This window comes from Apus apus, chromosome 12 (assembly GCF_020740795.1).
Source record: "Apus apus isolate bApuApu2 chromosome 12, bApuApu2.pri.cur, whole genome shotgun sequence".
NCBI classification, from domain to species: Eukaryota; Metazoa; Chordata; class Aves; order Apodiformes; family Apodidae; genus Apus; species Apus apus.
Window position 1 is genome coordinate 7,540,131 of NC_067293.1, and position 110,517 is coordinate 7,650,647.

Sequence of the window (110,517 nt, forward strand, 5' to 3'; positions counted from 1 at the left end):
AATCAGGCTTGGAGCTTACGTCTGCAGCAGAGAAGCATAAGAAATTACATAGTTTGCAGAAAAATCTTATCTGATAGTTTCTCAACCAAATTCTTCAGGATTTGTCTAGTATTAATGCCCAGTTATCTTGCAAGTTAAGTGCACTCCAGCCACAGAGTATTTTACAAAAACTCAAAGTGCCTATGGATTGTTCTGCAAGCCACAGGACAGGGTGTGGGTCCTGCTGGGGCAGCTGTGGAGCTGGGGTGTCAGGGGGCACAAGGCAGAGCCTGTGCTCCTGCCAGAGGTTACAAGGCTGGGGGAAGTCTGACCCATGCAGTTAAACAGAAGCTTTTTCACTGACTGGATTTCTTGTTGGCCAGTCCAGAAGCACGGGGTGATTTTACTTGCCATTTTACAAGTGTAAGTCTATGTGTGACCATGTTGTTCACAGTAGACAGGATTAAGGGACAGACAGGTAGTTGAGGACTAGAGTACTACCTTCCTGGCTCTGTGTGTTTGCACACACAGGCGTGTGCTAGATGGGGTGGAAAGGCTGTGTTTGGGTGCAAACCCTCACATGTGTGTGCACTGGCAAAAGGTCCAGCTGATGGCATGTGGCAGCAAAGGGTCCTGGGGCTTGGCTGCTCTGTCTGGTGTTGCAAGAAACTGAACACTAGCCAGTGCCAGATGACTAAGCTTCCAGGTACATGGTTAACTTGCAAGATCCTGCAGGCTTCACAAGGACACTTGCTGGTTTAAAGTCCAGTGTGTTTTTAAAAGTACAATAAGGAATGGGGCCAAATTGATCAGTATTTGAAGAGTCCAGAACTGTAAAGCACGATAAACCCAAGCTTCCATGTGCAGGAGCCTAATGCATTAGCCCACTCTTTCATCCACCCTTTCCTTCCCTCTCCTCCAGAAACAGTCTCACCCATTTTTACTGCACTGTAATGGAAAATAGGAGCCAGAATGCACTTGGGCCTCCTTTACTAATTTTTTGTAGTGTCCAAATAGGTCCCACAGAGCTTCTCACCGAATGATTTTTGCTTCTTTCAGTCAAAGTACCCATGTGGGATAAAAACACAAACAGCATTAATCCTAAAAGACAAAGTGCAGCATAAGAGTTGCAATGAGAATGAAAATATCTGCAATGAATTTAGCTAACATCCACTGTCCTTTTAACATTCGGAGCATTCTTCCTCTGGAAAAAAATAAATTAAGGTCAACACACAAACTTCCTCTGCTTCCTGGAATTCTTACATATTTTCACTATGATAACATGACTTGTGTGTGTGTGTAAATGCAAGGGGAGAGGCAGCCGAAAGCTGGCGGAGAGCCCCCTCCCCCCGGTCCTGGGAGAATGCCTGAAGCATGAGCTCAGCTGTGCAGGCTCCGTGCATGGTGTCATACACTTCCACAAGCAAATTCACAGTGACATTAAGAAAAGAAGATCTGGGGCCCTAGTCTCTAAAGTGTTCACAGTGTCCATGAGACAGCTCCTACATAAAGGGCTGTTTATTTCTTGGATTATCAAATTGTTACCCAGGGAAGGGGTTGAAAATATCTGATAAGTCCTGGGGTTTTTTTTGGTACGTTCACAAAAATGTGTTTTCTTCAGTGTTAGTTTTCTCTGACAAAAACCCAAATCTTTGCAATTCTGCTGCTTCTCCCCTCATGTATAAATACCCTTGGAAAAAAGGATAGCACACAATTAGCCATTAAGTCCTTTGCAGGTTTGAAATAAATAGTTGATGAAAGCTAAGAAAGAGGATCTCAGCACAAAATGTGTTTGTATGACATGGTGTGCTTCTGAGACACAGAATTTAAATTATTTGCATGTGGCCACCTAAATATTTAATGGTTGTGCAGTTCAGGAAAGCAGGCTTAAATCTATGCTGTGCAGTCTATGATCTTATCTGGCTCTGCTGGTTACATGGGGTCAAACATGTTGTTTTTAGGGCTTGATCCTGGAATTTCAGAGGCTGTCAGAGCGCTCAGCACCAATTTAAACTGAGGCTCCTGGGGTGTTTATCTGCACGCAGCTGGGGCAAATACACATTCAGGTTTCTAAAGCTGCTGGAGTGTTTCAGACTCTTTAAGCCAAAACCTGACAGTGTTGTTCCCTTCACAAAGAAGTTTCACACTAGCATGGTATCAGTTCTCAAGCTGCCTTACAGCCCCTTCTTTCTTTCCCCTGTCCCCATCCCCCAGCTGTGGCCCGCTATGTACATGCTCCCAAACTCAGCTAAGCATTTTGTGAGTGTGCAGGGCTGAATGCACATTCACAGGAAACAAAACCGTGAGATACTTTCAAAAATGCAGACACAAAAAACACTTCTAGACAGCTACAGGCAGGTGCAGAGCTTATGCTTCAGAGGACTGTCCAGTTTTACGGTGCAGGACGGAGACGTTCTGATGAGACCACTCTGGAAGGCTGCAGTAAAATATTAACCAAACAGAAAAGTTAAATAAAAAGAAGCAGCTCTTCCCAGTGGAATTGTAGCATTCTCTCCTCTTCACATTCTTGTGAGCTCATTCATTCCTTTGAGCTGCACTAACAAGTCAGCTATTTGTATATGGTGAGGCTTGTAATGGAGAAGAGAGAAACTTGCTCAGAAGCACATTCTGGCTGTTCTGCACTTTTTGCAGTGATTGCTGTGCTTCTTCCCCAGCCAGATAGACATCTTCCCAATTCCACTTCTAGGCAGCCTAACTTCTTGGCACAGACACTTTGCCCCTGTCATAGACATCAGGTCTCCCAGCACAAACATGCATCCAAATAACCAGCATTTTTAGGGCACTCACTCCAAGTACTCCATCAACTAAACACTGGGGCCAAGGAGGCCAGTAGCCCTGGGGCTTCTTAATATCATGCAGAGTCATGTTCTACTGGCCCAAAATTTTTCTGATTACCCAAGATTCCTGTTGACACCAATGAGAATTGCAGGTGCTTGAAAATCTCTCAGATATATGGATGGCTTCATTCATCATTCAGCTGCAGCCTTGTCTGGACAGGAAGACAGTAACCTTTAAAGAGCAACACTTCACAGCTATTAAGCAACTAATATTTTATGCATTTGTATCACAGTTGGCTCCAAAGCCAACCTTGGCAAGTGTCTGGGGGTTTCTCTTGAGAGTAATTTTGTCTGTTTATACTGCTGTTCTGTTTAAGGTGTTTAAGGGTTGTTTCCCTGATCCTTCTTCATTAGAGGTAATTGAATAGTTTAGAAGCTCAATCGTTTGGCTGAGTCTTCCAGTCAAAAACCCACTGATTGAATAATTACTCACAAGATACAGAGGCACAGAAAGATAAGTTTATCACAATTTTCTAGCACTCGGAACATCTTCAAAATGCTTGGCAGACCACTAATTACATTTTTATAAACAGCTGTGGATTCAGAGCTTGCCAAAATTCAGAAAGGTTCCTGTAGCCCGTGATTTCAATTTCCCTACAACTTCCCTGGTGACTTAGGCAACAGCATCCTTTGTGCAGGCTCCTCACTTGGGGGAAAACAAAAATCCCTCCAGTTGGTTTGCAAGGAGGTTCTATGCAACCTCAGGTGCCAGCCCCTTCCTTCAGGCTTCCAGCAGCTCTGTGTTCTTTCTGTGCTAAGAAATTTCCTTTCACCACCCCCAGCAAGACAGAGTTTACCTTCTGCCTGAGGCAGAGCTGCAGCTCAGCCATGCCAATTATAAAAGATGTTTCCCAAACGTGTATTCCTGGTTTCCAGAGTGACTCTGAGGTGCTACCACACCTATCTTTAGAGCAGCTAAAAGTTACCAAGAGGCAATGTGGTCGGGAGTCACATACCATGGTGAGGAGCTTAACTTGAATTGCGAAGCAGACGGTCATGGACACTTGGATTCTCAACTCAGAATCCCTGTTTGACAAAGGCAAAACTCTTTGTTTTTTTGGTGTGCGTGGTTTTTGTTTTTGTTTCTTCTCCTGTGTACTGACTATATGGGAGTGAATTACTGTTTGGCTCTGCTTGCATTACTGGGATGTATCATGCATTGTTTCCCTTCTATGCATTAAACCCAAGGTACTGCTTGCCTTGTTGTCCACTGCTTCTGACTGTGTGGGCAATCCCACCTTAGGGTGGAGGTAGCCAGAGGGTTGGTTGGCTCAGTTGTATGGACAGGTTCAAAGCAGCTGTCTAACAGGGGTCATTAACACTGAAGGTGTGAGCTGTTAGGTTCAAAGACAAGAACTTTCTGGAAAGAAATGTCATGATTGTACCCACCATGTGTTGTATCACAGCTTAGCTGGCATCATCTCTGTATCAGAGGTGAGCCCCAACTGAGAAGACTGCTCTTAGCTTCATGCTGCTCAGTTTCATTGTCATTGTCTTGACAATTGTTCAGCTGTCTTGAAAATGCTTTCCCGTAGCCCCTACAGAAACAGTGATACACTGGTGAGGCTGCACCTTGAATCCTGTGTTCGTTGACATTGAGGTGCTGAAGCGAGTCCAGAGAACGGCAACAAAGCTGGTGAAGGGTCTGGAGCACAAGCCTTGTGAGGAGCAGCTGAGGGAACTGGGCTTATTTAGCCTGGAGAAAAGGAGGCTGAGGAGAGACCTTACTGCTCTCTACAACTACCTGAAAGCAGGTTGTAGTACAGGGGGAGGGGTCGGTCTCTTCTCCAAGTAATAAGTGATGGAACAAAAGAAAATGGCCTCAAGTTGATCCAGGGGAGGTTTACATTGGATATTAGGAAAAAAAAAAATCTTTAGTGAAAGGGTTGTCAGGCACTGGAACAGGCTGTCCAGGGCAGTGATGGAGTTACCATCCCTGGAAGTATTTAAAAGGTGTGTAGATGTGGTGCTGAGGAACATGATTTAGTGGAAGACTTGGCAGTGCTGGGTGAACAGTTGGACTTGATGATCTTAAAAGTCTTTTCCAACCAAAACTATTCTGTGATTCTATTAACATAGTGTGAATCATGGTGAATTTTGAAGGTGTGATTGCTTTCATCCTGAAACTGCTGACTTCCCAAAAGCCTCAGGATTATTGTGGTAGAAATTGTGCCAAGATCTGTGATAAGTGTCCAGAGGGCAATGCAGCTGAAGCAGAGTGGCTTGACTATTGCATCCAGGGAAGAATGATTTGGCTAGTAGGCTAGAGTTAGGGTCACCTGTGCTATAGGTATTTCAAATCCATCCAATTAAACAATGTTAATTAGTGGTGATTCTTTTTTTCTAGAATAGTCATAGCTGTTCTTCCCTGTCTAATAATGGAAGAATGCCACCAGCTTTAAAAGTGATTTCTAGGGACTGATTAAGAAATATTGGTTTGACTTTGAGAAGAATGAAGTTCTACATATGTTTTTATGTCCCCACTAACTCAGGATGGCTTTTTGTTGTTCTCCTCTGGCTGGAACATGAGCAATTTATAGTCTGCTGCTGCATCTAATTAGTGGACCTGATCCTTAATTTGAAGCAGTAGAGGCTTGTGATTTTGAAGTCCAACATGTCCAGGTTCTAGAATTGAAAAAAATGGCTTCACCAAAGACTTAAGACATTGGCATTTAAATATCATAATAGTCTGAGTCAGATACAGCCAGCAAATAAAAGTATGATCTTAAGCAGTTGCAATGACTGTCGGTTCAGATTCATAACATGGAGTAGAGGTAAACTGCATTCAGCATAGATATGTGGGAAGAACTTGGCCTTGTATAGCTCCCTCCTTGGTACTAGCCAAGATAAAATATGTCAGGATTACCAGCATCTAGGAAACTAGCATATGGTGCTACTGCAGAATGCAATACTAATATATTTTATAAAACCATTCTTTTTCTCCTTTTGTGCAGTTATTCATTAATCTAGATGCCATTCATTCTCTGCCTGCATTTTTCCTGCATTTTTCCCGTGAAAAGAGAGGATATGCTTGAATTAATTTAATTGCCAAATGTTTTGTTCAAATAGCTGTGGCAGAAATAACTTTTAGTAGCCAGGTTAAATAGCTCCCTTCACTGCAGCAGTTAACACTTATTGTTGCTGTCAGCCCTTCTGCATTGATTGGGGATCATACTGCTATTAGTGCTGAAGTGGCCTGGGAAGTTGCAGTGCTGCTTCTCTCTCTTTCTCTCTCTCTCTCTCTCTCTCTCCTTTATTTCCCTGCAAGACAAAAAAGATCTCACCGTAATCTGGGAAAAAAACTGTTTTCAAATACTTTAGGAAGAGCTAGAGTGGTCAAAGGGATTTTAGAGGTTCATTTCCAAATCAGGTGAAAATTGTCTTTGAATTATAGAATCATGGAATGCTTTGGGTTGGAATGGATCTCAAAGATCTTCTAGTTCCAACCCCCCTGTATGGGCAGGGACACCTCCCACTAGACCAGGTTGGTCAAAGCCCCATCCAACCTGCCCTTCAACACTTGCAGGGATGGGGCAGCCACAGCTTCTCTGGACAATCTGGGCCAGTGTGTCACTGCCCTCATGGTAAATAATTTCTTCCTAATATCTAATATAAATCTCCCTCTTTTAGTTTGAAAACATTATCTCTTCATCCTCTCGCTCCAGGGTCTTGTCAAAAGCCCCTCCCCAACTTTCCTGTAGCCCCTTCAGGTACTGGAAGGCTACTCTGAGATCTCCCCAGAGCCTTCTCTTCTCCAGGCTGAACAATTCCAGCTCTTTCAGCCTGTTGTCACAGAAGAGGTGCTTCAGCCCTCTGCTCATCTTCATGGCCCTTCTCTGGACTCACTCTAGCATGTCAATGTCCTTCATGTGTTGGGGGCTCCAGAACTGGACACAGTACTCCAGGTGGGCTCTCAGGAGAGCAGAGTAAAATGAGCAGGACTGATCCTTCACTGGCGTTAATCCCCAAGCTTTTCAGGGCTGTACTGTTCACATGAAGTAGGCATTAGCCAGGTGGCATCCCCTGCTCTGGAAGCCATCCACACACCTTTTCCATCCTCCCATGGCAAAATGCAACCTGCTTCAGTTTAATGGGTAAGCTGCAGTTGATGCTGCTCCAAATAGCAATGGGCCCAAGAGCTGCAGAGCAGGGTGATCACTACCACCTTTTTGACAGGGAACTTGCTTTCCTTGTCCTGACCCATCTTCACTAGCCATGGCAGAAGGTAGGGAGGGAACCTGGTTCATCTACCTCTTGCAGTCTTTACCTGCAAAGATTAGCCTGGCTAGCTGTGTGAAGGCTGCACCCTTTTCTCCTGTTCCTGAAGTTAATCTATTCTGCACTGTACAAAAACATGTGAGGGCGAAGTGACAAGACAAAAGAAAATGCAATCCTGTTGATTCTGTCATTTCTGCCACTGCTGTCAGCCCTGAAGGTTTTGTATTTTAGTAAACAGAGAACTCATTATGACATGCGAGTGACTTGAGAAAAGTGATGGAAAAATAGAATTTTTTGGAGAAAAATATACAAACAAAAACATGCTCTGAACACTGAGATAGGTGTGCACCAAAGAGCACACAGCAGAATTGTCAGCATCTTTCACCAAATCCCCCAAATGCCATTGAACTTTCATAAGAAGCTCATGACTGAACTACTATGGTCCAAAACCTCATGGACTCTTTTGTTGGTCTCTAAGGTCCACTGTCAGTGGGCAGGTAGCCAGCTGCTGAGTCCACACTATGGTACTGCCCATCCTGGCAGCAGCAGCCTGCAGCAGGGTTAGAGACAGACCCATCTCCATCCATCCAAGAGAGCTTCCCTTGGGAAAGGGAAGGCAGGAGAGTGGGTGGTTGGAATTAGAGGTATGAGCACTGCAGATGGACCAAAAGGAAGTCTTGAGTTGTAGGGCTAAATGAAACAAATGCTGTGCAGGAATATGTCAGGTGAGCAGGTGATGGGCAGAAGGACCAATGGGACATGCTGAGAGGACACACATAACCAAACTCCCCACACTCATCCTGGTATTCTTCGTTTCTAATTTTTACAAGTGCTGGCAATTCAGCTGTCACTCTTGGCCCTAATGGACACGGTTACTGTCCCCATCATCCTTTTGTGCTTGCATGTTCTGTAACTTGCTCATGACAGATCTGTTCCTAAAAGTAGTCAAATGCAAGCTGTTTCTTGAGCTGTATGAAAGTCTGAGGCTGTATCTGTCCTGTAATTTAAAGATGCTCTGAGAAATCTTTTGAGTAATTTCCTCTGGGGGGCAAGGAGGAAGGTGGTGCAATTTCTCAGGACAGTGCTTTCTTATTAATTTTAATAACAAAGAGAATAATTCCAGGTGGATGCCATAGTTGTGCAAGTCATGCTGATACTATCTTGGACATAGAAATGTATCTTAACAGCTGGTGTTCGTTCTTGCACTGAAGGGAAATAGAGCTCAATTTTTTGGCTCAAGAAATCTGACACTAGTTGAGACAACACACATTTTTATACAAGGCTGCAGCCGCTAGCAAATGGATGCATATTTATATGACAGGAGATGCTCAGTAGCCCTGGGAAACCAAGATTTTAAATCAATAATTTCTAGTAAATCACAAACTGACATTGGCAACATCCTAGTCTGGCTGAATATCTGTATCATCACAGGCACTCTTCTTTAATAAACAGAACATACGATGTTTCATGCATTGGTTTTGCATTTTCTTGACAACTGCATAAAAGTATAATTTCTATGCTGGATCCAAGGAATCTCTGACAAAGGGAAAAGGGGCACATTTGTTTCTGTGGGCTTTATGGTTTTAAATCTCGGGGCCAATTCTGCCATCAGGTAGTTTATGAATATTCATGTAAATTGTTTTGATTTGAAGAATATGTAACTTTGCCATGTATCTGGCATGGAAAGAATAGTTTGACAGTCATGAAATGGAGATTACTTTAAAAAAATAGCATTAGCACTAGCAAAGAGACGACAACTCCAGGAACAAAAGGGAAAATAAAGAAAGGTGTGGGTTTCCTGAGGGAAGCAAAATTATGAGATCCTGTCTTAAAAACAATATAGGACCATATTTGCAGACTTAGATGTTTAAAGCAATTTGGAATCCCTTGTACCAGGTATGGGCCACGTTCTGCCTTTCTGTTGACTTCTAGAGGAGCTGAGGCAGGTTCGTATGTTGCTGATTGCTGCTCGTGTGTGTGAACTGAAAGATCCAGCAGTGAGAAAACAGCAAAGCTGGAATTATTCCTAAGCCTGTTTTGCGTTATTGTCTTCTGAGTGTCGCTTTACTTGCAGTTAGGTACAGAAGTGAAATAAGTGTGCATCCTGTTGCCCAGGCCTATTGTTAACTTGGAAATTTCCCAAGTGACACCTGTCACTGTTTTCTTCTGATCTGATACCCCTTCCCTGGGCTGGAAGCTGTTTTTGTGCCCACTTGGCTGCTGGAGCTCTGCAGCAGCTGCCAAATGTGAGAGCGCTGCCGAATGTAATGCATGGAGAAAAGGCATCTCCTGGGTAGTGACAGGCACTGCCAGCACAGGCTCATTTAAATGATGTATGTGTATTTGCATGTACATTTTTGGTTGAGCATACGATAGCTTTTATTCTTAGATGTGTGTGAGGCTGAAGGTGAAATCTGCAGAGGCCCCAGCCCTGCCATCCCATGCCCTGCAGCCCAACTCCTCTGGTGAGAGAGGCCAGCACAAGGGCCGTGCTTGCTGGGCAAACCCTGTGGCAGCATGGGGAGCACACCTTGTGAATCAAGAGAGAAAAGGTTTTATGCACAAGCCAGAACTGGATACATTTTTTTAATTAGCAAACTTTTTCAATATGTTGTTGCTAACAATGCAGCTATTAAATGTATTATGTTCGCTTATGTCCTCTTCCATATTTTTAAGGGAAAACCTTATTTGTGGTAAGACAATCAGAATTGAAATGACCATAAGTCCTGGGCAAACACAGTTAAATATGTTTTTAATAATACAGCCTTTCTGTAGAAGAATTTGGCCTTGATGAAGGTGCATCAGATATTTTGATACTCTTCTAGCACTGCTTCCTAGCCTCAGTCACAGTGGAGATCTGTGCTCAGAGCACTTTGCCACTTCTTCTGGCCTGATTGCAAGTAGAGATGAAGAGAAACATCGAGGAGCTAAATCCTGCAGGTCAGATTTCACTCAAGTAAAAATGAAATGCCTGGATGAGATCAACAAGTTTGTGTTTGCATAAAAAAGATTTTATGTAGTGGTTTTGAGTTTGGGAGGTGACTTGATCACACCAGTGCTGATGGTGCAGAAGTATCTGTGTGCTAACCTAGGCATTCAAGTAATCCCTTCAGTTTCTGAGAGTCATGCATAATGTTAAGCATGTGCTTAAGTGTACCTCTGAGCTGTGCAAATAATTTATTTCTGTATTGAAAATATAAGTTCAAAGTAGATCAATTTGGAACAAGCATATTAGGCATCCAAGCAGATATTAACGTTATTTTAACCTATACTTCATTAGAAGCTACATAGCTTATGCTGTGTACCTTTCTATGAAAATATGAAGAAATGACTGGTAGTACTGTTACTAACTCCTAAATACAGAGATTCTGGTTAAATGTGTATCTGTTTTTTCTGTACAAAAGACAAAATCTGCATTCACTTTGCTTTATATAATTTCCTAAACATGTTCATGTACCCACTGAAATGTTAGTATGCCAGTCCATTCTTTGGTGATTTCACTCATCACTTTGGTGATGAACACTCAGGTAAATAATAACCTACTGAAGGAAACACTGATTGACTGTGGTGTTCTCTCATGTTCAAATTGACCAAAGCCGTGCTGAAACTGCTAACTGTTAGCTAACTTTTAGCTAACTGCTCACAAAGTTTTTCCTTGAAGCTTCCTGTTTTCTGAAAAGTAATGTTTCTTCTAAAAATTAGAATGCATGCTTCAATAATTATACATATTTTTCTGCATTACTTATAGAACTAACTGTAGCAATTATTACTGCATAAATTGAATTTATTTATTGATGCAATTTACCTGTTTTCAGGTATTTTCCCACATACTTTTAATTGGAAAAAAGGCATCCAATTAAACACATTTAGAAATTACCTGAGATACTGTTTTAGTCAACACATGATGTTACTGATGTTAATAGTGTATTAGAATGAATAGAAATAGTAAAGTAGAAATTAATTGAAATTTTGCATGCATTATAAATTTCATCCCCAATATATTACAGTGAATTATGGGGGATTTACACAAGGGACACGAACCCTCTTGATTCTGAGCATTACACAGTCACAAATTGTTAGTCTTCAGGAATAAACTTGCTAAAAAACTTGCACACTCACTTTGTCCTGCAATTGTTCAGTAAAGGTTTCTATCTTCTGAAGCATCAACTATTGCCTGTGGTCAGAGACAAGACACCAAATTAGCTAGATCACTGATCTAATCTAGCACATGAAGTGCAATAGTGACCAGTCAAACCAAAGGCTCATCAAGCCAAATATCTGTGCCTTGAAGTGGCTGCTATTAGATCCTTAGGAAAGAACCTGCTATGGACACAAAGCATGCTAAAGGTTTGTGTTTTGGGTAGAATTAGGACAAACTCTTGTTCTATCTTGTGAAGACTTGTGTATGTCTGTTGCAGTTCATGTGATTTTACTCCCCAGGAACTTTGCTTTGCATTTTAGCTCCCAATAAATGTATGATGAAAGTGTATTTCAGCCAAAGTCATTGATTTTTACCTGATTTCAGGTCAAAAACCTTCAAGTAGCAAAGCGTCACATGATTTCCATCCATCTGATTCTGGGTCACTGACAAATCTATGAATCCTTCAGTGACTCTGTGGTGCATCCTTGCACTGCTCGATTGCTGCTACTCTTCAGGGTACCAGATGTGCTGTGGAGCAGCCTTTGTCTGCTCAGACCTTCCTTGTCCTTACTGATGCCAGGAATACCCAGAGACCAGCTGGGAGCTGGGCACGGTTCTCCTGGGAGAACAGAGTCCCAGCATGAAGGTTACCTGGACACTCAGGTTCAGCGTGTTTAGCAACCTGAAAGATGAAAATCTTTTCTCTAGCCCTTGGCCACCTCATATTGGCAGCACCTGTGGCTCAAGTGAGTGATCCTTTCACTTGGTGAATGGGCAGTTAGTTTAGCACATTGCAGCTTTCTAACTAACAATTCTCCTTAGAACTAAGAAAATGATACTGCTTTTTCAAAAACTATGGAGAACAGGACAAGCATTGGTCTTGTTTGGGGTTTTTTTTAGAGAAGATGCAGTTTAGTGCACTTCTTTCAGTTTGTTATTTTTTAGATACAGTTAAAACTTTTCAGCTCTCAGACTCCACTTTTGAGTGAGATATGTCTATTTGGGAGTAAACAATGCTAGTTTTATTAAGTGAACAAAGAAAATTATATTTTCTATGAATATGAAAGAAGCCAAGTAAAATATGGCAAAGTACTGTGAAACTGATACAGAACAGGATTAATGCCAGCCAGTCAGGCCTTGGTTTGATGCCCAGTGCTGGGAGAAGCATTTGAGGAACTGGGATACATTCTGACCTGTGGGCATAACAGCCTTGATGCCCTTCAGATTGCCTCTTCAGAATCCCAGAGCTCACCTTTTCAAAATATGACAGAAGCACAATAATAAGATAGTCAGCAGTTTGTTTAGGGTAGGCCTAGCCTAGGAAGAAAAAATGCTGCCCTGAAGAAGTCAATGAAAGTTTGTCATTGATTCCAGAGCAGCCAGGGATGCCCCCAGGTCACTTAGAGTAAATATGAGTATTTTCTTTAGGCATAATTTAATCACCAAAGACCAAAATTGCAACCCTGAAATCCCCTACTTAGCCATTACCCATCACTGAAAATGAGTGATCTCTGCAAGGCTGTTACTTTTCTTGTTCAGTGCTCACACAGCCTGGAATTAGGCTTCTGTGTACACCCAGACCTGTCCTTGCTGTCACACTGTTCAGCAGCCCATCTTCACCTGATCAGCCCAAAGCATTGTGCTTGACAGCATGGGGGCACTTGCTCCAGGCTGCCAGAGTGAAATCCAGACCTCCAGACCTCATGCAGCATCAGCCAGTAGGTTAAAAAAAACAAAACAAACAAAAAAAACCCATGTTGCTACAGTTCAGTAGTGGAGTAACCAACTGTTACAAGTACTTGTCTCAGTTTTATTTCTGAGTGTATCCCACCTTGAAGAGAACACAAACCACTATCTGGCAAGCAGATACCTTTGATAACTAAAGAGAACAGCATCCTTCCTGCTGCATCAGCAGGTACAGACAGGACTCCTATACGCCCTGCTCATGTTGTCTTCCTCTTGGGGAAGTCCTTTAGTCTAGTTGTATGAAGTGAATTTGTCAGGAAGTTCAGATGTCTAGCAAGAGTCATGAATGACATGGTTTGTCCAAAACTTGAGGATAAATGACTGGAGTGCACTGAAGGTGCTGCATAATAAAACTGCCAGCGACCTACCGTATGCTCATCATCTGAGCATGGTGTGGTAGGTACAGTATAGCCATGGAATGTGGGAATCCCTGTGTGTCCCACACGTTTCATACATACATATTTAGTCCAAAAAGCCCCAGGCAGATAGATGGGAGCCCTTATACATGCACACATATTCCTGCAGGGGAGGGTTGCAGACATATGGGGCAGACAGTGGCACCTCCTTGCAGGTGGAGTGTAATTCATGCATGATGAATGCATGTCTCCACTGTGCTTGCTCATTTTAGGTGACTCTTGCTCAGCATCTTGGCTCTTTTAGATCGCATGCAGATGTCCTAATGCTGTGTTTGAGCCCCAGCAGCTCAGGCAAGGTTGTGGATTTGGTCTGGGCCGCCCAACAAACCTAAAAAACAGATGTTTATATGCCTCCCCTTAGAAACTAAAACCTTTTGAGATCTGGCCGTCAGAGCATGTAAAATTCAGGGTGCTCACATGCACACAAGTTTATTATTTTTGTGATTCTATTTTTCAATAGACAAAATATGTTGAAGTAATCTTCAATAATATAGAAGGCAAAATCATTACAAAAGCAAACCAATAAATTTCCAAACAATTCAAACTGCAGTAACCCAAATGCTGCTCAGGGGAGTGGGCTCATGGCTAAAGCAATCACAGGAAATTAGAGGCTTTAGCTGAGGTGAAAACAAAATTTTCTCAGTTGATGAACTGATCTTCCTGGTACTTAGTAACTCAGGCTAGAAAGATTTGTTTTGTCCATAAGTTAACTGCAAGTTGAAGATGATTGCTGTGTGGAAAACTTTCCAGAAAGTGAGGCCAGATTCTGGCTCTACTTGTATGTATTTGGCCACAGTAATTGAGCTTTATTCAAATAAATTTATTCTTAGTTGTGTAGAGCATAATTTACTAATACTACTCTTTTGGGAAGGATTTTTTTTTTAAATAGACATTTTATTGGAAATGGTACTATGTCTTCCTCATCTCATCCACTGAGTCACTGTACCAGGACAGGGTTTCTGGCATCTCCAATGTATCAGGACAGAAGTGACAATCATAGTGATTTAGCAAGGTAATGAAATGAAATTATACCAGCAATTATTTGCAGACCCAGTGTGCTCTCCTAGCTGCCTGCAGCTTGGACTTCCCACTTCTTTCTGCACAATCCAAAAGGAGGTCTGAATAGGTTCTCAGCTTTCAGTTGATGGTCTGTCAAAATCAATATTCAGAGATTGCAGCTTCTAACAAGCACATTTATAGTCTTAGGAGAAGTGTGTGGTTTTATGGGAGCTCTCTAGTCAGAATTGTATCTGTCTTCAGAAATACAGGTACATAGCACAAAGGCGGAAAATGAAACAACTCCACCGTTTCCTTCTCGGTAACCTGGGTTCACCTGTGTCAGATGAGTTTAACCCTTTTATGAGTGGTAGGAGTGTTGAACAGCGTATCCTAATGGCATAAAGAAATAGGAAACTGCACTTAATAACTCAGAGCTTTACACTTCATGCCTCAGGCTATCTTTTCAGTGATTTTTACGCTTTGATTTGGAAAAAAATAAAATCTATTAATTGCCAGTATATTTCTGAGCTACCCTACTTTTGTACCGAATGAACTTGGAGCTCTACAAAGAAGGTGCTAGACATGCTAAGCTGCCTTTTGCGTGTTAAAATACTGTCCGTAGGCTGCATGACTTTCGTCTTCATGCACTGAAGAAAAGAAAAAATAATAATAAAAAAAATAATCCTTGGATCTGAGAGGTTTCCAGCTTCTGAAGAGAAGAAAGTGTTACTTCCCCTTTAAGCCTGGAGCCGTTCGTGTGTGTGTCCGTGTGTGTGAGAGAGTGTGTGTGTGTGTCTCCTCCTCTTTGAGTGACACAGCACTTAGATATGCCTATCAGTAACTTAAACCCCACAAACTCCACCTTCTAAGTGAGGAAGCTGTGGGTTGATGGAAATGTAGTGAGCAGATTGAGACAGACAGTGAATCATTAGCAAACTGCAACGCCAGGATGAACTTGTCTGGAACCTAAAAGGAGAAAACAGTCTCGGAGTCCTCTGCGGTGCTGGGTTTTGCTAACTACAGCCAAAGTGGATCTAAAAGCCGGCTGATCCCCAGTCCAAGATGCTGCTGGTTTCCCAGCGGGTAGAAGCACCACGCATGGAGCCACATATTCCAGTAAGTAGCATTTGAAATCGATACGGACTGGAAAAGTAGGAGTTGATTTTAAAGGACTTAACCACCCTCGGCACAGTTGCTCGGCGCGGCGGCCGGAGCCGCTCTCAGCCGGGGCTGTAAAGTTTGCAGACACGGGTTAAGAAAGTGCCCAGCGTGCGGTGGCTGTGCCCGGCCGGGGCGGGTGTGTAGGGGCTGCGCCGGGGCTTTGGAAGAGGAGAAACCAGGAACTTGGGGTGAACGTTTCGCCCTCCTTTCTGGTGCGAGCTGCTGTCAGTCCGGGGCGAGGAGGGCGGCTGTCGCTTGCGGCGGGCATGGGGGGGAAAGGGGTCTGTGGGGTTTAAGATGGTGGTGGCCAAGGTGATCCGTGGGGGGTTCGGCTCCGGGTGGCCAGGCCGGGGGACGCTTCGGGGCTTCCGTGTCACGGCTTGTGTGGCCGCGGGAGGCGGTGGGTGCTGCCGGAATCGGCCCGGGGGCGAGCGGGGCTCGGGGGTTGCCGGTGCACCCGGTTCGTGATGTCCCCGTGTAAACGCAGCCGGGCTCGCTCGGCACAGCGCGGGGGGGTGTTTAAATTAAACTTAGATCAAACAGGTAGGGAGGATAAACCCATCATCGCAAGGGGACTCCTCCGGCAAGGTGGCACAGGCAGAGGGGCTAGCGCTGGGTCTGTATTGTTTGTTTTGTTGTTTGGGGTTTTTTTAATAACTCCTGGTATTGGTGTTGGCAGCAGTGTGCCTGGTCATTTTGGGAGTCTGAAGCGCACGCTATAGAGGCAGGATTTTGAACAAAAGGCTCCGCCGAACCCAGAAGGAGCTCTCGGTTATTCCTGAAAAGAGTGTGGAGACAAACCTTCTTCATTCTCCTGTTTGGCGAGGTTGCGCGTGTGTGTGTGTGCGTTTCTCGAAAGGGCCCAGAAGTGAGGGAGATGGTGCAAACGCGGCGCATTTGCCACTCTCCGAGACTATACATGTATTTGAAATAAAACGCGTGCTGACTCACGATTTAAACTGTTTTGGTTTCTCATCCTGTGATTAAGATCGGGTTCAGAGCAATTGCAGGGTAAACAAGGCGCTCGCTGACTTGATCCCACGTCTCCTCCTAAGGCAGGGGCTGCCCCTCTCCCCCCGTCACCGCGATCCCTCCTCCCGGTTCCTCCCTCCCCGGCCTGTTGCTGGGTCCGGGGGGGCGGTGGGGCCGAGGGCACCGCGGCTTTTGTTCGGGCTTGGCTGGCGGGGGTTGTCACCAGGGTGACTCGGAGGGATCCCGGGGAGAGCGGCCGTTCCTTGGAAGAAAACGGGCTTTGGTTTCCTTTCACACCGGCTCCCCCCACCCCCCTCCGCCTTCCCCCCCCCCCCCCCTCTCCCTCCCGAACAATAAATTAAAAGGCCGCTTTTGTTTTCTGCGGTGCTCCCGGCGGGGGGAGGCGGGGATGCGGGGCCGGGAGGAGCCGCTGCCCGCCGCGATCGGTCGGGCCCTTTCCCCGGTGCGGTGTGAGGACGCGCGGCCGCCCCGGCTCCTCCCGTCGGAAGCAGCGGAGCCCCTCGGGCACGGCCGGGAACCGGCCGCCTCCTCCTCCTCCTCCGGCACCGGGGGGGGACCCCGCAGTCCCTCCCCTGACCCGCCAGCGGGGAGATTAACCGCGTCTGGTCCCTTCCCCGCGCCGGGGGCGGAGGCGCCGGGCTCCCCCCGCTGGGAGACAGGGGGTGGGTGGGGGTGAGAGGTGGGGGGCTCCGGGAGGGGCGAGGTGCTTCCCCTCTTATATAACGTGTTTCCTTGCTCATCCCTGTAATCCCTGGGTAATGCCTAATGCCCGTGCCCCGGGGGGCAAGAGGGGGCTGCCCCCTCCGGGCCGAACTGATGGGGAAATAAAGCTGCTGATGTGCCAGAAGGACCACATGGTGCCTCCAGGGGAGAGGGAGCCGGAACGGCCTTGAACCTGCCGGACACAGCAGCTGTTTTACTGCCCCCGCCCCGGGCAGCTGATCGGCTACCCCGCTCCCCGGCGGCAGGGGCACGGGCATCCCCCGGGAAAACGCGGGCCTTGCCCGCCCCACCGCCCGCCCCCTCGGCTTCCCCCTCCCCCCTAAAAAGTGGGCGACCCATATTTTGTGCAGTACCGTGCGAGAAGCTGACTGCAAGTAGAACAACAGCGGGGGTGGGAAGCTCCGGCAGTGCGGGGGGGAGGGGTGCCCAGTGCATGGGATTCGAACACCCGCATGGGTGGGAGAAGCCCCTGGGGGACCCGACTGCCCACGGCCGCGCTCCCCAAGTGAACGGCGCAGGCAGGAGCAGTGGGAGTTAAGTTACACGCTAGCACCTAAAAAAGCAGCGATCTAGTTTTGGCACTGACCATTTTCAGTTCTCTCTTCCTGCCATATGTTTGGAAGGGGGAAAAAAAAAAAGAAAAAAGAAAAAAAATCAATTTGGGAAAGATGCTCTCAGCTGAAGGGAGGAGGTGGGCTGAGGGAGCGAGATACGAGGAAATTCCATGTTAGGAAAGCATTAGCAAGGGGTGACTTCTAATGTTTTCCTGCCACTGACGTTGACAGTGACACACATGTGTGGGTTGAAATTGGAACGTCACTGAGTTTTTAAACTCAACCAGGAAATAGTCTGTTGCTCAGGGATAAAAAACAAATAGTTTATATTGTAAGGCAGGTAACATGCAGTTAACAGCTCCTCTCGAGTGAGTGAAGAGCTGTTCAGTGTTTAGAATTGAGCAGTTCAAATTTAATTTAGCCTTTTATTTTCAGAGGGTTGTTTGTTTTTTTTCAAACGAGGGTTTTTTTCATGTCTATTTTTAATCCCTTTAACTAATACTTCAGAATCAGAAAAGCAAATATTGACAGGACTCCACTTTTAGTCCCTTTTAAAAAAGTAGTTCAAACCTGCAAAGTCTCTTGAATTTTTTTACAGCTAAGGTGGTTGTTAAAGGGTTTGGGGGGATTAGTGATTACAGAAGGCAGTTATAATTCTTTTTTAATTCTTTTGTATGGCTTCCTGTTACACAGGTAGAAGTGTTTTATAAATACAGAGTGTTTGGTTTGCGTTTTTTACTGACCTTGTTACAAATGTTACAATGTGGTAGCTTTCAGAGATTTAAAATGGGATTAAGGAGCTATTGTGCTAGATGCTTTCTGAAATACAGGAAGATTTACTGTAAGAGTTCTTGAACCAAGGTGTCAGGCTGACACTCCTGCCCTGACTTAAATGGTTGCTAACCTGCCTGGATGCAAGCTTAGGACAAGGATCAACCTAGGAACTAGCTTCATGAGAGAGACAGAAGTTAGGAAGGCAGAGGTAACACAAGGGCAAGGGTAACAGTAAGTAAAATCCCTGAGTCGTCCTGTAGGTTAAGCACAGTGCAACTCACTGGTTCCCAGTCATTTAATCAATAAATGTTCTGTGTTACTTGCTACTCTGATGAAAGTCGCCTTAAAATAACTTTTATGAATACGTAGCCATGGGAAAGTGAAGTAAATCTTGCAGAAGCTGTGACAAATGGATTTATCCGAACTGGGGGATGGACTGATAGAAGGTTATCTGAGCTCCTTAAATAGGAAGAAAGGCAGGATCCCCAGGTTGTCATTGTTCCCTCATGCTGGCTCTTTCTGAGTGTCAGCGTTTTTCAACGTTTAGGCAAAGGTGACTATAAGTTACGATTCATTAGTACTTGGTATAGTCTCCAAATAAAGATAGCTAAATCAGTTTAAATGATGTTGGCACCTGTCCAAGGAACCCTCTTTATATCTGACACATTTGCCGCTCACTTTTTTTAAGGAACAAGTAATATTGTCATTTCTGTTTTTTCCTCTATGGGAAGAGCAGTATCACAACTCATTGCAGAGGCTTTCTACCTGATGTGCCTGTTTGACTTGCTGTCTTACAAAAAAAGAAAGTATTTTGAACTGAAGGAAGCAGAAGACACACCAAAGCTTTGTGTTGAACTGTTTTATATCAATATTGATTTTTTTAAGGGGGTTTGTGTTATAAAGAGGGAGCTTTTATTCCCCTGAGCTCTTTGGCAATTATCTTCCTGCCATAAATGTTGATACGCACATAATGGATGTAACTAAAAAATCTCCTTATCCCAGCAGAAAAGGCTGACTGTTTGTTGGAGCAGAGAGAATGCTGAGAGTGTGAATAGACAAACCCATATGTCGCTGGTGAGAGAGATAAATGATGGACGAACAGGAGTTGGTTACTATGGATCAGCACAATAAACCAATTCCCATCATACACCTCTCTTAATAATATACCAGTTTCAATGGCATTGACGGGTAACCTAGGTAGCACCACTCAACTGTAAGTTTTTCAACTGTTCTTTTATACATCTCAAAGAACAGTTGGGAGTGTTCTAATTTTTTCAGATGTCGAGTGCTAAAATTATGCAGAACTTCATTCCTTGCCAGTAATTTTGAAGGGGAACTTTAGAGCATTGCTGTGAAGTGCCAAATGTGTATGATACCATTGTGTACTCTTACTAAGTTTTGTTTTCTGCACCAGTAGAAGCAGGGCACTCAAAAAGGCAATTGCTTAACAGATACATGAAGAAACTGTTTAGGTGTCTAGTACTATCCTCATTAGTGTTATTTCAGGTTGGACCAGATATTGGAAGATACTGGAGCAGTGTTTTAAGTGAAAATAGCGAAAGAACAATGCTGGTTTATTTAAAAATAAAAACTCATCCCTGCAGAATGTGCAGTGATCAATAACACAGTTTTAACTTTCTATAACCCATTTCAGGCCTGCCAGCAGCTGAAGGGAAACTTTGCAAAACACCTTGTGATTCCATCATGGTCTCCTTTCTGTGTTCTTTATTATTACTGCTGGTGCTTTGCACAGAAAATTCATGTCTTTGTCAGTTAAAGTTTTCACTTTATATCCTGCTCTTCTAGGAGTTATTTTTCATTGCAGTTGCTGTGGACTGGGCTGTTAGCTCTGCTCAAAATGAAAGTATATCTCAGGGTGACAGTGTAAGCAGGGCTCATGGCTCCTGGGATACAACTCCATTGTTTTCAAAGTCACAAGTCACCAGTTGCACCACCAGAGGTGATGCAGTCAGAGAGGGATAACTAGCAAATGAGCTATGAAGAGTCTTTATTCCTTTTGGGAACCCTGCTTCATGATCATAATTTTTCTTTTTTAAATGGAAGAAAATGTATTGCTAAGTCATTACTTTCCTTCAAGAGGAAAATACTCAGATGAACTGGAAGGTGCTTGTTAGGCCGGGCAGTAGGAGAGTACACCAGTGTGGCTCTTGCCAGGGCCCAGCCTAGCAGTCCTTTATCATTTCATAGTAGATAATGCTCTTAATTCCAGGGTCAAATCTGAGTCTCAAGGGTCAGGCCCTTGAGCAAGCTCCCCTTGCTCCCACCTGTTGGAAGAAGTGAAATGGAAATGAAGCAGGGTGGAGTATGTAGTCTCTGCAGGCTGAATTTGAGCTGGCTCTTGGCTCCTGGGGCAGAACAGTTGTGGCCAAAGGGCAGAGCAGGGGAAAGAGTTGTTAGTTTCCTTCCTCCCCTCCCTGCCATGCAGCCCAGCCAGCTGGACCAGCTGGGGGATGTTGGCTTTGCCCAGGGAGCGGGTGGTCGGTGGCTGTTTCCATGTGGTCAGGGAGGTGCCAGAGGGGCCCAGGTGTGGGAGATGCAGGGGGATGTGGGATTTTGTTGGGCCCTTCACTCTGAGCACTGCCTCATGGGTACAATGAGCCATTGATAAGCGCTGACCTGAGTCAGGGGCTGCTGCCAAGGTGCACCCAGGCCTCCAGAGGGGACTGCTGGACTGACCAAAGTTGCTTTTTGGGAATGGGTGGCCAGGCTGAGGAGATGGAAACCGGAATTCATCATCATATTCTGGGCAAAGGGAGACATCATATTATGACTTGTTGAAATCTGTTCTGCATTTCCCTGCAAGGAATTTGGCAGTTTTATTGATAAAGAAGTGTTGCATAAGTACCCCATCAGGCATGTCCTAATTTGTTACTAATTGATGATCTGGGTAGTACAGAAATATCAGTGGTGTTAATGCACTCCCACAGTGATCTGCCATCTCTGCAAGCCCCCTGTTTTGGTTTTACTTGAGTTGTAATACTTGCTCTTTTTTCCTTTTTTCCCTTTTTCTTGTGGATGTACCTGGTGATCCAACCACACAACTGCCTGTTGTGCTTTCCTGTTTGAGCAGGGACAGCTGGGGGCTCAGCCTGTCACAGACATGATATAGATTATCTCCACAGGGGAGGGTGTTAACTATGTTATTGTTTCACCCCATGTCAGACAATCTATTGAGTGGCACCAGTCTTAGCCCAGGGGGAAGCCAGTTCTTTGTACCTTCCACCTGCGGAGGTGCAGCGCAAGTCAAGTGGGACGGATGCGGTGCTGCCTCTGCAGTTCCTGCTTGGAGAAGCCAGGGAGGTTTTTGCACAGCACAGAGCAAACACCCCTCAGTTTGTCCCCTCTGCTAACATGATATATTTGCATGGATTTAAAAAACAGCTCCTTTTTTTGTTCCATGGCTGGAGAGGTCAGAAAAAACATTTACTTCTGTTGACAGGCACAAAAAAGAAATACTTACTGGATATTATGAACATGATCTGACTGCTTCTTTTGTCTTGTGTTTTTTTATTTTGCATTTCTGTGGAAGTTTCTTTTTTCTAGAATTAAGTGCTCAGAAATCCCAGCAGGTTCAGGAGTTACACCTACCCCAGACATACCTGTTCATGGTTTTCAGAATAACACAGTGCATTTACTCTGTTGTGGGCAATGAAATCCATTCCCTGCATTAAAATCAGAAGCAGCAAGGTAACTTTCTAGTTATGTTGTGAAATAAAATGCCATTGTTCGCTTTTATTAACGTCTCGAGGTTGATTATATGGTGGTTAGAAGCCTGTTCTGCTGTGCAGAAGGCTGTCTTTAATTTCAAGTGGTTGATCCTGATCAGGCAGTTAGAGCGGCTGCAGCAACAATTGCTCTGAGCTCTCAATCACATTTGTCAGAAGATCTTCCTGGACTTACTCTGACTTCCCAGCATTGCCCTTTGGTTGGATAGCAGTGGTGAGGGACTTGCCAATCTTGCCTGTTCTTTGTGCCTAATTCTGAAAGACTGGCAAGCTTTATGCTATGTTTTCTGAAGAGGACCGAGCTTTACTAAGCTGCCTGTCTGTCAGGGATTAATTTAACCTCTAATTACTACATTTTCTTCACAGTTTGCTGCACATGAGCGTGTTATAACAAAAGCACAAAGAAATATGTCATTTTATTTAGCCACTACTCTGAAATTAATTTGGGGGATATAGAGTCAGATCTGACACACTTGGTGTTAAAATAATTGTGCTGGCATTAGAATTAAAGTACATAATCTTGTTGTTTCTAATGATACAACAGTACTAGTGTAAATAGTGTTGTTAACTTGTTAGTCATAGCCACAGTAATAGAAATGATATCTAGTTACAGAGAAATACTCAAATAAGCATGGAAGCAAAGGTTTTCCCAAAATAATTAATGATTTCCCCAAAATAATGTGTGGCTTCTGCTTGATTCCCATCCAGCATCTGGGTTTAGGTTTACATATCTAAGAGTAGTTTGTTTTTTTTCTTCTAAAAATGGCAATAAACAAACATTTGCAATGGCTTGGGCTTCTTCCCGCCAGGATAATGATTTTTGAATTTTTTATTTTATTTATATATATTTTTTTTTTATCATGCAGCATCTTGGGAACAGCACAAAAGGCCATATGTCCTCCTCTGCCTGCTCACACCGACATCAGCGATGCCGCAGCTCATGTAGTGCTGAGGGCAGTGGGTAGCCTTGAAGGAAAGGAGTGGGGCTGTTATGAAACAGAGAATAACTTTCTTCTTTTTCAGTTCTGTGTTCTGTAATATTTACAACAAAGGTATTTTTTTTCCCCTTTGGGAATATTTGGGTTGGGAAATACAGCCCGTCCCCAGTTTAGGTAAATGTAGTTAAAGGAACGGTAGTTGTTACATAAGAAATTTTCAGTTGCTGTCTCTTCATTCTGCCCCGTGCCCATCAGCTCAGAGCAGGCTTGTTGAAATGGCTTTAGGAATGTAATTTCTCACGCAGGGTTGGATCTGCAAAATTGTTAGTTAGGTATATACGATTTATTTCTAGTGGAAACAGAAGAGTGGTTGTATATTTTTCTTTCACGCATTTGGGTTATAAAGCATGAGCTCAACTTGGTAATTCTTCAGTAAAATCTGTAGCTGGATTTGATGGGAAACTTTCCCCAAAGATTCCCCAAGGTCAGACAGGACACAGTTAAGGAGTCAAATCTTGCACTTCGTTTCTCAAAAGAAGAATTAATGTGGCATCGTTATCCAGGCTTGTGACAACAGTGACACAGGATTGCCAAAAAGACTAATGGAAGGGGATGGATGATTGATTCTCTTTACAGTAGTAGATCAGGTTATTTCTCTGAATTCTTTCTTCAGTTCTCCCAGTTCCCAAACTGTAACCAGTTACTGTAATTATTTACTCTAATAACTTCCAATCTACAAGTAAATTGAACATAAATTAAGATCAACTGATGTAAGGAACAGGATGGTTGAGTGAGCTGACAGTGAGGTATGGAGATGCTTTTGCTGATCGGGAGTTGCAGGGGATGGCTGTTTGATGGCTGTGGGGAGTGAATGGTAAGTCCCTGCTCCAATATCTGTGGATATGAGTTTTCATATAACAGTTTGGAGATTCCTAATGTAGAAGCCAGGCATGAATAATGCCTACTCTAATTTCAAAACTGTAAAGATTTTTTTTCTTAAAGGGTCAAAATATCTGTAGCCCCACCAGCCTCCAGAGGTGGAGACAATTTTATTTTTTTTAGTTTCCCAGGTACTTACCTGTCCATTGTAAAATGGGAATAATGAGTCTTTACCTTGAATTTCACACTAAGCATCCTTAAGTAGTTAAATATTTGTAAATCATAAGTGCTTGTTACTAGTTGAGGTCTTTAGGTACTTTTCACATAGTTGGAATTTATATTAAAAAATAAAGGCAGGTAAATCTTACTGTAAAACCCTCTCAGTGTGAATGTTAGTTTTATTTCTTTGCTTTGGTTATAATGCCAATGCAGGTGGATTTATTTTTTTCCCCCTGACATTACGTTGTAATATCTTCCTTTTTGCTGAAACTTCATAATTTGATATAGGGGAAAAGAACAGGTCTTCACAGGTTAAGTTTTGGGCAAAAGTAAATGAAGACATTTGTCATGCACAGTTCCACTCACACACGAGCAGCTTTTCCCCCATACATTAGTATGTACCATTTAGTATGTAGGCATTTTCATTAGTTTAGGAATAATTATGCAACATTCATTTCAGGTGGTTGTCAGAATAGATACTGAGTATAATTTCATTTTGCTTTGACTAGTTACTTTTTAAATCTTACTAGGATTTTCACAATTCCAATTTTATATATGGTAATTGTTTCTCAATTCATGTGGTAGCTCAGTTAACCCAGTAGATCATGCTGATCATGAAGTACTTATAAGGGCTTCACTTTTCCGGTTCCTTTAACTTACTTATTTTCTTAATTGACTGTGTTGATTTAAATAAAGTCACACAGACTGAAAAAACCCCAAGTATATACAATCCTGCAGTCAGAAATCCAGGCAAAAGGTTTTGATCTCTGACTGCCAAAGGGTGACTCATTAAAAAGGAATTTTTGTTCCTCCCTTTTCAAAGGGTTACTCACTACCAAGCAGTAAATATCTAGTTTTGATGCTACTGCCTTGAAATGCCTGACATTGTTGGAGTATTAAGACCAAACTCTGTAAGATTATTTGATCACAGGCTCCATGAAGATGTGGTGGTGGTGGTTGTTGTTGTTGTTCTCGATTAAAAAAAAACCTGCTGGGGGATTTTCTTCAAGCTTTACCCTGCCAGTTTGAGTACAGTCTAAATGAGATATGTTTGGATTTTAATAACAGAGAACCCTTTCCATACTTTAAACAGTGGGTCATTCAAATTATTTTTAAACACAAAGGGCCATGCAAGCACTAATTTCTTTCTAATTTTGCATTGGGTAACATTAGACAAGAGCACTGAAATTTTTCTAAATGAAAAAAAAAAAAAATCTTCCACCTCAAGGGTTGTGTGCTTTTTTAGTATTGCATTGCATAAAGCTAAAAGTAAATTGTACTGAAGAGAGACAGGCAAAATCCAACCAAAGGCATGACTTTTTTCATAGTTTCTGTATTCATCTTGACTCTGAGCCATCTCCTTTGTCTTTCTGTTGTAAGCTATTCTGCACATTTGATGGAAGGGCACATAGGCATGTTTGAATCCTCCATTTCATCTTCTCATATAAGGATTGGTTGGTTTGAACTTTACATAGTGTTAGAAGGATGTTTTCTTGGTTGAAGCAACACTTGTGTTTGACTTGAAGCAGAACGAGAGTGTGTTCAAGCTTCTCAGTTTATAATAAGTGAATCTTGGTCCTTGATCCCAGAAGGTATATCAGCCTTAATTTCAAGTGAAAGTCCTGCATCTTCAAATAATTTCCCATGTCAGTTAAAGTTCAATATTCTTGAATTCCGGAGATATAGATGAGTCAAATCTAAAGTGTGAAGGATGTAAGGGAAAATGTAGATGTTTCTTCTGATGCCACTCTCCTCCTGCTCAGGGCTCCTACAGTCTGTCAGCTGTAAGGGAGTGATTTGATTACTTTGTAGTGTTAAGCTAAAAGAACAAATCTTAAGTGCCTTGGGAATGGAGAACCAATCCAACAATCCAAAACAAACAAGTTAATAAACGTGAAGCATTTCTGCATGGTTCTGCTTCAGAAATGCTACTTCCAGAAATGCTTGGGGGCAGCTGTGACTATTGGACCAGTCAATTAGTGTAAGTATGTTCACTGTACACACCGCCATTAATTGGATGCTGGGGGGTGTGTTCTGTGTTTTGAAGGAGAAGAGTGTGTCTTCTGTTGGTTATAAATTATGAAAATCTTGAATGTGACAGGCTGGACTGTTTATTGCTCATCCCCTTCCTTCCCAGTCACTAAAATACCTAGAAAAAGCCTGACTTAGGGAGTCTTAATTGCCCTTTCTTCAAAAGCATTCTGGCTTTACACATCGTCTACAAATTCTTTTTTTTATCCTTGTCAGCTCTTTTCTTCCCCTACCCCAGCCCCCAAAATCTAGCTAGAAATAGAGCATTTGAGTGAATCTCCACAGAGGCAGTTTGAAATCCAGATTATTCCCTCAGACTGGTTTCTGATGCCTACCTGCTAGGCTACGTACAGTCTGCGGTCACTTTGTAAGGACAGTGTGCATAGAAATACTTTGAGCTACAGAAACAGTGTCAAGTACAGTTGTGTAAGAAAGCCCCTACTACTGACCTGCATGGAACTGATGTTGGATCTTGGTCCTTGTGCAGAGAAGGTGTGGAGTAATTACCAGAAGTCTTAGGCCAGCCTGTATCTTTAATTTTATCATACCTAAGAGTAGCAGTAATGGTGAACAAGCAGGCAAATGACCGGTTCTGGCTGCCTGTGTGTCCTCCTTCTGGAGCATCTATATTGGTAACTACGTGTCTATTATTTCAGGATTTAAAAAGGTCACCCACTCTGCAGCCTTTGGGTAGTCCAGTGACCTTAATTGGCATTCACACCCAGAACAGAAACAGGTTCAGGCCTTCATATGAGGACTGCAGAGGATGCACCACTGAGTGTTTTGCCATCTGCTGCTCAAAATGTAGCAAAGCAAACTGCAAACTGTTAAACTTCAGGTGGAGGTTAGGGCTTGATTAACTTAAATTACCCTCCTGTTGTACATGTTTTCAATGCCGAGGGGATTAGGTGGCATAAATTTTCAAGAAGTACATATTCATTATTAATAAAGGTTAAGCAACAACATCCAGTGGTCATTTCCTTTCAGAGCGTAGCTCTGTGTCTGCGGTGTAATTTGTTTGTTTATGCATGCTGCTGGAGATGGCCCAGCACTGCCAGCACAAGCTGAGCTGCTCTGTGGTGCTGGCTGGCCCAGCTCCATGGGCTGGTGCTGCCCAAGCCACTGATGGAGAGTCAGAGACCTTGGGGCCTTGAGGTGAAGAGGCCCCAAGTACCAGGAGGCAATGGTAGGGGAGAGAGAGCAGGAACAGCTGGAATTGAAGGGAGGGCAAAGGGACAGCTGTGGAGGTTGAGCAGATATCTGGGAGGATGGAGGCACAGCGGTTCCAGGCTCACCTTGGGAGGGCTGGGATCACTCAAGTGTCTGGTCCGCCAGGTCCAGTATCTTCCCCTCAAGCAGTAAGTGTTTCCTGAGTGCAAACTCAGTGCTTTGTTTTATCTCTGTTGTCTTTTTTAAGCTTTCAGCTCTTGTGTTTTCCCTTGTGCCCTTGGTGTCCTACCTTTGTTGTGATTGCTCTGCTGGAGGAACTGGATTCCCCTAGCAGGAGGTCAGAGGCACTCCAGGAAGCTGCCCTGGTGTTGCTGGCCCGCAGGGAGCAGGCACAGCGCGGGGGCTGCCCACCTCCCGTTGCCCTGTGATCACAGCCATGTATTGGTCTAGTTTATTATTATTAGGAGTTTTTTTTAATTTAGGCAAGTACAGTGCTTGGGCAGCAGCTGACCAAAGCACCCAGCTGCTGTTCAGTGTGCATCTGTGGGACGTGCTGGTTGGCCTTGAGCCGGTGCTAACGCTGGGGCAGAAATCAAGGTGTGTCTGTGCTGCTGTCCTTGTGGGGTAGATTCATTGGTTCAGGCAGAAGTAGTGAAGACTGCTTTCACCTGGCTAACCTGCTGCTTACTGCCAGCAGGACAGCTATGGTTGCATGAGCCAAGTTTGAGCTGCAGAAATTGCTTAAGACTTTAAGTAAATAATCTGGCATTTGACCCACATGGAACAGCAGAAGTGCCCGGAGCAGCATCGCCAGCCTCCCCAGGCCAGCCCCGCCGGCACGTCTGCGTGAGATCAGCGCGCCTCGCCGTGCCTGGGAAGCTGGCTGGAAGACCAGCTGAGCTGCTAACCAGCCATCTTCCCAGATCTCCTTCAACAGACCTTTGGAATCTTAAGGTGTCCTTGGATTCTGTTAGCCTGAGATGGTGATGTTCTTTTTTTACAGTTGTCTCCAAAAGCCTTGTTGCTTCTCCAAAGTGAGGAGATGTAATTCAGTGTTTATAAAGGCAGATGGGAAAGTAAAAGATGGTTTGGTTCTCTCTGAGTGCTTTTTCCCTCGTAGAAAGAATGAGTCACTCGACATTTCGTTACTGAATAGGAGCTGATTTACAAGTGTGTGTACTCTAAGATGAATGCCAGGGGATGAACTCCTGTAGTTTCCTCCATGACCATGCTGTAAATGGGCTTCAGCCAGTTTGATGTAATTCATTCTGTGGCACTGTGCTGTCTTTTGAAATGGAAGCTTCATCCTTCTTATGATCTTCTGAAGGCTAGAAGGCCGATTAACATGGGAATTCTTGATTAGCTTTAATTCAGCTCTACTACTCCAGGAAACCGTAGTTCCTGAATTGCACAAAGAAAGCCTCTTCAAACACGGATCCAAATCAGCATACTGGAGATCCTGTTGGTAGGTGTGGTGGCTATGATTAATATTTACTTGATGCCTTTCATCTTCCAAGTACTTTACACAGAGCAAGCATTTCATCTTCACAAAAGACGTATGAGTTAGGTGAAATAAGTTTTACTGTCTCTGCCTTATTAATAAAGGCAGGGAAACTGAAGCAAAGAGATGAAAGTTGCTTGCTCATGGTTACAAAGAAGGCCAGAACTGAAACTCTGTAATTTCTGGTTTCTATTTCTGTGTCCAGACTAATGTTTCTTCTTTGTTGGAAGAAGCAGCAGGACAAACTTTTTGATTGAGGACACCTTGAGAATTTAGTGAGGCAACATGGAAGATGTTGCAGTGGCACCTGTGGCACTTGAGCTGGTGTCCTGCTGAGTGATGCTCTGTTCTCCTTTGGCACTGCAGCCTCTCGTCCCCCCTTATGGAGGCATCACCACAGATTGCTGCTTGAATTGCAGAGCATTTCTGGACCTTTCCTTAGGCTAATATGGCTCACTTTTGTCACTGGTCTGGCTGAAAAACTGGAGACACAAAGTGTGTGTTGAGATTTCTGGAGTAAAATAGTTTCTGCTGGAGTTAATATGTTGAGGTGTGTAATTATTTTATTCAACTCAATATCTTCTTGAGATGCTCCTTTAGAGGTCCCCAGGAAATGCTTATATTGTTGAATTGAAAGCATTCAAGTGGTCTCATTAATATTGAAAATAGTTGTCTACCTTTGGCTTGGGTAGGGGCTACTGACAGAGCTCAATCTAAGTCTATGCTGAAATGCAGAGGCTGGGTCAGCCTGAACTGGAGGTGACAGAGAAGTTGTTGAAGGCCCAAAGGTAGCTTTTGGTGTAAAGAACTTCCTATCAAGATGAGTCTGTGGACAAAGCTTAACATCTGAGAAAGTTCTTATCTGAGAAGGCATCTGACCTTTTGAAAGAGAAACAAACCTCCTTTGTAGCTGCATACAAGTTGTGTGCACCTTCTATCAGATAGTACAGCCAGGTGACTGTAACAGAGATGCCCACCTGGGGAGGCAGTGCCAGCCAAGCCTGGAGCCTCCTCTTGCTGTGCAGGGAAAAGCAATTAATTGCCTTTTAGTTCCTCCAGTCCCACTGTAATGAAGGAAGAGAAGATGCTCTTGCTTGAAACTGGAATCCGCTCAGATGGCAGCTGTAGAAGCCACTTAATTTAGTCTAGGTTTGGCTATAAATTTAGTCTCCTGTTTCACAGGGAGTAACGATTTTTATGCTGCAGCAAAGAGTCACTGGGCAAGAGAAGGGAGATGGGAGAGCAGAGCAGTGCAGCCCTGTGCTCCTTGTAAGGCCATGGTTCAAAATGTTTAATTAGTTGTTTCAAAACGGTGGCTCCTTTCCTTTGAGGAAGGAATGATGTATCAGCTAAAAGCTGACCAAATTGATGTAGCAAATCAATTCTATGGTAATCCATTTATTTAAACTTTGGTACTTAATTTTATAAGCTTTTCTCAAGTGTTCCTGTGCTCCCGTTCATTAGCTGGTGTTCTTTTATGCTGCTGCTTGGAGGTTTGTGCTGCAGATAGCAAAATGGCCAGGACATGCCACTCGAAACTGCCTCTAAACGTAATTCAAGCAGGTCTGCAATAATAGTGCTAAAAGAAGAGCTATTTAGTGGCATTATTAATGGGCAAAGAGTTCAGGCAGGATTATGAAAAAGTAAATTTTTATTAAGAGTGGAGGAGCTAGAAGAATGAACTGATTACCCCAAGTCCTCTGGGCCTTCGAACAATCAATTTCCCTTTCTAGTATTCAGTTACTTGCTAATTGTATTGATTTTTATCAAATATGTGTACAAATCAATTTTATATTTTAGTGCTGTTAAAAGCTTCCTTCCTTCCTCGCAGGCAGTGCTGCCCTGATCATTCTCATTGTCTTCCTTTATTTTAATGCTTTTCTCTTAATTTGTATTTTTGTTAGGACACACATGTTTTTCTTTAGGACATTAGATGGGGTATAGGGATTTTACCTCGATCCTCAGGTTGGGGTGAAAAGGCATCACTGGGACAAAGCCTCTGTGAACTCAGTGGAACTGTCTGCTGAAGTAAAAATTGCAGGAAGGGGATGTGTTGTAAAATGGGTGGGTGCAAGTGAGCATATAGAGTGACCCACTGAAGAGCAGGAAGCCCTGCTGGCGCAGGCGGTGAATTGTGTCGCGGAAAGATTGTAACTGGAAACAAAGAAGGGGATAAATGCTGAGCATGACGCACTCTTCTTGAATAAACATCTACATGAAGTCGAGGCGACAAAAATTAAACTCCTGAAGGAACATGAGTGGTTTTATCAGTATGACCTCCATCGTTTTGGAAACCCAAGTCACTCGGGCACTCCCAGTGAAGGGGATGCTGGAGACATCTCTAAGCCAAGTGAATATATTGAGCGCTGAACAAAATAAAACAACATTCACTATTTGTGTTTGTTTATGCCTGTGGCAATTTAAATTGTTCCTGTCAAACATACCTATTTTCTGAGATAGCACATGGTCATGCTCTCTGTTTATTCTAGGCTACACAGTTGGCAGTGAATGTACGGCTGAGAAATTGACTCTCATGATGGAAATGTTTTGGGTATGGACAGCAGAGATACTTTGAACTTTTAATGGTGTGAGCAGTAGTCATGAGAACAAGGAGCGCTAGAGGTTTTCCACTTGCTGACTTGATATTGCACTGCAGAGTTTATGATGCTGCTTTCTGCTCTTACTGCCAAGGCACTTGAAGAAAAAGCATATTCTTACCATTGTCTTAGGGAGGGAAGAATTGCATTAGCAAGTGTCCAGGGATATACACGTATCCAGTAAAAATACACTTTGCATTAAATAACCTACTACAGTGGTAGAAACATAAAACATTCTGTATTTTACGTTTCTCACTTTTGGTCTTTTTGTTTTTGTTCTCCTCCCTGGTTCTGCTGATGTCTCTTCATCACACAGCGATCCCAGCTGGGAAAGCCAGCAGAGACAGTGGGTTTCTTGGGCTGTCCAGAGCTGCTCCCAAGGGCTGTGGTGCTGCACTAGCAGAGGATGTCCCTGAGCCCTCCTGCCAGTTCAGATGGCACGTAGGAACCTGGGTAGGGGGTCACCAGGAGCCCCCAGCTGGCAGCTCGGTAGGAAACCAGCATCTTTTGTGCCTCGGAAGGTGGTTTTGCTGCCACGGCGGCTTTTCTTGCCACAGGCTGCTGCGTATTTTTGGACCCAGTTTAGGCCCCGTGACCATAATCACCAGTGTAATGTTTTAGGAGCTGGTTGGGAGAAACCAGTCTTATTCCTCTTTGATCTGTGTGCACAGCACGATGTCTCCCTGCATTCCCAGCTAGAGCAAGGGAGCCGTATCCTGCCTGTGTGGATAGCTGCCTGTCCTGGGAAGCTGGCAGGCTCCCAGCCCCACGGGCAGGGGCTGGGTAGGAGGAGAAGCCTCTGCCACTGCTGCCACTGGCTCGGCAGTGGCTTCCAACCCCTCAGCACGTTTTTGTCATTGGGTTTATACAGCACCTCTTGTACAAGGAATCACAAACTGGATAAGCTGTATGAGGGGTCATTATAACACAGAGAAGATAAATGTACTGGTTCTGCTGGAGGCTGTCCTCAGGCTGTTTGTTATGTGTCTCTAACACTGTCACTACATCACACACTTCCTCGATCTCCGTATTACCCTACAAGCCTGTCTAATGGGATCCTCTGCTGCTGATTCCGGCTTACCCTGACCTACTTCTTTCTTGTGTCCCAGCAAGCTGTCAGGAGCTATCAGAGCACTGGGAGCTGAAATAAACACTCACTGAGGGGAAAAGCAAGGCTGTCTCTAGTGAATTTAATTAGCTTTGTTTAACTGGCTTGTTTGCTTAGTAAATCACATCATTTTTAGTCAAATTTAAGGGATAAAAAAAAAATCTGTAATTAAAATCAAATGATGCACGACCTTATTAAAAGTCAAGGGTTTTAGAAGTTCAGTACAAAAAGTCATTTAGTCTGTAACACATTTTCAGGGCTCTGAATATTTTAGGGGGAAGAAGGATTAATTTGAGATGCATTTTGATTTTGGGGTCTGTCTTCAGACAGGCAGGAGGTTGCTGTTGTTAGAGTTAATATCTGCCTTTCCCTGAATTTGAAAAAAATCAACCCTGATTGTTTTGTTTTGGTTTTAATGAAGACTTGAGTATTTTCATCAATATTGCACGCTTGCTGGATAAATTTTTTTAATCCAAATAAAGATTCTTACAATTTCTTTCTGTCCTGTGGCCTACTCATCGGTATATTTATCCATAGTTTGAATATCTGCTGTTGTGTGAGGCCATGGTGTAAATCATGGCTCCCTTTTGCACCTCTGTTGCATTTTTGAGCATTAGAGCAGAAGTAATTGTAATTGTGGCTCTGACAGACAAATGAAGCACTGACTCTGTAAGTCATCACTGGGTTGAATTTGAAAGTGCTTATAGTGTTTTTATCAGACAGTATCTTCTGTCTTTCAGGTGCTTTACTGTATTCAGTGCAGTGCATATTTCTTTTAACAACCGATGCTCTTGCTCTTGTCAGTGTAGGGTCTAATCCTCTTGCTGTTGAAAATGATAAAAGCCCTATGAATTCCTAATATGACTTATCAAAATCTGGCTAAAATATAACAGGTCTGACCCCAGCTTCTGATTCTTCTTCAGCAGAAATGTTTCCTTCTTACACTGTGCATGCATATTGATAGAGCCTCCTGAGTACATGGCTTATAGAAATACACCTGTCCTTGTGCTGAGCTACAGCACGAACAGAAGAGGATTAAAGGACCACTGAGAAAGAAATTGGTGTGGATGAACCTCCAGTGTGCAAAAAGGTAAAATACAGGATAAAGTGACTACCTGAGAGTATGAGAGGAATTCAAAATCAGTTTCACAAAGCTGTGGTCCTTCTTCCAGTCCTTTGAAAAGGATGTAAGATTGGCCAACCTGTACTACTGCACTGAGAATTACTCGTAATAATTTCACTGAGGAGTACAATGAGCAGCTTGGTTGCTCAATGACTTCTGAGTAACCTGCTAACTTACTGATCACAGTGAGATTTCAGAGAAGTAAATGAGGAATTCCTTTCCTCTGGAGGAGCTTTGGAGGTCCCTTGGCTCCCTGGAGCAAGTGGGGCAGGAAACTGTCTGCTGTGCCTGGGCTGGAAGTCAGATGTAAGTCTTACCAAAAGAAACACATAGGGAGACTTCAGTGGTTTGACAAAATTTGATCAAAACAAGAACAGGCAGGTGAGCGAAGTAAACCAGCACTAAGCTAGTGAGGTCAAGTGAACTACATTTGCTGAGTTAAAGAGTAGGGAAGGAGGCAAGGAAAACTGAGACACCCCAGCTGAAGAATTCACATATCATTGATACTCCACCAAATGGAGACCAGAAAATCTGAAGTGTTTTAACTTCAGAAACTTTGCTGGCATTCTGCTGCTTTACCGGATCCTGCCTATCCTCTGTGGATTGAAGTCTTAAGTATTTTTGGCATCTGTAGCTGCAATGTGTAGAGTGGGAGGAATACAAGTATTTCTCCTGGTCCATTGCTCCAGAGAAAGTGGGTGAGGTGGGTATTGTGGAGCTTTTATCATAGGCATGGAAGCAGATATATTTTGCAATCTGATCCAGTGTGAATAGCAAGAAAAAAAATTATGGTCCTACTACCCTAGCAGGCAGATGAGTGGTGAAGCAGTGAGATAACCAGGGGGGTAAAGCTAAATGCTCATTTGGATCCATTAGTGGCTGGGTGCAGCTCACAGCAGCTGCAAAGCGAGTGTGAGGACAAGGAGACTTTGGTGCTGTGGGAAAGTGGGAATTTAGTGTGTTTAGCAACAAACACGTGATTAATAGCTGCCTGCCTGTCATCCCTGAGATAGCACCACAGTCCCCCCATTCATCTCCCCAGACACTGCGGGAGGGGAGCGGGAAAGTGGTTCCAGGCTCTGAGGGCACCTTTGCTCTCTGTGTAAATCAGGAGCCAAGAAAGGGATCTGTCCTGGCGCCTCCCTCTGCCATCAGAAAAGTGCCAGGCGTGTTTCGGGCACCTCTGTAATCTGACTAATAAACATTTAATTCCAAGCTCCTATTTGCTGAGGTTGTTCTGTTAAATGATGCTTTGCTTAGAGGACACAGAAAGGGGTAAATGTTCAGTAAGACTTGAGTTGTTTAACTTAAATCAACCTCCTCCTACCCACTATTGACATATCAAGAGAACCAATGAAGCATGTTTAATTACATATACACTGAGTTTACAATTAGTCTGCAGACAGTGATTGGTTTTAAATTTTAATTTATTATTTTTTTCTTCTGACGCAGCAAGGAAGGATTTGATCCTGCAAGAGGTCTTAGTAGCTGTAACACGAGCAGGGCTGAGGGTTTGGGATTTTTTTTCCTTTTAAAATGTAAGCGGAGTGTTTTTATCTTCCAGGTCAAATGATTTAATCTGATGCTCTAATGTTACATGGTTTAGCAATCCTTCTGCTCCCCTTCTGCTTGTAATAAGTGACAAAAGTATGGCTTCTTGCTTGATAAATGGGTTAACAGTATTCACAAGGCAGGTAATAGAAATCCATATTAATAGTTAGAAATTGGCTCTTGATGCCAGGCAGGAGAGTCTAATGAAAGTATTATTGTTTTAGCTTCCAGCTCCTTTGGAAGCTGAAAGCTAAATGCTTGTATTACATTCTTATTACCTATTTATCACACCATATAGCTGAGTGGATGTTTATTAAATTACATTCATGTTTAGTGCCTGTTTGTATACTTTTCACTGAATGTGTTCTCAAAGGACATTTTCTGGAAGCTTTTCAGAAATGCACAACTATTTTCCCATTCTCTTTTTATAAAGTAGAACCATTGTTGCCAACTGTCAATATACAATTGGTTTGGAAATTAAATTGTTTCCTGCTAAGCTGTAAGAACCAGCTAAACCTACTTATTTAATTTAGGAAATAAATATTTAAAAATCTGAAAAACACGGTGTTCTTGGGTAATGTTGATTCTATTCTAGTCTTTGAAATACCCAAGATCCCAAGAGTTGGGCTTACCTAGTTTTAGCTTTAATTTAGCAATAAATTGCTTCATCAGGGATTTTATATATGACCTTCTGTGTGTTTGTGATTCTTTTGAGAATATTTAAAATAGTACTGAATACCATCAAAGATAAGAAATTAGGAGTCTGTTTATTAATATACCTACTTACAGCGCTTCTACAGTTTTGCATTCTTGTTTTCTTCTTAAGCAGCACTTTCAATTCATTCCATCTAGATTAAAAGAAATAAAAATAAATAAAACCCACCAAAACCCAGCATAGCTCAAGTATTCCTGCCTAGCTTTGACCTGGAGAGTGCTGAGATCTCAAGGGCATTCGGCATGTTTGGAGGGGTGGGGGGGGAGAAGGTGGGCTTGCATTTTCTTCCATGGTATAAGCCACTGCTCGTGCCCCTTATCAGAGCACTGTGGGGTGATGTGGCCTCGGTCACAGCGTGAGTCAGGTGAGGACCGTGGCTGGTAGCCAAGGGCTCCTGGTTGCATCTCTGCTTCATCCGGCGGAGTCACACCACTCCCTTTCCTGACCCAGCATCCTGCCTTGACGCCCGAGTCCTGCACAGACAAACCAGACCAGAGGGATGCCCAGCTTTTCTGGAAGCTGTATTTGCTGGTTGTGGGCTGCAGGCACCCGTGGCTGGCAATCTGCCAGTTTACTGAAGCCATCCCAAACAGGAGGTTTGACTCCCACTCTCACACTGAGAAATACCTGCAACACGTAGAAATCCGAAGTGTGTATTCTTTCACTTCACCAAGTTACTAGTAGGTGCCTCAGAAATACCTGGGGCTCAGAGCAGGTGACTCCTTTGTGCTTGCAGAGACCTTGGTGGCTCTTGCCAGCACCCTGACCGTGGAAGAAAGCAGCCTACGTGCTGGAGAAAAGCAGGGGCTCCTGCCTGTGAAGTCCTGCTTGTAGGATCAGGCTGTGTAAGATCTGGACCCGAATGAGAAAGGCTAAGAATTTGTTAATCAAAGGCTTTGATAGCTCTTGTCTGCTCAAAGTTGAAGTTCAGTGGAATTTTATATTGATCTATCAATGCATTCTGTTAAATACTGTGATTTGAACCATGCTTACTTGCTTGTATTAAGAATAAATAGATTGGAGCTGCTACACACATTTCAGCTCTCTGCTGTGCAGATAATAATGCAAACACTCTCACTTCTGTAATGAGCAGGTTAATGACTTGATCACTTTTACTAAAATTTTGCTTCCATTACCCTTTAAAGAGCTGATCTTTGTCATTAGTGGGTCCTAAAAATGCACAAACATTTTCAATCTATTTTCAAGCTAGACTGAAAAAAAAAGTATGTATAAAAGAATGTCATGTTATGCTCCACTTAGTACAGATTTACATTACTAATTTAACAGAACAATTCAAAACAGTTATAATCATCCTACCGTATTTTTTTTTTTTTAATAGTGGGGAAAGAAACAATAAATCAGTGTCCTGGAGTATGTGGAGCACATGAGAAAGAAGTATTCCAAACAAATTTTAGCTTATTTGGTCTCGAAATTTCAGCTATCTTACATCAGCAAATACTATTAACATTTTAACAGTCATTGCAAATGTTCCTTAGGGGTTTTTTGGTATAAATATATATCTACACTAAGAAAGGTTTATATGTGTGTGTGTGCGTGTATAAAGAGAGACACTCCATCTCTGTCAAGCATTTTAAATGTCATGGGAATAAGTTCTTTAACTATAATTCTTTCAGTTTTAATAATTTGAAGTTCCTTTTCAGTACTTGTACCTCTGCTTTACCTTTGTGTTCGCTCAGTTTGATAAAGACTCAGTGGAAAAATTAGTTTCATTTCTGCTTATGGCTGATCTCTAATAGTTTTCATTCTTTTGGCTTCCCAGATCTTGATCAAGTATATTTGCTGTAAGCACTACAGGGAATTACTGTTCTCTTTCCTGTGCCCCAGGAAAACACATCACAGCACTTTACTGGTTCCCTGTTTTGTAACACGTTTAAAGTATGGATCTGTTTGAGTGGACATACATACAGTGCTTTCTTAAATCATGTTGATAGAAATGTTAAATTAGATCCTTTCTGACGTAGTGTAATAGTACAAACGAATTTATAGCATTAGAAGTCATCTGAAGACATCCATAATAACACTAGTATTTTCTGACCTGCCTTGATTTCTTTTCTTATTGCAGGCATCTGTAATTGATTGTGTTAGTTTCTTTGTTTAATGACTTTGTTTAAGATGAGAGTTTGCCAATTGGTGTTTGGGCAAGTCTTCAGTAAGATTTTTTATTTTCTAGAGTTGTTGTCTTACTCTCCAACAGTTTGTGTGTATTTGAGTTATGTGAGTTTGGATTCTGTCCTTGGAAGTCAACATGAAGTGCTTAGCATGAGGTAGAGATCTTGTAGGTCCTACATATAACATGAAAGCAGTTTGTGGGACTGCAAACAACAGCAAAACCACGTAAAGGTTTAATATGTTTGAATAGGGAATGCCCAAGAAAATGTATTTCTGAGCCCTGCGTTGTTTGTTAAGTCACCCTGATGCACAACTGAGGGCCTGAGGAAAAGCTCAGCCATGGCAAAGCTTGGCAACATAGAGAGTGAGGAGAAACTTGTCGGTGGAGCATTTCTGTTGAGATAGTTTGTCGGCTGTTTATTGATTGCGCAGGTCGTTGGTGAAAGGTCAACAGCTCTGCTGTGTCGGCAGATAAAGATAGAGGAATGGCATGTTGAGGTCACATTGGAAAGGAATTCAGTCACGCCAAAGAAAGAACGTTTTCAACCTTTATTTACTCAAAAAGGGTTGTCAGTATTGAGCTTGCATGTTTACAGCTCTTGAGTGTAAGATTAAGGAACCTTATTCTCAGCTTTCCCTGGGAGTTTTCCCCTTCGCTTTACAATCTGTTTTTAGAGTTGAACAGTTTTTACCTTATCACTGTAATTCCTTGTGCCTGCTCTTGTTTCTTGCAAAGCATTAGAAGGGTATTTCTTTGTGCAAAGAAAGGTTGCTAATTTTTTCTCAACTACGAAATTTTGAAGCAATTATTCTATAATTAATTTAAGGTGTTGTTTTTTTTCCTTTTTTTCTTCAAGTGCCTATAGGGCACTGAGCTCTTTTCATGCAGTTTCTTTCTATTGTATTTTGCTTTTACCCTAGCTGACAGTAACTATTGGATGGTAGAGCTGAGATTTAAGACATCTGAAAGGTAAACTGTTTATGTTCTGGACAGAATTGAAATAAAAGGAATTCAGGTCTTATCTGAACAAGGTAGTTAGAATGATTCTCAGCTGGTGTGTGCTGTGGTTTAGATAGGCTGGGTAAAACCACTCCTTTTCATTGTATTCACCTCTGTTAGGAACCGATTCAAAGGAAAGCTCATAGGCCATTATTATACTTTAGAAAAAATATTCTTATACTAACAGCTCAAGTTCACACATTCAGCTAATCTGGTACAGATCTGCTGTGCAGGTAAGGTGTAAGCAGATGGTTGGTTATTTTCCAGAGTTGGGAGCCAAAACACCTTCCAATAAGCATGATAATTTCTCTAATGGAAGGTTCTGGTCCAGACCTTCCCTGTCACCAAATTCCACTTAATTCCCAGAAGTGGCACAAAGTCCCTTCCGTACAGGGAGCTACACCCAGACACAAGGATGGCCTTGTGGAGAGACCCCTCTGGCTGTCCCTTGGCAAAGTGAGGGGCAAGGAACAAGCTTGTTTCCTTTGTTGGGTTTGGCATAAAGGTAGTATAAGAATACGATTTGCCTTTATAGAAAATGTGAAAAAGGGTTTATGTGTTGGAGACAGGGTTGCTTTGACTGATGATTTTAATATTGCCACTTATTCTGGGCTTCTAAACTCCAAAATTACATTTAAAAAAAATCCTTGTCTCTTTCTCCAGTGGCTCAAAGCCTCAGAGTTTATGATCAGGGTAGATTTTTTTTAATATTTTAATATAAAAACTAATAAATTCTGCCTGTTAGATCTTCCAAGACTGCTCAGGTAGTTTGCTTCCCCCCCGCCAGCCCTGATACAAAGCACTGTGTGAAGGTAAGAACTTCTGCTTTCATGCACTTGCATGAAGACACTCAAAACTGCTTTAGAGAAGATGCTAAGGAGCACATCTCAGCACTGGGCACATCCCCACCAGCCTCCTTGTGCACCCTCTCATCACTGCCAACCAGGCTCCTGCTTGCTCAGCTTCATAGGTTAATATTTTCAAGTGCCACCAGGTCCCTTCCATGCCTCACAGGGAACACAGTAAAAAAAAAAAAAAGTGTGTTTCACCTGTGTTTTGCAATCACCTTATCTCTGCTTTTCCCTAGCAGCCCGTGTATGGGGGTGGAAGATGATAGTGTTTTTCCAAGCTCTGCCCAGGGAGCAGGGTCCACTGGCCAGAGGCAGCTGATCTGTCCTGCTCTGGCACAGTCCTGAGAGAACAGAGCACCAGAGAAGCTGCTTCCAGCTTTGGTGTCAGACAGCTGTGGTGGGGGCTGCATTTTGGGGTGAAATTCTGGTAATACAGGGAAGAAAGCTTTTCAGAGGCTAAGACTGATGTGATTGCTGAGCACAGGATTTCTTTAGTGTTATTGATGTGTGACGATACTAAGATTCCTCATGGGTTTTGTGAATGCTGGAGGAGAGGGGTAAGAGGCATGTATGATGTTGGATCAATAGTGACTGCAATAAAAAAGACTAAAAATTACTAAAATTAATTTTCATTTATTAAGAAAAAAAGGAGTCTAGAGGATGCAAAGGATACACTGCTAGCCTGTAGATGCTGAATCACATCCTGCTCTGTCCAGAAGTAACGACATGTTGGCATCTAAATGTTGTTGAGTCACCTCTGCAATGTGAACTGGTGATGTACATTTGTACATCAGACAAGTGTTTCTGTTTAATAGTAAAAAATATATTTTTTTAAAACCCACCACTTTTGCAAAAGGCTGCCCCAGAAGAAGAATCTCTGGAGTGAGTTAAGATTTCCATCAGCAACAAGCAGGGAAAACTTTTTGAGGAACTTGTCCCACTTAGCTGGTGGGAGAAGGTACAGAGACTGCAAGCACCCAGCCAGCAGCATTGGCCAGAAACACATCCAGGCTGCCAGCACTAAGGGTGCAAGAGCTGCAGCTCCCTCCTCTTTCATTATTGCCGGGTCCAAAACCTGAAGTGGAGCCTGGGGAGCAGACTCCTACAACTATTGGCAGAGTAATTTGGCAGCACCGTGCCGTGACTGTGTTTTCTGGTGTGCATGCCCTCCTCTTGCAGAGAATCAGGCCTTTGTCTGACCAACTCCTTTCTCCTTTTCTTTATCAAGTTTTCAGTTGGCGACTAGGAAGGGAGGGTGGGGGGGAGGGGCAGCTTGCAAAGATGAGCAGCTCATGAAAAGAAAGCTGCTGAATAGGCAAATAGTTTTATCTGGATGAGTTTTGTGTTCCTGACTCAGTGTTGCAAGGGAAGGTACAGTAGAAACAGTGTTCTGGCTCACATGCTCTTGCTGCAGCCAGGAGATCACTCTTTCTCCCCTGCTTCTGATGCTCAAAAGCTCTGGGCATGTGGTATCTTTCCCCTTCTCCCCCTAAAGAAATCCATTCGCTGCTGATGGCATTTCTGTTTAGTAACAGCCATGTTTACACACTGTAAAAAATGTGAACTAGGCTCAAGGATTCTGCAGCTCTGTGCGCCCCCGCTAAGTGGCATTTCCTATAGCAGTTGACTCCAAAAAGGTCCTGTGTTTCCAGCCTCGTTTGCTTAGCAGTCTGGAAAAAAACCTGCAAAGTTGAGGATAAATCATCTACATGAGCTTTAGAAGGAAATTTGAAAGCCCAGGCTGGGAGTGGGGAGCCCAGCTTGCTCTGGCATTGGCTGAATTCTCTCCTGCTTCTCTCTTCTTCCTTCAAAAACACTTCAGGAATAGCTGAGGCTCTGGTCAGCTGGTGGTCACTTTGGTAGCCCCTGTGATCCCAGGCTCCAACATCAGATGTGTTGATAGTCTTTGAAACCCAGAGGCAGTGGCCTCTGTATTATTAAAGGTCAGCAGGCATCTGGTACAAGCTGAAGGGATTTTGTGCTGTGACAGAAAAAGAGCAAAAAGGATGTATAAATTTTTAAAAGAAGAAAAGAGAAAAAATGATGGTAAATGTAGTGCCTCAGCTTCAAGACTGTGGGGAGGGACAGGAAGGTGGGATGTGTTTGTCCAGGCAAGAAAACCCTGATTAAGTCAGTCCTGTTGATTCAGGGCCCTTGAAAAGTGATTTCCTCATCTGATGCGACTGGGGTTTTTTACCATCCTGAACTGTGTCAGTGAGACAGTAAAATCCTCATCTGGGGCAGGGGAGAGGAATGGTGCTGCTGGCTCCTGATGTGCTGAAATTGGCATTTAAGAATAAGGGGGGTTTTAGAGCTCCTAGCATTTTTCTGGCTTTTCATCTGAGAATGAAGTTGCTAAGGCATATCCCCCCCCCTCCGCTCAGAGACAGAAAAACAGTGAGCAGGACTCTCAGCAAACACAATGGCTCTATCTTGCTCTATTATGCCACAAAGGAGTGGCTTGCTTAATCTCCGAAATTAATAGAGCAGAGAGGAAACGGCTCTTAAAGAGATGTGTGTCTGCTTCCTTCCTGCGCCTGGTGCGGGGAGCCTGGGGCTGGGAGGTAATGTCATTTCACATAACTAGAGGGCTCTTTGCATAAAGGACAATTACAGTAAGTGCAGTGAGTCTGGAATTTTTGACTTCTCAGTGTCGGTTGTTTTTGGTTTGGGTTTTTTGTTGTTGTTGTTTTTGGGGTTTTTGTTTGTTTGGTTTTTTTCCTGCTACAGTGATGGGGATTTTTGTTTGCAACCTGACATCATCTTTTTGGTGAGAGATGATGCTGTGAGTTTGTCCCACATTTGATTTTCAAGAGATCTTATTTATTTATTTATCTATTGGCCTGCTTCTTGTCTAGTGACACCAGAGAGAAACCAGCTTGCTGCTCCCTTCCCTGCCATGCTTAGTACAATAGTCTAAATACATTTTGTTGTCCTAGGAGAATGTCAGCTCAAGCAGAATTAACGGGGTGTATTCTAGTAGAACAGCTCCTTTTTCACACCGTGTTGGCCCTTTAACAGCAGTGTGTTACTCTTGGTGTGAAGCCAAATCGGCTGATAAGCAACAGACTAGATTTTCCTGCACGTGGTCAAGGCTGCTCACATCTATCCAAACATTTTTAGCTTTAGGAAAAAGACTGAGCACTTAAAAAACTAAACCCTACCTAACTATTGTCACTTTAGAGGGACTGAGAGGAGACAAAAAAATTGGCTTGCCAAGAAGCCTTGAGGGTTTTTTAATTGCTTCAGGAAGAAAGATAGGAAAACCAGGAAGAGATACCGTTGGGACCAGGGCTCCTGGGCACTGTGCTGCCTCCAGCCCATTTGACTTGGGACCAGGGGGATGATGCTCAGCATGTTGCAGGATCTGACTTTAGTTGGACAGATGAAGCTTTGCTCTGCTTTCATTCCCTAACTTCAGTTAATAATTTATGTGTGATACTGCACAGTAGAAATATCCCTCCAACACTGCATTTTAAACCACTGTCTAGAGCAGCATAACATAATCCAGACATGTTGTGTGTCTTGTGCATTTATTAAAAAGAAAGGATGTATGGAATGTTTGTTTTCTGAGTCACAATCGGGCGAATCTGTAATAAAATGACTATCTATAAAATGCAGGACAGTTCATTCCCTCCTAGCAGCATGATGTATTTTATATATGAACAATAGTAAGTTGCTTTGCAGAAAATGTATTTTTGATACAAAGATTATCAGTGCTGCCACCCTGCTTCTCTCGTTTATTATTGGACTCACCACAGCAAAACTGCCGAGCTCCAAGTGCTTTTTCAGCTTTCATTCAGCTGCATGATTTGTAATGACTGTTGTGAGCTGGGAAAAGGAGGAAGTTTAAATTTGGGCCGTTGTGCATCTATCCACAGTTAACGAGGCATCTAATTTCTCTGCAAATTCAATACAGCTTTACCACAGTACTGGCTGTAGCTTCAAGTATGTGGTGGTATTTTTCAATTTGTTCCTGTACCTTTGTGGTTATCTGTCTGTGTTAAGCTCCATCTATTTTGGATTTTATTTATTTGAAAGATGAGATAAAGAACTGGCTTTGTATCAGTGCTGCTCAGTAACAGCCAGGGAGGCTCAGCAGCATTTTGACTGCCTGACTCCACACTGCTCATGGATGCTCCTAGCCAGGAACTGGAAAGGGCCAATGTTCAAGAGGAGATTGTATCACTGCAGTGTCCTTTTCCTCTTGATGCAATTTCAGGAGCACCAAGTAGCTACATCCATCTGTCTGAACCATCACTTTAACGCCCTGCACCAGATGTCCCTTCCAAGTGTTGCTAAAAGTTTGCTTCAGAGTTACAGCGAGCTCTTGGGAGCAGGGACCATCTTTTCTTCTGGTTTTGGGCAGGTATCTACCACCAACACTCATGACCCTGTCTGCCTGGCAAGGAATTACTGTGATTCACGTAATACTGACTAAGAACGGACGGCAGCGCAGCACAAAGTGCGATGGCTACAGTTTAAAATAGAAGATGGCATAAGTTCTTAGGCTAAATGCCAGGTAAAATTAGCATTTAACCTCCCCGTTAGTATTTGCCTGTTAATTGAGAGTCACCATCTATATTGGCATAGTTTTTACAGGTTGTTACAGCAATATTAACATGACTGAAATGCATTGCAAAAAAGTATAACATCCATGAAAGTTTTGTTCTGGTGGGGGCTTAGATTATCCAGTCCACAGCTGGGAATGGTGTTATTTTACTTGTTCTATTACAGACATCCAGACACATACACAGCTCTCAGACTTACAAGAATGTGTCTGCAAAGGGAAATAATAAAGCATATGCTAGACAGTCCACAGGATTATAAGGCTATTTAAATGAGAAGGAAAAAGTTGGGGGCAGAGATGAGAAAGGAGGGAATTATGGGGCTTGTAATTATACCCTCTTTCACCTTCCAGCTAGGACTTCTCAAACTGAATCAGGGCACTGGGCTTTCTCTTCTTACAGCCTGGTCCAAGCATCCTGGAGCAGGTTGGAAAGAGAGCATTTCCATCACATCAGTTCTTTGGACTTGTTTTGTTTTTAATAAATCTTAATGCAGTGCCTTCTGTGAATTTCGATGTCAAGTTTCAATAACTTGTGAAAAATCTCCCCTTCTGCCTCTTCTCCTAAAAAGACCTGACCCTGAACTGCTGGTGATGGGCTTTTCCCTGTGGCCAGGGTCTTCCCGTGAAGGTCTGGGATCCAGTGGGGGGGGACCACCTCTTCTTTATGTATTGCAGTGCCCCCTGTTCCCATGCAGTCACTGTCTGTCTTTGGGGACCCCTGTGATTTGGGGGCCCATCCAGCTGTCCTGTGAGAGCTCTGCCCATTTGTTGTCCCCAGCTCCATTTCTCTCTCCTAACCACCACAGAGATAGGGGGAGGCTGGGACTGGATGCGGGCTCTGGGGTCCTGTGCTGTACATTATAGCAGTACCAGAAGGCAGGCAATTTGCATTTTAATAACTCTCTCATTATGTATTTGTCTGATCTTGTCAATATTTTGCATTTTTTTAAATTTTGCTGACTGCAGACGTGGACTATCAAGTCAATAATTAGATTGCCTGATTTTAAACACCTCGGTTATAAATCAGAGCAGCCCATTTCTGTCACCCAGTGCTATGGCTGGAAAGCAGCTGTCCTATATGTGGAAGGCAAAAGATTTGAGGAAAGCATTGCACGCAGATTTAGTGTTGTTTGGAATTCCTTCATGAACATACTTAAAATGTGGGGGATTGATCCTTTCTGAGACATAAAACTACAGAAATAAAATCTTCATCACAGGATCTAGCATCCCCCTGCCTGTGAAGTGAGCGTGGTTCTTTCTGCACCAAGTAGGAGTGCTGCAGACTTCACCTTCAGTTTATTTCACTTCTCTTATGAGGAGTTTGTGGGTTTTTTTGTTTCACCTGAAGCTTGAGCTAACGGCAGAAACATTAAATGCAAATTGCACCTTCAGGGCCCCCTTTGAATCGCAGGGCAGAACTTGCACTGCAGTTGATGTAAGTTTCTCTCGATTGTTGTCTAAAGCTTTGGAATTATAAATATTTGTGTTAGACACCTGGTTTCTCTTCCATGTAGTGCAGGTCTTTGTATTGCACATGGGGTTTGCAACAAGTAAAATATTGTGAGCGCAGCAACAATAAAATGTCTTCATATGCAGAAGGTGAGAACAAGGGCTGGTATCATTATAAAAGATGTGGCCATCATTTCATTTTCACAAGACCTGTGCATAGAGATGCAGAGAAATGCCTGCTGAATCAGCTGAAAAGTTTCCAGTTGTTTCAGCAGCCCAGGTCCAGTTATAAAACAGAACAGAGATTGTTCTGCATCTAAAGTATCACAAAGGCAGATTCCAGAGAGAAAAACACCAACCTTGGTTTTATTTTTAAAAACATTACTGACAAGCACTGAGATACTCAAACAGAAATATGTTTGATGCATGAGGCAGCAGAGAGCCTGGACCCAATGAGATCTGCAGTTGGCACTGGAATGTGTCAAAATGGGTCTTGGGAGGACATCTACACAAAAGGAGCACCCAGGCACAAATAAGCTGAGAAAAAGGCAAGTTTTCCTTCTTTAAATTTATATTGGGAATCAAAGGAACATTGTGTGCAAATGTATTGGAGAGGGAGGCAGTGCAGCATTAGATGTCACATTATTTCTCTTACTGTAAATAGCTTTTGTTCAGCATGGAAAGACAACAGCTCTTCCTGGGGTTGTTTGCTGTTCTCGTATGATTGTTTGATGGTTCAGCTGTTAATGGACCAGGTTCCTATTAAAAGTATTTAGTACTTTGACAGCTGTGTGCTTTGAGGCCAGGAATGTGTTACATGCTGGTGAAGGCTGCTGCTTTCTCATATGGCCACAAACATAAACACTTTTTTAAGGAGTAACAAAAATTCATCCTTTTTCTCGGATTATCCTTAGAATTAAGCACAAAAAACTTTAGCAGGTAAAGGAAATGCACTTAAGGTTTATTCTCCTTCTCTCCTTTTCAATCCATGAGCTTCTACACATTTGGAGGGAAAAAATAAGTTCAATACTTTTCAGAATCCAAAACTCATATGTGGCAATGAGAGATCCAGACCATGGCAATACAAGAGCTGCCTAGGAATCCCATTTCAGCTCCATTTTGGTGTAATTAACTGGGCAGTCCTGATGAGCTGGTGGTTTTCGGAGTTGTTGTGCAAGAGCTGTGAGAGGCGCCCTCCTGGCAGAGCCCAGCAGAGTCCTGGGAGTGGGAGGCACTGACTGCCTGGCCAAACCTGGACTTGTGCAACCAGTTGGAGACCAAATGTGGTGACACGGTGTCTGATGGGCTCATGCTGCTTTTCTTGCAGGGAACAAGATTTTATTTTCTGGGTTGAGGAATCAGGGCCTTGTACTTTGCCATCAGTGCAGCTCATGGCCAGGCAGCCCGTAAGCTCCTGCCTCACGGTTCAGTTTTGTGTCCCGCATTCAAAAGGTTGTATCATAAATGAACTGAGTTTATTTTCAGCTTGTATTGATAGTTCTGATTTAGTGTCTGTCTTGTTACAGAACAGATTTCTCTTGCAAGAATCAGGAAGCACCGTGTAAGGGAACATGCACCGTGCTGCTGGAGAAGAGGCTTCCTTAAAACAAAAGTCTACCCCAATGTCTCCCCATTTCTCCTATGAGTTATTTTTAGTGTCTTGTTGCGTACTAGCACACAGTCCTTCACATGGGGTTCAGTATTGTGAATAAATTCTTAATTGGTCATGACCAAATAAAATGTAGACTTGATTTTTCAGAAATGATCAGTAGCACAAATGGCATGATCTGGAAGATACTGGGTGATCAGTTAGGAGCTGTTGGTTCTCCAGTGATATAATAAGGCAAGTGTGCTTGGCAGTAAATAGAAGCCACAAAAAGGTAAGACAGCTACTGTAAAAAGAAAGGACTAATCCAGGAAGAAGGAGGGGTTTTTTTATTTTATTGGAGGACTGATAAATTGTGGTTCATTTCTCCTTTAAAGGTACACTTGACATATAGTTAATGGGGAAACAAGAGAGGAAAATTGTATTTCAATTTAAGATGTTCAAGAGTTTACTACAGAAATACATGCTGTACCTAATTCCACGTCCTTACTCCTTATGCTGTCATTTACACCTGGATAAAGTGAATATAAAATGCTGCCAGGTTAGAAAAGTACTATTTTATATCCATTGTCTAAGTGACAGCACAAAGAAGAAAGGTGAAGGACTAGGTCTTTGTTGGTTTTCTGCTTTGGTTTTTTAATGGAAGCAAAATGAAGATGACTGTAAGAGGGAGAAGGAGAAATATAACAGCTGAAGCCTTCTAACTCATGTGCTTAATCATAGTACACCTTTTTTGTGCATCAGCACCTCTCACATCTGTACAGAGGTCCAGGATTATAATTTCTATAACAGTCTTTACACTGGTACCAGAAGGATGAAAAAGTAGGTTGAGTTTTTAATTTTTTTGTTGATCTTAAAAAACCTCATGCAGTTAGAAATGTACAGTTTGTTTCAGATTTCAATACATATAGGGATGAAACAGGATGTTAACCTTCATTAAAAAATGATTAGGTAACGTGTTTGGGGTTTTATTTGTTTTTGATTCTAGATTTGACTCAAATGTTTGTGTAAGAAAGGCTGCACTAAAAAGTGCAAGGTCAGGTCTTGGTGTGCTGCACAGACGTGGCACGGAGGGAAGGGGAAGATTTGCTACAATACGTAAGGTTGACGTTTCAAGCCCATTTCCTATATCATGTCTGGCAAATCTAGTGACTGAAGCACAGGAAACCAGGTGCAGGTTTCTTTGCAGTCCCCACAAACAACTTCAATAGGAAATAGGGTGTTTTGAAGAACTTGAGCTCTCTTCCTCCAAAGCAACCACAGCGGTGGGATGAGATGTGCTGGGCTGCACAGGCACCGTGCACAGTGTGGTACCAGCAGTGCTGGTGGGCACCAGGAGGGACTTCACTGAAGATTTCATTCAGAAGAGAAGTTGGCTCTCTGTTAGGAACTAGGCAATGGGAGACTTACGAAATGCGTGTCAGTGCACACGATGCATACAGGAAATACTGTCAAGGACCAAAGCTAAACTGGCAGGAGCTTTGCACAGCTGTCAGGGAGAAGGTGAGGAGTTGCAGCCATGGTTAGCACTTGGAAGCGCTCAAGTTAGTCCATTGGAAGAAGTTGTGTTCCCTTCTACAAAGTAGGACCTGACAGCCTGTATGCCAATATGAAATCAAATGGTTTTGCTCACTCTTTGTGGCTAACCTGTTTCATTCTCTATTGCATTTGCTCAGCTGGAGCTCAGCAACTTCCATTTGGGGCTGTCATTTCATAGTATAAAGGACAGTCATCTTACCATGCCTGAGATGTCCCTCTTCACCAGCACTGAATAAGCTAAGGGGAGTTTCTCTCAGTCCAATTCAGCTTGATATTGTTGAGACTGCAGCACCTGTAGTGCCCCAGCGTAGCCCAGGATGGTGGATCCCATTAACACAGTGGTCACCCATGCTAATCAGTCCCCAGAGCTGGCTCAGTGCAGCCTTGGCTGAGCCCCAGGGAAGAAGAGGGTCTTAAAGGGATGAAGTGACTTCAGGCAGCTCTGTTGAAGTGAGCCTCACCTCTTTGGGCTAAGGTTAAACTGGTGCTCCAACTCCCATAATGCACTGAAACTTGAAGATGGACACACCTCTGTATTTAGTGACAGATTTGCATTTCCAGCAAATCCAGACTTTTGTCCCCATTTTGCAAGGTCCTTGCTGCTCCCCAGTAACAGTCTGTAGTGCCATCCATGACAGTTGTTTCCTGATCGTTACAGCAGTTATACTCTTGCTAGACCATGTAAGCGAAAGAGGAAGTTCTTCCCATTATTTCAGAAAAAAATGAAGAGCTACCTGCCCTCCAGCTCTGTATTTTAGGATATGTCATAGTTCCTTCAGGTTTGCAGAGTGTGGTGTGAATGGCCATGTGTGGCTCAGCTGGGCAGTGACTCGCCATGAGTGGCTGACTGGGCAGTTTGGGTTCCTCCATCCCCTTCTCCTTGAGAGCTTCCCCACGTGTGTGTGCTGGTGGCTGGAGCCCTTTGGGAAGGAATAGCTGTAACCTTGGCAAATCACCAGGTTCAGTGATGGCTGTGCTAAATTAATACAGAAAAAGAGTTTTATCTGCATCTTCCAACACTGGGAGAAAAGCATGTTCTTGGGCTTGAAAGCTTTTAGGGGAAGTAGTGTAATTCTTGTGGGTAAACTGAAATGTCATAACTAAAAGGCAACAACAGTTTTTTTCATCCTAAACTAGGTACATACAGTTTAAGTGTTCTGACCTTTCAAGAATGTGTTTGCTCAACTCCAGACACCGTGTCTGTATTAGCAAATGGGAGGGTAATTTACTGGTGATGTTTGAAAGTATGCAGTGAATTTTCCTGGAATATCGTTGTTTCTTAGTAATGGCTGAGTCTTGCAACCCACAGTTCTCAGTTGAGGAGCCCTTGGTGGGACGAGGACCATACATCAGGATGTCAGCTTCACATCCTGGGTGGAGGGGAAGCCCCTATTCATTTAAAAATTGAGTCCTGAAAGAAAAGGCTTAGAAAAAAAACGCAGTAGCTGCATTTGTGTTTTTTTTTTCCTTTTCTTAACCTGATGCTCATGTTACATAATGTGAACACTTTGAATGAATAACTGTGATACTCTTGGTTGAACACGTGCTATGTTTTTAAGGGCATTGAAGCTCTGACCATAAAAAAAAAAAAAAAAAAGTAAGAAGAAAACCTGCAGATGTGTGTTGTAGGCCTAGTGCACAGTACATGCTGCTGCCTGCCCACAGCCTCCTGCACATCTCGATCTTGCACTGGTGCTGCCACAGAGCTAGGGGACAACCTCCTTGCCCTGATGCTGTTTCTCCAGTTGTCACACCTCCCAGACAAATGGCCATGCCAGTGGAAGAGCAGAGGAAGCGAATTAACAGTTTGTTTGGAAAGTCCCATTATCATTTAAAGAATTTTACTAAGAGAGTGTTTGATAGCATGTAGTAATGGGAGAGAAGATAAGTGTAAATGGAGAAACCAGGAGCCCATTTGTGAAGCACTCACAAGGTCTAAGGTTTCTAAGGGTTTTCAGCTTATCTTGTCCCCTTGAAATTAAATTGGAGACAAGTCTAGGCTCATCTGCAAACCTCAGCTAAGGCACTTAATGAAAAAAAATAGTTCCTTTACATAATTCCCTTCCCCATTAACAGGATATATGGGATTCCATCAGTGCTTTCCCTGTAAATCAAGATATTGGAGGCTATTGTCTCCATATGCAGCTCTAGCTCAGTGTGGAAAGCATTTCAGATTTGAAGCTTCAAAGGTCAATCATCTGATTAATACTTCAATTCCCATTATGAGTTTTCTCTCTCTTTGTGGTAAACTTTTAGTTTTGACATGCCTAACACCGATGACTCTAAAGACATTTCCTGTGCATTCAGACTTGACCCAGCTCCTATAGATGTGTGATGGAACTGGTGGTGCTGCAGCTATTTTCAAAAGTTCCTGTAGGAATGAAGGAGACAGCTTGGGGCCATGCTCCAGCCTTCCTGGAGGCTTCCACGAGATAGTCCCACTACAGTCAGCAATTAGTTTCAAGCCCTTCTCTTCCCCCAGCAGTACATGCTTCCTACAGTTTTACAAGGAGAGCAGGACCACATAAAGTATTCCCGAACCGAGCAGCACGCTTCATTCTGTGTGTTCAAAACTACCTCCTCTGTTATGACAGATAGCTGCAGTCTGGCTACAAAATCTGTAACAGGGATTGGTAGCCCTCCAGGATGATACTTGGCACTCAAGAGCTAACACATGTTTTTGTTACATGAGCATGAGTCTAATAAAATGGCTCACTGGTTTAAGATTCCTCTTTGTAAAAACAAGGCACAGTTGGATTTAGAAATTGTGATGATTTGGCAAGTTCAGGTATTAGCTTCTCTTGCAGGGTTAAGCTTTGACCAGAAATTTGCCATGAACCCATGGGCATATCCTGCTAGGAAACAACATGCTGAAGTCCTTCACAGTCCTCCTTGATTTATGTACACAGTGCAAACTCGGAGCATAGAGATCTATTTTCCCCAGAGGAAGTCACAGCAACCTCCATCACCACATTAGAGCAGAATACTCTAATGTTTTAATGTTTTATTACTTCATTATAGTTCTGCTGTGCTCAAGAGACTGCATCTAAGGAAACTTCGGCAGGTCCTGAACTGGCCTGTTGTACAGTCTGCTTTCCCTGTGTTTTGGGAGAAAAATTGAATGTGGTGAAGAGTCCGAGCTATGTTAGCTCTGCAGTGTCCTGTGGGATGTTTGTGAACACAGCAGCTAAAGATAGAAGTGCACCATACAGATGCTAAAAATACTGCCCAACTCCACAGTGGTTGTTTAGCATTTGGAGTGCTACAGTTGGCCTTATGCAGACAAAGGGAAGATGCAGTTTTGCAATTTGAATATGCAAATGAAATCCTGATCTTGCAAATGTGCAATCATAGGCTTGAATCTAAAAAGACCGCTTGTATTCCTGAAGTTAAGCACTGGCAAGATTAAGAGTTTAATCAGTCAAATATGGTGTCATCAGAAGTTTGTGTGATTGCATGGCAATGTGGAGACCTTACTTCAAAAGACAACCAAAAAATCACATTGTGTGATTAAGATCAGGTTTTTACGTTCCACATGTTGATACTTGGAACAGTGTTGTCTGACAAATCACCTCTTATTAACACAGTAGGTTACAAACAGTTTCTTCTTTACATTTATATGCATGATTTAGTAAACAGTGTTTTAGTATCAGTGGGAACGCATGCTATGCTTCATGGCTTTCAACTGTGTGACCTTTAAAGGCAGAACAAAGGCTTGGAAATTAGAGTTTATGTAAAACTGAGATGTGTAGAAAACTTGAAAGGCTGTGTAATTCACTGCTGCAGCAAGAACACCATTTTCTCTAACATTGTTTGCACAAGTCAGCATTTATGTTGTCAATTTGCAGTGATGAATGTGTGATTAACATTGCTTCTGGGACAGAGAGAAACTGGTATCTATACCAAGTTGAGAGGTTCTCTGTTTAAAAACAGAGTAACTTAAGCATTGTATTTTCTGCTGGAGAGAATTTCTCCAAATCCTCTGTATTTTTAATTCACTCCTTTAGTTAATAATAATGAAAAAGCAGAGAGTGAAATTCCATCCCTGCTGAGGTCAGTGTCCCAAAATACTTACTTCATTGAGGCCAGGATATCAACAGCTTTATACTGGATGAGGGCATCGATAGTGGGGTGATGGTCTGTGTTTGGGTTTTCAGTACCACTGTTTTGTAGAATACCTTTAAAGGTTCCTGGCTAAGTAACAGGTACTGTTCAGAGAGCATGCTGTAGGAGCCAGAGCTGCATGCTGGTCCAGTCATCTTGCTGATCCAGGAGGAAGGAAGCCTACAAATCACATGTTGCAATGGACCACCTTCCTATTCCAGTTAATGTACACTAAGAATAGTGGAGTACCTGTGTAGGTAAAGATGCAAGTGGTAGGATAAAACTAAGTCGGAAAGAAATTAAATATTCCCTTCCAGACTCTTCTGCTTGACAAAACATTTCTGCTTCTGGCTGTATAAAGACTTCTCTCTCCACCCAGGTTCAGTGACAGAGTCACTAGATTTGTTATCTTTTTAATCCAAGTGAGGCTTGTTTTTATGCATCTGTATTAGTCAATATATTGTTTATTTTCTCATTTTTGAAAGGCCAAGGAACATCCAAACAGCCTTTCGTTGGCTGTTTGTTCCGTCTCTCTTAGAGATGTGCTCCAGTTTCTGATACTGCTTACTCAGGAGAAACTTCAAACTGCTCTTCTAAATTGTGCCCTAAATGTGTTGTCCCCTTCCAAGCCTAGAGAAGAGATGTGGCTGCAGGAATGCATTCCTTCTCCACACAGAAGGCCAGCAGAAGGCCACTCTGCAGCCCAGCACACAACTGCAGTGTTGGTGCGGGGGCAGCCACACAGGTGAGGTTGGAGCTGTTATTCTTTGGGGTAGCAAGTATCAGTAGTTCAGCTGTTGAAACAAAAAAGGCTTTTCTTCAGACTGAAATCCCATTGTTTCTTACTGTTCTGAGAATTCGAAAGCTTTTTGGCCCTAGGTTTGACCTAATTGAAGGCTTTGCCTCCAGGCTGCTAATTCCCCAACCGTACCTTTTGACAAAATGGAACCTGTAGTTTGATAAAACTGCAGCAGTAAGTCTTTTGGGATTTTAAAAAATAACGCAATATGTAGCAGGAAAGAAGTGTCAGACTGGGTTTTATCTGGTTATCTAGTAGATGGTAAACCTATCTAATCATTTGGGAACACATACAGTCTGTTTCTTATACTTGGCTCCTGTTAACTTGTCGTCCTTGCATAACTGTGCCAGTGTTAGGGCTGAAAAAGAAGAGCAAAAAGTATCTTTCAAATCCCAGAAGACCCAAGTAGCAAAAACATCCCTTTTTGCTCAGTGGAGAGTATCTGCAATTCTCCAGCCTAGCTATTGCCATGATAAATTAATGTAGTCTACAAAATTACTGCAAAGTGTTCCATAGGACTTTGAAATTAATGGACTATAAAAAAAAGATATAAAACAATACTGCTGGTATTAAAACTGAGGTAAGATGAGGTAATACTGATGGAAAGGCATTGAGTCTAAGATTGATCTTGATTTACGGCCAGATATGAAATAAATGCTCTTGTACTACAGCTTGAAAACCAAGAGGCAGAGAACTTGTTCTGTCTTCAGCTGTCTAGTTAATAACACTTGTCATTAAATGGAATGTGGAAGTTACAGCCAAACAATATGCGTGACGTGATTGCTATAAGTCTTCAGATGACTAATTAAGAGGCATCTGTACAGAGATCTCCTGCTAGCAGTACAACACAGGAGCAAGCAGTAGTCCTGTTCCTCCAGATTCATTTGTCAACAGCAATTTTTCCCCGGAAACATTTCCATTTTAGCAGCGCTGATAATACTGATGGGAAGGCTCTGAACATTTGTTTTGTTAGGGCAGATCTCTGTTGGTGCCTTCAAAATGAGACTGGTAATTCTGTCTGACCTGCAAAGGAGCAAAGCTCCCAGTTCAGGGTTCTGTTGTCTTTTCTTTACAATGAATGTTACTTTTTCTCTTGCATGTGGCTGACTTCTGTGGGATGGCAAAATAGGTATATTCTGGGCTATGCTTTTTTCTCCTTTAAACTCATCCTTTGTTGATGTCTTCACATGGACACTAGTGATACTGCCTGTAGTTTTGCACAAGGGTAATCAGAAAAACCTTGTTCACGAACTTGCTGCTGTGGAGCCTGTAAGATGTTCCAGTTTAAAGCCGGATTTAGATGACAACTACTTCTGTCTCTATGAGCGTAACTGCACTCACACAAACCGGTATGAGAAAATCACATTTGTAGTACTTCCTTCCCTTTAATTTTTTATTAAGATTAGAAGAAAAAGCTAATACCTTAGGCTCTTGGTAGTCCAGGTTGCATTTCCTGTTAGTTTCTGTGGTTTAAGCTTATTGTAAGATCACAGCTTTCCGGTTTTGTGTAGTCGTGATGTTTTGGATTTTTGTGCTTACCAGCTAAACGGTGCAGTTCAGAGTATTCGCAGCCAGGATTCCTGCTTGTGCCATGGGTTGACTTGGGGAAGAAGGCCACGTAGAAGAAAGAAAGTGCTAGGTCATCAGCCACCATTTAAAAGTTCACATTTATTGAGCAGTCAATCAAGAGACCTGTTTTGCTATGGCAATGTAACAGGGAAGGGGAAGTGCTCGTAGCTCTGGAGCAGCTGTATAAGGGAGCAAAGCCTCTTGTCGTGCACTCACAACAGGGAGCTTTGCCACCTTTATTAAGGGAAAGCACATATCTTGTTTTCTTCTTTCTCTTCTAACACAGCTTGAGGTTCCTGATGTACTGAGGGAATAACTGGAGAAGATCACAATGAGTGGTGACAGGAATGGGGCAGAGGATCACAGCACGATCCCATCAAGTCAACTGATGTATGTTGTACTGATGGGATATCAAATTCTACAAATGTAGCAGCAGTGTTCAGGAGGTGCTTTACATCTGCAGAGCCTAACTAGCCATTTCCAATCTGTGTTTACATGCTTGTTTGAAAGATGGCAGATTTCATATTGCCCCTGTAAATTATAAATTTGGATAAGCTGTAGTTCCAGGTAAAATAATCCACATAACACAAGTTAGCTAATAACCAATGTCCTTTAATGGTTAAAATGACTCTTTACATCCCCAGTTCCTCTTCTACATCCTCCCTTCTAGTGGCCTATTTCCATGAGCCTGATGAATAGAAGGAAAGGCACCCTGTGAATTTTCCCTATTCATGATCCTTTCTCCACTACCACACCTCAGTACAAATGGATCTGCCACCTTTCCAGCCTACAAATACCCAACAGATCCCAGAGCAGACTTTACTCTGATACTCCTTAGCTGAGGAGTTGGGGTATTACTATTTTAAGGATGGTGAACCACACATCTCTGGTAGCTTGGAACTGCAATGTGATCTCTTTCCTGGCAATGTGAAATGACAACTTATGTCCATCCATGCTGAAATTGCTTGAGTACAGAAGGGTCAAACAGCCTAAAGCAAGTAGGAAAAATGTGATTTTAGCTTATGTTTAATCTTAGTATGGAGAAACTGAGTGGTAGTTTTAATTGTTTGAGCCTCCTTGAGTTCTCCTTGTAGCCTGAGATGTGACTTTGATAAAGCATAGTTTATGTTCCTCATAGTCATGGACTGCTTTGGCTGCTCCCTAGTCAGCAGGAGGCCTTTATTCTTGAATTCAGAAATGTAATGTGAGTTTCTGATACCAGACTGCAGCCAGCATGCAGAAATGGAAACTTGCAGATGTGCTAAATGCATTAATGCAGTGCCAGGTTCTGCTGGAGTTAAGCGGGATCTTTGCCCATGAGCAGTTGGGCTTTGTTGCTCACGTGCAAGCCAGCCTGCTACCAAGAGCAGCATGTCTGATACCTCAAGCAGGGCTGCAAGTAACTGCTGCCATTTTAAAGGTAATATTATATCAGATCCACTTTCCAGCCTTCACACAGTCAAATTCTCACCTATTTTCCATGAACTATCCTCAAAGATTAGTAGGACATTAAAATCTATCTAGAGTGTGGATAAATGAGCAATAGAGAGCACAAGCCTTTCCAAATTGTGTACTTAAGACAGAGGAGAAAAATTTGCAAAGCTTTCTTGTTTTATGTGGAAAATTGCCAGTTTCATTTTCTCATTACATGACTGTTTTTGTCAGAACAGATAGAAGCATTTTGGGCTGATGGGCAGATAGCTCTCGCTGAAGCTTGTTGAAGCCACAGAGACTGAAGTCTTGATCGCTGAATGCTGCAAACACTTTGCCTCTGGCAAATACATACTTCCAGTTTTGGCAGTGTCTAGTGTTTGAAAGAGACATGGAGTGATAGATTCTCTGGTCAGCTCAGTCGAGCAAACCTTAGACTCAGACTCTATACTTTGCAGAGGGAAAAAACAGTTTGCAATATACCTTGAAAAATACTGGGGAAAAGTCTTTTACTCATCTCAGGCTGTTGCGTTGCTCAGCCCCTCCACCAAAATTTAAATGTGCTCTCTCTGTCAAAATAATTCAGATGTGCCATATCTGAGCAGCCTGTTGGTGACCTGGATTCCCCACATTTGAGGCACTGGTGTCTAGCTCTGAATGACATTGTGCAAAGCTGCCACAACACTAGCAAATCTCAGTATCTGTGGTGAGACTGAAAGTTTCCCCACCTCTTTGTCTCCTTTTAGCATAATTTCTCTCTTTTCTTCAGTCAAGTAAACAGAAAAGCCAGTACCTGGGGTTTCCCAAGAGCTATGAGGGTCTTGAGATTTCCAGTGAAAGTTTCTTTGACTCCCAATCTGGATATCTCAGACATGGATCCATGGATGTCATACGGTTAAATCAAGAGCATCTCCAGCAACGATGGTGCATGCTGGAAATGGGGTGGTGGACTAGATTCTACAGACATGGGTTCAAAATGGCAGTGTCCCATCAGGCTCAATTCTCAGTTGAGGAGGCTGCGTGGGTGTGGGAATCACTGCTGTAGGTTGGATCTCTTGGTGGCAGCCAATGGGGTGGGGTGGTTGCAGATCAATAATCAGCACCCTGTGGTTGCTGTAAATCAAGGCTTGAATTTCTCACAGGCTGCACAAGCCAGCAAGAGGCACAGAAATACCTCACCTAACCGTTTTCCTCTCTCTCATTTCTGCATTGCATTGACCTAAATAGGAATCTCTGGTTAGATTTGGGTTCTTTCTGGTGGAAGGGGGTCGTGGCAAGGCTGGAGAAACAAGACTCTCTGAGCAGGCTGTGGTGGCTCTTTCCTCCCAGATACCATGCAGGGAACCAGTCCAGAGCTGCCTGGTTGGTTGGTTATTAAGATCCAATGGAACCACCAGTGTGTATTCATTAACAATTTGATCTCTATGCTTCAGTTTTTGCCACTTCCAGCCTTCCTTTCTCCCTTCATTGAGAATCAGTAAGTTACTCGAGGCCAGCACCACCTCCTGAGTTTGGACAGTGCCCAACGCCAAAAGTCACCCAAGTGGGCAACTTCCAAGAGCTCTGCCTAGGACTGGTGCAGCCAAGGAGGACTTTTCCTTGCTGAGTCTGCCTTTTCTTCCTTGCATAAGAGAAGCCTGTGGAAGCCTTCAGCCCACCCTAGGGAACCGGGTCTGCAGAGAGGTATTGTGTGACATATGGGGTTTGTGACAGCAGCAGTAGAGTGTCCTTGGATGGAGCAGGGTAAGCAGTTATTATGTATTCTGGTTACATTGCCATTGTGAGCTCGCAGCACTGCTGCTTTGCAACTTGGGTCTTTCCCAGAAAGCCTGTTGCGTTTGAGAGTAGTGCTGGGATCATGGCACTTTGCCTTTGAAAAGCAAACCTCAGATTGTGGAGACCTCATAATCGCATATTCACCAAATTGGAGGACCTGGTATTCCCAAACAGAAGTTAGCCTGTGCATGCTAATGCATTTGAATGAATTTAATGATCAAGGTCACAGGAGCTCACTTGTTGCTTTTCTGCTTTGTCCTTGCTTGGACATATGAATGAAGCTTTCCCATTCTTAGGCATATACAACCTCCAGTCAACTTAAGTGTGTGTGTGTGTGTGTATATTTTAAAATATTTCTATTCTCTTGTCAGGTATTCACTTTGAAACAAAGCTGCCCAATATACCAGTCAGCAGACAAAGGGAAAGAACTTGGTTTTTGTGCTCTTATTTCTGTTGATTTTGTCAAATACTGTAAGGTGTCTTGAAGAAGGAGAGAAAGAGTTAGAATAGATAGGCTCCTTCCTGGGGAATCCAGGGCCAGAGAAAAAATGGGCAGTAAAAGTGTTTTTAGAAAGGGGAGAATCTTGAAAAGGATAGATTAGCTTTAAAGAAGTGGTGTGGAGATGTTTGAGAGTACTGGATGAATAATTTGCAACAAGTAGCTTCCTGAACGTGTTAGGTCAGGAGCTCCTGGTCCTAAGTTGTAGTGCCTTGGTGATGATCTCCTGCCACCATTGTCAGCATATCTGAGCCAGTCACTGTCCCCTAACATGAAACTGCATCACTGTCCCCTTCACTGGTCTGGGCTGCCACAGTGGCAGATGGATGGAGAGCAGAGCAGCTCCACATAGATGAGGAGAAAAATGCTGGCTCCCCACAGCCTGCACCAACACAGAGTGTGCCACAGGGGAGCAACATCACCTGGGCTTCAGTGGGGAAGACAGAAACAAGCCTCCCAGCTCGCCCATCCAGCCCAAGAAGGGATTTCTGTATGTAGCTGATACTTCATACTGAAGTGTCTGGTGAAATAGTGTCATCTGTTTTTTCATTTGTGATATGCTTGCAGCAGAGGGCTGATGATACCCAGGCGTCCCTTCTAACCAAAATGATTCTGTGATTTGTTGAGTTGCTTTAAGGATGGTATCTTTCTCTCTCAAATTTGGGGCTAGAGTCAAATCTATCTTAAGCAAAAGCAATGCTATTAAATTGTGTGGAGTTATGCCTGCCTAGCCTGGGGAAATCGGTTTTTCAGATTTTATGGTCCTTGTGCAGATAATTCACCTGGGAAACAAGAATCTTGCTTTTCAAGAGAATATGACACCCAGCTAATTTCACTGCCTGTCTTGCAGCCAGGCTTCCCACCAGGGCTAAGCAACAGCATCCTGTTTAAAAATCCTGTCCCGGTTTTGGAATGCCCATGCTGGCTGAAAGCTATGGCCTTATTTTATCTGTTTATATCCAGTAATAGTCTTGGGGAAATGGAGTTTTGTTTTTCCCATCACATTTACTCCCTAGTGCAAGAGTTAAAAAACTATTTTTCAAAGCATTTAGAAAGCCCAAATTTTTCCCCAGTAACTCAGGGCATAGGAATGTCCTATGGCAAAAGAAGCACTGGCAAGGACATACATGCCAGCATGTCAGCTGGCCAAGTATGGGAGATCCCCCACCACTTCCTGCCTGAAGGTTCCCAGGGTGCAACTTGGGAACACACTGTGTTTATTTTGGATGTGTGAAGCCCCTGTTAAGATTCTCTGTACATGTCTAGGTTTAAATATATGTAGTTATGCTCTATCAACATGTTTCAGCCTACACAGGGCAACATCTGTTGAAACACGCAACTCTGGCTTAGTTTTAGCAAAGAAAATCAAGGAAAACAATTTCATCCATCATTAGGCCAACTCTTGAGAGAAGATTTAGGCCTTGTTCCATTTCCTAAAGCTAAGCAAATTTTGGCCTACTTAGCCCAGAGGAATAATCAAATAGCTGATGGTTCAGCTGCCTGACTGATCTCTCGCAGAGCAGTGGTGCAAACCACATGTAGATCTGCTGACCAAGGGGGGGCTGTCAGGTCACCAGTGCATGGGGCACTGAGAGCAACTCTCCCTGTTTGACCTCAGTTCTGACTTGCCAGTGGTTTCTGAGTGCAACCTGTGTTGAAGCAATGCAACTGGAGGTCACAGGAGAGAGGCACTGGTTGTTCTGGTAAGGGATAACTCAGAGGCTAGGGAGATAAAAAGGTCTCTTTGCCACAATGCCCTTCAAAACTGCTGTGTGTGTTGGTGGAGGGTAAGTGAACTCCTCCTGAGACCTGATCAGCAGCTCTCTGTAGTATGCAGACCTGCTTTTCCATCTGCCATGATGATCATGTACAATTACCTTGTATCCTCTACCTCTCCTCCAAATGTCAGTGTTAGCTGGATACTGGCATGTCAATGCCCAGTACTAATCCTAAACTGCATGTAGAGCCTGAGCAACTGCAGGCACAAATCTGCAGTCTTCTCTCTGCCCGCTGATTTAGAAATAAGTGACAAGAGAGCACTCGTGTGAGCCCAACTGGGTGAGCCACCAGGCAGCTCGCCTGTGTTCCCAGGTCAGAACAACGCACGTTTGTGGTCAATCGCCTGAAGACAGGCTGAATGTAGGGGTGGATATTGGCCATTTGAAGTGACCTTCACGTGCACGTTGCAGATGGAGCAGCACAAGGTGTGCCCACCTCATGCCCTGCAGCCTGAGCACACCCTGCGGGGATTGTCCTTGATGCTTCTGGGAGCACCAAAGTCACTGGCTGCTGCAGTGACTCTTGGGCAAGACTGTGATCTGCTTAATAATTAGTGTAAAATTCAGAAGTGACTCATACCCATCACAGCTCTCCAGTGGATCTGGTTACACTGGGGTTAGGTGGTGGGGCTTTTCTAGTTATTAGAGCTGTTATATGAGCTGTTATTAGATGTGAATTTTTTTCCATGGTAGTAGATGACTGGCAGCACTTGCAATTGTAGGCCAGGGCTGGGAGAGGCTTTACTGTGAGCCAGCTGAGAGGAGCAGTGACTTTCCATGGCTTTCCCATTGCTGATTATATATTTTTATAAATGCCACCTCCCTGTATTGATAAACAAGGGCATAATGCTTATTTCCCTTAACTTGAAGCAACAATGTTAATGTCTGATTAATCTTATGACAGACGGGTCATGCTTGTTAAAATTGAAAGTCCCAGATTATTATATTTGGAAGAGATTGCCATATCATGATGAATTAGTATTAAAAGCATTGTTTTCAGTTTCACTTTCTTTAAATGTATAATGCAGGATTTTTTTCACTAAGATTTGTGGATTTACAACTCTACCATTTCTCGTAGATCAAGATACTTACATAATTGTATTTTTGATAACTTTTTTTATGAATGAGTTACAATCCTTCAAAACAGCAAAGCCCTTACTGTCTTAGGCTTCAAAGAATAAGCAAAAATTAAGAGGTTTAGCTGATATTTACTGGTTTCTGAAATCTAAACCATCTGTGATTAGGAAGCTTGAAAGTCTGTTTAGATAGATAGTTGAGAATTTGTTTTGGTTTGGTTTGTTCAGAAAGTATGCCAGCTATTTCAGATGTTCTGCCTATAAAGAATGTAAAACAATTTAGTTGTCTCAGGTCTGAATTTAATCCGAGCCACTGTCAGAAGGTCACTAGATTCAGCCCAGGGTTTCATTCAGATCTGCCATTGTTTAGACCTAAAAAATGTTACCATAAAAACATTGGCATGTTTGTTATTCAGGGAGTATAATGTCTTAATTGAAATGGTACCAGAAACTATTCAAAAAACTTCTATTACAGTTCACATGATAGACAGTATTTTATAGCTTTAACATCTGTTTTAAGACCAACATGTGAGATTTAGCCTTGGACTGACTGTAACTGTCTTGATTTCAGTGAAGTTGAACCCACTTAAATCCTGATTTAATTTGTTTTACATGATTGGTTTTTTAATGGTATGATTTAATTTTCTTTATCACCAACCCAGTGTTACCAAGTGGAGCTTCAGAGCTTGTTAAAATAAGGTCAATAATGGATTCTTCCTTCTTCCTTTTTTATTTTCCCAGTTACAAGGATCCATTAAAAGAAAGCTGGAGGATGATAGCTCTCCTGCCTCAGGTGGTGTCCCTGATGTCATCTTCCCAAATGACAGTAAAAGACTTTGTCTTGATGACGTAAATCTCGCCATGGGCCAAGGTGCCAACCCCAATGTGACGTGTCCAGAAATGCAAAGTTCTCCATTCCCCACCAGTCACAGTGCTCCTTCCCTGGGAGTCACGGGTCATTCGGTGCTCCTCGAAAACAATCACATGAATGGTGGTGGCATTGGTTCCCCGTTTTCAGTGCCACCCAACACAGAAATAAATCAGAAAGGGTCAATAGGAGGGCAAAACAATAGCATTGTCCACTATGATGAGAAGGGAAACAGCTTACAGTCTGTGGACCAAGAGCTGCAAGATCTATTGGAAGAGCTGACGAAAATGCCTGATCCTTCTCCCAATGACCTGGATCTGGAAAAGATTTTGTGCAGCAAGGCTGAAGAGCCACTTGGGCTGAGTCACTCTCAACAAACCATAAGTACCACTCCGAAGTCCTCCCCACAGAATTCCCACTTGGAGAACCATGTTGCTAATAAAGATTTTTCTCCAGGCTGCAATCCAACCAGTGGAGGATCTCCTCAAATGAGACCATCATCTGCTGGAGCAAACTTCCAAGTTCCTCCCTCAAACAAACCTGCTGCATCGCCCATCTCTACAGCAGCTCAGAGCAAGAACCAGCCACCACCGATGCTGCCAGTCCCCTTACCCAACATGCCTGCCTCCAACTGGCACGCTCAGCAGCTAAAGCAGCTGGCAGCTAGCAAGCAGGTGTCTACTACTAAGCAGCAAGTCCAGACTCCCAGCTGGCCGACTATGTCTCCTCCTGGTGTCTCTCCACCTTACAGGGCAGGATCATCCCCACACCATCAACCTTTCAGTCCTCAAAATGTTATGGTGTCTGGCATGCCTGCTAGTAATTTACCAGGAAACAACATTCAGAGTCCTCAAAACACTCTGCTTTCAAGCATGACTTCCAGCAACACCCCATCCAGTGGCCCTTCTCCTCCTTACGGGTCTGAGAAGCTCTCCAGTCCAGCTCTGAACCAGCAGCCCTTCAGCCCACAGAGCTCCATGCTGCCCACCCTGACAGCAGCCAGCTTACCAGCCAACAACATTAAAAGTCCACAGAACAACTTGGTTGCCAGCATGTCCTCTACCAATACTGGACCTTCTCCACCATACAGACCAGAAAAGCTGTCAAGCCCAGCTCTGCATCAGCAGCCCTTCAGTCCTCAAGGTACATTAATCTCTAACATCACTCCCACCAGCAACCCCACAAGTATGCAGAGCTCACTTTTTAAATCAATGACTACAAATCAATCAAAAAATATGAACATAATTATGCAACAGCCATCCAGTAGCTTACAGCCAGGTCTGGTGAACGAGAGCCCCGTTAGCCAAGACCAGTTTTCTTTCAATAACACCAAACCACTGTCTCACTTCGCCTCAGAGTCAGCTACTCAAAAGATGTCACCTCTGCCAGCAGGACAAGGGCAGCAGTCTCTCATTCACTATCTCCAGCAGCAGCAGCAGTCTCCAGCCACGGCACAGCCTCAGCAGGCAAACAACAGCCAGTTTCTCCAGCAGCAGTTTCGACAGCTGATCCAGCCCCATCGGATGCAGAGGCACATGCAGCCTGCCACGTTGCCATCTCAAAGCAGACAGGTGAGAACATCTCTTCCGGCTTATAGGCCTTATGTGAAAATGCTGAGCAATTTGTTTTCTTATTTTAATTTGTGTTTCGAATGTGACATTGCTAAACTTCTGAGGTGTGCACAATGTATGCAAGGATGAGGCAGTAACAACATCCTGGTGTTATCAGAGTAACTTTATTTCTTCAATTGAAATGTACTGTCATCCCACCATGCATTGTCTTTTCTAGCCCAGTGGAGAACTTTATGCTATTAGGTAAAACATATTTCATACCACTAAAATTATTTTTACATGTATAGGTGGTATTCTTATTTAGCTATATTGTAAGCTGCAGAGATCATGGAATGATAGAATCATAGAATATATTTTTTTTTTCCTTAGTGCCCTTCAACAAATTCATCTCTGTGTTACATTTCTGAGGCTAGAAAAGATCAGGTGGGGTGAGAAGTGAAATTAAATTATGACTCCTTCACGGACAGCAGGTCAAACAGCACAGCTCTCAAATAAGATAGAGGCAGACTTGAAATACCTGTTACCAGCATTTGCCAGAAGCAATGCCCTGCTTTGGATGAGGGCCATTCCCCACCCTCTGTTGATCTTCGATACCAACCGAGCTGGTAAATGCAAAAATGCAGCTGGCAGGAGTGAGGCACAGCCTGGATTTCTCTCCAGCAACCCTCTCCCTGAGACTGAAGGAGTGGTGCAAAGCAGCTGCCCACTAGCACTCCAGATAAGAGAGGCTGACTGTGACCAGGGACTTCAGAACAAGGAAGAGCTTGGGGACTCAGTCTGAGAGCAGCCTGGGTGCGAGGAATAAATAACTCCCTTTTGTTAGGAAGAACAGTAGGAAGCACAGTAGGAAGCAGATTGAACCTCACCACCAAAGCCAAGTACCTTGTTAGGCTGAACCAACACCTTGGAAGCAGAATCCTTCAAGCTGCTTAGCTGTGCACACAGGCACTCCCCCAGCTCCTCAGGAGGGATGGCAGCACTTCTCACCCAGCAAACCAGAGGCTGATCTCTGGAGCTCTGCTAGCTCCCCTGGAGAGCATGGTGCTTAGCTGGGGGATATGCTCCAAGCCTCAGTTTCTTTGATCTTCTTCCCTGCTAAGCAACTTCTTCTTAAAGAGGTGGATTTCTTCAATGTAGGTGACTTGGTGTAACCTTGTCCTGTGACAGCAGTAAGAAATAAGGGGATAGTTACTAAATGTCAGCTTCTTAGTGATAAATCAATGAGGTGCATTTCCACTGTGCTACTTCAGAATCAACTCACTCTTTTCCAAGTTGTGCACGCCCAGTACTCCCTTGCTTGGATTCAGCAGCTTAAGACAGACAGCTGGGAAGGACTGGAAACTTGCTGAATTTGCTTATCCAAATACATAACATGTAACATATATGGTTCACTTGAAAAGGTAGTCAATCTAAGGCCCCTAATTCAGCAAAGGCCTGAAACAATTACATTGTTTTAAGCACGTGAGGACCCTGTTGTGTTCAGTGGTACCCAAATTAAGCACAAAGTAGGGGGTCTTGCTGCTTGGGATCTAGGAATATGGATGGACATATGATTGAAAGTAAATTGCTGCAGTTTCATGAATTGCTGCCAATTAGGTGTTTTACTCTGGAAGCAGAATAATAGAATAACAGAATAAAAGAGGGTGAAGAATACATGCATGGTGTTTTACCACCTCTGGGAGGATGGCTGGTAAGTTGTTAACTGCAGTAACACAATCACTTTTGATCATATGTCCATAAACTTTGAGCATAGATTGATTTTTTAATTTTTTTTTCTGGCTTTCCAGCTAAGTGTGTGGAATTGCCACATGCCTGTTGGATTCCTGAGGTTTCCTGTCCCCTAGTTTTCCCTGTTTGGCATGTTTTTCTTACATTTCTGAACCCCCTACATCATTGATTAGCCAAAAAAAAAGAAAAAGGAAGAAAAATTCCTGCAGTGAGAGTCTTGAAATAGCCAGAGCAGCCCCTCTTCTAGCAGCTTTCCTGTCCTCTGCCTGTGCTGCATTTTTAGCTGATTCTCACTGGCAGGGAGAGAGTTATAATTTGGTGGCTATCAGTAAAGATCAAGGACAGTAAAGACAGTGATTACAGGTGATGAGCATTTTACATTTTCAGACTAGTTAGGTAAGCTTATGGTGCCTCCCTCGTTTTACAAGTTAGACTTATTACAATAATTACACACCAGATGACAGTGCTTCAGTTTTACAGGCTGTTCAGCTGCCGAAGAAAGATGGTGGATGTTCAGGAGTGGAACATTTTGTTAGGTTTTGATAACTTTACTGCAAATCTCATAGATGAAAATGGATCCTGTGTGCTGAACTAAAAGAAAAATGACATGGAAAAATATTCTAGGTAGGAAATCTAAAAATTCTGGGATACTTGCTGTTTCTTTGAATCTCACATGTAGGTCTGTTATTTGTCTGCAATAGATTCTTATTTACATTGAAACATTGATACTGAAATTTTGGACCTGAGCTGCTGTGTACCAATTTTATTCCATTATAGCAAAGTAGCTCCAGTGACTGTGGGTTTAATTTCCAGCAATGTACCCAGAGCTGAATCTGTACTCTGCAGAATCCGTGTGCCAGTTCTCTCCTGAGGCAGGTGATGAATAGGACTTTTCGGGCACAGAGCAGTTGTTTCATTAAAAGGTAAAATGTTAAAGGCTCAGAAGACAGGGGAAGCAACTTCTGCATCTTCAAAAATTAGTGAACTTCTGGTGGAAAATTGCCTTTTTTAGCCTCATTCACAGAAATTTGCTCCAAGACAAATAACAGCATTCCCTGGAATGTTGTTGAGTGTTTGAAAGTCATCGCCTTACTCTGTGTGTGTGTGTTTGTAAATGTGACTAAAATTTATAAAAAGAAGGCATAGCGCTCTCTTCTTTTGAGCAAGAGGTGCAGCTTTGTACAGAAGAAGAATGTGGATGGTGGCCAGTTGGAGGGAGAACAATAAACCATGAAATTTGATCCTTGTAGCAGGCAGAGCAGCATGAGGAAGAGAGCAGCAGAGGGGACATGGACCCAGAGTGAGCTTTTTGCTGTTGTTTTAATGTGTATTAAAGCCAAGGACTCCACATTCCAAAAGCTGAGTTGCTAGTGGTGCCTCACAGCTCTACCACTTTTGTACTTAATGATATATCTCATAAGTGTAATCAGCCAGCATCCCAGATCCTGTATTGCCTGCACAACTGGTAAATCTGATAAGGGCTAATCTTTTCCCATATGAAACACTATGTCTTTATTGTCAAGCATCGATGGATATAGGTTCAGGCACTGACAATTGGCACTGTGGGATATTGCAAAGCCTGATGGTGCTGATATGGCTCTTGTGGATATGTGCAGGTTTTCATTTTACTCATGTAGGACTGATACTTGATGAGTGAAATTGTACTCAAAGGTCAGGGCTCATAAATCCACAATATAAACATGGTAGTAAATGCCAGAGAGGCAAAGGTAGGCTCCAAAACTCTCACACACTGGTTTCCTGGATGAAGCTTCACCACTTGACTTTATTGGCTGTTTGTGGGTGCATAAAAAGCTGCGTTTGCCCAGACAGGTTTAAGAGTTGGGCATCTCCCTGATTTTCATGTCTAAATATAGTTTGTATTTGCAGATGTATTCTGGCATGTCAGATATATTGGGCCCAATTCTGCCTTCAGCAACGCTGATACAACATCAATGCTTCCAGAAGAGCTCTGCTCTTCCTCCTGCTGAGATAAGAATAGACACTGGTCTTTGAGAACAGGAAGGAGGGTTCCCCTGAAGGCAGGAAAATGAGCCCATGCTCTTTGCAGCCTGGAATGAAAGAAACCCTTTGGGTGGCCATTACTTTTCCAAGCCCAAGTTTGTCTGAGTTAAAATTGCAGGGTCTTGGGGAGGAAGGCAGTATTGCCCACTGCTCTGCATGTGAAATGTGGAAAATGCAAATTAAAAGGTTGTTTTGTTGGGGGGAGGTAGCTAATAAATAGCCATTGTTTGGGGGTGGACAAACTGTGCATTTCTGAGCTCCACTTGTGCTATAGGAACCAAATGCACTATTCTTAGAGCCCTCCACATTCCTGCTGACATGCAGATAGTTGTACACTGGATTGTCAGTGAAGGGTATGTTTGTTACAGCTCCATTGCCAAAAATGATGGTGAAGAAAAAAAATGTAGGAGAAGAGACAGAGAGAGAAATAATAGTATTTGCAGTAAAAATTGCTATATTTTACTATGTATGGACTGCGTATAAGATAGTGAAGAGCATGCTGAAGACTAAAAAAAACCCTGAGAAGGACTTCAAAGCATTTCTTTAACTGTGGTAAAAGCAGCAATACAGTATCTGAGTTGGCAGAGTAAATGATAGGTTGCAGAGAAACACCAAAACCCCTGAGCTAGATTAAATATTCTAGGAGGGGAAAAAATTAAACAAAAAATCTTGTTTCTGAGCATGAGTTCTCTAAATATAGAAACAAAACTGAAGAAGAAATGCACTGTTCTAAAGAGCAAAATGACCCAGAGCTTAGATGTCAAAGGTTAAACAAATACAATGGAACACAAAATACAGCTTTTATTAATATAAACAGAAATGTTAATACCACGGGCTGATTCCTGGGTGTCCTGTGCTATGTGAAGTTTTTTCTGCCTGTGAAAAGTCAGTGCACCGTGACTGTTAGGTGAGACTGTTCTGATTGAGCAGCTCTTCACGTTTATAAGCTCTGATGCAGATAGATTAAGAGTCAGGAAAAGCAGAGAACACAGCCCAAAGCATCTGAGTACATACAGTCCTCTTTGAGTACTGGGAAAAATCGTGTTTTATTTGGGATGTCCGGGATGTCAGAAGGAGTCTTCCTAACACAAAATAACTATGCTAGTATGTATTATTATTATTATTAAGACCAAAATTACTGGCCAGATCTGCAGTTTCAACATCCCCTCCCTCTTTTCTTGAAGTGTCAAACTTATCTTTAAAGCCACTTTGAATGAAGTTCCTTCTTTTTCTTTTTCTTTCTGCTTTTCTTTTTCTTTCTCTTTTTCTCCTCCTTTTCTTTTTCTTTTGTTTTCTTGTTTTTTTCATTTTGTCTGGAAAAAGTTTTTTAAATATTACTTTTTTTTTCTTTTACTAATGCTGTGGAAAAGAAAAACAGATTTGATTTCAAAGGGCAATGGTAGCACAATACTGAAGCAAAGCCTTTGAGGGAGTGGAGAGCTTTTGAAGGCAAAGCAACAAGCCCTTCAGCTAATTAAGTGCCTTTGAATAGGCGAATAAAGGAAGCTGGTGATGAATCTGGATTACAGAGAGCAATACAGCTGAGCCTGGAGTTTGACCTCTCCACAGATGTAAAAACATCATCTTGAATGGTCATTTCTGAATTTATATTTCTCTGTGCACTTGCAACTGAGTTGATTTTTTTTTTTTTCTCCCCCAAACTTGAAGATTGTCCCCTCCCTTCTTCCAAGAGAGTCTGAAAGGATCTTGACTGAATCTATTGGACTGGCATCTTCTTCCTTCTCCCTCCACTTTGAATAAATAATGTAAGATAAGTTTTGGAAAGTAAGGACTGAACTTATAGAAAGAAAGAGGGTATTTGGCCTCAACATGCCAACAGTAATACAGCATTTTCAGAAGTGCAGTAATCAAGATAAAAAACTGAGTTCCCATCGGATCTTCTCAACCATTGCTCTTTTGCAGTGTGTTTGAAATCCTGTGTGTTGTCTTCTTCTCTAGATTGCAGGTCCTTCAAAGCATTTCCCTGTTGTAGTGGAGCCCTTGAAGCCATGTCTTAACCTTCTCAGTTCTTTGGCCTGTATTTTAAGATGTTTATAGGCATTAATACTTCTATCAGCTCTGCCTAATGCACTCATCATTCCTTCCAGTTCAGCTGTCTGTTGTGCTGAAAGCACTTTTGGCCACCACATAGCACATCATTAGAGGAAGCAATCTGCAGAGGAGAAGCTTGTAAATAGATCAGATCCTTCTGAACACCATGTGGGGAGCATCCTCCCCCACCCTCACAATCGTCCTCCTTTTGGATCCAAAATGAATGTGGACACTACATCAAAGCTGCAGCACTTTTCTCAATCCAGCCGGGTCTTTCCTTTAGCTACAACCTGTTTAATAAGATGGAAGATGTTCTGCCACCAGTTTAGCACTTAGGACACAGACAATTCTATGGGAATCTCACACTGGACAAATTAAAATGTACTTGGAAAGGAAAAAAACTTGGGAAGTTCTATGAACACCAGGATAGGGTGTTGAATTTCAGCCTGACAAGCAGCTTTTAATGAGTTTCCCGGTGCCCAGGACACAGGCTGGAGGTCAGGCTGTGTCCCCCCCTCTGGGGGCCACAGGGCAAGCAGAGGAGCATGAGCCATCACACACGGGTTCTGCACTAACTTTAAAAAAACCCTTGTGAAAACATGTTCTGACACCAATTTGTACCCAAACCACTGTGATCCTGCCAGCTGAACTGGGCAGTTTCTCTTGGGTTTTCTAGGCAGCTTGGTAGCAGTGTTCATAAGTGTTCCTGGGCTAAACATCAGCTGAATCAGGCCCTAAACGCAGACATTCTTGCTTGCCTTATTTTCAACTAACACATTTTGCTTTCTTTATTACTATTTAAAACAACAACAACAACAAAAACCCCACACAAAAAATCCACAAAAAAACACACCCAAGCCATCTTTAATTTATAAGCAGTTGAGCAAAAGGTTTTGAAGATTATTTTTTTCTCAACTGTGCCCTTAGATGCAATGAAGTTATAAACACCCTCTGAATCCAGGGAGCAACTTTCTCACTGTTTGGCTTCATAACGAATGGCATGACTTCCTTCTGTGTATGAGTTTTAAAAATAACAACAGGAACAGAGGTTACTGCTGGGTAAGACACACTACTGGCACCCTCACTTAGAAGTCAGTGCACCTGTAATTCTTATATTGAAAAGGTTTGTTCATGGCATGGTGTGCTGATGAATAGCAATGAGGAAATGGTTTCCATGACCCTATTGTACACCCAGCACATTTCACCTGTGCTGTAAATTCCCATTAATATCAGAACATCTTAATTCCAGTTTTTTCTCACATTTGTAGAAGATAGATTTGTTTGCTGTCTGTATTTTCTAAATAATGGCAGTTTGGGGAGCTTGTTTTGAACGAAAAGCAGCCTGGCTTTCAGAAGATGTGCTCACTCCCCTAAAGCCATGCCCTTCTTACTACCTGAAATTGGCTGCTTAAATTAATAATTAATGTTAATACTTTGTGCAGTGATGCTGTGAGGGCATGGCTTGTACCCTTCATTTTTGGGGTGATCTCTATCTGGTCTTGTCTTGTAGCCGTCTAAAGTTACATCTGTACTCCACAAGGCAGAAATATTTACAGAACCAAAGTCTAATTTAGCAATTAGAATAAAAAGCAAACAGATAGAGAGGAGCTAGTCCCTGGGATGCTGTTAAATGGTGTGCGTGGCGCCAGAGGGCGGTTCAGCAGGGTGGGGTGACAGGACCAGCCTACTTTGTCCTGCTCTGCTCCTCTGTCATTTCTGCCTCACTGCAGTAAACGCTGCACACAAAATAAAAGTACAAACATGTTTTGTTTCAGATGCAATACCTAGAAATAACTTTCCTGGTAAAATGAACTCAGTCCTTTTTTTTTTTTTTCTTTTTTCTTTTTTTTTTTTTTCCTCTGGGCATTTTGGAGAAATTTCAGTGTGTGGGTGGGGGAAAACAAAGCCGTGGCTGTAAACAGGAACTGATATTGTCTCCGTGTCTGAATGGGGAGAGAAACTGAACTGGCCTCGGTGGTTCTCTTGTACATCTGCAAATCTGGAAACACTGGGATGATTCACGGTTTGCTGATTAATACAGGAGCAAGCAAAATGGTGTGAATTAACGGCCATTACAGAGCTGGGAGGGATGGCAAATATCCCCCTAGAACAAATGATGTTTCACAAAGATTGCTTAGAGGAAGAGGTAATGGGTCTTAAATACAAATCAGAAGCAGTCCCATCAAAGCTGTTAACATTAAGGTTGGAAAGCCAAACACTATTACGAGCTGTCTTCAAAACCTGACCATTTAGGAAGCGTATCAGTTTGTTGGGTTGGCTGTGTAATATTTCTGTCTTGAGCACTTTGGACTATTTCAAGCAGCTGACACTAATAATTGATAGAAATCCACAATCAGAATGTAGCAGCTCTTCTTAGGGCTTTGAAGGCTAATTACTCTATTAGATGTGTGTTTTAAATTTTTTTTTTTGTAGCATATTTAAAGGCAAATGCTATCATTAGCAGCACATAGTTCTTAAAAGCACTGCTGTTAACAAAAAGTAATCCCATATTACAATTTAACCCTTTGATATGGGAATGTTAGAAGACAGGAAACACATTACTTTAGCATAAATAATATTCTGTATATAACCAGCAAAATTATTTAACATTTCTCTAAGAAAAGTGCAATACTTTAGATCAGTGTCAGACAGATGCAGGTGTGAATGGACAAGCTGTGCTGAGCTGTTTTTCCCCATTACAGAATTGATAACAGACCCACAAGGAGGGTAAACCCTGTAATGTAGACAAAATAATATGATATCCCAGTCTAAGACATTACATTAACAGCTTGATCTTGTAAAGATTCAAACACACACCTAAATTTACGCAGTGGGAGGTCGTTCCAGGATGACTGCAGGATTATTCCTGAGAGCACAGTGAATCATGTATGTATATAACCTTTGTATGCTCAAGAAAGACCAAAGGTGGAGGAAAAGGATGCAGCAAAGGGCACAGTAATCATTGGCAAAGGCATGTTAGCACTACAATACAAAGACAGCATTGGAAGCTTTGGTGCACTTGTTCCTACCTCAGCTCAATTTTACATTTTAATTTTTTTGGCTTTTCCGGGTTTTTTTGTGTGTGTGTTTTGTTTGGGTTTTTTGTGTGTGTGTGTGTGGATTTTGTGTGTGTGTGTGTGTGTTGTTTTTGTTTTTTTTTTCCTGGGGGTTAGTATCCATGTTTTGTAAACGTGCCAAAGCTTGAATAAGTTTGTTTCAATCAGTCCAACGATTATTTGCAGTCCTCTGGGGTTTGTTTCTTACAGTCATGAATTGCAGAAGCAAAACTTGCCCCTTGCAGGAAGAAAAGCTGCCCCCTCCTCTCGGGCACAGCAGTAACAAAAGAAAATGAGGAAAAAAAGTAGTATCTTAACAAAGAGTCCCCCTCTCTCTTTTATGCCTGCAGGCTGCTCATGTTAACGTGTTTCTTCACTTTCCAGAAAGATGAGGACGTACTATCCTGGGATACCAGTAGTATGTATCCCTGTCATTAACAAATCTGTTTCTCTCAGTACTTAAATACTCAGGGCTTTTGGAAGCTTCTCTTTGCATTACAAATGTGTTTAATATTCCTTTTATTCTCTGGGATTACTAAGTATAAACTGCGACTGGGCTGGGCTGAGGGGCAGTTTGCACGGCACTTGTGGCTGGGCAGTGTGTTGTCTTTGACCAGCGCTCCGCAGGGCGTGTTGAAGGAATGAATGAACGATCGCTGGAGCATTCTTTTTTGTTGTTGTTTCTTTCTCCTTTCCAGCTCAGTCAGCACACTTTCTGCAGCAGCATTTTTAGTTTTCTGCATGGAAATGTGGTGTTTGGCAGAATAGATGTCTAACAAGGATGAGATACTTTTTTCTCCTTTCCCTCTTCTCCCCAGAGATACCCTGTGACTTCCTCTATTAGTCCATTAATCGCCGTAGCTCAAAATTCAGTCTGATCAAAGGAGCAGAACGAGGTTGAAAAGTGCAGATTCTGGCAATTGACTGTTTAGAGTCCCCGCTGAGCTCATTTAGAGCTGGAATTAAGCTATTCCTGCTGCATTTTTCGTCCTTGGCTCGGCAGCTGTGCCGTGCCGTGCCGTGCTGTGCCGGGGGAGGCCGGAGACAGCCCGGCCCTTCCCGCAGCCGCGGCCCTTCCCGCAGCCGCGGCCCTTCCCGCAGCCGCGGCCCTTCCCGCAGCCGCGGCCCTTCCCGCAGCCGCGGCCCTTCCCGCAGCCGCGGCCCTTCCCGCAGCCGCGGCCCTTCCCGCAGCCGCGTTGCTGAGGCTCCCGCTGCCAGGAGGCAGCTGAGGGATCCTGCCCGCGGCCGATAAGAAGGCCCGCGTTTCGGTTGCGTTAGCGGTTAGGAAGAGTGGAGAACTTGTTAACCTGAGGGTGCAGGGTTAAAATTTGATGACCCCGTGGGTTTTGTTTTGTTTTTGTGTTTTTTTTAATGTAAGCCTCAGGTTTCGGTCTCTTCAGGTCGGTGCGCGGGCTTGGAGTGGGGAGGAGAGAATTAGAAAAACGATGTAAACAGGAAATTTGTAAACAACGTGAAGTTTCTGGTTAAAAGTTTTCTTCACGGTGTAATGACTCACTTAAAGAATACAGTTGTTTTTCATGCCTGTTTATACGTGCAGTTAGAAACTGGTGCTGTTTTCTTGCAGTAATAGTCTTGTTGGTGCTTGTTTGCTTAAGGCAAAAAATGCAGACTGCCCATACCTGTGTTGTTCGCTGCAGATTAACATCTGGTTTTGCAATCCTTACACATCTCAAATTCCTATTGATGTAACCAGGAGTTACAAGTTCTCCAGGAACAGCGTTGGACTCTTGGTGTCATTATGTGTGATTCTACAGTTCCCCATAGTGTGCTAATATTTCTCAAACAGAGATAGAGTAATCTGGTGTGTAAGTTCTTCTCTCATTAAAGTGAATTATTGTTACTGAAATGTGAATGGCATTCGATTATCAGAAGATATTATGTATTTAATGGTTTAAGAGTGCTTAAGGTCATCGAGAACAGAGAAATGCTGATACCATCACCACAGACTGTTTGATGACCCTGAAATGTGAGTAAGCCTTTAGCTGAAAGAAGTTTTGCAAGACATATTGGTGTTTTCCCATAGTTTAGGACTTTGTCTAAAATCCCCAGCATTTATTTATGCTGTCTTTTACTTAAAAAAAATAAATAAGAACTGACAATTTATTAAGAAACAATATTTTCAGTTAGGGGAGAAAAGGACAAATCCATTTCATGCCCAGTTCAGAGTTTGAACTTTTTCCTACATAGATGGCATCTATATGTTTGTAAATTTTAATTTAAAAAAACCCAGCTGACATTTATGAGTGACCCTATGTGGAGTAAGATTAGAAAGGGTCTCCCAGTTTAGGTTTGCAGCTCCATTCTAGGTTGGCACAGTACATAACACTATGGTGCTTTACCTTAGAGAGGTTTCCTGAGATTTCATGCTTAAGAAGGCATTTGTCAGTATGGTGAGCTAAAATCTTGCTCTCTCTGTGTATTCTTATTTTTTCTACTTATGATAACATGAGGCTTTTCATAAGATGTACTGCTATCTATCTGCATTTAATATATGCAATTTTGCCTATTTCTGTCTTGATTAAGCTGGAGGGAGGGTACCTACCTGCTGTCTAGATTACTGTCAAATTTAACTGAAAGTACAGTTGAATTGTGCTCTCTTCTCCAAACAGAGCCTATTTTCTCTTTCTGTCTGGGTGCTAAAAGGCTTTTACTGCTTGCACTAACATTTTCCAAATAACACATTTTTGCCAGTTTCTGAAGAAATAGCAGAACAAGTACCACCTTAGACTTGCTGGAAGGAGTCCTGCACCATGGATTATAAAATGAAACAGTTGGCCAGAATAAGGAATTAAAGTAATCCCTGATATTAGGAACATGGAAATGAGATGACCTTCTGTATATGCCCTGTGTGAGGTTCTAACCCAGTTGCACTATAGGCCCCCCTATACCACTGTCCCTCCCTACCTTTACTGTGCAGGAAACGAAAGACCAGACATTCTGCTGGGGAACTGGAACACATGCTTGCAAATATTACAGACTTTACATGCATTGTATTTTTACCAGTAGTTCATGATTGGAATCACAGGAAGGAAATGAGCAGAAAACATCCTATTCTATCTCTATATAAAATCTTGCTTGTGAAAGATATAGTTACCACAATAATGATCAGATGCTAATTGATTCATTGTGCTGGGAGACAAGCACTGAGCAGAGGAGCCAGCAGGGTCATTTTCTTGCTCCAACTCCACTTTGGTTGTTTGCTGAGGAAGGGCAGGAGAGGGTTATAAAGCTGCTGTCACTACATTCAGCGCATGTTTTTCTCAGAAAAGAAGAGACGCCGCCAGCCAAGATCTCTTTCCTTTGGAAATTGTGGCTGGGAAGGGCCCCTTTGGCTCAGCAGACAAAGTGGGCAGTCAGACAGCCCCTTTCCTGAATCCCAGGCAGGCACCAGACGGCTGAAGGAAGAGAGGCACCAGGCTGAATTAGATTGCCTCCTGCTTTGGACAGTAAGGCAGAGAGGCAGGCTTAATTGCTCGGCAGCTGTTCATTTTTTCCCCTTCTCCCTCCCCTGCCCTTCTCTCCCTCCTCCCAGCTGACCCTGGCAGCAGCCACAGCTGAAGCCCCAAGGAAACCTCCCCTACTTGAGGAGAACTATCAAAGGTTTCTGGACTCACTTTTATCAGCCTTTATACCTTTCCCTCAAGTTCAGCAGCAAACAGGAAGATAAAATATTAAGGGAAAAAAACCTCTTTGACATAATCTTGTAATTTGTCACTGTTTTTCTGGGTTAGTTTGTACACAGGTTTCTGAACACCGGTGACGGCCAGGGGCAGGCTGGGATAGGGGACAGAGCAGTGACAAGCAGGCATCTCGGGTGGCAGCTGGTGTCAGTGCTGGCAGGTCCTGGCATCCCATCTGAGCAGACAGAGCAGGAGACCCTTCGAATGAGCCTCCTGCCATGTGGCACAACCCACTGCAGGATTTACGAGACATCTGAGATTTCCTCTCCAGAGCTGCGAGGCCGTTTACAGAGAGCTCCCAGCCAGCTGCCTGGCAGCCTGAATGTCAGTGGGGTTGTTTCGGTGGTGCTCTCACCAGTGAAAGAGCCTCAACAGCAAAATGTTCCTGGCCTGACTGGTAAAGATTTTTCTTTGTTGGAGAACTTGCAGGGGTCTCCATCCCTCGAAAGGTGGCTCAGGCCAGACTTGCAGTTTTGCATGTATCTCATAATCCCAAACTGTCTGAACCTTATGTTTGTGCAGGAAACCGAGTTTGTTTCCTTAATTGTTCTCACTCCACTCTCAGATCTAAACATTTGAGAATGTGTTTCCATGCCTTAGCAGTGGGGCTGCAGTCAGCTTCCCACTCACCTGCCTTGGCAGCGAGGGGCTTTGCTGGTCTGCTGCTCAGCCAGCCTTCCTGGGCCTGGTCACCTCCAGCAGCAATGTCAAGCTAACCCAATTTTGCAGCTGGTATCGAGCGCCACAGGCAAGCTTTGTAGATGTCTCTTTAATTCCTGCACTTGTAGAATTCAGGGTATATTTTCCCTCCAGTTCCACTGACTCACACAGTGCCTGGGGGCAGAGGCAGGAGGAGAACAAGGCGGCTGTAACCCAGGTCTCATGTACTCATCTGGTAAAGCCAGTCGTCAATAAGCCTTTCCTCTCTCTGTCCACAAAGATAGCCTCTCTCGGGAGCCTGTTTGGCCTCCCAGTTATAATTACAGCATCAGTAGTTTTGTGCTTGACTGTCCTCCTAGGCCAACTGCTTCTCCTCTGCCAGGGAGTTATGTCTGGGTGACAGCATTGACATGGGAAATGCCTGGAGAGCCCGTGTGCAGCCCCGCGCTGCTCAGGAGCAGGGGCTGTCATGGCACACTAATCTCTTTATACAGGACATAGTTGCTGCTTGTTTTTATGATATCTTTAACAGCATAAACCAGAACTTGAGGGTGGGCATCAGTGCAGGTTTTTGGCATGTTTCTTTTAAGGCACAAAACTTTGATGGAGATCTTTGCTCAGGGCCACTGGAGAGATGGAGGGTGTCACTCCTGGCGAGGTAGTGCCGCTACCAGATGCCTTGGTGGTCAGAAGGATTTGCATCTGTAAGAAATGGATTTAAAAATAAGGTACAGTAGCATGTTAGTGACTTTTTTTTATTTTTTTAATCCGTTCAACATGCAGCCTACAACGCAGCTCTGCCAGTTAGATTTGAATTAAAACCGGCTCCACAAGCTACAAAGGCTCTTGATCCTCATTGCTGGGACCGGAAATCTATTGTGGCATCCTGATTAGTGCTGGTGAAATCAGAAACCTTTCTTGGGGCAGATAACAATCTCACAAATGAAAATATAACCTGTTAATCCTGAATTTTGACAAGGAAGGTTATGCAACTCCAGGCCAAATCCCAGATGTGTCCTATCCATGTGCCCCTTGGTCAGAAAGTATTTGCTGATAGGGAAGGGTGAGAAGGGTGGGATTGCACCCCTGCAATACTCCCTCCCAATAGCACCCCTGCTTTATGCCAGGTGTGTGGCTAGAGGCAGGAGGAGGGGTGCTGGTGTTGGGGGATGAGGCTCAGCACAGGAATTGGGGTTCATATGTTGGGACCTACCCCTCTGAGGCTCTTGGCTGAAGTGTCTTATGATGAGGCCTCTATTTAATGTTCCTACCCATGCCAGTTGCTGTTGCCAAAGAAGGGGTGGTCTTTCTGGGGCCACACATGCTTTTGCAGTCCCATAATAGTCCCTTTAATTATGGGTAACAATAAGTTCTGTTTTTCCCTATGTTAATAACAAGTTCAAGGGTATAAATAACTCTGCAATTAAAACAAAACGCCTAATGATTTACCATTTGACACCTATGCAATCTACTGGAGCCTTGGCTGTGCAAGGAATTTTTTCTTCTGCCCTGAATATTTTATAATCGTTTTACATGGAGCACATAGATGCTGCAGTCATTAAGAAATACAAACCAAGGTACATTGTGACACCAGGGAGCAGAGAACAAATACCTGTGCCTGTGCCGAGGCTGTAGAGAGCCCTCGTTTTGGAAGTGCAGCCATGGCTTGTTTGACTACTCCTGTATATTGACCTTTGTTTTTTAAGAAAAACACAAAACAACCAGGATTGCTTTATTGTAGGACCCATTAAATCCTTCAGAGACTTTGCAGTGTCTGTTGATAAGAGCAGCACACGTGTGACCATGTACTGCAGTCTGTGAACCTCTGTCTCTCCGCTGCATTTGGATGTTTGCAGGCAGATGCTGCATGTCCCTTGCTTTGTGCATTGGGAAGAGCCAGTCTATAAAAAAAAAAAAAAAGTGGAATTAGGCCTGGGGATCTAATCACATCAGCCAAGGAGATAGGGGCCATAGGAGAGGGGAATTTACCTCTGCTTTCAGTGGGGAGGCATGGAGTGTTGTGTCTTGCTTCCGAGACTGGATGTGATGTGTTTGATGTGGAGCCTGCAAAAGGAGTTGCTTAAATATACAAGCGTGCCTAAAAATATAAAAATAAAAGCAGTGCTATTTTAAGACTCAGGCATCAGGGATTATAAATAGCCCAGCTGGTGTGTTACTCCTGACTGGGTGTGTCGGTCCTAAAACATCACCACAACTGTCACTTCCCTTTGAAGCAGCTTGTTGGCTAATGACTGCGGCGATGGAGCCTCCTCTGCCTTCCCATGTTCTCTTGATAAGCACAGGTCAATGATAAGATGCTCTCCAGGCTGACGTGTCCATCACACAAGCCCTCATTTTGCCAGCTTGGGCCTGCAAGGACACACAAATGGAAAAGTGGGGTCAGACTGGCAGGGAGGGCTAGGAGCTAGGGCTCAGTGGTGGGAGGGTACGGTGGAGCTGGCTCTGCTGAGGGCACGCTGGAGCCCGGGCTGCTGAACCCGGCACAAAAGGACTTGTGACATGTGGGTTTAGCTCTCTCAGCTGTCAGCTTTCTTCAGTGACTAGTTGAGATTCATCTGCCTGCTCCCCTAATTTAGGCTCCTCCTGTGGCCAGAAAATATCTTTAGAAGGTAATTTCACCTCGCTCTAATGTGAACCTCTGAGATGTGATGGAGGATTGCACTCTGTGGTCAGGTAAGCCTGGACAGCACGCTTAGGCTTGGCCCTTGACTGCTGGGCTACCTTCATTCTCCAACTTTGGAGGTGGCAGCAGTTGTGGTGATACTTTGGGGCCTACAGGAAAGCTGGAGAGGGACTGCTTACAAGGGTGTGTAGCAGTAGGATGAGGGGAAATGGTTTTAAACTAGAGCAGGGTAAATTGAGATTAGCCATTAGGAAGAAGTTCTTTACTTTGAGGGTGGTGAAGCACTGACTCAGGTTGCCCAGAGAGGTGGTGGAGGCCCCATCCCTAGAGACATTCAAGGTCAGGCTTGACGGGGCTCTGAGCAACCTGATCCAGTTAAAGATGTCCCTGCTCAGTGCAGGGGCATTGGACTAAATGACCTTTGAAGGTCTTTTCAGCCCAAACCATTCTGTGATTCTATAAAAAGTCTGTGAAGTTGGAAGTCATATAGGTACCTTAAACAGCTGATTTCTGCCTCAGAAAGCATTTTTGTTTCTGTCCTTTTTTTTTCGGAGCAGTGGCTGGAAAGAAAGCACCTTTGATGGTGATCCACTGCCTCAGTACCGTGGGCAAGCAGCTGGGAGACAAGCTCTTCTCTGGCAGCTGTTTCTTAGAGGAATTCTGGCCGACTCCTGCTCCAAGTAATGATATGTTTATTTGCAATATATGGAGCCAGGAGACGTCTCTGGGTGATAGGGATCTAGAGACTAGTAAACAAAAGAAAGCAAGGTTGGAACACCAACTGTAAGGTTTGTTTGGGTCTGAAGGAAACAACACCAAATAATGATGGTGTTGGAAAAGGTCTGCAGTGGTGTATCTCAGGACAAGGTGCAAATGTATCTGCCAAGCCCCTGCACTGGTAATATGCCAAAATCTGGATTATTCTTACAGGGACCTCCAAGCAGCCTGTACCCAGAAGGTGAAGAAAAGGGAGCTTGTTTGACACTGTGTTGTCATAATAGAGAGAAACAGGCCAGGGATCAATCCTGGTGCAACTGAGTCTTCCCTAGAAAGGGGGAGCTTGTTTCATGTTCTCTCAGTGGAGGAAGGCTTGCAAGCAGGCTGTGTCTAGCATCTCTAAAAGAAGCAAAACACCCTGATGTCTGAAGGCTTCCAAGAGTTCATGCTGAATTCTTCCTCTGAAGCCTGCTTGTAGCATGGGGGAGCCATGTCCTGATGTGATGCTTCCCTAGTGCAGGACAAGCCATTTGTATTTGATGGTGGTAGAGAAGATGATTTCCATCAAGAAATTAATAGGGACGACAGCAGTGACAAATCTTAGAGATTCAAACCCAAGACACTGACATATCTGTTTTCAAACCTGGTTGTCATCAACTAACCACTTAGAAACAATATTTTGGCCATCTGCTGACTGCAGTGGGCACCTCCATTCTCCACACTGCTGACAATTGGAGGCGGACAGGGGAGGGTGTGGGTGGGCTTGGACTTGGATATAAAAATTTACAGTGAGCGCCAGGTCAAAAATCAAAGCCTTTGTCTGAAAAGTGAAGTTGTTACTTTGGTCTGGAAACAGGGACTTCTCCTGTTGCTGGCGGTGGTCAGGGTTGCTCCTGGAGGGCAACGGGAGGACTGATTTAATGCTCCACGTCTTTTTTCTTTTACACTGAGCTCTGAATTATTTCTGCGTTTCAGTGCAGATGAGCAGGGAGCCCCAGAGCCCTGGGGGCAGCAAGTGCCCCCATCTCCCTTGCCCCAGCCTGGGGCTGTGTTTACAGAGATGTGTGGCTCTGCCAGGATGCCCCCCCACACACACACACTCTTACACTATGAAGAACCTCAGTTTGCTTTTTGTTCCTCCCCCTCCCTCTTCTTTTCCATAATCATTGCAAAACAGGAACAAATGAGTGTGTCACTTTAAACCATGAAACCACTTAGTCCGTAAAGACAGATTTGGCGTCTTTGTGCTGGCAGTGACAGGCCAGCACGGAGCTCCATAGTGATCCCACTGTTCTCCCTCTGCCCCGCACCCCACTGCTGCTCCCCACCCCCTCCGAGGTTTGCTCCGTGTTTGCCTGCCTCTGTTTTTGTGGTTGGTAACCAGCAAGAGAATGGAATGGATTTAATGATTTGTTGGCTGCGGTGCTGGCATGATTAAGTCAATAAAGCTGCAAGCTGAAAACAGACAGTGTAGTTACAGTATGTGACTTTAACCTTGTTAATGCATGTTTATGTCCTCCTGCCCACTGTATAGCTGTACGTTGCATAAAGAAGATCTGACCAATCTTTAACCCATTAAATAATTCATAAAGTGAGAGCAGACATCAGCTACTTGCAGAGCGGATCAGTAACCATGGGGTCAGCAGTAACTTTGGCTCCCTGGACCATGTCCAGCATGTTTAAACTCTAGTGATGTCACCAGGCGAGCTTCTAACCTTAATCATTTGGATGGGAACAAAGGGAAGTTAACTGTTGACATGCAATGTCCCCGTGGAAGAAATGAGAGTGCTCTGCAACATCTCTCCCTTTCAGGGAAGGTGGACTAGCTCCAGCCTCCTTGCTGCTTTTGTATGCTTCCCTCTTTCCTTACAGCAGAAGTGTGGCTGGCCAAACATTCAAAGGCACATGTTTCCTAGATTCTTACTATCTTAAGTGACAGAGGCATAAAAATCCCACAGAATTTCAGGGAAACATTGGCTGACTTGAGGCAATGGGGTTTGGAGGCACTTGGATGTTTTTTTTATCAAGGATGAATTCTGAATGAGAAGTATCTCCTGCCATGCAGATGATAGAGAAGGATATGTAGCAGGGGTGGAAGAAGGCAGAAGCCAGAGATGTGGAGTGAAGCAGGACTGTTCTCACTGCAGGAAAAGCTCTCACAATAGGGTATTGGGCAGGAAAACCCTAGGATTCTCACCCATAAGTACCTCAGCCAGCCTCTTCTTATTCTCACCAGGCAAAACATAGGGCTGAGTTCTCCTAGCACACAGCCCTCCTCACACAGCTCCCAGCTGGGCTGTGGGGGATTCTCCAGGTGCAGCAATGTCCGTAGTTGTTGCAACTGCTTCTTTTGCTGGCACATAAGGGGCCAGTCATGGGACCACAAGGCGTGTGGCCGGGATGTGCTGCGCTCCGCTGGTCTGTGCAGCCGGGTTGGAGGCCCTAGGGGACCATTACGAGTTGGTGTAGTTTAGTGCTGTTCTGAGATGCAACCAGCTGTGGCCGGACCCAGAGGAGAGATGCAGAGAGGAGGACATGACAAAATCTTGTATGTGGAGTGAACCAGGAAAAGCCCTTCCACCTCTCACCGATGGAGTGCAGTTCTGCTGCAGGACTTTGAGGTGATAACCTGAGGCCATGGGAGAAGCACTGCTTCAGGAAGCTGAAGACATCATCCCCATGCTGCCCTAGGAGTTGACCCTCATCCTCCTATGCACTGAGAAACTTCAATTGCTTTTGAGGGGAAACTGAGACAGAGAAGGATATTAAGTGACTTGTCTGAAGTCATTTGAGGAAACTATGTATGATGAACCTGGAAGCTCAACCTGGTCATGGGAGCCTGACTCCATATGGCCAGCCCTTATCCTGCCACTTGGTCATGGAGCAAACTCACCTTTCAAGATCGTCTCCTTTAGGGATGGCTTGGGAGTTCACCTTTAATGATCCCATTTTCCACATCTCCTTCTGACAAATTGCTTGCTCACAGTCTCATGAGCCATCACTCTGATGTGCACCTAAAGGGACACTGGCTTGTGCAGGTAAAGCCATTGGAGGCCCCTGTGCCTGTTGCACAGCATATATCCAGGTGTATTTGCAAACAGACGTGTGATATGCATGTCTTCATGTCTAGGACTGTTGGGGCTATTAAAAGTGCAGAGGTAAGATCTCCCACAGACTTATTTGTGAGCCAGGTGGCTGTGTACACCAGAATGTATCTCAGAATCCAGCTACATCAGCCCAGTAATGTATTTTCCAGGTGCCAAAAGATACACACCTGGAGTTGCAGATTAGAGCTGGGACCTTCAGTCTGCAGTTGCCAGCATCTGCATACAGAGACTGAGTTATTCTTCCCCATAGCTTTATGACTGTGGTAATAAAGACTCCCAAGTTAATTTACCCTACCTTTTTTATTATTATTTATTTATTTTGGTGGGTTGGATTGGGTTGGTTTTGCCATAATCCAGAGCAGCAGTCTCTGCTTTGGAGAAGATGCTCCAGAATTTACGGCAAGCCAAATCTGATCTGAGTAGGAATTCCATGTTCTGTTTTCTTTGGTTTTAGCTTGGAATGTTGTGTGATGCGCCTGAAAATCTTTCCTTACTGGTCTATTGGTTTCAATGAAGGAACCCACATACACCTGGTGATGTTTTATTATCACTCACCCACCATAGGGTATATAGCTGCTGGTAATTTCTGTGCATTGACTGCATTTTTTTTCTGCTTGATGGCAAACAAGAGTCACTCCAAGCGTATGCTAATGCTGAATGGGGGGGGCCCAACTTTTGACCCATAGCTAATGTCCTACAAGTCAGATGAAGCTACCAAGGATTCTTGAGCTGGAGTTCGAAATGGCTATGTTATCAGCAAATCAACAATGTTAATTGCTTCTAATATGTCATGCAGTGGTTAAATGACAAGATCCTTATTAATACGTGTGTATATCAGCCTTTTCAGTGTGTGTGAGGGGGAGTATGAAGTGGTAAAATTATTTAAAATTAGTGGGGAATATTTACAGGAAGGCATAAAGAACTGTCAGTTGAGGAAAGCAGCATTTTATGCTCTTGTCCCGGATGACCTTGCTCCAAGGACAAATCAGAGCTTGATGAAATGAAGCTGCAGATGGCTAGTGATCTCAACTCTGTAATAATGAAATGACACAAGAAAAAAATGAGACATCTACAGTTTGTAAATACAATCTGAATGGAAGGGGAGAAAAGGAATTTTTAAGGGGAGATTGAGTTGACTTGGCTACAGCAGTTCAGCTTCGGGTGTTTTAATAATAATTTCCATTAAAAAATAATAGAATCACTCCTTGTTCCCCATACTCAAGGTCACCTTAATAATTTTTTTCTTTTTTAATATGTTGGTATCTTGGGTTTGAAAATTTGATCTTGAGGACTACTTAGTTCCAGCCTGCTTTCTATCCATTGCTTTAGCATATTATTTATCACTGGATTTTGTTTTTCTAAGTTGTGGTGGTGATTTTTGGCACCTGATTGGGCAGATGATTCAACCATTTTTTGGTGAGTAGTTTCATCTGTCAGGAAGGAGTAAGCCTGTGAGAGGTTTAATACTGAAAAAAATGATGTGATACTGTGTGCCAGAGCATGCTTTGTTTGTGCACTTACATGAGAAATCAGGAATATATAGTGTTGGGTTTTGCATGTGGGCAGGTTTTTATGCAAAGGTGTTCTCAGAAGTGGTTAGGCAGCCAATTGCTATTGAAAGTTAACAAGACTTGGGCATCTGCCTCTGCAGGTTGAACCTTTGCATGAAAAGGAAAAATAGAAACACTGACCTCGAGAAATCAAGGGATTCACAAATCTCTGTGATCCAGACCACCTTGCTGCAGGTCACAGGGCTGTTCAGAAAGGGGCAGATAGGGACCTGATTTCTCCCATTAGCTCAGGATTTCCTTACTTCTACTTTGTTAGAGTGAAAGCCTCATTTTTTTTTAATGAGGTATTTTCTGCTCTCCCTAATACATAAATTGCCCAGCCAGTCAGTGTGTTTCTCTGTAGCAGCTTCTGCTGGGTACTGAGATAACCCTGCTCCTTTTGAATCTCAGCAACACCTCTGAGAATCCACCTTGACATAACACAAGGATTACTTGAGTCAAACTGCTTTATAGATACAAGATGTTGTAGTTTGTCATCACAGCTACTTCAACCTTGTAGAGACAGGCAGAAGGAGCACTAGCTGAAATTGGGTGAGATAAATACAGTTTTGGATTATCTCATTGAATTTATAGGCAAGCTGCCCTCCATGGGAACAACAGCATGGTGTCAAGGGTTGGAGAACCCTGATAGCTGTACAAGCCAAATATAAATATTTTTTCTTTGCAGGTAATTCAATTTTGGATCTCGACTTTATGTTACACAGACAGGTACAAAACATCCATCTCTGCATCTTTGGGTGTACACACAGAACAATAACAGTTACACTTTATGTTCAAGTACTGGTGGGGATGAGTCCAGCCGTAGAGCAATGCTCTCAGGCTGAAGAGAAGTGTGTTAACACTGCGGGTACCAAGGTCCCGTTGTTCTCAGGGGTCTTGGCAGAGCCTCCGTGGCCTCTAATCCTGCTGAAAGGTTTTCCTTTTGCTCGGGATTGTGGGGCAAAGCTGTTCTCCAGGCTACCATCACCCATGGTCTGGCAGTTTGTCTGGGCCAGAAGATCTGTTTGCAGGGGAGCTGCTGTTGCTGGAGTCAGGATTGTGCCTTCTTACAAGCACTGCAGTCCCTGCAGGTTGTGTGTGTCTGTGTTACACCAGTTCTTCCATCCGTGCTGTGCCTCAGGCTCTTGGCTGCTCCCAAAGCAGTTCCCCATGTTCTTTCTAACAACATGGTGCTGGTAACAGCATCACAGCTTGATTTCAACTTGCCTGCTAAAGGATGCATTTTCATCCAAGAGAAAAATCACTGTTGTAATAATTTAGATTTGGATAATTTGGATTTTCTGTCTTGCTGTTGGTCTGATTGCTGCTGCTCTTCAATGGCATAAAACCAGCTTTGAAAGTATTGGTAGAGTCTTTGCAAAAAGCTTTAACCAATTCAAGTTCTGTATTTTTTTAAGAGGGGAAATGGACTCAGTTTCCATTTATCAAAATTCTTTGTGTATTTTTTAAAGCATTTTGGATACTTTGATGGGATTTTGTTTTGTTTTGAACAGCATGCAGGTTAAGAGCAGCTATAGGGAAATTAGTGTTTCATCTGCTTTGCTTGAAGGGAGGAGCTCCTGATACAATTGCTACCCAGGTGTGGTGATCTTGTCATTGCTCCTAGCAGAGCAGGAGGACTACTTTTCAAAGAAGCTGTGCATGCTCGTGCCATATGAAAAGAACGAAAAGCTTAGAACAACTTTTTTAAAAAAACAAAACCATATTCATGGATCACTTACAGTCTTCAAAGAAAGCCTTTTCCTGGCTGACAGCCCCCAATATAAGCTTAGAAACTTGAGTCTGGTAGTATTTCACATGCTTGTATATCAAGTTAGATGGGTGAAAGATGGGTAAAAAAGTCATCCACTGAGCTGCACAGTTTGTCAATGTTCATACGATGTATTACAACAAACAAGCAAACAAACAAAAAGCTTTGGAGCTTTGGAGTGTTTCTGAACTGAAAGGCTGTTTTATCTTGAAGAGTATCTCTGAATTGTGAGCAAAATAGAGGAAAGAAAAAAGACAATTTGCAAATGGAGAGTTTTGTTAAAGGCAAGAAGCAGAGGCAAGAAGCATGTGTAACCCCTGACTTCTGTGTCAAGCATCTCACAGACATCACACTCTGCATTGGGCTAACATGATCATTCTGCCAAACCATGATCCTGGATTTTATTTGCTTTGTTTGTATGCATTGGCCAAACAGATTAACTGTCATAGTGGCTACTTGGGTTAACAGTTGTGTAGGCAGTGATCCTCCTTTGTAAGGGTAGCATCCAGGTTTCTGTGGGGCCGCACAAGGTTACTAGATGCCAGGAGCATGTACGTGTGGCTGCTTTGTGGATCTAAACCTGAAACTCTTAGGAATGCTATGGGTGAGACAACTTCAATACTATTAGTGTTTTAATTGCTTATAGTATTTGTAGAGTGGTGGTGCCTAAGATTTTTGGTCCTCAACTTCAGAGTGAAGGGCAGCCCAAGCATGAAAGCCCCACCAAGGAGAAGCAGCAACCCTGAGAGACAGGAGAGGAGGCACCAGCAGGCAGGCAGGAGCACAGGGAAATGCAGAAGCATTAGTTTGAAACTAGTATTTGCATTTCCTCAGCAGAGTACAGAACTCCCTGTACATAACAGATGTTCTTAAAATACAGAGCAGAACTTGGTTAATGAAACTTCACCCCACCCCTGGAGAGCAGCCATCCCTGCTGTGAATGTGGATCCACCTAAAGTCCCTGGCTGAGCAGCCAGGGCCCCGGAGTGATAAGTAGCACAGGCTCCTGTCAGGTCCTGTAGCCATGGTTTTCCTCTCACTTTTTTTTTTTTTTTTTAATTTACTGTCTGATATCTCAGTAAATGCATCAAGCTAAGTTATCTTTGCTCACAAAAAATCCTGGTGGAAAAAGCAGTTTGTCCCTTCCTCGTATTTACAGCAAACATCTACCCGGAGCGACCCATTTCCTTTGGTCTTTTCCTTTTATTCTGGGCTGCTGTGGCTCATCTCAACAGCCCTTGTGGTTTAAGCTCTATAATTACTGGATTCAGCTTGATGCTCCATTGAAGGTGGAGGGAATATTTCTCAAATCAGCAGTGTCTTTTGAAACGGAGTAAGCTTTGTAAATGCAGGTATTCTATGCATTTTTAATTAGATGTATTTCTGTTCTCCCACTGCTGCTAATGCTTTCAGTTAGGAAGTGCTGCTCTTCCCCAACTCTGCAAATATCTACTGAAATTTGCAAAGCTGCCTGCCTCTCTCTCAGTAACCTTGCTGTGACCTGGTTATCTGTTAGAACCACAAAGAATTCAGTCTCTAATTAGTCCATCTGTTAACTATTGAAATTCATGGCTTAGTTTTATTGTCTGGGTCTGTAACATAATGCTGAATGGTCTCACCTGGCAGCTTATTTCTTATAAAGCAAATGTGCCTTTCCAAGAGCCATTTTGGTGCAGATAACTGTCTTTTCAGCATTGGACAAATGACTCTGTCTAGCAGCCTGCAGTCCCCTTCATGCCCTCACTGAAATAAATTGTACATCTCCAATAGCTCTGGGCTTAAGTCAATACAATTTAACATGTACATTTCTTTGTTGCATTCTTTGGAGTTACACCGTAAGAGCAGATGGGAAAGTTTAATAATGATAAACGAGTTTAGTGTTTTCACATAGTTCTAAAAAACAATGAATGCTCTTTATTAAAGATTAGAAGGGTTTTTACATATTTGCCAAAGAGCGATTAAAGCTCTAGCTCAGATCTTCAGAAAGTCTTGCTTTTAAATTCTTTTTGGACTGTTTGTTAATGAGGATTCAGAGGAATTAGGGGCCATAAATTTCTTCGTTCTCGCCTAAGTGAAGACACAAAGTGATTACTGGATACATAACTAAGTGCTGAGGACTGGACTTTATCAACCTCCTTCACACAGAGCAATTCATCTCTGCACTTACTTACTGCAGTTGTGCATCTCGTACACAGTCAGATGATGGGGCTGGGCAGGTCAAGCTCCTCAGTGGATTTTTAGAAGGATTCATAAATATACGTGGTAGGTCTCAGTGGGACTGTTCACACACTTGGCATTAAGTGTGTGCCCGAATTCCTGGCCAGGCCCACGCTCACTACAACTGGACACAGAACTTTGCTGATGTGCTTGCCCGGAGCAGCCAGCCTGTGTGCACGGGCTGGGAGGGACTGGGGTCACTAGGCTGTGGGGTGGCTCAATACTGACACAAACAGTACACATTCCTGGAGCCTGATTCTTTTCTCCTTGCTCTTGAAATACTACACACTAAGTCAAAACCATCAGTCTGGCCCCAGTGGCTCTTAACTGAAATGGCCACATTGGAAAGCCCTGGAAGAGCCATGGGAGCTCGGGACCTGCTGTGCAGCACTTTGCCTAGCAACAGAAACACATGCTCTCCAATTCCAGGTCTGTGTAGCATGCCATTTGGCCAGGGGTTCAGCCCATTTCTTGTTGTAATACAGGGGGTTTTTTGAGGGTAGAATGGCAAAACCCCCTATACCTTCATGCAACTGCATTTTTTTTTTAAGTTGAAGAGTAAGAATCCTTCATAGCTACTTGTGTCCTCCAGTGTAGGTTGCAGCTACTGGCTCAGCCACACAAGCCTTTGGGTGTGAACACCCCTTTCCATCATTCCCCACTTCAACACTAGAAGTCTTCTCTCCTTGCTGTCTTCCTGGATTTTAAAATGGGATAATCCAAACTATAGACAAACTAAGATTATTGCTTGTTTGGCTTGGCCTTACTATGGGAAGGAAAGTGATTTTTCTTGGGGAGTGATGAAAAGGAAAAATGTTTAAAGTTCATTAACCTTTGGTACAGATAGCAGTGTCCTTTAGAGTACACCAGAGCTATTCTTAGCCATGACGTTTAGGTGGTTATTTTTTATTGTAAGGGAATACAGTAGTTCCCACTAGTGGTGAAAAGAGAGAACTTTTTTTTTTTCTTCTTTTCTTTTTTTTCTTTTTTGGCTTCACCTAAATGTGAACTGTAGAGGCAAGATCTTGAATTCATTCCTTGTCTTCCCATCTATGCCATTTTGTCCTAATTTCCCCCAAAGCAAAATTTATATCTGTAGATTGTTTCTTTACTGGCTAATTAAGTGTTATACAACTTTGCTCTGAAAAACTCAGCAACCCATTCTGTGTATTTGCAAATGAACTTTGCTGATTGTCATTGCTATAGGGTGCCTGCAGAAAATCCCATATAATTAAAGTGTTGTACTCCCACAGCACAAGAGCTGCAATTAGTAATGTGATTTACACTTCTTTACCATTAATACTATGGAAAAATCAACATTATTTTCTTGATGATGTTTAGGAGAAATTAGAATGAGGTGGACGTGATTAGGAAAAGAGACTTTAATATTATGACTTGTTAATGCAATAGCCCTGAGCAAGACATCAGAGTGATTGTCCTTGCACTAAACTCATTTGCTTCAGTAAGCACAGACCCTCTGCACGCAACAAGACAAGTTTGGAGGAAATTGGGTAGATGGCAGGGATTTTGGTGGTATGAACATTTCAGTGTCTTTCATGTGCAGAGTACACAAACTGAATCCCTGCACTTTCAAATATTCCCCTAGAGGCAATCTGCATTATTCAGAGCTTAACTATGGCTGCAGAATCCTGTCTGACATGAAAGCAGAGTGGTCGCTTTACATGAACTTTCATATTTACATCTGTACTAAATCATATTTACTTTTCTCCTCCTTTTTTTTTTTTTTCCTGTGGGAGAGAGGGAGTGAAATGGGTGGGAGGAGGAGGGACGTCCAGCAGAATTGTAACCAAAGCACCACTAATAAAGTCTAGTCTTATGAGACTGTCCATGAATAGGAATGATAATGAGAGCAGTGATGAGCTGCAGGTTTGTGTCTTTTAGTAAATTATCTAGCAGGCATTTACATTTCATCAATTGTGTTTTTGCATAATAGACCAAAGTGCTACAACAAAAGGAGGCACCATAAAAATGAGTAATTTCAGTGACCTTCTTGGTAATTGCTCTTCCAAGGAATGTCTTGGAAGCAGTTGGGTGATTCCTCATGGTAAAGACACTGTGGAAAGGCGCCCCAGGCCCGAGGAGCCTGTCTGGTGACAAATGCCTTCCAAGGCTTTCTGCTGGCCACTCTGAAACATGGCTCGTATCCTGTTTTCTCCATCTGAGCATGCTTCTAATTGTCAGATGTCAAAAGGCAAGAGCCATTTTCTTCTTGTTTATCTCCTGATAACATTGCTTCTCAAACAAAGGATGTGGGCTTCCATTCTGAAAACAAAGGAAGCATGGCCCAGCTAAGGATGCTGGATATAATATACATACTTCTCCCTGCCAATAATAACAAAACATCATAAATAATGTAGACGCTGGATGTGAAAATGGAGGAAGGGGAATATACTGGTACTGCTGTGCCTGGTACAGCACTTGCAGCATCAGTTCCCTTTTTGTCCTCAGTGAGGCCTTGTCTTCCTCCCTCAATTTTCTCTTGTGCTTCCTTGACTACCTGCCAGCTCCTGAGATGTTTAGACTTCAGTATTTTTAAAATTCCTTTTTTTAAAACCCTTTGGGGTTGTGTTTTCATGGTATTCTTGTGAGAGTTTTTTCTCTTCTTCCCATAATGCTCTTTCTTTGGAGTCAAGTCCTCAGCTGGTGAAAGTCAACTCAGATCTTTCACTGGGGACTCTACAGCAAGGCCAGTTTGCATCAGTCAGGATTCGGGCCCACTGCATTACTGATTTGTGCCCAGCTACAATCTGACCCTGCATTTTTGCATGTTCTCCTCTCCTTTCACAGCTCTCTTTGTCTGATCATGGAATCCACAAGAACCACTTCAATCCCAAAGCCACATCTTCCCTATCTTTCCAGGTCTCTGGCCTGGTGGCACCTTTTCCCCTCTTCTGCCTTTAGTTTACTGTTTTCTTTTACTGTAGGTTTTCCTTTATATACCATTGCCAAATCCTACCCTCATGCAACTTTTCTTTCCTTATGTCTTTCACTGTAACAGTTGGGGAACTGGTGGGAAATGTGACGCTTTACTCACATCCCTTCTGCCAGCCAGGCAGCCATGTGACTCCAGTAATGGGAGTGAATCAGTCCCATAGCCTGGGGCTAGTCACGAAGAATTTGGGATTAACCTTTTGCTTCTCTCACTTCTTGTGCTGCTCCTCAGAAACCAGAGCAGTCCCCTTCCCCGCACTGTCCTCGCCATGACAGGTGGGTCCACGTGAACCCACAAGGTGTTTTGGCCTTGGGACAGCCAAAGACCAGAGAGAGGGCATCAGCAGAGAGGATAAGGGCTTCTGTTGTTATCTCTCTGATGAGATTAATTTTCTTTTTTCATCTTTCTTGGCAGGATCAAAATGCTGGAATTGTTGCCAGACTTCAGGAGCCGGGCTCCATCCCAAGCGGGGGCTCTGTGCCGGCACCAGCCACGGTGAACGGGTACACGATGAGGAACCATTTACTGAAGCAGCAAATAATGAAACGACAGCTGATGCAGGTACAATGCTGAGGGCCTCTGTGTGTTGCTGTGCTGTCCACCTCACTGGGAAGGACAGGAATAACTGGAACAGGGAAATCACCAGTTGGCAAAAAAATAAGGAGTGACCCAGGAATTTCTGGGTTGAGTCAGACTAAGGCTGTGGTGGGTCCAGGATGTTGCACCCAAGAGAGGCCAGGGCCAATGCTGGTCAGCAAGTCCAAGTGCAGATCTGACCACTTGTATGCGAGGGAAGGATTCAGTCACATCTGTATCATTGCTGTCATCCTTGGTCAGCCACAAAACTGGGAGGGAAGGTGCAAGGAAGGGAGGCTTGGAGAGTGAGTCAGCCCCAGGAGAGATTCTCCATGCTTGTCTTTCTCTCTGGTTCCCTGGGAATTTACCAGAGTAGCTGTCAGTCTCCAGTTTGTCCTGGACTTGGCTGGTCTCTGTAGAACAGAAATCCCTGTACAAGGTTTGTTAGATGCTGTGTGAAGGAGCAGGGATGGGGAAGCCCCACAGATGAGTTGGGTGAGGCAGAACTAAATGCGTTCCTCTGACTTCCGGAACTTACTGCTGGATTTGGATGAAGGAAACTAGTATCTTTGGATGGGAAATGACATAAGAAGTAGCTCAGTAAAATCCTCTACAAAGTACTATTCTGCTTCTTGATCAAACTCCCTTTCAAAACCAACTCTGCTTCCTTGTCATCAGTTGGCTTCAAGCTTATCTGTGCTGCTGTAACACAGCAGGAGTCAGGCCTCAGCTTCCACAGTCCACAGAGAGTTCCCCAGGTCACAGCTGCTGTGCACAGCAGGGATGCGAGTGCTGTGGTGGGTTCTGAGGTTAAATGGTGGGAGACACAAATCAAGTCACTTGGAGAAAGCCACCAATGCCTTGCTCAGGAAGCACCCGCTAAGGGTCCCTGGTTTCCTGTGGTTTACTGCTATGTTCTGGTTAGAAGAGACATCAGAGAAGCACAGAAGGTGCTGGTACATTGAGGCAGAGCCATCTTCCAGACAGGGTAATGGCCACCAGCAGTCTCCTGTTTGTCAGTGTGTCCCTGCAATGCTGCCACATATTCTGTGCACTAACAGACTGTTGGGCACCGGGATCTGGTACTTCAGAGTACATAAGGGTCTCCATGTCTGTCCAGCTCCCCATGGGCCTTGGGCCTCCTGTACAGCATCTGCCAGAGGCTGCACTTCCTAATGCTGGGCTGGTTTCAGGACACCTTTGCAAGAAGGGGCATGGGAGGAATTAAGATCTGGGCTGAAAGGAACTGTCTGGGCTGAGTCTCATCAGAGGTGTGTGTGTGTATGGGTGAGGCTGTTAATGATGACAGTGGCTACAGTGTCTGCTGCTATTCTTGCTTGTCAAGAGGCTGCAACTTAACTATTGTGGCCCTTGTTTTCCAGGAAAAGCAGAGACAAAACATGCTGGGAGTAACATCTGAGCAGAGGAGTTTGTTTGCAGCTCAGCAGATAAATCAGTTTCAAGGTAAGGAGGAAAATAGTGTGCTAGGAAAAGCCTCAAGGAGCCAGGGCCTGGAGGCTGATTAAATACAGAATCACTTAATGATTCTCTGCCCTGAAATAAAAGCATTTCACATTTTAGCACATACCATGAGATTCACCCATTCCCTTATTGCTCCAGTTGTAACTCCATTACAGAGAACACAGAGGAGGGGCCCGTGTAATGACAGAGAAAGGTGGAGCAGCAGCCTGTCAGGGCTCTGCCATGTTTGCAGGGTGAACAGGTGCCCAGCAGCTAAGGTGTCTCTCTCTCCACAGCCGTGCAGCAGGCCCTCCCCGCTGACTGCAGCCAGGTGATGCCGGCGCCCCCGCCCAACCACCGCATGCTGCCCTCTAACCCTGCCATGCTGCAGAGCACCCTGGGCTCTGGCATGGCCCCGGCCACCGCCAGCCAGAGCAGCGGGACGATGGTGATGATTCCTCACAACCCTGGCAAGCAGCAGGGGATTTTCCCACCTAATTCTGACTTTAACATCCCGCTGCGGCCAAGCCAGAACTCGCTGGGCATGAACTCGGGGTGCCAGACAGCCCATGGCCACTCTGCTGTGCGGCCAGGAATGCCGATGGCTGGCTTCAGTTCTGGCTCCTTAGCAAATCACTCTGCGACTCAGCAACACTTGAGGCAGCCGAGTGTGCCAAGGATCCCTAACGTCTACCCCAGCTCATCTGCCCAGATGTGGACACCGACGGCTGTGCCAAGAATGCCAAATCAAAGCCAAATGGATACCAGCATGCAGCAGTTCTCCAGTAACACTCTCTTCTCCAAACAGAACGCCAGGCCAAGTGCACCAGGTCAGCAGTTCTCCCAGCAGGCTGTCGTGCCACCTAATCAGATCGCTCCCGGCGTCCAGGTCAGACAGATACAAAAACTGAGCATGGGGCAGTCTGGCCAGGGCTTGAGCTCAATGAGTAATCAGAACTTGAGACACAATTTAACCAGAGGACCCTTGCCAACTATGAATGTTATGAAATCCATGCAACAAGGAGTATCCAGTTTTAACCAGCTGAATCCTGCCTCGGGCCTTGGCCCACCGAGCTACCCAGCCACGGGCCAACCGCCCGACGCCTTCAGCAGGATGAGCGCGGCCACCGAGCTGCCACAGTACGAGTTCGTGTCCCAGCACAGCAGCTCTGTCATGCCCCCCAACTGCAGTGACACTGACTTCCTCGACTCCCTCATGAAGAACAGCAGCAGCAGCAACGATGAAGAGTGGTTGAACAATCTGACAATGATAGATGACATTTTGGGACAGCACGCTCAAAGCTCCGGACATGTTTAGCTCGGAGAGAAGCAGGCTCGTTGTAAATAAAACATGTATGGCTTTTGAAAATGACAGACAGCCCAAGAAAGCCTCTTCCAGTACAGAAGGAATAGACTCAGCCAATTCTTTGCCTGCATCAAAGTTTAACGTTGGCAGTTTTTCAGACGACTGTATATATTTGAATATTTTGTAAATTATGTTTTCCTAAACCTTAAGTGTAGAAGTATTTATACTTCTTTGCTGGACTGTTTGTAAATAAATCTATAGCATAAGTTTTGGTTTTATTATAGGGATTTCATTATACCTTGTTATAAATATGCAAATAATATTGTTAGTTTCAGTAATACTGTGTATTACAGCATAAAATACTTATGTTTTTGACATAACTTAACACATGAACTAGGGGTGTCATTGCAACCAGGCTAAGCAGAAATCAAATGTGGCATCTGTTCTCTCATATCAAGAGGAAAGATTGAAAGGTTGCATTAAAAATAATAAAATCCATGGAAGGAGCTTCTGATTCCCTTGTAGCTCAGTCTCGCAGCCCCATTCTGGCATGTAGGTCCCACCTGGGCTCCCGGTGCGTTCTGGGGTCTGCCTGCAGAGATCTGTTTCCAAGATCCTGGGCAAGGATCTCAACTCGATACACTCCAGTAGGTTGATTCAACACGGGCAGCGCTGTTGTCTGTTGTCCTGCAGTGATGTGAGCTGGTGATGTGCCCAGCAGGGCGCCAGGCTCCGCACAGCCGGGGCGGAGCTGGGGGGCAGCGGGGAGGGGGTGCTGGGCAGCCCCAGCCAGGCCTGCCCTGAGACTGGATCCTTCAGCAACGAGGCAGCTCTGGTCTGTGCACCTCTGCCATGTATATTTGTAGTGTACAGGTGATTTGTTCCTGGTTTTAAGGCTTTTCATAATTTCTGTTTTAATGTGAGACTTTTTTTCAGGGGAAAAGTCTATAAACATTAATAGTTAATTTTTGATGTTTTTCTGTCAGCAACTATTGTCCTATGTATATTTAAGAGTCTGTTTATAAAAGATTCACTGTACTGTAAACTTCTTAAAATGTTCATACTTTGTGTAATCATATTTTAATAGTCACGTCATATTTCGCAATACATTTGTAATATAACGTCAGCTTCAAGCACAGAATGTTTTTTTCTTCATACCATAATAAACTGCCAGGGGAAAACTGCATATACTTTATGTGCTCATTTTTCAGCTACAACATTTCAGACCTGCAGATATTTGAATTATTTTTATTTGTCCAGGATGCTACAAAGTGTGTGTGCTGTTAGTCGAAGAAATGGGCTAGACAAAGAGTTGAAGCAGGCTTTAATTTTATTTTAAGGTGGGATCTCTTAGGTCTGCTCTGCTTTTCCAGTGTAATTATAGGTGAACATGAAATTAATCTCTGTGGTTTGGGGGTGTTTTTTTTACGTAGCACCATTTTTATTGAAGTGACAGTTCTTGTTTCTAAATGCCCATATCAGTTGGCCCATCAGAAATAAAGCTGTGAGGAGGGCTGGAGCCATGGCACAGTCTCACCTTGCTCATTTGCTTGTTCATTGATGACTGTGAGGGTGATGGCAGATATGGCATTTCATTTTTTTGACACAGAAACCACCTGTTAGGAGAACTGGTGCCTCCGCTCGGGGAGTCGAGACTGGGAGGAGGGGTAGGAAGAAACAGGAAAATGTTAGCAATCTTAAATTAATGCACAAATAGACTCTGTAGCTAAAATTGCCACGTTTAAACAGAGCCAGACACCACCCCCGCTTCCTGGGGCTGGTGGAGAAGACGTGTCGGTGCTGCCCTTTGTCCTGGGTGCACTAGGGACATGGCAAGCCTGAGGAGATCTCCTGGGGGTGATCTCCCTCAAATTCATCCATGCTGGAGGGAGGGGTTTGGCAAGGTCACCCCCAACCTGGAGTGGGTCCTCTTAGAAGCCTTTTCTCCAGAGCCAGAAGGAAGAAAACAGCACCTGAAGTAAATCTGAGAGGAAACAGTCAGGGTTTAAAGAAGTTGGGTACAAGCTGTGCTGCTGGTGCTGAGGCGGGCAGGAGACCTCTCCCAAGCATGGCCATGCTGGGTCTTGTCAGAGATCCGTGTGGCTTCACTATGTCAAGAGCAGGTCCTTGTGGAGCAAGAGGCTCTGAGAGCAATGACCCCAATCAGCTTCATCTTGAGAGCGACATGCACTTGTGTGAAACCAGGGCGAGGAGGAAAGAAGCCAGTTTTTCCAGCAAAGGAAATCAGCCCCACCAAACAATTGCCCAAAACAGGCTGTAGAACTCAGCAAGTGTCTGAATGAGCCAGAAACGCCGAGTCGACTCCAGACAGCGGAGAGGGGGAGAAATGCCTGTGAGTACGTCTGTGGTGAGGACAAAGGTGAGTTTGTTTGGCTGTGAACACTGGCACCGTTTCAGCAGCTTTTCTGTCGTGAGCCGTGTCCTGCCGGGGAGCAGCGCTGGCGGGGCCGGGCCTGCCCTGCCTGCTGGAGCAGCCGGTCTGACCACGGCGCTGGGAGCCAGCAGCGCCTGGCCCCCGCCGGGCCACCAGCACGGCAGTCACAGATGGCAGGGAAGGCTGCTGCCCACACACTCTTCTTCAGGATATTAATAAATATAAGAAAAAATGCCCTCTTTTTGTCCTTCATTTTGTTTGTGTCAATGCAGCTTTCAGCATTTCAGTTCTGCGAGATTGGAGTTACAAACACTGGGGTGGGATGTCTGCACATGCCAACTGTTTCCCACAGAATTTATGGAAAACAGTTTGTATTGTACCTGTGTTTTGTACCCACTTGTTTTCACTTTATTTCTGTCTAGCTTTTGGGCTGGTAGAGCTTTTCACCCCTCTGTGTGCCAGTTCCTCAAACGTCAAGAGGGAATGCTGATCCTTCCTTGCTGCAGAGGCTCTGTGAGGAGCCAGGACTGTATCAAGTTTGGAAGAGGAATAGGACTAAATATCATTATTATCTTGCTGTCTCTGGTTGTACTTCTAAATGCTAATTCTTAAACATATCTTTTGGGGGGTTGGCACAGAACTGCAGTGGCCAGTGCTCTGCTTGGGATGCAGCCTGAGAGCCAGGCTGCTGATCTGCCTCAGGGCAGCTGGTGGCTTGGGCGGGAGCACACAGGGCAAGGATGTGCTGGGAAAGGCATGATGACCATGGGGTGACATTTCAGCAACTGGAGCACTAGCACAGCACTTCTGGTTGGTGTCAGGCTGCAACAGGTACTACCTCTATCACAATGAATTGCCTAGCTGTTCTGCAAAAAATACTTTGTCTGAACTTACCTTCTCCTTTTCTCCATTTAAAGTGTGTAAATGCCTGAAGACTGATCCTGCCTTTGCTTTCTTGGTCCATATCACTAAGGTGAATAGTTACAGCTAGTGAGTAAGATTAAATAACATCTGTATGGTTCTCCCATTGCGTCTACTGGACAAGCAGATCACACCACAAGGCATACGTAGACTTACACCATGAGCCAAATTCTGCTGCCTTGCAGGCAGTGTAAACATGGAATAGGTCTCCTAAAGGCAGAGGTGTAGCAAGGGGCTTACAGAAGCATAAACAAGAGTAGCATCTGATGCTGTGGAAGAGCAACATGAATTTGGATTTCTAAAATAGTTACAAGGAATGAAGTGTCTGACAGCACCCGCTGTTGAAAGGTATCATTTATTTCCCAAACAAGTTACGTCACCAGACTGCCCTCATAATTATGGCCATGAAAACAGAGGCAAGGCAGTAAGCTTTTTCCTCTTGGATTCCAAAATAACATCAAATGCCTATAAAGGCTGGAATTTCCAAAGACCTGAGCTCACTGAAAAGCCTGTCTGTCTGAAGGGTTAGTAGCACAGGTAAGTCAGACTTATTATGGAAAAATTCTCTTTGTGCATTGTATTCATTTAAAGCAGTCCATTTTTGACAAAGTCAAAACAGAAGAACACACTCCTATCAGCATTCAGGGAGCACCTAGGAATAGATGTCATGGGAGCATGGCTCAGGCAATTTCCCTGGGAAGCCTAGACCTGGTTTATGCAGAGCCTGAGCTCTGCTGCTTGTTGGCTTTCCAGGATTGATTACATGTCTTGCTTAAGAAGCTTTCAACAAAGGAAGCTGCACTGATGTTGAAGTGTAAGGTCAAGTTCTCCTCTTGTGTAGGATGTTGTAAATCAGGAGCCGTTTCACTGCCTGCAGCAGGGTAACCCCTGATTTACACCAGTCTGGCAGCAAGAGTGAGCACCTGGTGAGAGGCTGTCACTTGCCTTGTGGTCCTGCCCTGTTGGCCCCGTGCTGCAGGAGAGGCATGGAAGACATGCAGGGTGGCCCCAGGAGAGGACCTGTCCCTCACTGGCACCTGGCTGCAGGGCAGGCAAGGACAGGGGGAGGTGTGAGGCTGAGAGGGCTACGCCAGCTCTGCCCCTCTCCTGCCTGGGCTGGAGGGCAGGAGGCACATGCTCCTGGGGGGACACTTGTCCATGGTGCATCTTGCTGGTCGTCTCTTTGGGCTGAGCTCAGGTTTTGGTGCTTAGTGCCAAATCAATGCCTGTTTCCCCTTCTACTCCCTGCTCTATGTACAGTGGATTAAAAAAAAAAAGGAAAAAAAGAGTCTTGAAGAGAGGAAGGTGTTTTAAAATACCAAAAGGGTCTCTCCTGGGCAAGCTAAAGCACAAGTACCTGTTGGCAGCTGCAAGAGTTACTGAGAACTTCAGACTCCACTGGTCAAGAGGCCTCCTGTGTACAATCCTGCATAAAACCTGGGAAAGGCGCCTTATTAAAGCAGCCAGGCTGAAACCAGTGGAGCTGTAGTTAATCACAGCCATTTTCTTTGCTCCCTCCCCACTCGCTCAATGGTTTTGTAACACTGAGCAGAACAAATACGCTATTTTATACACATCTTAATCCATTTCCCATTACACGGCAGGTCTGGCACTTGGCTTTGATCCCGCTCTGCCCAAGGCAGCTCTTTGCCCGGCAGGGCTTGTGCTGTCTGTGTTGGGCTGCCTGTGCTGGTGTTGGGCTGCCTGTTGGCTGCCTGTGTTGGGCTGCCTGTGCTGGTGTTGGGCTGCCTGTTGGGCTGCCTGTGTTGGGCTGCGTGCCCTTGCTATAGCCAAGAACTTATGACCCTGCATGTTGTTGGGACACAGAACTGGATTTCTTTGCTTTCCTGACCTCGGGAAGTAGAAAAAGTTGGATTTTTTTTTAATTATTTTTTTTTTTCTTAAGGTTAGCATGACAGTGGTCTGGGTTGGATCACGGATGTGTGTCAATTAAAGCAACCCACAGCTATAGCACTGATTTGTCCTCACAGCCCAAAGGGTCCTTTGCTGCACGTCTGAACTCTGCCAGTCTCATGTGCCAGAAACCAGTGAGGAGCTCCTGGGTTTTTGTGCATCACGTTGGTTTTGTCCTTAGCAGGGTTTATGATGCTGCAGTTTAATGCCTGAGATTTAAGTGACTTGGTTGGAGAAGCAGAAAGAAGTAAAAAGAAACACCATTTTAAGCTCAAAGTCAGATTTTTAATTGTTCTGATGTTGTCTTAATCCCTTTTCAAGGAGAAAAAGAACTCGAATGCTGACCCTGCTTGGTTTCACACCCTGGAGCTGTGCTGTGTTTGATGAAGCACTGGGAGAGACCAGGCCCGGGGCAGCAGCAAGAGGTGGTGAGATTGGCCTATTTTCACTCCCTGAGGGGAAACCAGCCTGAAGCTATAAAGTTGTGAAATCTGTTTTTTTTTCTTTGCTAATACAGGGCTGTGCTTCACTCCATCCAGCTGCAGAAACATGCTTTGTTTCAAGTTCACAGACTGCTCCTTGTCAGCACTGCTGGCTCTGTATGGCAGCCGGGGAAACAGAATTACCTGGCAGAGCAGGACCTGTGTTCCTTTCCTCTTCTCAGCCCATAAATTCTTATTCTCTTCCATGTATTAGCTGGCTATATTATTTGCCTCAGCAGCACCCATTAGCCCCCTATTTAAGCCTCACAATCTTTATTAAATATATATTTTTGCCTGTGCCCTTTCAGGATAGTTGATGATGTCCATTAACAGCGGGGGGACCATGAGGAACAAAAGGCTCAGGACTCAAATCCCAAAGATATTTAAGTGCCTAATGAGGCAGGCAGGCACCAGTGGGATATTTTCAAGTGCAGTTAAGCAGGACTGGCAGCCATGTCTCACGGCCAGTGGGTTCTATGGCCATCAGTGAACCAGTCTGGACTTTGTTTTACAGATCTGGGAGGATAAGCTGGTTGCTTCTGCATGGCTGTTGTGGCCAAAATAGGACTGTGAGTCAGGCCCCTTGGTGTCTTTATTTTCCAACCTCAAAAGCCAGTTGGCTCATCCTGACCAAGGAGAGCATGCAGCCTGGCAGGTAGGCAGTGGAGGAGGAGCCATCCATTTTACCTGTCTACTGTGCAAGCTCTTTGCTTTGCTCAGTGCATTGTTCCCAGCTCCTGGATGCAGCACCCTCACCCAGCCAGAGCGGCCGGGCTCACCGTGAAAACCTGAGCAGTTTGCTCTTCTTGGCTAATATTCCTGCCAACAAACTCTTTTGAAGTGCCACCAGTGCATCTTGAAGAGCAGGTGGAGTCTTACTTCTGCTTCAGACCTACAGATCTTTACTCTGCTAAGGTTTTTGACTTCTGACCCATGGCTGAAATAATGTAGTAGTGTATTATTAATGCTAATGCAGCAATTACCCAGACTGCTAGCACGGGAAAGTGGACCTGTGGGGATCAAGCAGGAGAAAAGGGACAGATCTGAGTTCTGATCCATTTCCAGAGAAGCAGGGGGTACCAATTTCCAGAGGGGATGAGGGACACACATTCATGAGCAGGCTGCCTTCAGCCTCAGTGCAGCACAGCTTGTCCCACGTGGGCTGGGGGCTGTCACTGCTCTGGGTAGCAGAGCACATGCTAGTGCTGGGCTGCCGTGAATGTAACAGCACCTGCATGAATGTGAGATGAAGGATGGAGGTAGGGAGGAAGCACAAATGCACTGGAGACAGATTTCATGACTAGTAATTCACTTACAGCCTCAAGTGACCCTTCTGCACAGGGAGGACCTTTTCCTAAATCCTGTGGCATGGTCACCTTCCTCAGAGTCTGTGGTCTGTGCAGGGGGCCAGAACATGCAGAAATTCAATGGTGTTTGTTAGTGAAGAGTGGGGAGTGTGGCTGGGTGGTTTGCACAGCTGATTTGCCTTGGAATACTCTGTAGCTGCTCCGCAGAACCCTTTCCTCCATTTGGGAAGGCTTTCAACTCAGTGGTGGGCTCATCACTGGGAATCAGAGGCCTCTGGTATCCCAGCCAAGCTCTGCACCTCAGTCTACCTACCTGTAAAATCAAGATAGTCCCTCTTCCACAGAGATGGTTTGAGGAGTAATTGGTTAACACTGATAAAGTGTGTTGAGCAGCTAGGACTGTAAAAGTGCCAAGGGTTATTATTAGTCCCGTGCCTTTGCTTTACTGTGTCAACCAGACCAAAGAGCCTCCTGGTACCGAAGCAGCATCCTGCAGCACCCGCTCCCCACACTGCACAGGCCACGCAAAGCAGATTAGCCTGCAGCTGGCCTTTCCAGGCTAAAAGCAGCACTTCCCACTGCTTGCAGCAGGGATCGAGTATCCAAAGGAAAACTTTAAATACTTGTAAATGCTTGGCTGCAACAGGCTGAGTTTTTCTGCTTGAGTAACTGAGAACCCAATCCCTATACAGCTCTTTTATTTTCTTCACACAGTCCTTCACACACCTGACAACTACCTGTGGACTGCCACATCTGACTGCAAAGAATAGTTGATGGGAATCCAAGACTCGAAGAGTTGAACTGGTGAGTATTTGGAAAGTGACCCCCTTCTCCCTGGCCCTCTACTCTGTGAAATCTAATTATCTCGAGACCCCTGGTGTATTTTGAATTTGGCACAATTAGCCAACAGTTCCAAATCATCTAGTGGGGGCATGCCCAGACACACACAGAAATTATGGCATCAGACTAACCGGAGAAGACTGGCTAGAAATGAGTTGTGATATAAATACATCATTGAACAGAGTGAAGCCAAATGTTATTTACTAGAGGTAGCAAAAAAGAGGTGGTTGCATCCAGGAATGGCTACCAGCGTGTAAGGCAGGAAGCATGTCCACATTTCCAGGCTGCTCTGCTATCACAGGCACACGCTTTTCCAGCACCCTCTAACTCATGGGAATATGTAACTGCTTTACCCACTGTCTCATCTTGCAGACATCTCCGTGATTGACCTGTTTAGGAACTCAAACTCCCAACACCTCTTGAGCTTCTTACGGATGGTTAATGCACCCGAGAGTGTCACAAGGCACCATCTGCAACTGTGCTTGGCCTGGCATGAAATCAGACAGGGAGGCCCTTTTAATCTTCTTGCACCTTGAGGTCTGATCCCAGAATCATGTTTTATTTTTAATTGTCTGTCAGTAGGTAATTTTATTCCTGGTGTCAGCATCCACAATAAGCATGAAAAGAGTTTTGCCTCTGGCTGTGGCAGTAATGATAGCTGTAGTACCTCTTCTCCACATCCTTAAACATACGCTGTGAGCTGTTCTAGGGAGCAAATATATTATTTGTGTGTTTTCTGCAGTGCCCAACACAATGAGGCCTTAGTCTCTAGATGCTACCGTAATACTACTAATAAATAATAACTCAACACTGAGATTAACACTGACATGCAGAGACTTTCTGATTTGGTACATTAACTTCTTATTCTTTTCATGCTGTGAATGTAAGCTGTGGCTGGAGATACAAAGTGCTGTGAAGATTACTGTAAGTACTCTGATCTTCTGAACCCTGAATGGAGGTCGCTGTTGTATAATAAATTGCATTAAAATATAAATGAAAAGAAATCATGTACAATTTTTCCAGCAAGAATTATTCACAAGAAGCTCCATGGAAGAAATGACTGCATTAGCTCCAATAAGAGCCATTATTTCTTTCAGGTGGCTGCTTGAAGCTTTGCTAATTGTCTGAATAAACCTGTATCAGCATCTGATGTGACACTCAGGGCTTCCAAAGACCCCACTTGTCTCAGTGATTCTGCAGAGCTGAGAGGGGTTTTGTTCTACTCATTAGACCAGCTAAAGAAATTCTGCTTTATAATAAAATTATTTTATCTAACTCACTAGAGTGAAAAGCTGAGCCAGGCTACCTGGTCAACAGCAGCCTAGTGCTTTCAGTCCCACAGGAATGATCCTGGGTCCCATGAGAGTTAAGAGAAAAACCTTCATTGGCTGCTGCAATGGAGATTCTTGCTAACACCATGAATGCCAGTTGTTTTTAATCCTGCCAATAAAGGGCAATTTTCTCTAGCAATGGGAAGGAAAATAGCATCTGAAACCCAGACTCCCTTCTCCTCACCATTACATATTTAGGCAAAGTGACTGTGGTGGTGGGTTTTCTTTTTTTATTATAAAGAATAACACTTTAGAATAATAAGATTAGATCTGTGTTCCCTACAACACATAGTCAGGGGCAAGCTGAATTGGACCAAAATCAATAAAGCGTGAGTTTTGGAGAATCCAAAAGAAACCATATTCTGAATTCCTCTAGCTATGCACTGGCAGCCTATGCTGATATAGGCTTGAATCCAACCTGAAGCTAATCACCAACACCTGAGTGCAGAGATCCTTCCAAACTAATGGATCAACTGGGCTTTAGAGAGAGAAATCAACAAAGCTCTGGTGGGCAGTGGTGTCTGGAACAGCTTGCCAGCTCATGGCTTTCCTATCCTGCCTAAGCAGTAACTTCTGTTGACAATATGACACCAAATACTGTCATAGAAATCAAGCAAAAATATGTTCTGATCTAAAGAGATGCACCTCTCTGAAGAGGAAAGAAGGAGGGCTTTCCCAGTGCTGATCTTTCTGCAGGCTCTCTGGCTGGTCCTGTGACCTGGGGATTCTTCACTTCTCAGCAACTGCAGCCTGCTGCCTGGAGCCTGCCTGAATTTCAAAGCTAAATCCTCTTTGTTGCGGGATGACAGCTCAGAGCGGCTGTGCTGTGTTTTCAAAATGCACAAATATTCCACTGTGAGTAGTAAATGCTGGTGAAAATCTTTCTCTTCCTGCTCTATCTGCTGCAGTGACTCTTGGACTATAAAAGAGGGTGTGTCTGAACAGAGTATGAATTACCTCTCTTGTTGGCACATCTCTGTTGTGCTCATTGGCATATCTAAAATAATGCTTAGAATAACTCTTAATGCTGAATTTTAAGTGATTCAGACACTACTGTAGTTTAAGTTGTACACGTGGACCTTGACATCAGAAGGAGTGTGTTGGGGGGGGGTCCATCTTTCACGGTCTTTTTACGTGGTTACAATTGTTTCATGCCAGTGTGCTGTGTTTTCACAAGGTATTTTAACTTCAACCACTTCACTACTTTGGTCTCAGCTGCCCTGTGTCACTTGTGTTCTTTTGGGACTTGAATGAAGCCTCAGCCCCTCAGAGAACTTCAGAGCACAGAGCAAAGCATTTAACAGGTATTAGTCTAAAAGGTCCTTCTGTTTTATGAGCTATACTAGCACATTTAACAGGTCACTTTCTATTGCCATTTACATTTAAGTGCACTGGAAGCACTTATTCCTTTGTGTGCTATTTAATTTAAGAGGATTTTCTTCTATTTCTCTTCATTTGGGGCATTGCTCTGATGGCAGTAAACTTAATTCCACTTACAGTCCTGGTAACACAGAGGATATTCCTAACTGCTATTTGTTGGATTCTTTTCATCCAAATTAATTCCAGTTCTCTTAAAACTGGTTACTTACTATGCAAATTGGGTATGATACATGTGAGAATGAGCTTACCTTCCTGTGAAATGCAGCTATTTCTCAAAGAAAATGTACTAACTGCTTCTAATATTTGCATGGAAAAAATAATGGTGTTTTTTTTTCTACCTTAATATAGAATCAGCAAGTACCTGATATTAATCAGCATCTGTTACAAGGTATCTGTCTACTAAGTCACAGTATATGTTGTGTGTATATACACACACACACATATATACATATGTATATGTTTGCTTCAGTTCTTGTGGGCCAGGTTTTGGAGACAGCAGTACTGTGCATGCAGAGCCCAGGTATCTGAAAGGTAGCACCTGCCTGATTTCACAATACCAAGTATGAACATTCAGTCAGTGTTTCTGAAAATGGTTCCCAAAATACAATTGCTATTTTCAGCCCTCAGGAGTTGCAGGATCCAGAAATACAAGCAGCCTCTTATATAACTCACCTTACTGCTATTGTGAGCCAAGCAGCAAGGGGCAGATAGGTTTTTTCAGGGTGCTGTAGATGTTTTATTTGGTACCAAGTTACTTGATAAAGAAATGATTAGGCTAATTGAGGGAAAAGCTAGATAGAAATAGGTTAAAGAGGTCTTAAAGTACAGCTTAAAAGAATTAAAGCTGGCGGTCTTTTTTTAGCAGAGACAAAAATAAACATCAAGTTAGCAAACAAAGGACAATAAGAGGAAACAAAGGGTGTAAGTGACACGGTGCTAGAAAAACAAGAGTCATCGGTGTACCATATCTTTAATATCAAACTCATAAAAGGAAAAAAATGTACACATGTGAACATGCAGGCATCCCTGTGCAAGTATGACACCTTTAACACTGCATTGTCTTTTCCATTTTATCTGTCACAACTCCAACTATAACCAAGTGAAAATTTTTCAAGGAAGATGGATATAAATCATCCTTAATTTGACGTATGTGCTTGATTTAAAGACCTAGACTCCCCAAGCCACTTAGTTTTGCCCTGCTCCTCTCCAGAACAGCAGGAAAACAAGTTAATATTATTATAAGGTATGGTTATGCTCCCAAATGGTGCTCTGTTGCCATCAATGTCATCATACCTAAGATCCCCCTGGCATCTTAGTTCCACAGGTGTATTTATTATTTGCATTACCAGAGTGCTGCAAGATTCTGTTATAGAGCAGAATCAACACAAAGGATGGTCCTGCCCTGAGAGCTTTACCTAGTAGGAAGTGAGAGAACTGAGCAATACAGGCAGCAGAGGCAGCATAAAGAAATGTGACACTGCCTTGTAGATATTACAGGAAACAAAAGTTTGAAGGAGAGTTTTGAAGAAAAATTATTGGTAACTTTTGGGCTGCTTATAGGATCTGTGGAAATAAAAGACAGCCAAAGAAATGCACAGAAGAAGCTGTTCAAATGTATTACCAGTGGGCTGTGAAAGGTGGCATGGTGAGCTGGTTGGAGCTGCAGTCAGACCTCAGCAGTGAGCGGAAGTGGCAGGGAAGGTGAAGGCAGCCTGCTCAGGCCCTCCAAATAAAGACATGTGGGTAAGGATCAAGATGATGGAGTAGGCTGAGCCAGCACAGTGATGGGAAGAGAGGAATTAAGTGGTGAAAATGACAGACTAAGAAAAATGGTCTTGGTAGCAGCGTTCTCAGTAAGTACAAGCAAGACAAGGTTATATTTTCCAAGGCCAAAAGAAAGGATGTTGCAGTAATTGAGATTTGAGAAGGTGGGAGTGTTAGCTATATGGACAGATTTAGATAGAGTCTGATCATAAAGGACTAGGGAAAGGTCTGAGTCAAAGATGATTACATACAGGCAGATAATGGTGTAACAGATAGAGTAGAGAGTGCTTGTGGGAGAAGACTTGACACTATTTTAACTACATTGAGCTTAAAATGACATTAGGGTTGTCAATTAACCAGTTTTTATCCAGATGGTCCAGGGATTGGAGGCTGGAGTATTTGTGTGCCGTCTGGGCTGATTACAGCCCAGGCACCATATGCTGCAATACGGAAGAATAAGGACCAGGCTCAGAAATACAGAGACAGCCCAAACGTCCCAGAACTCTGCTCATACCCAAAACTTTAATAATTTATGCTCTCGCAGATCCAAACAGCCATCAGGTGAATCCTCAGCCAGGTGACTCCAAGCACATTTCTTCCAGTTTACACCATCTTTGGGCATCTGACCATGCAGGTATGGGACTCACACGGTGTTTGTGGCGAGGTGAAGTCCCACCAGTCATAAAGAGGTAATGAAGACATAAGCCAAGAACTTAGTTAAGAAAGGAGGCCAATCTGCAGTGAAGAGGCATAGCTGTGAAAAATGTGAATGGAAATTGTTGTTTGAACCGTGGTTTTAGTACACATTATCTGGGGATAAAAAGTAGAGTGACTAGAGGAGCAGCCCAAGGAGAAAGAACTGGTTCCTATCTGCCAAAAGCTGGAAGGCATGTAAGAAAAAGCTTCTAAAAAATGTGCCAGTGGGTGGGTTAGAAATCTAGGAGGGAAAAAATATAAAGGGAAAGAACAGTCACCAAACAAGGGTGGAGAGTATTTCACTTGACAGATCAGGGTGGAATAATAGTTGTGATCATTAAAGGTCATATGAAGAAGAGGCTGTTTGAGACTGTATTTTTAAAGAAGTGAAAGGGATATAAGCCAGGTTGGAAAAGACCTAGAACAAAATTGATGAGAAGAAATTTATGAGAGCATTCGTGGAGAGCACTTTGAGTGACCTGAGACATGAAGTGTCAGAAATGAGTAAGGAAAAACAATTCATTTGCATTACTTTAAAATGTGATCTGAATTAAACCTTGAACGTATGATCAAATAAGAATCCTCTGTGTATATATACACACACATATATACACGAGTAAATGTATACTAATCCATATATATGTATATATAAAAACCAATATATGATTTATTTTTAAATTTATTTACAGTTGGAAATACTACACTGGAATCAATTAAAGCAAGACTTCAATATTGCATCAGTGAATTTTCTAGCTAGTCTTTACTGAAAGGATGATGTCAGAAGCAAATGTGTGTTATGCCAGAAGACAAGATCACCTGTGTGAAGGAGGTGAACTAACATTTAACCTCCTTTTGCTCACTGCTTCCTTCTGCAGCTTATTAATGTAAAACACACAGTTCCATGCTTATTGTAGAATAATATTTTTCACTCCAGAAACAATTTTTCCATTGTAAGAGGCAGCAGCCTGATTCCCTTGTGTTTTTTTGGTTTTGATTTTGGAATTCCGGATGTAAATTGTTGATAGTAAAGGAGACACCTAAAAGTAATTAATAAGATGAATGCTAAAATTACTGTCTTTTGGCTCCTTCTGAAAGTACATCTTGTCTGGTAGGAACACATGGTTCGTCTCAAGGTGCCTTTAGCTCAGAGTTGGCTCTTCAGACGGTGTAACTCTGTTCACAGAAAACAACTGGCAAAGTTAAGCTGGAG

The 110,517-nt window shown here is 43.6% G+C and overlaps 1 protein-coding gene across 1 annotated transcript; it reads left to right on the forward strand.

Moving 5' to 3' along the window:
* The first annotated feature begins 15,189 nt into the window (after positions 1–15,189).
* On the forward strand, positions 15,190–97,463 carry MAMLD1 (mastermind like domain containing 1). The gene is made up of 5 exons (XM_051630406.1): positions 15,190–15,473; positions 63,059–64,756; positions 93,349–93,495; positions 94,893–94,974; positions 95,268–97,463. Exons 1-5 carry the CDS (start codon positions 15,420–15,422, stop codon positions 96,287–96,289), a joined length of 3,003 nt encoding a protein of 1,000 aa, XP_051486366.1. The 5' UTR covers positions 15,190–15,419; the 3' UTR covers positions 96,290–97,463.
* The last annotated feature ends 13,054 nt before the right edge of the window (positions 97,464–110,517 follow it).

What these genes read in the sequence shown, in the direction of transcription:
- MAMLD1 (XM_051630406.1), top strand. Translation starts at nt 15,420, where the DNA reads ATGCTGCTGGTTTCCCAGCGGGTAGAAGCACCACGCATGGAGCCACAT. An exon ending in GCATGGAGCCACATATTCCA is followed by an intron (nt 15,474 to 63,058) that starts GTAAGTAGCATT and finishes TTATTTTCCCAG; the next exon opens with TTACAAGGATCCATTAAAAG. An exon ending in TGAAACGACAGCTGATGCAG is followed by an intron (nt 93,496 to 94,892) that starts GTACAATGCTGA and finishes CTTGTTTTCCAG; the next exon opens with GAAAAGCAGAGACAAAACAT.